Source organism: Oreochromis niloticus, linkage group LG6, assembly GCF_001858045.2.
Source record: "Oreochromis niloticus isolate F11D_XX linkage group LG6, O_niloticus_UMD_NMBU, whole genome shotgun sequence".
Classification (NCBI taxonomy): domain Eukaryota; kingdom Metazoa; phylum Chordata; class Actinopteri; order Cichliformes; family Cichlidae; genus Oreochromis; species Oreochromis niloticus.
Window position 1 is genome coordinate 22359039 of NC_031971.2, and position 144179 is coordinate 22503217.

At 41.0% G+C, this 144179-nt stretch overlaps 4 protein-coding genes across 8 annotated transcripts in view; 2 read left to right on the forward strand and 2 right to left on the reverse strand.

Annotated features, from left to right (window-relative positions):
• Positions 1-1608: 1608 nt before the first annotated feature.
• Positions 1609-53788, reverse strand: zcchc7 (zinc finger, CCHC domain containing 7). 2 transcript variants are annotated; one of them, XM_005456849.4, is made up of 11 exons: positions 53631-53757; positions 50029-50093; positions 48613-49168; positions 47091-47301; positions 23691-23740; positions 22687-22824; positions 22419-22589; positions 18335-18370; positions 5806-5901; positions 4659-4776; positions 1609-3532 (listed from the first exon to the last, which is right to left on the reverse strand). In XM_005456849.4, the coding sequence occupies exons 3-11, from the start codon at positions 49120-49122 to the stop codon at positions 2919-2921; spliced, it is 1944 nt and encodes a 647-aa protein (XP_005456906.1). In that variant the 5' UTR covers positions 49123-49168; positions 50029-50093; positions 53631-53757; the 3' UTR covers positions 1609-2918. The 2 variants fall into 2 exon arrangements, with proteins under 2 accessions (XP_005456906.1, XP_005456905.1); XM_005456848.4 differs by lacking the exon at positions 50029-50093 and having other exon boundaries at positions 53631-53788.
• A 9176-nt stretch (positions 53789-62964) lies between these two features.
• Positions 62965-119597, forward strand: pax5 (paired box 5). Of its 4 annotated transcripts, none has more exons than XM_013275688.3 (11): positions 62965-63518; positions 77977-78142; positions 81792-81989; positions 82657-82721; positions 85683-85808; positions 93464-93564; positions 101169-101301; positions 106592-106693; positions 109023-109109; positions 109950-110036; positions 111945-119597. In XM_013275688.3, the coding sequence occupies exons 1-11, from the start codon at positions 63473-63475 to the stop codon at positions 112025-112027; spliced, it is 1194 nt and encodes a 397-aa protein (XP_013131142.1). In that variant the 5' UTR covers positions 62965-63472; the 3' UTR covers positions 112028-119597. The 4 variants fall into 4 exon arrangements, with proteins under 4 accessions (XP_013131142.1, XP_005456904.1, XP_025763984.1 ...); XM_005456847.4 differs by having other exon boundaries at positions 62966-63518; positions 93464-93648; XM_025908199.1 differs by lacking the exon at positions 62965-63518 and adding an exon at positions 69017-70317.
• A 10084-nt stretch (positions 119598-129681) lies between these two features.
• On the reverse strand, positions 129682-139161 carry melk (maternal embryonic leucine zipper kinase). The gene is made up of 18 exons (XM_005456846.4): positions 139003-139161; positions 138667-138778; positions 138478-138563; positions 137359-137475; positions 136880-137023; positions 136711-136779; positions 136043-136135; positions 135693-135791; positions 135467-135535; positions 135055-135153; positions 134316-134402; positions 134074-134205; positions 133784-133945; positions 132957-133242; positions 131116-131209; positions 130809-130965; positions 130570-130673; positions 129682-130472 (listed from the first exon to the last, which is right to left on the reverse strand). Exons 2-18 carry the CDS (start codon positions 138743-138745, stop codon positions 130295-130297), a joined length of 2055 nt encoding a protein of 684 aa, XP_005456903.1. The 5' UTR covers positions 138746-138778; positions 139003-139161; the 3' UTR covers positions 129682-130294.
• Positions 139162-143765: 4604 nt separating this feature from the next.
• The window catches only part of adamtsl7 (ADAMTS-like 7), a 10919-nt gene continuing 10505 nt past the window's right edge, over positions 143766-144179 (forward strand). The window contains exon 1 of the mRNA XM_005456925.4: positions 143766-143921. Within this exon, the coding sequence (XP_005456982.2) occupies positions 143787-143921 (135 nt within the window). The 5' untranslated portion in view covers positions 143766-143786. The remainder of the gene's footprint in view (positions 143922-144179) is intronic.

Sequence of the window (144179 nt, forward strand, 5' to 3'; positions counted from 1 at the left end):
TTTACATTTTTACAATTTAAATGGGAAGTCGATAATCCTTTACTACATTCAGTGATTGTCATGCAGAAAAATTAAGCTGCTGCCAATCAGATACTTTCCAGATGATCTTGCATGGTGGATGAAAAACTGTGTTCATAATTCCATCCATTTTGACAAGTTCCCCAACACCACTGGCTGAAATGTAGCCCCAAATCAAGACAGAGCCTCCACCGTGTTTTACAGATGTCTGTAGACATTCGCTGTTGCACCTCTCTCCCGATTGCCTACATACATACTGACAATGATTTGAACTAAAACAATAAAATTCGCTCTTACTACCCCATGTGACCTGCTGCCACTTATTTTCAGTGAAGTTTGTATAATCTGGAATACCTTATCCTTTCTTCACATTTCCTTAAGAATGGCTTCTTGCTACCCACCCTTCCATGTAGACCATTTGTGATGAGGCTTCAGTGAACAGTAGATAAATCAACTGAAGGGCCAGATGTATCCATCAGAGTCCGTGTCAGACCTTTGTTGGACCTCCCCCTATTTGACACCAAGGGTGGGACAGAAGCCCTGTGGCATATGAGACTATTTGATTAGAAATAATAAAAAAAATAAATTCAGTTTGCAGCCCTGTGTCCTTTTAAAGGTTCATCATCATTTCTGTTCTGTCAGTAAAGACCAGCAGAGGATATAAAGGAGGAAAACTTGAAGAATAAATGTTATCAACTGCAGATGTTTACCTTTCTGTAAATGTTGGTTGAACCTTGTGCCAGAGTTAACCAAGTAAATAAATTGAAAGATTGAAATATGAAGATGATTATCAGTCAATGTTTTTATACTGTGATTCCTCAGATGAAAGTCACCAGCTCTGAAGAGATGTTTTTAAGAGCCAATTAAAGATCAAAGCTGTGTAGGAGTTTAACTTGTTTAGAACAGTAAGTTTGGATCACTCTGACCCAGTGTGAGTGTAGTTTTAATCTTTCAGCTCTCATGTCTGATAACACAGGCAAGTACATTCAAACCTCTCCATCAGCTGGCTCTGTAGTTTGTCTGGGTTCACTGACCGAAGCCAAATTAAGGAGAAGTGACAGCATCCCCCGCTCTTTACCGCCCTTCACAGAGCACTAGGCTCCATAATGCATACTGGAAGCGTCTATCACCAAGTTCATTGCTCTTCTCGAGTACAAAAATGGTACTTTCATATAGCTATCTTCTGCTGCAGTTGACAGTCTTCAGTGTACACCTCGTGCCTTTAATAAATCACAAAAATAAAGATAAAATTGACTAGCTGATCGTTTTGAAAACATGAAATCATGAAAGCACAAGGCTACACCGCAGATAAATAGTAAAGAAAAACTGTTGCTCAGTCTGTGGAAAGACTGGACCTCAATCAAAATGTCAACAGTAGGCCACTTAGGGTTTTTAACAAATAGTTGGTGACTCATTGTTACAGATCACAAATTATTTTCCCCCAGCATGGGAAAAATAAAAGTCATTCATCAACCTCAGCTATGACATTTATCAGCCTGAGCCAAGTGCTATGAATTGTACTGAATAACAATGACACTGAAGATAAGGAAGAAAAAAAAAAAACTGAGCGCATAAGCAATCCAAGCTTTCTTCCTCAATCACAAAAGAGATTCAAGTTTTATTTTTCCTCAGACACTTTGGATAACCAATGGTCATATTACAAAGGAATCACTTCACACTGTTTCCTATTTCAGGGTTTCATTTAGCTATGACAATAACAAATAAGACCACATACAACTGATTTTAAATTATCAACAGTGTTGGGGCCACATTGTTAGTGATGCATGTTATCTGGAACCAGTGATTTGAGTCCACTTGTCCGCTTACAAGAAGACATCACTGAAAGTGATCACATTCAATAAATAAAAGAAATACTTCTGTTCTGACTGAAGCGATCTTTTTCAGGTTTGACAGAATTCTCCAACATCAAATGACAGGATCAGGGTTAAATCCCGCAGACACACATAAGACGTGTGCTGGTTTTTCATCACTTTGCTATTAGTCTGTAAGTACCAGATGCATTAGTGCTCATAAATACAGAAAAATTACAAGCGTATGGGTTGGTTACAGAAAAGAGCAGCAGTTTACCCTTCAGTTAAAATTGAAAATGAAATTATTCACAAACACGTGTTTAAATATACACTGCCTTCTGGTTCCAAGAGCAGCAGCAACATTAAAAAACTACTTTCAAAGCAGAAGCACAGCGAAATCAGCTTATTGAACTTGCAAATTTGTAATTTTTTTAAACGAGACTTTAGCAACACGATGGAACCGATGGGAAGAAATAAATAGTAAGTCACCATTACTCCTGAAACTATTTTAGTAAACATTTTTGGTTTTACGCAAATACTATTCAGATTCCTTTAGGGCCATGATCCTTTTTCATTAAAAATCCACAGAACTGTGACTTACTGGACTAACTGAATTGTGAACTGCTGTTTATACATTGTCAATTTCCAAACATAGGGCCACTTCTTGTTTAAATCTGGGGACAGCTGTATTCTCACTGACCACATGGGGAAAGTAAATAAACAGCTTCAACATTCTAACTCGTTTTAAGCTGTTATTAATAATTTTAAAGATGCTGCTCTGCTCAAGCTTCACAATGTGACTTTGAGCCACTGTGAACAAAATCAGGACTCTAGAAGTGAAGCAACTAAATGAAGCAGCTTTTATTATTTCCAAAAATCATACACATCACCTAACTCTTGACTGTTGTTAAAATATTTTGTGAAAAGGTCCCATGAAGGCCCTTAAAGCCAAAATAATTTCAGGTATTTATGTCGAGACCTGAATTAATGAAACGTACGACACGCCCCTAAAAGTCATGGTCTTAACTTTTACTTTTAGAGATCAGAGCACTGACAGACTCTGACATTGAAACCTCACTAAAACGGATGCTATCTTCTACGCTTTCTTTGTTTAATGAAGAACAGATTATCTTCTGCAGGGTACATCTGCGCACCAGTTTTTTTGTCAGCAGTCGCGGGGGCTTGATTTTTCCTCTTTTTTCTCTTCTCTTGCTTTGCTTTAGGCCCATACACCTTTCCTCCAACAGAGCCAAAGAGAGGGTTGGGTCTTTTCTCTGTGTGTCCCCCTGGCTGTGCTGAAGGGGCATGGTTCATTTTCTTCTTCCTTCTCCTCTTCTTCCTGTTCTCTCCCATCCCTCCCCCTCTGGGAAAGTCTTCTGCTTCATCGAAAAGTGGCTTAGCGGCTGGCAGCGGGTTTCTCGAGGTGGGCACAGGTCTCTTAGGTTTCCATGGTTTAACATTGCCTACACTTTCCTGTTGTTTGTACTTATTAAACTTTTTTGTTTTGGGTGTTGCAGCACTTAAGTCGTTATCATTAAAAAATAAATGGCTGGGCCTGGGATTGTGGTTGTTAGGAGTATGCTGAGGGGTATGGTTGGACTGGTAGTTGGTTTTATGAAAGCTGATCTTCCGTTTCTTCTTTGGGGGTCCTGGTGTGAAAAGGGTCTCAGAAAAGGATTGAAAACAGCCATTTTTCTTCAAATCTGGGGAAAGAAAAACAAAAATAATTAATTGGATCTGACTTGATCCGATGATTATAGTCTTTTTCTCTTATGATTGAAAAAACAAAGTCAGATGGATAAAAATTCTTATGTGGCAGGACATAAAATAATAATTTGGTCCTTATCAGGTTCTAAAAGCATTTAACTACAACCTCACATGACTAATATCTGTTTAACAAAACGAAGCCAAAATGCCGAAGCACAGTTTGAAGAGCTAAGTACTCCCAAGGACTGAATAGGTTATGAAACAACTTTTAGGAGCAAAGAGTTGAAAAAAGTAAATTTTTTTGCATGACTTTGTCAGTCTCTGACATGATTGTGGAGGAATTTTGCCCCCCTCTTCTTTACAGTGTTGCTTCAGTCTGCAGGCACTCGTTTGTGCACAGTTCTCTTCGCCAAAGCACCGCTGAGCACAGGCACAGGCTGAGGTTTGGACTGACTCAGTCACTGCATCACCTTGATTCTCTTCAGTTTCCTGCTGTGCTTTGGATCACTGTTCTGTTTTCAGCCAAGCCTCTACAATACTTTGGTATACAGAGGAGTTCACAGTAGATTGGAGTGGATGCAAAACAAGCACAAATTTTCACTCCTCCACCAACGTGCTTAACAGATGGTGTGAGGCGTTTCTGCTGATATGTTGTGTTTAGTTTTTTTCCAAACACGGTTTTCTCATATGCAACTGTGCAACACTACAGTTTACACTCTGAATAGCTTTTAATTATTGCTTTGAACAGTTCTTTTTTCAGGGGGGAATGATTGCACAGCATAGATCACTAATGACTTAAAAAACAAAAACAAGAAGCAAGTGCACAATTTTGAATTTCATTCAGATGCTTTTGGTGGCCATCAGCAAGGTTCTGGCATAATTCTGGCTGGACACTTGCCCGCTCTTCTCGGCAGAATTGGTAGAGTTTATTTAAATTAGTTGGTGTCCTGGCACAGACCAGGCATTTAAGCTTGTAGCCCAAGGATTTTAGCCCATGGACGAAAGCTTAGTACTGAACCTAGACCAAGACACACTACTAAGAGGCCATGGCCTAAAAATTAATAATAGCTGCAGCCATAAAAAGGATAGATATTTACTGGTCTATTTCTTTATGTGATTTACCTTTAACCCTGATCTTTATCCTGTGTTCTCTGTTGCTTATGTCTTGCACAGTGTCATAGTGGTTAATCAATGAGGTTGTGGGATGCACTCCACTGAACATCCTCCGTTGTATACATGCCTGTGGAAAACACACAAGACACAGAATTTAAAGGACTGCAATATATTTAAAAGGACATAATAAAAACGCAGCAGATGAGGTCAAACCCAGTCCTACAGAAATCCCGCTGATTATGTTACTTTTAGAATCTGTACAAAAAACAACTCTGTACATGCGGAACCTGATGAGTAAACCTGAAGACGTTGGATGTGAAATACACTGTTGATTACAAAAACCTGTAGGAGGTTGTATCTTACTATAATAATCTCTGTCTGTGTGTTTGTTTCCTTGTCCGCTGTCAAAAAAGTCAATTTTGACCAGAAACATCTGTAAGGAGCTGCAATTTGAGCCTTATGATAAAGTTGGCATAGCCTTTTAAGGATAAATTAACCTCTCAACATAACTAATAGCTGCAAAAAATTTATATCTTTAACTTCATGTGACAACTCTGCAGCAAGCCATTTATGATTATTTGATATTTTAGCTTAGTGTTTATGAAATTTTAGAATACAAATAATGAAAACTAAATAATTTAATTTAGAATTTTTTAGAAAAAAAAAAAAGAATTTAATTATTTTTATTTAACACAGAAGCTGGAAGAATTTCAGGGTTGTTCCTGGGTCAAAATGGGTCACAGAAGCTTGTTTCTACAATGGAAAAAACACACACAAAAAAACATAAAAATTGCCAGTCAAGAGCTAAGCTGAAGTTTTAAGCTATTAGTTCAAAATTTCAACTCGCTGACTCAAACTGCTGCGTAAGCTGAAATCATGAGATCATTTTGTGACTTTTCTCAGTCAGGCAGGACTGGCACTAACAATACTAGTAAAGAATTATTTAATCAAATAATAAAAGTACTTACAATTAAATATATCCCTTAAAGAAAATATTGGGGGGTTTTGTCTTAAAGAATCTGCTTCCACTTTGGGCTTTATTGATTTGGTCTATAGGCCAGAAAGACACATACAAAATAGCAAATACCTACACATGTAATATAACAGGCAATTCAGCATACACTTGGACTAAGGAAAGAGAGTGAGGGTTACTTACATGGCCAAAGTGTCCCTTCATCGAGCAGTTGTAGCAGTAGGCATGAGAATGACTGCTGCCCTTTGGTTGCTGCTTCACAGGAGGGCCATTCTTAGTCTGTAAAAAAAAAAATTTAATTAAAAATATTTTTTAAATAAAAACCAAAATCTGATCCCCCCGACAAACACGATGGACACAATAAAACGGTGGCTTAACCGCCCATTTCTGTCTCATTCTCCCTCTCCTCTGCCATCATTCCCATGCTCTCAATGAAGCGGACTGCAGTGTATTGTACAGAGAATATGGGGCGCTGATATAAACCACTGATTTCCGAGGTATAGTTAGAGGCCTGTAATGACCCTGTATGATAAGTAACTGTGTGTGTTTGTGTTTGTGTGCGTCAGACTGTGTGTGTGTGAGTGTTTGTTGGACACGGGGTCCCGTCCCCTATGGGCCAGTGTTCTGAAAGCCTTCCATGCTCCAGCGCCCACAGCTAATATACACTGATAAAGAGAGAGAGAGGAGACACAGGCAGAGTGCATTTACTGCTAATGTTACACACACACACACAAACACACACACACCTAATGCTATTCTCCAAAACACACAACCACAAAACTGCGCAGAAATTGCCCCCTCCCTCTCTCTCAACCCTGATTCCGAGATTACAAATGATTTGCGCCCCACGTCATTTCTTAAACATAGCTTAGGTAACCTCCCCCTCCCCTCCCGCTTCACCCTCTCCTCCGTACACACCCCTGCAAACCCACATCTACACCTCACACTTTTCCCCTCTCTCTCCCTCTCTTTTCCGCTTGAGTAGTTTTGCGGCAGAAAGGATGAATGCTATTAGAGCGTCGCATCATTATCGGGTCAGGCCTGCCGGGCCCATCTCCATCACAAAGGCCAGGAGATCACAGACCTCTCGCGAGCACGAACTCTCTCTCACACGCACACACACATACACATGTGCACCCCAAGGAGATCACAGCCCCCGTCTCGAGCCCCCCACCCGACCTCCACCCTTCCTGCCCCTCTTTCCATTCATCTTTCATGTAAATTGGCTGTAGGTCTCCCTCTGTCTCTCCCTCTCCCTGACCTTGGGCTTGCGTTATCTCCACATACTCTGATCCAGCACACAGAATGAATGAAAGCACGAGAGACATCGACAAAAAAAAAAAAGACAGAGAAATGAAATCCCCCTCTTATTCTCACACCAACCTGTGATAGTTGTGTGAATACCTGGTGTGATTGTGCGTGTGCATGTGAGGAGTTCTCTGCCTCATCCGATATTAATTAACGGGATGAACGTTTATCCCGCACTCGTTTCCTCTCCTTGTTCTGATCTCGCACTGCCTATCACGGGCATCTAAACAGAGTGAGGCCCTGAGGGATCACAGCAGGTTGGTGCCTTTCTAAATCTTTCTTAAATGATTTGGTGAGGAGTGACAGCTAATATGACACATAATTTTAGTATAAATTTGCAGCAGGAACATTTCCACTGAAGTCTAAACCGAGTGGGAAACTGGAGTCAACATCAATGGCTATGCAAAACAACATGTTTTCCTTGTTGGTCGGTATGTGTTCAGTTCTGGATCACTCATAGCGAGTGAAGGGCATTAACTTGACTTACACAGATTATGTCTATGGAGAGTCTACTCGCTTCCTATTAATGCCATGTACCAACAATGGGTGGAATGATCACCAATTATGAACAGGACTGAATAAAGAGCTAAAATCATTATTTAGATAAGGGGAAGCCATTATATGCTAGCACTCTGCTAATGTTTGTCAGTTGGTGGGTTAAGATAAGTATTTCAATAAAAAACAAAACAAAAAAATTACACCTCCATCAAAACCTGAATAACACAGCTGGCCGTGGTGGTCATCGGTGGATGCTACACTACATGGACAAAAGCACATGCACCACCTGCACATTTCACCTACAGGAGGTGCTCAGTCATGGTAACCAATGAAGCTGTCGGAGCTGATGTTAACACCAGAGGACATTTAGACTTTTACACACTATGTGCCTCGGCACTTGCTGATACTGCTCTGTAACTTTACATGTTCTGCCAGATCATTTCAGAGATTCCTAAACACTTTCAATAATATGACTTATAGCTAATTGGGAAACATGTAGGAGGGAATGAATGTAACAGACTAACCTGCTGCAGTGGTGGCATCCAATCACAGGACCACACGCAAAGTCAATGAGTTCTTTAGAAGGACCCATTCTTACAAAAGTGTTTATAAAGGCTGATTGCATAGCTAGGTGCTTGATTTTATACACCTGTGGTAATGGGACTGAAAACATCTGAATTAAAGATTGAGACCGTTGGCTGTGATGCACAGTGATCAGTACTCACAGTAAGGTATTTTCATACAACCTCAAAAGAAGGAAAGAAAATATGTAGCTAATTAGAAAAGATTTAATTAGAAAATGGAATCTTTGCTGATGCAAAGTCTGCTTTTTTCAGTATTTATGCATTTTTGTTCACCTACAGAGTGATTTTTTTTCTTCCTTTTATATTTTTTAGCAGTCAAAAAAAGTTAGAGTGATCCAGTTCTCTAGATAAATAGGCACATACTGCAGGAAATCATCTTTTTGTTTTTAAATAGAAAATACACTGGTTCTTATATAGTGCATTTTCTACTCCATCCAAGCACTCAAAGTGCTTTATACAACATACCACATTCACACAAGCTTTGTTCTGCAGCTAAGTGCTTTCTATCTAACAATCACACACATTCACACTCGAGTGTCATTTTACAGACAGCAACTCGGCGTTCAGTGTCTTGCCCAAGGACACAATGGCATAAAGAGTGGAGCAGACAGGGATTGAACCACAAACCTTCCAATGGGCAGATGACCTGCTCTGCCTTCTAAGCTCCTTTATCAAGTGTGTGTGTGTGTGTGTGTGTGTTTTTGTCCCATTACTCAACTCAGAAGCCTCATCCATCTGAGAGTCTCCACTGCCACTGACAGAAGAACTTGTTACCATTTTAACATTTGAAAACCTCACTAATGTTATACAGACTTTAAACAACAAACACTGCACATGAGGCAAAAATATCTGCTTTACCTAAACATTTCTCAAAAGACCCTGAGAATGTTTGTCTCTTCATAAACTTGCTTACAAGCATTAGAAGAGACTTTCAGCATCAGACACAACAGGAGAGACTCCAATGATACCTAAAGAGCTTCTGATCACACACACAAAGCATAAAGCCAGGCTGACCTAAAATAAAAAAAAAGGACTGATGACTGAAACTGGGAAGAGGACTGACGTTGGTTTAGTTTTTGTGTGTGTGTTAGTTTGTACGAGGGTATTTGAGAAGGTCCTAAGGGCTCCACTGTGTGGACATAGACAACCAACCATCCGTGGCCTCTCATGCATGCACACACAGATACATGAGCACTCTCTCCCTGTCACACACACAAATGTGTTTTCCCACAGTTGTCCCAACACATACACCGTGTCTCTCTAAGCCCTGCTCGCCTCTGCTCCTTGCCTTAGCTGCTGGTGGCAAAGCTGTGATAATCCTTCGGCCAACACAAAGCTCAGACTGTTACAGACTAAAATCTGAAGGAACACACACACACACACACACACACACACACACACACACACACACACACACACACACACACACACAGTTATCAAACAAAATCCGAGAAGCAAACAGGCTTGTGTGTGTGTAAGAGGAGAGGGGGGCGGGATCTGAACAGTAACGGGTGGTGGGAGCGTAGGGGCCAGGGCCAGCAGCGCTGTTTTGCATATGTTATTGCAGCAATAGGGAGAGGTTTGCATATGTTACTGGACCCACAGGGGACCAACTCTGCATGCTTTATCATAGAGAGCAGCCTCACAACACAAGACTACTGGGCTCATACCAAAACAAACAGAGCCTTGTGGTGTGTGTGTGTGTGTGTGTGTGTGTGTGTGTGTGTGTGTGTGTGTGTGTGTGCGCAACATACCACTTTGTACATATTAGGTTAACAGGGAGGATTAATTAGACTGTTGTGAATCAGAGAGATGAAATGGCTGTAAGGTGTACATCTTCCCAGACAGAATGCAATGAATGAACTGCAGACCTAACCATTAATCCTCCTTTATTATGGAATTATTTTTTTAAAAATGCATATAAACCGTGTTTACTGTCACTCATCAACAGGAATGACAAAAATCCATCTGCTTAAGGAGACTGCTGAAAGTGGAGGTGGGCATGTTTGCAGTTAGGTCGGCCATGAATGAGGAGGAGGAAGTGGATCCTCCAAATAACCAGATGTGATTCCTGCCCTCTTTGTGTCTCCCAGTTCACAAAGACCGAAGCCCTAACCCCGCACCCGGTGAGGACTCACACTGTCACACAGTGCAATTCCCAGAGGCTCTTCCTATCTCTTCCCGTCAGTTGGTCAATCAGTTTGTAGACAATCAGTACGAGTCCGGATTTTTTTCTTTAGAGAGGAAAAAAAAAATGCTCCTGGAATGTAACGATAATGTGATGCAGAGCTGGGAGGTGGTGGGTTGCCACCTCTGGAGAAAACCCCCCTTTAGGGGCAGCAAGTGGCGGTAATCTGGTCACACCGTGGAAGGCGGAACAGGGGATACAAGCTAATCTATTCAAAACCAAGTTGTACGATTTCTTTTCTTAGTGCTCACTGCTGAGTAGAGAGGCTTCTTTTCTGCCGTGGCCAGCGTGAGGCTGTGTTTTCATTAAATATAGGACCCATAGACAACACGTATGGACATGAGAGACAGGGATTTAGATATACTACGTACAGATGGACCGCGTCTTTTATGCTCTGGTCAGTATTTCAAATCCTAATTTTACATTCTCAGCCAGCTACACACACACACACACACACACACACACACACACACACACTCTCACTCACACAAAAATCGACACCATCCAGCTAAGCGGAAATTCACAATGACCTGCAAGCCTGCAAGACCTCTGATAACACTGCACTTGTGTGTGAGTGTGTGCGTGAACATGTGCATTTGTGTACATTCCTATGGTCCTGCATGTGCATCCAGTAGATTATCTAAAGACACTTTTACCAAATACTAATAAACTCCAAAATACAGAATCCCTGGTCTTCTTTGATGAGGACCTCTAAGCCTTTGTTTGTAGTTTGGGGGGGGGGCATGAATTTTATGGGTATTACATGCTGAAGTTGGCAGATAACATTTTTCTTTTAATTTGAACAAAGTGTTTTGGGAAGGGAAGCACCTGAAAACCCAAAACAAGCAGTGCCAAGAACTACAGTTTGTCTGCATAATGTCGCCCTGAGGGGATGAACTAAAATAAATGCAGTTTTACAAAATAAATTTGATCGAAATTTGGCTTCAAACAACCAAATACAGTTCTTCACATATTTGATAAAGTTATTTCAATTTAAATATTTATAAAAATGATATTAGTCTTACTAGTGGCTGGTACATATGGATTTGGTTCCTGAAAGGGTTGTTGCTTTCAGCGTTGTTAATCTAAATTAATATATATATTTATTAATTTAGATCAATTATGTAAAAAATTAAGTGACAACGTAATAACAGTGTAATAACAAACAACATAATGCCATTGAGGGTTAAACACTCTTTGTTCTTGCAAGTTTGGTACAAGGTGATTATTTGTCATACAACTAAATGTTGCTTAATAATTAATTTGTCTTTTTCCTTTCAGAAATCTGATGATTTTAGAAAAATCTGAGTATAGGATATTGTTTTTAAAATACTTGTTTCTTTGATCAGCAACATGCGATTCAAATACAATCAGTTTAACATGACATAAAACAGAAACTGGGACTCTTAAAGAGCCCGTACCAATAAACTATAACATGACTCCTTAATAATGACTGAAACAACTGATTATTATAAATGACAATATGATGACGACGTGAGAAACTGAAATTAAATCATCTGAAATTAGATTGTTATAAGTTGCCCTGCGCTGCTTTATGAACTGTGCTACCCGTCTGACTACTGAAGACACACAAAAGCCATTTCCTTTCACAAACACCTTCCCCTTCCTCCGGTGCTGTTAGCGCTTCAGTCTGAGGGAGAATAAAGAGTCGAGGGCCTTTTGACACGGCAGAGGTGAGAAGACTGGACAGTCTGTACTGTACAATGATGAGACAGCAAAAACAGCTCACTGAATAGATGTGGATTTAAAGGATTTTTACAGAGCACACTTTGAATTGAGGACATTCTTATAAGAAAAAAAAGAGCGGTCAGCCAAACAGAAGGAAGGACAGAACAAAAGTGGAATAAAGGTCAAACTTAAACCTGTGAGAAGACTTGATGTTGGTATATTATTACTGCGGGAAAGAGTGCGATTTTAATTAAGTTTTGTCTGAGTGACGGTTAAGTGTTCATTCATATAAAACCATTTTTCTATGCAAACTTACAGCCTACACTGGTTTAATTAGACTTTTAACAGCAGCACCTTTGACTGAGTATGCTGTAACTTTTATATAACATCTTACTGTTTCCTAAGTGTCTGATTTTTAAGCTCTTCTGCCTTCTTTTCTGTTCCCATATCCATGTACTGCCTCGTGGTATCTTTTAAGCTTCCGCCATTGTCTACGCCGTCTCCCTGAATATTTATTCTGTTGGTTGGTTGAGTTTTTTTTAATTTATTTATTTTTTTAAAGATGTGCAAAAGTAGAATTAACAACAAACACACTTTTGTGTTTACCTCTGATCCTCCAAGGCAACATAATTTTTTTGTTTGTGTGTTTCATGTTGTGTTTGTTGGTTTCATTTCTTTTTTTGGGAAGGGGGGGCGGGGCATTCAGAGATGTTTAATGTGTGTAGACTACTTGGGAAATTAAACACACAAGCTTAAATTCAAAAGTCCATACATGTTCTGTTATGCTGGGTAAATAATACTTTTGATGTTGAAATAACCTCCTGAAAAGATCTGGCTGAAAATCCCTCCCATCACCGTAGATCAATATGGGAGTGCAGTTGCCTGTTTGACCACTGAATGGCGCTCTATCTTCACATAGTGTACAGAACAGCCCAAGGCTGATCTCAGCGCAGAAGTAAGACTTAGATAGGAGGAATACAATCAGAGTTGTTCATTTGTCTTTAACGCAGCTGGTGTGGGCATCAGGACAATCTTCTCTTAATGCTTTTGCTTATTCTGTCTCATTTGGACACTCAGAGCACTAAAACATTTACTTTTATGAAGGTGAAGATGGTGTGCCAATCACAGGTCAGCAAACAATACCACTTAATAATTGTGTGAATGCAGACAGCAATTTAATTCCGTACAAAATCAAATACAATATCTACATGTGTTCACTGTAAAATAACACCAGGATTTGATCATTCTTCATTGTATTTAATATTACTGCAATAAAACATTTATGATATTCAATGAAATAATAAAAATGTTTATAAATTCAAACCAGAATAACACCTAAAGTGCAGCCATGTTTCTTTTCTTTCCTTTCACTCTTCATTCTTAAAAGTCAGATTACACACATTATCTACCATTTACCTCTAAATATCCAGTAAATATATTTATTTTTAAACGGTCATATAAACCAAAGTAATAAACCCCACAGAAACCAGCCAAAACATCAGACCACTATTGAGGTCTATTTTACACAACAGCGGAGGGATTTTAGAGTTACCTGTGATGTAACATTTATTAAAGTAATTTTTTTTTTTTTTAAACTGTCTTTTTTTACAATTAATGTGAGGGAGACCTTCTTCGGAGTAAAGCTTTTTCTTCAGCTATTCATTCTGCTCAACTTAAAACAGACAAAGAAAAGAAAATGAGGATTCCTGAAATATTTTGTACCTTGGAAAAGTCGACTGTCTTAACGAGACATTTTTTCCTATAGAAATAAGAGGATTTAAGGGGCAAAATGTCCTAACCTTGCGCTAACAAAGACGTGTGAACTGAGCATACCTTCTGAAGAAAGACAGACAGACAAAAATGTATAAAAGGGTACAACATGCTAAATGAAAGGGGAAAGAAAGGCAGTCAGGTGAGAAAGAGAGGGGGAGTTAAAACGGCTTCATTTTGGAGTCGACTAGGAAGGTCATGGAGCGCTTTTTCACCGGCAACCCCGACACATTCACACACCTGTCCCACAGGAAAAGATCAATTCACACACCCTGACACGATCGCAAGATCTGCTCAGCACACACACACACACGCACACACTCGGCAGAGCTGCTGATCAATAAACACCGATGTACAGGTGTCACCATTACTATCTAAAGAGAGGCCAATCAATGCTCACACACCAATATACCTGCACCAATCAGCTGCTGGGTGCACTGATTCACTCACTCTGCTCACTCTCTTGTCTCTTTCACCGTTTAATGCACTCACCATTAACCCCCACCCACCTTCCAGCAGTTCTACCAATAACTCTCCCCCACCCTCTCCAACTGCCTCTGCCTTACTCCCTCTCCCTTGTTCATACATACATTTCTGCTATAAAGGTGAAACACATTGAAACTACTTCTTCTTTTTCTTTAATAGAGACACTTGATCTCTATTAAAGAAAAAAACAAGCATTCAGGAAGTTTGCTTGAGCTTTAACCCTCATTCAGAGTCTCAAAAGTTAAAAGAAAGATAATTCCCACTTCACATGCACTCATTGGTTAAAGGCAAGGAAGTCTTCACTTTCTACCAGAGGGTGGCACTCTGGTCTTAATGCAACAGAGCAGGGTCTGGGCAGCAAGAAAAAAAAGGGACTGCGAGTTGTATGTTTGTTGTGTGTATGCATCACACATTTATGCATGATATTTACATGAATTAAAGCAGCCAGAATACAGATAGCAGGTCACTAAACCTTGCTCCCCATCCAATCATCCCTCCAGCCATCCATCCCCCCCTTAATCGCGCTTTCCTACTGCTCCCTACATGACTTCAGTCTTTCCACCCTGTCCTTCTCTGTCCTCTCATCCTTCTCTTTTTTGTCTTGCATGTTGTTAGCTATAAAATATAAATATGGCCCGTTTAGCCTCTTGTCAAAAAGACTGTTCACTTGGCCCATCTGATATTTAACTGGTCTTTTAAAGCTGATTATGTGGTGTATATGTAATAATTCACCAGTGTGTGCCATTCTATTTTATTTCAATCATATAAACACTATAAATCTGAAATATCACCATTGGCAATAATAATAATTATTAATCTATAAAATCACAGAGATTTATCAGTAATATAAATAAAAATAATTATTAGTCACGCTTTCCACAGTCTGACCTCAATGCAGAAGTGGCAAAAGGCAATTTGTATAAATGAAAAGTCATTTGTGTAGCAACTTGAGTGCAGGTGTAGTTGTAGGCATTCCCACGTAACAAAAATCATATGACCAACGGACCGAAAGAAGAGTTCACCTAAGTCATGTTGGCCACAGGGCCTTCTGGAAAACAACACATATATTGATGGCAGAACTGTGCACCGGCCGACCTCAGCCAGATAATACCAGTATTTTGGGAGCTTTTTTGTTATATTTAGTAGGTAGAGTATTAGGTGGAAATCATAAGAACATAATAACATACATGGGGGTAGTGACATGGGTCTGCAGGAAAAGGAGTGACCCCACACTGTAAGCCTCAATGGAAAAGAATGAAGGAGGAGAAAAAAAGGCGTGTGTGGGTGGGCGGGTGAAGTGGTGTTTGCGTAGGAGAGTAAGAAAGGCAGATAGACTGAACAGCTGAAGTAAACTGCGTTCTTTAAAAAGGAAAGAGCTACATTTTCTACAAGTACTACAGTTGTGTAAAAAAACAGTGCTCAAATCTGTATGACACAGACACAATGAAAATGTTGTGGATATCTTTTTACCCCATTTGCTGCTCTATATATTTGTAGGAGGAGTGTGTGTGTGTGTGTGTGTGTGTGTGTGTGTGTGTGTGTGTGTGTGTGTGTGTGTGTGTGTTTGTGTGTGTCCATGTGTGTCAGTATCGTACTTTCTCGGTAAATACCCCAGGGCTTTGTGGTCTATACTGTGTGGTTTGGAGGAGTTTGTTAGTTGAGGGCCAGGTGCAGGCAGACAACAGATACACTCATGGAAGATAAACGGACCCAACACACACACAAGCACGCACGCACACACAGCGAAGGATAAATGGACCCAGTAGCAGGGAGGTCTGACAGAATGCCTTTTCACACCTGGCTGAGCCCAGCGGAAGGTGACAGAGTCACATCTCCCAAAGCGAACACACACACACACACACACACACACACACACACACACACACACACACACACACACACACACACACACACACACACACACACACCTTCTCACATTGGGGAGTTCAGGGTCATAAGCAGCATCATGAATAAAATGAGGCTGTCTTAAACAGAAGGAGCTCTGTGTATGCATGTGTGTGGGTGTGTTTGTATGTGTGAGACTGTGTTTGTGTCTGTGCAGGCCCCTAACCCCCATGCCAGTTTGGATCTGTAACGACCTTCTGCTCCCAGTGCTTAAATGGCTTAAATACTTCAATTAGACCTGGGTCACAATCCTCCACCCGTTAAAGCACACCATTGCACACACAAACACACAAACGCACATGCGGAAGTGCAGCGGGGAACAAAAAAAACAAAACGGTTTCATCATCCCGCAAGGCGACCGGAGACTTTCGTCAGCATGTTCTCGTTTCGTCTGTGGTTCAAAGTGAAACTCCACTGTAAATCATAGAGGCTCATCCGCCAAACACAGAAGCAACAATTAAACTCAACTCCCATCTTCTCTGCCAGCGTCTCCCCTGGAACTTCTCTGTCCCGCTCCCTCCTCCCTCTTCCTCCTCCTCCTCTTTCCGTCTCTCCCGCCGTGCTACCCTAGCGCTAACGATGCTGCCTTTTCATTAGACAGCCCCTGCTAATTAATCTCCATAGAGGAGAGTGACAGACCTCCCCTAACACACACACACACACACACACACACACACAGTCAATGCCAAGATATATGCAAACACACACTCTTCTTCCCCCTCTCTCACTCCCTCGTCCCACGTGGTGTTGGCAGCCCATTTCATGCTTTATCACGTCTTTTAATTGACAAACAAGCTGCTCTTTTCTCTTAGGCTGAGGTCTATATCACCCCCTCGCTCAGATGCACACACACACAAACATACACACATACACACACACGGAAGTAAGAAGCCAAGAAAACTAGTTATCTTTTGAGATTTTGGATAAACACACACAAACACACAGATATAAATAAGCAAATGCCTCCCCACTGACATATGGCCCATGTGACTGTCAAACAGTTTTCTACTCTTTGACACATTGTTTCTGTCTCTCACACACACACACTGATGTCACATGAGCACTTATGATGAAAGAAAAGGAGGAGGACAAGTTTCCCATAACTTTTAGTACTTCTTTAATGTTTTACTATATTTTTTACCCCCACGCTTCACTTACCTGCTACAGGGCAAAGTCAATACCAGTCACAACTGACTTATTGACTAATCACATGGCACCTTTGCCTCTATGAAACTCATGGAAACACCTCATTGATTTGCTAAAATAACTATCATTGCTTGGCTGATTTGGATGACAATTCAGAAATAAATGTAAGATCCATTACACTAATTCAGCAGTGGTGAGAGTAAGGCTTAGTGCTAGTGCAAAGTTTTACAATTCAGCACGTTTAATTTTTTTAGTCTTTTCCACTGAAAAATACTTTTTAATGAGCTATTAACCGATATGTTCTGCTACAATGTTGCTTTATATATTTTTTTAAGACAAATTTCAGAAGATGTCTATTTGGATTTGGCTTTAGCACTCCTCACTATCATCATTTTCCTTTTTTATCTTTCTTTGCTTTAACTGAGATTGAGCAGAAATCCTACATAAACGTGGTGCAAGCTAAACCCACACAAAGTGAGCGCTTTTCACAAATTCCCAAAGTTAATACATTTTGGGACTGTCCACTTAAAACCACTCGTTCTGCTGTTCTCAGGTCACCTTATTATATTCAGTAAAGTATTCAAACAAATATGCACATTTACAAAAGTTTCCACTTGTAGTCACTGAAGAAAAAAAAATGTCCGAACTAAATTAAGACGTATTTGGTGAAAGATTCTGTAGAAAACAAAAACACATTTGGTGTTTATTGACTTCCTGTTTTCACTTTTACTGTCATTTGTATGAATTCATATCACAAGTGAAAAATCAGCTTCCCTTTTTTTAAAGCGCTACACACGCAAAATACAAAGCTCAGAACTTTTATTTATGAGCTCAAGTATCGAGTGCGAGCAGAGGAGACTACTGAACACCATGTAAACCCTCGATTTAAAAGGTATACTTGAACTACAACCTTCTCCTTTCTCCTGCACACAGTCTGTTTGACTTTGGCATTGTTTCTAAAAAGAAGCGGGACCTTTCTAATTTTTCAGGACTGAACCTGATACAGTATTAGCCTCCTTTCACAAAAAAAAAAGAACTAATAACAAAGGCAAGACATATAAACTGGAGAAATGGAACGAGTGTGAAGAATGCTACTATGATACTTGCTGAGAGTGTTGTTTTGTGAAAAGATACTCACTGTCCTGTGGTACTGTCTCCAGATCTCTGGACAAGCCTGAAAAAGGAGAACACACACATTGTGTCATTAAATACCTTTTACAAAGCTTTGTAAAAAACAACAACACCTTTTTAAACTCCACCACAATGAGCTTCAAATCAAGTGCAGAAGTGCAGAATTTCAGATTTAATTCAAGGGGTTTTACTGAAGTATTGAACAAAGTGTTTAGAAATTACAGTCACTTTTATATATAATCCCCATTTTGAAAGGCTCAAAACTAATTGGACAAACTGGCATAATAAAAAATAAGAGAATAGTTTTATAGTAGTTAATACTTAGATGGAGACCCACAGTCTTATTTTTGCAGACTGTGGGTCTGTCTTCAGTCCTGCCTCCCTACGCTCTCTTTTTTTTTAGTTCGGTTTCCCTCACTGTGCAACTGGTCAGTTTTTTGCTGTTCGCTTTCCCTCACTGTGCAACTGGTCAGTTTTTTGCTGTTTGCTTTCCCTCACTGTGCAACTGGTCAGTTTTTTGCTGTTCGCGTTCCCTCACTGTGCAACTGGTCAGTTTTTTGCTGTTCGCTTTCCCTCACTGTGCAACTGGTCAGTTTTTTGCTGTTCGCGTTCCCTCACTGTGCAACTGGTCAGTTTTTTGCTGTTCGCGTTCCCTCACTGTGCAACTGGTCATTTTTTTGCTGTTAAAAGTTTTTCATTCCCTCCAACAGAGTTTTCACCTTACAGTAAACGTGTACTGGGGCAACTGTTATTGTGCTTTGGTGCTATATAAATAAACCTGAACTGAAATTAAATTAAATGAATCGAGTAAGTAAAAAGCATGCTCAACTTAACTAAGATCAGGTGACTCACTTGGCCATTGAAGAATATTATGGTTAGTTAACGTCTGCATTATCCTTCGGGTCATTATCCATTTGCTGTCCATTCTGTTTTGCAGCATTAGGCTGAATCTGAGCAGACAGCACAGCCCTGTACACCTCAGAGTTCATGCTGCTACTTCTATCTGCAGTTGCATCATCAATAAACACCAGTGACCCAGTTCCACTGACAACTACACATGCCCATGTCATCCATTACACTTCCTCTACTATGTTTGGCAGATGGTGTGGTATGCTTCAGACCACGAACTGCTTCTCTTCTTCTTAATATTTCTCTATTTCCATCATTCTACTGCAAGTTAATCTTGGTTTCATCTGTTCAAAGAGGGTTTTTTTAAAGCACTCTGCAGGCTCTTTTAGATGTTTTTTGACCTCCTTGTTCTTGAGTGGAACCAATGGTTTGCATCTTGTTGAAAACTCTCTGTTATTTCCATTCATAAAGGTGTCTCTTGTGTCTAATCTATTACTTCTTTTTAAGACTGAACCAGGTTGTAGACCTGACCACTCCTAAAGTACGTGCCTAATGATGGCCTCCTTCACTTGCACTGACAACACCTTGGACCTCAGATATCCAGTTAACAGCTACTAAAGCTCAACATTTGGAATCAACTCCATATTCTTTATCGCCTAAATTTGTTTAGCACTCAATTGTCCAATTATTTTGAGCCACTGAATATTTGGGACTATGAATAAATGCAGTTCACACTTCAGTCACATATTGATTGTTTAAAATCCACTGTGTTGGTGTAGAGACGCAAAAATACAAATAAACTGTCCAAAAACCTGTGGACCAAACTGCATTTATACCAGTTTACTTGGACTCTGACAGTGCACACAAAATCAGGACGAAACATTTTGAAAACATCAACATCAGATTTTTAAAACACAAGGGAGAGGTATGAAAGTCTAATTGGTGAGAGAAAAGACAAGAAAGACGATTCAGAGGCTGAATGGAAACTCCTGGCAGGCCACTCAGTCATTTGCTTGCCCGTCTAAGACCCTAAGTCTCTTCTTGCATCTCTCTCTAGATTCTGATCACCTTGATTTCTCAGTAACTATTTTCTACCCATGCGTCTCTCTGCAGTCAGTCACTCACTCAAACAGTCGGTAAGTAAAGCAGTCAGTCGTTTTGTCCCAGTGTGGCTAAAGCATTATCTCCGGGACTTCTCCACGCTGTTCCTTAAGCGTTCCAACATCCTTTCCAAACCGCCGCCACTTCCCACTGGGAAATTGAAAATGCCGCAGGCAACAAGATTTATCTACTTACATACCTACTGAGTCAAGAGAGTGTGTGAGACAGAATGAGGGAGACAAATTCAAGCCCATTCTGTGCAAACAGCACTGTTCAGTCACACTAAAGTTCCTCGACGAATTTTGTAAGATATATGAATTACAATCCCACTAAAAAGTCACTAATTTGACCTCAAGTGCGGGTTCAAATCCCGACCTTTAAACAGCAGCCTGTGAGAACAGTAGGTACTTTTTCAAGCTTAATGTGATCTGTTCTGATTTGAATACATACAAGAACAAATGTGAATTTCAACAGCTGCATCTTCCTCCACCTCTCATCTAGCTCTTTTCTTTTCTTCAAACAAACCACCCCAACCTCCCCCCCCCGTTTGCTCTCTCCCTCCAGACCGCCAGGGTAGTGTGTTGTTGTCGAGGGCGACAGGCGAGGCGAGCGACACACTCGCGCTCCATCAACCGTCTGTCTTTAATGAGAGACACAGAAAGGCCCAGGGGACTGAGACCTGACTCTCTTTCTCTCTCAAACACAGACACTAATACATACAGTATAATTTGTGAGTGTTAGAAAAAGAGGAGAAAAAAAAGTGATACGTTCCAAGAAAAAGGTAATTACAATACCACACAACTTTGCACCTTTGTTTGCTGTTGGAAAACAATATGCAAAAGAGTAGAATGAGATCAATTTGAGGATCTGGATGAAGAGGTGAAAGCAATGGGTTTAGAGATTGAGAGAAAGAGAGACAGAGAGAGAGCAAGAGAAAGAGAAAAAATTGGGTTATGTGTGTCCTGGCCTACACTCTCCCTCTGGTGTTCACCTGGTTACTCATCCATTACACAGAGCACAGTACATGACTGACTGACGGAGAGACAGGGCGCGAGAAGGAGAGAGAGACAGCGAGAGAGAGAGAGAGAGAGAAAGAGAGAGAGAAAGAGTGGGGTGTGAGGTGGAGAGACACAGACTGACTTCTTGCAGGGTTTTCCATTCTGTGGCATTAGTGTAAATGGGCAAGGTAATGAACACTGCGGTGGGATAATTGTCATTGATGGTCATTAGATTCACCCTTCACTGCCAACACACACACACACACACACCCATAGCTGGAATATGCAGCATGGCGGAGACATAACTAAGCTGTAATTACTGAAGTGTATCAATTAATGTGAACAGCAGCGTTTGCTGACCCCTGGTCACTCATTATTACTGAAAGCGAAAGAGGGAGGGAATGAGAGGTGGAAAAAAAGGATGATAGTGGAAAGAAAAAGTGAAAAATAAACCACATTTTTTGTGATGAAGGTTGTTTTGATTTCTATGTTCAGCAGTAATTTTTATTAAAAGCCCAAGCCGTAGTATCAATCTGTGGCAGTTCCGATGTTTTTATTATAGAGCAAAGTGAAGTTATGTAATGTGTCTACTTTGTATTTACAGTCATTCTTCATATATGCATTTTACCCCAAAACATGTTGCCTCCCTCAGCTGTAAGCATGTTTACATGCATGTGTTCAGTTTGGTCCTGTTATGCAGTTTGAGCTTCTTCGTGTCAAACTGGCTCTCTGGATAAAACTATAAGTGTATGTGTGTTTGAGCTCTGTGGTCTCTTACTTTCAGTGGAAGAAAATATTAAAGTCACAGCAAAGTGATACTTTTTGGGAAAGGCCTTTCCAGTCTCAGCTGGGCAATAGATTATTTTAGTTTAGAAGAGCCTGACTGACCTGCACAGAGCCAACACCTCAACTACATAACAGCTTTACAACTAACAACGCCAGGAGTTATTGCCCAACAGAAACAACATTCATCATCGTCATGGGAAACCTTCACAGAGAAATTAAGGATTCTTATAGTTCCCATGATTTTGGAATATAATGTTCAACACTCTGAAATGGGTATAATGTTTGCATATCCACAATTCTGGATCATCTAGTGCAAGTCTGACTTTCTAGTAAAATAAAAGTGGGTGTGATACTCACGTCAACATAGTGTCCCGTCATGTTGCAGCGACTACACTGTCTGTTCCAGTATGACTTCTCACTGCAGGAATCATAAAGATGCCCTGGCAGGCCACAGTTGTTGCAGTGCCTTTTGGGACAGTCGCGGGCTGGGTGGCCTGGAGTCCCACAAAGAATGCAGGGCGGCAACTTCTGCACATACACACACAAAACATGGTTAGAACCTTTATGTACTTATAAAATAGTGTGTAAGTGCTATACGAGCCACTATGTGGTGATCGGGACTCACTTTAGGCTCAGGACAGTTCTTGGAGAGATGTCCTAAATTGTTGCAGTTTCGGCAGTTGACGTTCTTATCAGTATAGTATCTGTTCGACACCCGCTGCACTGCTATTCTGACACCTTTTCTTTTGTTATAGATCTGAGCCTGAAAAACACAAGTTTAGTGCATTAATGACATCATGTTGTTAGTGTAAGGATCAAGAAACTCTGTAGCTATACGGGATGTATAGCCACAGGGTTTAGTGCTTGGTTTTTGGTCGATATGCCCTCATCATTCACTTTTCTGTCAGTTGTTGGTGTTAATTACATAAGGACAAAGCAGCTGCATCAATAGTTTTACAAGATGAACTCCATATTTTTTGCCAGCTATGAGGAAAAAAAAACACCTGCTACTGGGTCTAACTTATTGATGTTTACATCTAATAAATATATATTTGGAGTCAGATGCTTGTTTGGCTGCATTTTGTTAAAAATGAAGCGACAGCTCACCAACACTATGCTAACTAGGATATTCTGTCAGCTTCAGTGCTTAAATGTTTGAGGCCATTTCAATACTTTTGCTACAACTGAGTCCCTAAGTTGTTGGCCAAAGACACATTTTGTGTAATTCTTTTCTCTGTACACTACCACAGGGAATTTCACACTAAACAATCAAGATGGGATTGAAGGGATTTTACAGAAGTATTGCTTTAACTGTTTTCACTTTCATACATGGTGCCCCAGATGCTCACACATAATTGGACAACAGACTGAGCAGGCAGTTTCATGACCAGGTGGGGCCTGTTGTCATTTAATAATACATATGGAGCTGGTTTTACATGTTGAACTTGCATTTGGATTACTTTTACCAGAACTCTTAATAATCATTTCAATATAAAATAACAGTTAAAACTATATGAGTAATGCAAATACTAGCTTTTATGTTTATTTATAGTTGATTTTGATTGATAGAAACCAAAAACAAAACGGCAACAAACAGAAAGCACTTAAAAGCTGCTCATTGCCACCCACCTCCTTGTCTTTGTCTGAAACCAACCAAGTTTCACCTTCTGCATCAGCATCTGGAAGAGAAGAAGAAAATACATTTTAAAACAAATTTACAGGAGAAGATAATGCTAGGCTCTTATTTTTCTGTTATAAGGTTTATTAGTTATTCCTGAATGTAATTCAAACCAACACAAAAAAACCTGACATGAATTCATCAGTTATTGGGTAATGAGCACTTTAATACAAGAAAGTAAGTGAACAATTACAATTTGCAAATTTTAGAATAACAAAGGGATTGTAGTTACCAAGCATAACATGTTCACACACACAAGTCATGAGCCATGGTTTTTAAGAGTGCCTAAAAGCAATTACAATGGATGAACACTGCATTCAAACGTGGGGCTTTATATGACAAATGACTGAGGAAAAGCAAGAGGAAAATATCTTTTTTGAAATCTTTTCTCGCAGTAACATTAAACAACAATTGGAACAAATATTTGATAAGAACTGATAGATTCTAGTGTCTAGATCCCGCCCTAGTAGGAAACCCTGAGGAATAACTTTAGTTTCCTGTAAGAGAATGGCATGCATGCACACACACACACACAAACACACACACAGAAACTGACACAGTCGCAGCCCAGCACATCTGTATGAGAGTGGCACTAACAGCACCCTGAGGGAGGCCGCTGTATTCTCCTCAGGCCCACAGAACTGTAACTGACATCCAGAAATCGTAACATACACACAAACATACGCGCAGAAACACACAGACACGGGTATTCGGCATAAATTATGTTCTGATAAGCAATGACCCACACAGGCTGGCGTGCTTTCACACACACACATAAAGTCACACCCATCCATCGACCCCTGCGATTTGCTGGTTGACAGTCTTTAGCTTTTAGACAAATATACAGCCTTGAGCCATAATCAAATATTCCACACTCCTTTTTCACCACTCTCGTTTGTTCTTTCTTTTACTGACTCTATCCAGCCCCTTATCGCTATTCTGCTCAGCCCTCCCCTTCCTTTGCTTTTGCTCTCTCTCCTTGTTTTCTACCTCTCTTTCCCCCCCACCTTTCCTCCCCGGGTGAGCGGCTACGGAGGGAGGTTATCACCTCTCTTCCCTGTCAAACAAATTAAAATGGCTGCTGTTTGGATGGCGCTTCTTTCTGCCACGACCTTCACCTCCAAAAAAACCAAAAACAAACAAACAAAAAAACCAATGCAAGCAACCTAATGTCATCACATAGGTAAGCTTGAAATTTTGACTCAACATCACCTGATGGTCCACCCATAGCTGATAAATTTGGAGAATGACCTGTAAAGATGTTGGTATTACTTTATACCCATCATCTCTAAAAGGAAAAAATTACCCCAACAGACAGATGCTGTATTGCATCTTCTTGCTATATATTCATGATGCAGTGGTCAAATGTCAATAAGGTGTACAGCAAAGTGAATGGAAGTTAATTTAGGGTGAAAAAGAAGTAACTCAAGTGAAAGGTGGAGGATGGAGCAGGCAGAAGCAAATCAGAAAGTTAATTAACTGAAATGACACGCCTGCTAAAATTGAATGATAATGTATCGGCTTCCCTTTTTAGGGCTTTTTTTTCTCCTTAAATTACACAGATATCATCCACCACCATAGATGATTCCCAAAAGGTTGATTCTGTTCATCTGGACGTAGCGTTTTCAGTGGGAGAAACATTTTGTTAGGCATCCAAGTGACTTCTTCAGTCTCAGCTGACTGCAGCTTTCTCTTATAAACGGTACATTTGCATAATGACTGAAACTAGCACCACTAACAAAGAATGGGCTGTGAGGTCAGTTTCTTGATCATTAATATGTAAATTGTCATGACTACAGATCACCAAATACTGATCAATGAACACTGATCAATGGCCATGAGTATGATTCACAGAGTTGGGTAATGGCTGCAATCACAGCATTGAAAGATGGTGAAAGATGTAGGCCCCCTCCTCAATTCAGAGATGGTCTTTCCTTTTAAAATAAATGGCCGCCTTGTCTCCCCGCAGCGTTCCTCCCTGTCATTGAAAGTGTCCACTGGCCTGTAGGTGTGAACAGATTGCGGAGTCCTGGCCTCACAAGTTAGCTCTTCTATGTTGTGCCATCCGCTTAGCTGCAGGTTGTTTGGTTTCCCTGATGTATAAATCATGGCAATCCCCCTGGCACACCGTGTACACCATATTACTCTGTTTGTGTCGGAGGACCGGCTCCATCCAAAACCGTATGTTTTTCTCTGCTTGGGTGAGTTTTTCACCCTCAGTGTGGCATCCCTTCTCTCTTCTGGCTGCTTCTTCCCCAACCTTATAAACAGTACATTTGCAAAATGACTGAAACTAGCACCACTGAATGAACAATGGGCTGTGAGGTCAGTTTCATGACCATGACCATTAATATGCAATGATACCATTGATCAGTGGTCATTGATCAAGCATTTGGGATAACTGGCATTGAGTCTTTCACATCATTTTCAGGCACTAATTACCTTTTCAGGGTCATGTCATAGCATCTCGACTAGATTTAAATCCAGACTTAGATTAGGCCACTCCAAAGCAGTCTTGCTGGTGGACTTGTTGGTGTATTGCAGGCCATTGTCTTGACACATAACCCAAATGTGGTTATGTGAGCTTCAGGACGCAAACTGATGTCTGGACATTCTCCTTCAGGAATTTTCTGATAGACAGCAGAATTCATGATTTCATACTTTATGGCAAGTCATCCAGATCCTGAATCAAGAAAGCAGCCCAAGCCCATCACACTACCACCACCATGGCTGCTGGTATGATGTTCTTTTTATGAATTGCTGTTAGTTTTGTGCCATAATGGGACTCAGACCTTCCGAAAAGCTCAACTTTTGTCTTGTCAGTCCACAGAATATTTTCCCAAAAGTCTTCAAAATGTTGGGGTCATCAAAATGTTGATGACCCCCAAGACTGTAAGACTAATGTGAGACAAGTCTTTGTGTTCTTCTTGGTCAGCATTGGTTTTGTCCTCGGAAATCACCTGTGTATGCCATCTTTTCTTAGTCTCTTTGTGATTATTGAATTATGAACTTTGACTTTAACTGAGGTAACTGAGTTCTTTAAATATTGTTTTGGGTTCTTCTGTGACCTATTTGATGAGTCACTGATGGGTTATTGGAGTAATTTTGGAACACCGGACACCCCTGGGAAGGTTCACCGCTGTTCCATGTTCTCCCCATTTGTGGATAATGGCTCTGTGGTTCTCCCAAAACCTCAGAAATGGCTCTGTAACCTTTTCCAGAATGATAGATGCCAGTGACTTTGTTTTTCAGCTGTTTTTAAGTTTAGATCATGCCATAATGTGTTGCTTTTTAACATCTTTTAGCCTATTTCACTCAGACAGATTCTATTTAAATGACTTTTTGATTCAACAGATCTAGCAGTGATCAGGCCTGAGCATGGCTAGTTTTCCAAAAAGTGTGGTTAATCACAGATAATTTGTGATTTGGCAAGTGGGCAATTACTTTTTATGATAAGGCCAGGTAGGTTTAGACAGCTCCTTTCCCATAATAAATAAAATAATCATTCAGAAACTGCATTTTATTTTACTCAGGTTATCTTTGTCCAATAATAAAATTTGTTTAATGGTCTGAAACATTTAAATCAAGAAGGGGACAAAAACGTTTTCCCCATATAGTAACTTTATTCATTGGTTAGTTGTTTTAACTATAAATACAATGACAAAGCCCAAAGTAATGCCTAATATTAAATTGTCTGAAGAAAACAGTTTTTAAGACATCAAGTAAAAAACTAAATAAAGGCTCATCTTGAAAAAGCTAGAAGAAACCATTTTTTATTCTAATTTATCCATTTCACGGAATAGCGTTTCTATCAGTTAATCAATGAATCCACAAAACTATTTCAGCTCTCCTGGGGGTGGGGAAAGTACAGCGACAGATGACTGTTTTTAATTTTCTGGTTTGCTTTTGTATGTTCACTTCAGGTTTTGAGTATTTACATTTATTATGTCGTGTCAGCTGCATCACATTGTCTCCGTCTATGTACATCACTTTGAAGTAACTTATATTAAACTGTAGTAGTTTAGGGTGGGTGTGATGGTGGTGGTGGGGTGTACTGATCTAAGTGTGAGCATACTGGGGGGCCTCTGTATGAAGAGCGCATGTGTGTCACCGGTATCCAGCAGTCAATGGGGGGGGGAAAGGCAGGGGTGAAAGGTGCATGCATGTGTGTGGTGTGTGTGTGCATGTGTGTGAGCAGGCGTTAGTGACTCAACGAAAGTCATTCCCAAAGCGTCTCCCGGGGGGACTCCCCAAATAAAGAGCAGGAAGCTTTCCCTTAATCTAACCCCCCATCCACACACCCCAGCCTGACGCCCCCAACTCGATGCCCCACCTCACCAACACAACACACCAAATAAAGGGTGAAGCTCTTTGTCACGGCCGAGGAATCAAACACATGGGTGGAGGGGTGCTGGAGAGGAGAGGAAAAGAAGAAGAAGAAGGAGGAGGAAGAAGAAGAAGAAGAAGGAGGAGGGTGGGTGGGGGGGCTGTACACAGGGTGAAAATATGCTAATCAACCTTGAGGCCCTGTTCAATACCAAACCCTCGTTCCATCGTGGCCCAGCAGATCTGAAGGAGTCTGGAGCTCAAAAAGCAGATGGCAGCGACATCACCGAGCAGCTGAACGCACTCAAGAGAGGCCTCCGCCATGTTGACTGCAACTGTTCAATTTGAGCAGATCTAATGGCAAAGCATTCCTTACAGCCATCTTAGTGGTCTAAACCCAAATATCCTGAAGAGAGAAATGGTTGTTTAATGTTAAGAGCGCCAAGTGGTGCTCAAGTCATCTGCTATGACTCTCTGAAGCAGCTCACTGACAGCGTTTACTGAGGGTTCCAAAGACTTAGATTCTGCAGGACATCTCGTACATTATCTCATCACTCCATCGTCACGGGAAATGCAACACAATGACATGGAAGAGAGGGAGAAACAGAGGGAGAGATTGATCAGGGGAGAGAAGGCAACAGATGCTATCTGTCTGTCTCATAGGTACCCTGATTACTAGAAGATGAGGAGGAGAGGGGAGGAGGCTGCGTGCCTGTTCATCAGAGTCGGCAGAACAAAACAAAAGGGGTGGGGGGGATGTATGTGTGTGAATGCTTTAAATCTGTCTCTTCTACCAGTGAGAACAGAACGGAAGTGTACATGTGGCTAATGAACCATGAACACCCAGCTCTCCTGGGGTGACGCGCACACACACACGGGATGAGGCCCAGACAGGATGGTTTAAGTCTGATAAACCAAGGACAGCACTGAGAACATCAACCACACACACATCCTTTAATGTGGCGGTCGCCCTCACAATCAACTGCGATTCTAACCAGTTACCAGTTTCCTAAAATCTGTGTGTGTGCACATTCATGAGTGTGTGTCATATACAAGCTGTTCTCCCCTCTGTCCCAGCAACATCAAAGGCTTCAATGGATCTGCCTTACCCCAGTCTTTTTCCCTGTCCCGACACTTAAACAGGCATCCCAAGCCAGCCCGCCCATTATACAAGCTGCTGACCAGACCTATTAATACACCGAGGAGCACACACACACACACACAGGCACTCTCTCACACACAGACACACACTCACACGCACACACACACACACACAAAGGGAATGTGTAAGAGGTCTTGCCCCCCCCCCTCCCAAAATGGAGGTTATGTTTGATACCAAAGCGACAGGGCTGGATTAGCAACACTATACATGACAATGGTGAGGGTGGGTGGGAGTGTGCATGCTCTAAGTGTGTGCGTGTGTGTGTGTGAGTGTGTATAAGAAAGTGTTTCCTTTGTGACATCACCCTTGCCCTACAGCCTTGTCTTCTGCAAGTCCAACAGACATGTACAAAGCGCCACATTTTTAACTCCTCTCTTTCATTTGAGAGAAAAGTCTAACCAAGCCTGTTAAACACAACAGAATATTGGCGAAGATTTTTACTATTATGACTAGTATACAGTGCTGTGGAAACCCAGCATCGCAGGAAGAAAACTATCAGTCGATGTCTTCACTCCATACTGTGACATATTTTTGAACCAACATGCTGTCCTGAAACCCATGCTAGCTGCATGTTGCTAGCATAGCTAGCGACTGTATGTATTCAAACCTCTCCACGAATAAATAAACAATTTACAGTTGTTGGACTGACAGTAGCCTTTTGGAAAATTTTAATCATATTGTCATAAACCCTAGTGTGCAGATGTTTGGCACGTAGGGAGTAGATAAACAGCTGTACAACCACACTACTTACTTCAAATTCCTTTTTTCCAATCTCTACTTATCTCTCTGTTAGAGAGAGGTGGTTTCCATCCAAATGTAGCGCAAATGTTTCCACCCACTAACATTTTTAGATAAACAGCTGGTGGCACCAATTCTCCAGTCTCGCAGCGCATAAGAAGAGGGCACGTCACATGAGACGTTTTGGCTCAAAAGCACAAGTGTAATAATTATGTGAATGGTGACTGGATTCAGTTCAGGTATTTTCAGATTCCTGGTGGTGTACATGTTAGCCTAGCAAGAGTAGGCAATTAATTTACACATAGGACCACACAAGAATCTGGGACTGATTGGTGCGGCGCTCCATAAGAGTCCCAGTTTGGGTACTGCCTACTCCTGACAAGGTCATTTCGTTAAACTGAAGTTTGATGAAGTTGTGCCTTTCTTGCCATTACCAGTCAAAACCAGCTGTGACATCATGATGTAAAAATGATATTATTTGTGCCGTGTGTTATTTTTTACTATACTGTTCACAATCACACTATCCTCAATGATTTGAATCACCTCAGCCAATATGTAAAATACTGTTTTGTAAAAAAAACAAAACAAAAAAAAAACAATGTATATCTGTGGATATAAACATACCTAGAGCCTGAAAAAACGTGAATGCTTATGGTCTATCTGTGGCAAATATTTGCATCATTTACAAAAGGGATTTACTGTAATCTGTCTGGAATGAAAGAAAAACATTCTTAAGGGTTATGAAAACCTTTTTCCATGATTAGATTCTTAAGGCAAAAAAGCAAAGCAAACAAAGTTTTATTTCAGGGTTATAATAGTTTACAAGATAAGAGATAAGAGATATTTGGGGATATTTCATTGTGTTCTTTTCACTGGTATTAACTGGGCAACATAAAGCAACGTATGAATCTCAATTTTATGAGAGCAATAAGATTGTATATGCACATTTAAATCTGACACCTGTTCACTCCTTATGTAGAAAACGATTCAAGCTTTGAGTACTGCCATCTTTATGAGCAACATATGAGGATGTTTAATTTCTAGACTTTATTTACAATATTTAACAACTAGGGTGTCTTTGTTTTTACCTCAAGAGAATCAAGTCTGTCTGTCTGCCACTGTAAAAAAAAAAAAAAAAAAATCACATAGGAGGCTTTGCTTTATATGTCTGTGGGTGAATTTCATCTATGCTATGTTGCCAAACCAGAGAGTCAAAAAGGTTTACAAGTTTGTAGCTGAAATTGAATCCAAGGTTAAAGATGGGTGTCATCAATTGAGAGCAGCACCTCGTCCATATATGGATCTTTAAAATTGACCCACACTTGTGCCTGTAATTTTACACATATTCCTCCTGTCAGTTCAACAGGTAAAGGCAAACTGTGCTACTCTGTCACTTTACCACCGCCCAGGAGGCATACTGATATACTTGCAAGATAAAGCACAGAAGTGCATAGATACCTCTTATTTTTAGTGTAATTAATAAGAAATCAATGGAATACAAAAATATCTTTTAAAAAAGAAAATATTTCTTTCATGCTCGTGATGTAAAGACATGTCATCCTGCCAAAAACATCATGAACTCAAAGCATAACTCAAGAGAACATTATATCAAATACTATAAGATAAATTAAGCTTTATTTCAAAAATTGTGGTCATTACCACAGAACCTAAAGAAACCAGCAACTGTAATGGTTTTGACCCTCGGCAGATAATCAAAGGCAGTAGATTTAAAAACAGCCAAAGAGACAGATTTTTTACACATCTGCTTGGGTGGTCAAACTATTTCTTTCCGCTCCAAGATTCTGGAAAACAGCCCAGAAAGCGTTCATTAGCCTCACTTTGATAAAACAGGATGAAATTACTATCAAAGACAATGTTTAAAACTAGAACCAAAATGATTTTCCACTAATTTTTTGCCAGTTGGGTGAAAAACCGATGACGGATGCCATCACCGTGGTCCCTGTTGAATCTGCCTTGTGTTCGGCAAACACATATTTCAACACAGCCCATCTGATTATCTGATATATCCACCACCCGCGCCCCCTCCTCCGTGACACATCGAGCGCTCACCCCCTGCCAGCCTGTGCCACCTCCTCCCCTCCTCTTCACCCTCTTCCACGCCATGTTGGCAGGCAGGGCAGGGCAGGTGGCCAAACCTGTCAGTCAAAGTACCATCGCCACGCGGCAGCACCACAGACACCAATTACCACACAGCAGGGGCGCGGCCTGGCAACCGCATGGCAACCACATGGTCCAATCAGGGTACACAACAACGGGGACCAGAGAAGGCCAAGAAAAGTGAACGAGGCTGTGTGCCCCCGGTGTGCCCGTGTACGCGTTTTCGAGTTATCCAAAACTGAGCCAGAACGTGTCCGGGACTGACAGGAGACAAGTAGTCACTGTGTCTTTTTAATATCCGTTAGCTGCCTCTTTAGCGCAGATTTTCAATTCAAACTAGAACTTATCGCCATCAATCTGCTGATAACCAGAGTGGCTCTTATTAAAGACACAGTCCTGACTTGTACCATCATATCGTCACCGATGATTCAAAAAAAGAGGTTGAATTGAAAATTGACTCATTTAACTGCCCATAAATATGCTTGGATGGCTGGTGCTGATGACACATTACATGACAATAAAAAAAAAGAAGTTCCAACTCATATTTTTTACATAACACTGTTACTATCACAATGATTTGTTCATGTCTCAGTATCGGATTAGATCATTGTCTGGGACTTTAACAGCCGTGAACTTGGGAGATTATAGACTGATTTAAAGCTACAGCAGCACTTTTTTTTTTTGGCTGTTATGAAAAAAAAAGACGCAAGAGAAGGTTCAGTCTAGGAGAATTATTATGAATAACTGTATTTTTATAGACACTATAAGTGGAACAAATGCATATGTATTCACAAAAATTTAAGCTTCATACCAAACAGATTTATTAAAAGATTAAAGTCTGACTAATCAATTAGCCAGTCAAAAGTTTTTTGCCCATTAACTAATTGTTTAACATTTTTTAATGAAGCTTTATAGTTACGCCTCTAAATGGTAAAGCCATGCAAATAAACAATGACTACATTGCAAAGGGTTGCCAGTGCCCAACCAACACTCCAAAATCCAAAACTAGGACTAAAATTTTCCAACTTTAAAGTTTAATCCTTTGTGCTTATATAATTGCCTACATGAAAAAAAGCTTCAGCTTCATTAAAGCTACCCATATGTTAAAAAAAAAAAAAAAAAAATCAGGATGGAGTTTCCCTAAATCAGTGTTGTGGTAGAGCAGACTATAGTCAACAAGTATTTTATGGCTAAAGTCATACTTGTGTAAGTGAATGCAAAATGTCAAAAACATACAAAAAATAAAAAAATATCTGACCAAATTATTCATGGTGCCCCTTTTGTCTTCTGTGGCACAACACACCAACACGCATCGTCTGTGAGGGGCAAATATATTTTAATAAAACCAGTGAGTTGCAACCTCAATTTCATTTTGATGAATTTCCTCCTGCGGGAGTGAGCCAGGCAGTGGGCGGGAGGGTGGAAAGGCGGGAGAGGAAGCGGGGTGATGGGGGCTGGGAGGCAGATAGAATTTTCATGATTGTTATTTTTGTTATTATACAGAAAGAGGGGGGAGTGGGTGGGGTGGGGTGGTGGTTGATAAACGGCGTTGGTTAATCTGAGCCATTCTGCGGAGCGCTCCATTATCGGGCAGGTTGGGCACGTCGAGGGGGTTATTTTTCCGAGGGATCTTTGGCCCCGGTAATTAAGCTCCATTCACCAGGCCCTGTTCCCCAAATTAAAAATTTGTCATTAAGTGGAATTTACCATAATGCCTTTTTATCTGCCGGCGCTTCAGCATGTGTGCATGGATGGGTGTGTGTGTGTTTGTGTGCGTGTGTGTAGGAGGGGCAACAGCAGAGGGCAGCCAATAAGGGGTTACACTCTGGTCTCATGCACATACAAGCACATACATGAATACCCACACACACTTTGAGAAGAAATGGCAAATTAAAAAAAAGAAAAAAAGAAAAAAAGAAATAATCCTGGACAGCAGCGTGTGTATGTGTTCGTTTGCAAGAGGAAACGCGCGCGCACACACGCGCACACACACACACACACACACACCCCCCCCTACCTACCCACACCAACAAAGAAACCCTTTCAATCCTTCAAATCCACAGCCTTTAGGGTAATTAAATAATAGTGCTTTAAAGTTTTAATTTAGATTTGGCTTTTTCCTTCCTCCTCCTAGTGTATGCCGCACAGCCCTCCCTCTCTTACACACACCCAAAACGGCCCGTCACTACTGTGGTTGTAGACTTCAACCAGCAAGATAGCCCCTTGATCGGCAGGGTACATTGGAGGGAGTGAATGATTGAAGAGCAGAATCTTTGTCTCTATAGACTTTATAAAACAATACAATTATTAGTCTTTAATTAGAGCAGCCCCTCTGTGGACCAGGGGACAGACAAAGAACAATAGAGGATTAGAAAGGGAGTGCCTAATATGGCTCTTTTATCACTTCATTCAAATATAGCTGCAACCAGCTGTCCTATGCACCTGGTAGGCAGAAGTTAGAAGTTAGATTCTGGTGCAGAAGGGAGTAAAACTACATCACCTATTTCAAACTAAAAAGACCTAGTATTGATCTCAATTGATCTACAAATCAGTAACTGTCAACAACATATTGCAACATACATAAATATAGGGATGGCCTGGTTGTGGCCTAAGACTTTAAGGATCCATCACATAGCATCTCTAGGCTCATACTGGACCTCTAGATGTCTGTCACTGTTCAATGGTTTAGTCTGAAAAAAAAAAAAATGTAAAAATGACTTAACCATACAATCCCTCCTGCTATGGTGCCACAGATGATGGCTTTAAATTAATTACTGAGTCAAACTAACAATTATGGAATCATTCTATAATAAGAGCTCGCAAACTCTCTTAAACTTAAATAAATAGCTTGAGTTTTCTTTCTTTTATTTTAAACTACATAAAAGACAGATTGAAAGTGGGAAACGAATTATCAGAACCAAAACCGACAAAGGAGTGCAAACTCAAACTCTGATTAACAATGATAGAACTGAGTACTTGCAATATGAAAAAACACAACACAAACAGGACCTGTGATTTCATGTGATGTGGTTGAAAATGTAAAAAGCAGGCTTTTTTTTTTTTTTTGCTTTACACGACCCGAAAACCCCCGCCACTGTCCTTCTGCCTCCTCTTATCAGAGATACATGGATACTCCCCTGACACGTGACTAATATTCCACAATCTTGTGAATGCCACCAGAGAGTATAGGTTAAGAAACAAGGCCCTAAATGAACATCTTGAGGTGGGAGGGGGCTGAAAGAAGAGGAAGAGCAGAAGAGGCGGAGGAGGCTGAAATGGAGGAGAAAAAAAAGAAAAAACAGGAAGATAGCAAGGGGAGGGGGCGGACAGATGGCAGAGGTTATGCCTGGCTGAAAGGGGCAAGACGGGAGGAGGCTATTCAGGATCTGTGTGCGTGCAAAGAGAGGAAACACCATGCCCTCACTTCCCACATGCAGAAGTCATTCTTAAGAAATCCCCTCCACCTCAATCTCAACTCACACCCTCTTTTATTTACTTTCCCATAATTCCTCATTTGTAGACCTCCAAAAGGCATCAGATGAGTTTCAATAAATGTCTGAGCCCCTTTCCTTTACCATCAGCCCGATTGCCTGGCTAAGCTGATTCCATACTGGCTTCAGACTCGGTGATGAACAAAATAATTACATCTTCCAGCATCTGATTGACAGACTAGACTGGTTAAGGTAAACTACAGATAGAGCTGAACAACAACATGCTGTCAAAATCTCCAAGTGTGTCTGTGTGTCTCTCCAAAATACAGCGAATGGAGGAATGGCAGACTGGCAGGGGGCGAGTGCAGAGAGATAGGGGGGGTCTTATTTACTGTCGTTTAATTCGCTCCCCTCTTTTCCATCCATCCCTTGGTTTTTCTGACAGGTAATAAAAAGCAGGAGCTTCCTTGACAAGCCCATTTGAATTTGGATTGAATAATATAACTGTAGGGTTTCCCACATAACGCTCTGTCCAAGCGTGCAGACACCACAGATGCTTGCAGCCCCCGTGCCTGCCAGTCTAAGTGTGTATGTGTGTCAGTGATACACACACACACACACACACACACACACACACACACACACACACACACACACACACAGAGAGGTGCTTACGTCATGGTAGTTAATGCAGCAATAATAATGAATTCCAGCAACTAGCCATCACACCAGTCTAATATGTTAATCTCCACATGTGCCAAACCTTTATTTCTCTTTTTTTTGTCACCACGCTCCCCCTCCTGATTCCCTCTTCTTCCTTCTGCACCTCTCCAAGATCCCTTCATCCCACCTCCTCTTCTCCTCTTACCTCATCCACCAGTCGTGCTACCTCCTTCCACGAACCCCTGCCCCTCCTCCTCTTCCTCTTGCTCTCGGAAGCAGCTGAAAATCCCATTCCCCGTGGGGCAGGCTAAATTGAATTGGCGTGTTTATATGAACAACAGGGCCGTTGCTTTAATATACCTTAGAGTTTATGCCTAATGCCTCCCTGCTAATACCACTGGAGCTTCAACGCTCACTCAACACACATCGCTTTTATGGAAGTCATAAAAGAGACAGAAGAGTGAGGGATGAGGATGGAGAGAGACACTCTGGAAGTGTGCTTGTGTTTGTAAACCAGGGGGAGAAATGAGGAAAGACTGACACGCCCGTTAATGCATCTTAACGAGTCATCTGTGTTTTATCACACCTCTTTAAAAGATCAGCACCTCTCTAGAAACCCACAAACACACACACACACTTCCATACACTCTCTATGCCTCTAGTGTGAATGAATAGAAAGACAGAAGACACAGAATGGTAGGAAAGGGTTTTTCTGGATTTTCTTTTATATTACTATGTAATACTGAACAAATTCCACAGTTTTAGTTGATGGAGTTGGTCATGCTCATCGACTTGCAAACATCGTCCATTTTCTTTTCATCTACCCCCCACTTTTTTCTTCTCCTTTCTTTCGTTTCCCTCACTTGTCGCCTTTCTCTTCTGGCACTGCGTCCGTCTACAAAAGGCCCACAGTACAAAGGACAGAAACAGGCCTGATACACTCAACCCAATTACTATTGATCTGTCTCCACTCCGAGGACAAAAAAAATGCTCACCTGCACGCACACATACATACACACACTAATCTGTAAAGATCAAGTCCTGTAGGTTAAGGGTGGGTATTTGTTCATAGCTGATTTTTAACACTTGGAACAAAAGACTTAAAAAAGTAAATAAAAATAATCCAACTCTTTGAAAGGCTACACGACCCGAAAACAGTGGCTGGTAACACAGATTGTTTAATCAATTATTTGGCACAATAGCTAAAAATTGGAAAAGCAGAGAAGAGGATGACATAAAGGTGAGCTGCCAATAAATAAAAAACATATCTGTAAAATATAAAAACACAGTATTATAAATGTGAATTGAAAGTGCTGTAACACTTGTCTCTTAAACAAAATCTTTTCAGTTTTTCACTGTATTTGAGATATTTCTCTTTCCTTTTTATTAGGTTTAATGTCTTTCCTCTGATTAAAAACAATAATACAAATTCCTCATGAAAGCCAAAATCTGTGAATGCTAGAGAAAGATTTCTTTTATCATCCAGCTAGACAAAAAGTAGTGGTATCAGTTATTTTAAAGTGCCTCTAAATCTGCAACATGATGGGAAAACTTAACAATCAAAGTTCGTCTACAATCTAGATTTAATACTTTTTTCTTTTCTTTTTTTATTTGCTTTTTTTATTTGCTGTTCTTGACAGTTATTATCTTTTAATTGAGTAACCAGAGAAATTCAGAAGCCTGGCTTTGATTAAAGTGTAATTTTGGCAGGATTACTTGTACCACTTGGCTGAAACAACTAAAGCAGAGAGTAATGTGACTTTTGCATCAGCTCCACTTAAATTTTAACTTAATTTAAGACTGTTTAAATCTTGCTCTGACAAAAACCTACATTAATGGAGACAAGAATGACTGAATGCTGTGAAATGTGAATACTCAAAGGATAAAAGTCCTTGAGCTGCTGGAAACCCTGAGGACATTCCAGCTGATCCGCAGGGAAGAATGGAAAAAAAAAAAAGCTACATCAGTATGTTGGCCGCGTTAAAACCCAAAGGCTTTTTGATCCTCAACCAAAACCTTTAAAAGTTTGTAAAGCCCAGCTCGAAGGTGCATCCACACACACTTAGACACACAAAACTAGTATCACATTAAGTGTGTGATGAACTCTGCATGTTGTCTGGAAGCCTGTGCCGAAATATCAATGACTAAACTCCCCAACGAGTCGGTAACTATCTCCTTCGCTCTTGATTTTATCCCCAATAATTAATTTTCTCTCCCAACGCCGACTTCGGCTTTATCGGTCGCTCGCCGCCAGAATCTCAGCATTCCATTTAACCATAATCCCCCGGATAAAGGGGCGGCCTAGGTGTGCAAATGCACAGGCATGCGTGTGCGCAGGAGCACACGCACAGGCGAAGGCTTAAACTTCACAGACACAAACCGGTTACACATGTGTGCAAGGAGAGTTAATCATACAATGCTGAGGAAATTTGATAAATCACACATATAGACACATTAAACCTCTTTACAGGAAGTCTGAATGTAGACTGGGGGACGTAGTGTCCACTATTAGCCGTGAAACCACCAAAATACATCCTGGATAGAAACTGGATTAACTCAGGAAAAGCCTGCAAACCTGGCATAGCAACAGCCACGTAACCAGGGCTTGGTCTTGTTGTACGGAAGCATGGTTGGGAATGGGAGTGGAGGAATAAAGAGATGGGATGGATGGAGTGAAGGAGGGTGGAGCTGAAGGGTTAAGGGAAGAAAAGCAGATTGTGATACGGATGTACGCTTGTCCTTAGCATGCGCTTGCTGTAGCCATCTGTAGTAGATCATGTTGATATATTATGTTGCCTGTATGAAGTCACGGAAATCTTGGTTGGTCACAATGTTTGAGTTAGAGACAGCAAGCATTTTTTTTTTGCATTGTTTGCATAAGGAATGCAAGTCCATTTTAGTCTTTCAAAAGAGATGTGACCAAAGAAGCATGACATATCCTGCCAGTTAAATACACAATGTTTTAGTGTGTCTGAGAACATCGGCCACGAACTACAAAAAAAAATTTAAAAAAAAAAAAAAAAAAAAAAAGGAAGAAAATGACTGGATAATTTCTTAGATTTAGAGAGCTTTTTCCTTTTACATTTATTTTATCCCACACAGAATAAACACTTCGATTTTTTTTTTCAATTTACTCATGGTATTTCCCCCCCCATGACGACTGCTTAAGCATTTAACGTGTTCCTTAACACTTATATCCTGATATTTAAGGGCCGATTAACTAGCAGACTCTCAGATACTAATGGGACTCCTAATTAGTGCTTTATTGAAGGCAAGTGTGATGGAAAGGTCAACTAGTTAAGCTTACATATGTTATAAACATGCAGAGGGCACTTCCATCAATATGCAGCAATCCAAGAACATATAAGTCAATCAATGAGGGAAACAAAGGGCAAAGAAATCTGCAGAAGAGAAAAGGTGAGTAGGAAAGAAAAAAAAGCAAAGAAGATGAGAGAAGGGTTAGACTGACTGAAATTACAGTGAGTGCCAGCTAGGCCAGACCAGGCCCAGCTGGTCTCTGTCTGACGAGTGCCTTAATTAAGAGACATGGGGAGAAGCCTTGGAATGGCCACATACACACTGCCAGGAGCCTCTGGAGAGGAAACTGCTAAACAGGCACTTTTGTGTGTCTGTGTGGTACACTGCCAAGAATCTCTCTCTCACACTCACACACACACACACACTCATCCTCTGGGACCTTGTGAAAAACATTGCCTTGCTATTATTAGGCAACCCTTTGCATACCGAAGCAAGTGTACTAACCCTAAATGAGGTGTATTTGTGTGTTTGGGGTTCTCCCTCTTATCCTGTTGACTGTTAAACTGAACTTATGATTTCAAAACGGACAGCTCCCCTCTTTGCTAGCGCCGGAGCTCTGAGAAGTAGTAGAGGTGAACCAGAAAGTGAGTACCCCCCCCCCCCCCCCCCCCCCAAAAAAGGGGGGGGGCTAAAAATGAAGCGAGAGGAGAAGGGGTGATTTTGTGGATCCATGACTGCCTTTACGCCCCCCTCACCCTTCCATCGCTCAGTCCTCTTCCTCAGCCCAAAAACGTATTAATATTAATACATATCCCTCAAACCCCGTTCCCTCAATTCCACCATCCAAAAAAAGAAAGAAAAAAATCATCACCCTAGGCTACCAGTTAATAAAGCCCTCTCGACAACCCCTCCTAGCCCAAAAACCAAGGAAAGACAATAAAGGGAAAGTTCTCGGGTCAAATAAAAGAATAGAAATTAATACAGTCCCACGGGACCTCCCTCTGTCCCACTGTCACCCCCCACAATAATTTGATTTCTTATTAAGTGATTGCTTAATTATAATGATTATTATTGGTAATTGTAATTGACATTTTTTTCCTCTCTGCTAGTCTCCTCTGTGTCCCTTCCCTCCCAGTCCTTCATTTAAAGGATGAGACAGTTTGTGAAAACGGCCACATTTTGTGGAACTACTTGACCAAAAGCTACGGTTACGGTACCAAGCGGACTGCAAGGACAAACAATGCAGGATTAAGGTGTTGAGGCCTAGAAGTTTTATTTAATCAGACTTGAGTGGGTTTCTGTGTGCGTGTGTGTTTCTGTTGTGTATTTGTCAAGATGTCTCACACTGTAGCTTCAGGGCACTGTGTCTGCTGCAGGTCTCCGTAGGAAGAAAAAAAAGAAAAAAGATCCTTGCTCTCAGTGGGATATCCTGGTTAAATAAAGGTTCAAGTAGAAGACAGGGATTCCCTATTCAATCCACCCACCACCCCACCCACACAGACACACACATACATACGCATTAAACTACAGTAGGGACCCCCTTGGTCTCCAGTTTATTACCCCTTCCTCCAGGCCACAGTTACCGCAAACAGCCAGTTGTGTGCTATTGCTAAAAGAAGCCCCTCTCATGCAATGTTACATCTCACGCTCAAAAAGACAAAAATCCCAAACCACGGTTCATCAGCGGCAGCTAAAAAAAAAAGCAAAGCGTTGAAAACCATTTCATTTAATGTCACATTCTCTCTCTATTCGGAACTAAAGATGGTGAAACTTCGTTCCAGTGGGCCATGGCACGGTTATTGGGCTCACCTCAGGCGTGGTGAGGCTGACACACACTTTTCTCTTTAGATGCGCACACCTTCACACTCCAACACACACACACACACACAACACATGCAACCTGGCATCGCACCTTCACTTTCGCTCTAAAACGTCCTCTCATTTCTACAATACGACATATTAAAAACAAAACAACCACATTTCATAAAAAAAATATCTCAAATCACAACTAAAAGGGGGGAAAAATTAAACATATTCAAACAATCTTAAATTCGGGAATCAAAATGCCACTCCCTGACTGACAGATGGTGGCTGTGCAAAGGTTTCTGTAAATGTAGCCGAAATGTTTTCTCCTAGATTATATTTAAATGCTGCCCCTCACTCACGCTGAAGAACAAACAGCCACATTAATACAAATGAGCACCTGCACCCGCAACCGCAGATGTCTGTGGGTGTTTTTGAGTCAAAGTTTCCAAGAAAAAAAATAGCAAAATTTTCATAGATTATTTTGACAAAGATTACTTTCAGACAGGATGGCTTGTTCTGTCCAGATGCAGATAAAAGCGGTATAAATAAACTCCAGATATCTGCACACAAAAAAAGACACTCTGCAGTAGAAGCAGCACGGCTGAAATTAAAACATGTCCGTGATAACTAAAAGCAGGGGCAGTATTTTGACCATAATTCTCCAATTTGAATAACAGAAGAAGCAGAAAATGTTGCAAAATATAAAACATTAAAAAAACCTATTATCACTACAATTTCAAAACACATTTTCATAAGAAAATAAATGTGATTATGTCACATACAAAAACCATAAATCTAACATTTAAATGAATTTCAAAATCAATCCATCATGACATTGCGACAACTCATATTTGGCTCAGCCTTGAAACGGTTCATATGAACAGTTTCAAGTGCAGCTGATATGCTGGAAATCTGAAACGGCTCGTGAGACAAAAATTTGCTTTTGTTTTTCCTAAAAATAATGGCGTTTGAACCAGATTCGCAGCTTTGTACAGAGCCACATCAGGTCACGACTTATGTGGGAAGGTTCAACAGCAGAACCATCAGCTACACACAGACGGGGCTGACAGACAGCGCTGGATATCAGTTTGTGCAGACAGAAATCCGGCCGTGTTCGAGCCACTCTGAGATCTTAGCCTGGAGACAAACCGTTCCTGACAGACCGACACCGTGGCCGATGCTTTTCAAGGCCTGTCTCATCCACTTTGGCTTCTACCGCTCTCATCTCTCTCTACACCTCTGTCTGATGCTGAGCTCTACTACCTGTCCGTCCACCACGATTTTTTAGATATAGACTCGAGTGGTGCTTCACAATTTCTACTGCCTCTATCCTGTTCTTTGTCACATATGTAAGCAATTATTTTCCTCAATTTTCTTTATGAAACCATTTGGCAAAAGACGTCCTGAAGCTAAGTTAGAAGCTAAGGAAGAATTCAGCTGTGCTGATTTGCTAATATTAGTACTATAGTAGTAGTACTATTACTACTATAGTAGACAGGGATTCCCTGTATACTACTAGTACTATAATTGTACTATAATATTACAGTACAATTGAACAGAAGAACACAAACACGTCCAATGATGATATGTTTCTATCTCTGAGTTTGCAGGAACAGCATGAGGATTATCCTGCACTATATTTCAGAATAATAAATAACATAAGCTAACATGTTGCACTGTGTACACTCAAAAGCATGTCTAAAAATGCTGCAAGGGGCTAAATAATAAAATCTTTAATGAGTCTACACAACATAAATACATCTTAATAATCAAAAGATGAGCAGTAAATGCTCAATTAATTTTAACAAAATATGGAATACTCAATAAGGAGATTTTTTTTTTTTTTGCATTACAAAAACCTTCTGTTTCATTTACTCGATTCCAAATGTCATTACATTTCAAAGGCCGCTGGCATCAAAATGATTGTTCAATCAAAAGCTTTTTTTTTTTCTTTTTTTTTTAAATATGAAGGCACTGGCCATTCAACTGAATTTCCACCATTTATTTTGCATGCGCTAATATTAGGCCTACACTGTAGTCTCATCTAATTTGCATATCCTCTGAAAAAAAAGGATAATACAAGTCAAACTATGGCACAGTGATTTCATGGTGTATGTGTGTGTGTGTATGTGTGTGCCTGTTCAAACACACTGTGTGGTAGCGTGGGTGTGGCGTTACACCTCGTGTGGCACTGGGCAGCCAAGATAAGAGCTGATCCTATCCATGTCTCCCTTCTGCAGCGCCTGCCCGCCCACCCACACACCCACACGCGCACACACACACATGCACACGCACACCTACTGCACTACCCAACGTGCCATTGTAATCTCATTTTACAATCCCGATGCCCTGTACATAAACGTGCACTCTCACACATAATCAGAGCAAAAAGAAAATACACACACAGCTAAATCCATATTTCACTTTGGGCAAACACTGGCATGCAACTTTAGAGTACACAGACGCTGCAAGAAGCTGCAGAAGAAAGCTTTAGGCCTAAAGTAGTGTGGCTCATTCACACATATCTAAAGCTGAAAACATTTGTGCAACTACTTTCCACAAACAAATCTGAGTATGGAACAGCCTCTCAGGACTATAAAAGATGGCACAGAAAAAATGATGAGGAAAGAAGAGGAGAGAAGTGAAGAGACTTACCTCGCTTTTCTCTGAGTCAGAGTTAACCATTACGTACAAACACACAAACACACTCACTTCTCTCTAATTCACCAAGACTTTCAGTGAAGCACACACGTTGAGACACACACACACACACACACTCAGCCTCACTCTGATGTGATCGGCCACCCTGATAGCAAGCCAGAGCTGACTCTAAGCCTCAAACAAAGTTTGGTGTGCACTGACCAAGATCGAGGGGACAAAAAAAAAGAAAAAAAGCGAAGAAGAGAGAACTGGGGGGGGGGGGGGCAACAGAGAGAGGGAGGGAGGGGGGGAGTGTGACCATAGAGTGAAGTTTAACCACTTACAATTCAAGTTTAGCTTCAGCACACCCCGCCTACACCGCAGATTCATTCACGGGGAAGTAGACGCACACCTCTTCGGGTGGGAAAGGCACTGAGCTGGATTTTGGGAAGACCTGTTTTCGCTCTCTTGTTCCGTCTGGTTGCTGCTGCATAGCTGCCGGACAGGCGGACGGCCCTTGCTCACCCTCCTTCTCTCAACTATCTTTTCTCTCTCTCTCTCCCCCTCTCTTTTTTTGTTTTACCTATTCGTTGTCCTTACAGATCCACCCAGCAGGACCCGCTACTAACAGCCAGGTGACAGATAGCCACTCAGACTGTGTGTGCATGTGTGTTCACGTTCTTGATTAAAAAAAATTATTAAAAAAAAAAAACATATCTAAAGGGGTGAGAAAAGATTAGATTGTAAAACTATGTGAACAAGTGACAACATGTAGGTGGAAGAGGGAGAGAAAGAGGATGAACAGATTAAATTTCTGCAGGCGAGAGGGAGAGACTAAGTGTAGTGAATGTGATTTGATGGTGATGCTGAGATGGGGTCTAGGCGTACAAATACTATTAGTCGCTGCTGTGCAAAATGGTTACACACACACATGCGCGCGCGCACGCACACACACACATACACACACACACACAAACAAATGTAGAAACCAAAGCTACAGAACTCACAACATGGCATATAAAAAACAGAAATCAATCTTTATATTTGAAGCCCTGGTTTATGGATGTAACGATTATGGTTGCCATAAAAATTCAAACAACCATATCTCAGTGACCTAAAATTGGCTTTTTTCTCTGAATTTCTTTTCCAAGTAAAAAAGCTTGTGAAATGAATTGTAAAAGAAGAAAATGATTCAGCATATGATTGTGTTTTTAAACCTACACCATCAGAGAGGTGGAGGCAAGAGGGAATCAAAACTGTGTCCCAAACATACATTCAAGCCAGCTGCAGTGCATACTTCACACAAAGATGTATCAGCAAGCGACATTATCCGTCCAATATTGGCTTGTCACAAATATCTAAATATGTGCTGTCCCATTTAAACCCATCTGAAAACGTGCAGCACATGTAGCAGAGTATGCACCACTCTAGAGAGGTGTGTCTAAATCTGTGTAATTCTTCAAAGAGCTATAAAAACAAATTTTCAGTTGAGATCAACAGACATCTTATTTGATTATTAATTTAATTAACAGGTGACAACCTTTAAAACACAGTACACGACCCTAGTTTGGGAATTTTGCTTAATCATCAAACAAACTGCATGAAGCAAACTTCTGTCTTTTAGCTCTAATGGTTACCAACTTTTGTTTATTTTTTTTAAAACACCATTTATTTCTAAAAGAAGCTTTTTTTTGTTTCAAAGAATTACACAAAAAAGTGAATGATGTATTTCTTAGGGAATGCATCTGCAGAATGGCACATTTGGTGCACTTGGAAATGTTTTACAGTGGCAGGAGTGTGGCTCACTAATGTGTTTTAATCGTTTTCATATAGCACCCCACAGCACCACGAGATAAGCCCTATCGGTTTAGGGATGAATAGAAAATGGTAACCTGGGATCAGTTCAATTTTAGTTTTTGTGCTTTTCAGGATTTTTTCTTAAGATTTAAGAAAAAAAAATCTATATTTTGGCCCGTTTTTGGTGTAAAACGCCCAACATACTCAGGACCAAGTTTGAATTAGTGAGTTGCATAAAATTCAGGCACAGTTCAAGACTACTCAGGCTCATCCCTTAATTTCCTTGCCTTTATTTCCCCCTTTTTGACAAAGTCCCCCCCTCCCCGATTCCTCTCACTTTAAGACCCCATCCACACCACACCCATGACCCCCCATGTGCAGACATGAGGTCAAGCTCCAAAGATCACAGAGAGAAACCAGACGAGAGAGACAGAGAGGGAGAGAAAGACAGAGACCTAAAATCCTCCTTTCCTCCCAAAACCAGGCCAAACCTCAAGCCTTCCCACCAGCTACAGACCCCCTCCTTTAGCCCAGTTGTGTGTAGAGGAGGCAGTGAGCACTCTTGCAGAAACATCAGCCCAGGGAAATTCAAATGAGGAAGAAACGGTGAGAGGGAGAGTGGGAGAGAGAGAGCACAATAGTGAGAAAATAGGATAAAAGAATGAGATGGGAGACCGTTAGGTAGGAGGAAGGAGGAGGAGGAGGGAGCCGGAGAGGTTGCTGAGGCTGCAGGTTAAGATAATGTGTAGATCTGAAGAGATTTGCAGGGAACATTTTTATTCATTTTTTGATTACTCCCATCTTTCCCAAACCTCCCCTCCCTCTCCTCCTGCGTTGCCGTTTCTCCATTTGTTTGTTTTTGGCATTAGCGTTATGACTGCTGGTATCCACGTGTACGTACGCATGCATGCTGATTAGAGCCAGAATATGTTATAAACACAAATATTCACACTTTCGCAGACTCACACACATATATCAATACATAATGCACACAAACATATTTAAAGATGCATCAGAGAAGCGAGCAGCTGGGCAGACGGTGCCAGGAATGCTAAAAGCTTACAAGTTCGTAAACATGCAGACATAGATGCTGCTTATGCACGTACAAACACGCATTCACACAGATTGTTCTCAGTGCAGCCTAACACTGTGCCTGCTTCTTATCAATGGGCCGTGCAGGTAGACTAAGTGTTCTGAATGAACTGGGCCACACAAGAGGTGCAGCCCAAATACAATGCTGTGAAAAGTATTTATTTCATGATCTGAAACATGTAAGCGTGACAAATATGCAAATAAATAAGAAATCCAGAAAGGGGCAAATACTTTTTCACAGCACTGTAGGTCTAAGTATTTCTCAGTACAAACAGGAGTCACGATTGAATGAGGTCACAAAAGACAGACACACAACACACCTGATTCGCTGTGAGACCCTCCTTCCAGGTTGAGTGAGATGGAGTGGTCGCCAACCTGGTTCCCTTGACCGAGGATCATCCAGCTTTCCAGACCATCCGAATCAGATGAATCGGACTCAGATTCGGATTCTGACTCTTCTGAATCCGATTCTGAACTGTTGGACTCCACAGTCACAGGCACACTTGGAGTCCTTTTCCTTTTCTGAGCCCCCTACATGGATGAATTATACACGCAATTAATGTGCATCAGATGTCAAATCCTTTATTTGTTTATTTATTTTTTTACCTTGCAGCTTTACTGAACTGATCAAATGACAAAGCAGCGATAAATAAAGGTGATGGTTTGTGAAACTGCTTTGTCATTTGTTAAACATCATTACTTCACTGCCAGCATTACACCTGCAGCACCTAGTCATTCACAAGCAATGCTACAGCTCAAAATGGAAAACAGCAGTAATTAAGCCTGGTGGCAGTGACCACTGAGAAGTAGCTTGCAAAGGACAGAAAAAAATCAAAAATGAAAACGGAAGCCAGATTTCTGATACTGTCTCACAAATTACAAAAAAATAGGACTTTAACTTTATGGTGACTTTTGCTATGTCTAAGAAGAGATTCATAAAAGTCTTCAAAGTTAGATGTTCACATGCTGGGCGTAATCTATTTTTACAGCTCATTTGAGCCATTGGACATCCTTTTGTAATAAGCTTCATATTCAAGTGACTGGGAATTGTGGATTTAATCCCCTGACCCCATTCTGTGCAAGACCATATGCAAACATTTATCTGCTGCTAGTATGAGGCTCCAGCTGGCCCAGTTTGTCAAAGTTACATTAGTGTCAAAACCTGAAGTAAAAAAAATGGTTTTACTCTTCACACGGACATCTGGCAGACTTACCACTCACACATACTGTCATCAACATTCAGTCAGTTTTGATTATGACTGACAAACTCAGATTTTAAGTTAAGGTTTGACTTAATACCAAAGGCAGCAAAAGGCAGCTGATCTTGGATGGCTGGAGGAGTAACCAGATTGGATGAGCAATTAAGTCCAAGACTACAGGGTGCAGCTGCAAACTGACGTGCTGAGCTTCAACGCTGAGCTTCAGTGCTGTTTCAGTGTCCACAGGAATTGTTTCAGAGGTAAAGCATCTGTTCCTTAGCATGTTTAATCTGCTTAGAGGTGCTTCTTAACACATTTTCTTGTTTATGCATGTCAGAGACAAGTTTGCAGATTGTTTAACTCTACCCTAAGCCAGACGGATTTTTTTTTTTTCTTGAACTGGAAACACCATAAATAAAATACTTTAAAAAAAAGTGTCTTTATTTTTGCATTAAAACGTTTTTTTAAAAACGTATCTTAAATATAAATACTTCTGTGTCAACAACTACTCTGCAAACTTTCTAGTTACTCTGTCACTGTGACGACTGACGCTAAATTGACTTTATCTACAGTTCATCAGCATGGTAATACTGGCTAACAGAGTAAATGTGACACACGGATAGCAGTTCACTTTTTGCTCTACCTGCTGCAATGGGGTGGAAGTCTGCATGCCTCGACCCTTTAAAGCACAGATCCCTTCATCACCTTCAGCGCTGTCATCATCAGAGATTGAGATGACATCAGGGCCGGAGTCGATCACGATGACCTCCTCGAAAAGTGATGATGGCAACCTCTGACCTTTAGAGTCACTTTTCTTCTTCTTCTTCAGTTTGTCCTTTTTCTCTTTCTTCTTCTTCTGCTTCAGGTGTTGCTGCAGGCTGCCATTAGTAGGTGTCAGAGCCTTGATGCCTGTTTTTTCCTCTAGTCCTCTATCACCATCTGTAACCTTATTCTGCCGGGTGTCCTCTCTTTCATGGTTCTGCTCTTCTTCACCCTCCTGCTCCTCTAGTTCCCCAGGGTTGGATGAGTAGTGGAGCTGGCTATAAAGGTGGAACTCCACCTCACTGTTGGCCTCTGACCCATCAGAGTCCTCTTCTTCCTCTTGATAGAGATCATCCTCCAATCTCTCCTGGTCCTGGTAGACACTGTACATCCTCACAACCACATGCACACACCTGCGGAGATGGCGACTTCAGTGGCTGAAAAGCACACAAAATCAACATAATATAGCATCACATTGTCTAACTCAATATCAAGCATCAAATTATAAATTATTAATACACTGCTGTGTTATAGTTGGACAAAGAAGAAGAAACAGCCAGTTTACTTTTAATTAAACAGCCTACAATTATTGACCACTAATTATTATCATTTAGTTTGTAAAGATGAGTCAATCAAATTCTTTTCACATTTCCCAAAGCTCAAAGAAATAAAAGGCTTAATCTACTCAACCCACAATTAAAAAAAAAATCAAAGAGTTTTCTATTATGCAAGTAAAAAACAAAAGAAATTCTTACGCGTGGGAAACTTCACTTTTTTTAACAATTAATTTCTAAACTGCTAACACTGGCTACCATCACCAACATAAACCAGCTTTAGGTAGGCAATCATAACAGCTCACCAACCAGCAGCTCTTTATGCGTGGCTCTTTGCAAAGCATCACTTTGGATTCAGATTCACCTGCTCGGTGATTTATACGGGAACATCACAACCAGAAGGCACAAATAGCAAAATGTGGTTTTACTAGTGTCATAATAGTGTACATTTGTTAATTTTAGAAAAAGATGTGCTCCTCTGCTGCAACCAACCTTTCCCTTAACTGAGCATGTTTTTCAAAAGATTCAAAATTAAATTAAAAAAAAAAATCAAACTTATTAAGTTTTCATTTTGCCTGATATCATCAATACCAATCCAATTCTAGCAATGTTTAGAATTTCTTTTTTTTTTTTTTTTAAATCTGTGCACATGAAATTTTTATATCTCACCCTTCAAATATTTAACACTGATCAACCACGTCAGGTCCACTATACAAGACTAATTAGTAGCCCTACATTATTACCAGAATTGTGCTGTCGTCATTTTCCTCTCTTAAGTTATCTGCCGTGTATCCACAGCACTGTCGAACTGAAGGAGAAACAGGCCAACATCAATTACAGGAAACTTCTGTCTTACTCTGAAAACCATGAGGCCTTGTTAAGAAAGCTGAGTGGACACAGCTCAAGAGCACTCAGACTTTTTTTATTTATTTATTTTTTTAACACGCAGACTTTTTTCCATCGGAGCTGTGTTCATTGGCTCAAGCAAACAGGATCCAACTTTTTTACCTGCCAGGTGACGACTTCAAATAACACTTAACGTGACACCAAAAAAACTGTTGAATTAGCTGGTTACCGCACTGTGTTGTTAATTTTTCCAGTGCTTGTCTGCCTTTTTCTAACACACACACTCACACACATGCAGAAAGTGGACAGAGAAGGGGCACCGGCCCATTGCTCTGTCCAGTCCTGCGTGTCTGTGCCATGATGGCTGGAGATGATTGGCTCCCAGGCCGCACACACACTGCATAAACGCCACGCTACACGGTCACAAGCCGGCCACAAGGGATTAAAGGGACAGAAAATCTTACCGGTTGGTGAGGGGCGACCGTTGTGTTGAAAGTTTCAGCAGCTCACAGGGGCTGGGACCCGACAAATGACGGACTGTGTTTTACAGTAGTGGAATTTAATGTACTGTACTTAAAGGTCGGGTACAGTCATGGTCTGACAACACAGGTGATTCCTCCTAATCTTCTCAATTAAAATGCTACCCGAACAACACCCCTGGACTCTGTTAGCTCCATTGCATCTGTTTTGGTGAAGCAACTCAGCTTCACCAAAACCAAAGAGGGGTTTTCCACAGAAAACTTTTGGACATGCCAGGAAAAAAAAGTGAAGAAAAAAACAACAGGCAAGATGCAAAGGTGTCTAAATTCTATTTAGTTACTTCAGTTTCAATCCTAATCATGATCCTGCTCACAGTCTAAATGTCTGATTTAATATAGATCAGACAGTTAGAATAAAACGCAGTTAGAATAGAATGCAGCAAGCTGTACTCGTCTTCTTAGTGTGGACATTTAGCTAAATCGAAAAATTTAAACAAACTTTAGCATAACTGTTGCACGGATAAGACCTATGAATGCAGCTGAAATGTGTTTTACAAATGCTGCATTAGGACACAATGAATTTAGAGATCAACAAATATCAAGCACTGACGTTTCTATTAGCCAGCTGTGCATATTCACACATGAGTCCCTATGGGTTTACACCGAAACAGGAAATACAAGGTTTAATTTATCTGTAGCTTTGGTTAAAAAAAAAAAAAAAAAAAAGTGAACTGGGAACTCTGAAAATTTACTTCATAGCTGTGAGATTTAACTAATCATAGGAACAGAAAACACCTTCATATTGCTCAATTGTGAATGTGCATGTATCTGAGAAGCTTTAAGTAAAATTCAGGAATGTTAGGTTAACTGGTGATTCTAAATTGTCCAGAGAGGTGACCGTGAGCGTGAATGGTCATTTGTCCCTACAGACATGACAGAAAGGTTTCCAGACAGCTGGGATCCACCTGAGGTGGATGAGCAGTTAAGAAAAGTACATTTTATGTTTCAAGAAAACAAAAAAACAAAAAAAACATTGAATCAACTTCACTGATCTTGTCTTGTATCATTCAGAGCACAATTCTTCAAAGCACATAATCATCTTAATAATTAGGAGGCCATCTTATACTTGCAATACTAAAAGAATGGACAAACTCTATTGAACCAATAATAATCTATTAATGTATTGGTTGGAGGATAATGGCCTATAAGATGCTTGGATTAACTTGATGTAACTAAATGGTCTCCGCATGTAGTTTGCCCAGCTAAGGACTGGTGACTACATTACATATAACACTTTTGCAGTACTTCATGCTATCCAAAAACATATTGGCTGATATACTGACATTGGAATAGATCCATCCATCCTCCTATTTTCTTCAGGGTTGCAAGAGGGCTGGAAACTAACTAAGCTGTCACAGGCTGCGAGGCAGGCATGCCAACTCTACACAGAAAAGCTCCAGACTTCATTCAAACCTACGACCTTCTTGCTGTGAGGCAACAAGTAACACTGCACCACCATACCACCCACTGCAATCTTTAAAAATCAGTATCAATCTGTAAAAATCAGTATCAGCCAGGCATTGAACGAGTTATGTCAAAAGTGATTTCTTATGTTTCTGTGTGTTTTATGTCTGATATCTTTTTCTTACATTGGTACATAAGCTGTCTTCAGAATGATTTTTGAAGGGAGTAATAGATAAAATAAAGACAAGTGTCCTTAAGATTCTGCGTTTTGTACATAGTCTGTGTTCTACATTATAACCAATACCATCCATTTTGGCCACTTATAACTTTATATGGCACTTCTGGCGCAAAATAGGCGCAAAATACCTTGATATCATTCAAGCAAGATATGTCTGACATATTACAGGTCAGCAGTTTGAATACTAGACAATGTTTTGCTAGATATTCACTTTTTAACCAGTGCCATGCAAAAGAGTGATCATCTCCCAAAAAGTGATTTCTAGTGTCTACCAAAAAATGATTGCCCATATTTAACCTGTTGTAAATGACTTATTGGCCTGTAAGTTGTGAAAATTATGTGAAACATATCTTTCATGAATGATAATAAGTAATTTTAAGCCAGAACTTCCCTGCCATAATGTAGAAGATGCAATGAGAATCTGACAAAGCAACTTTTAGATATCATTTATGTATCCCAGTAAACATCACAGTTTTGTAGAACATCACAGTTACAAAAGATATATCTAGTGACCAAAAAGGAGTGGATTGATTTTAATGGAGGTGCAATTACACAGTCATAAAAATACTTTAAAAACAGGTCATTTATTTATTTTATATATAACCCCTCCACGAATCCTGTTGAGTAGAGTTTATTTAACAATTTAAGAAAAAAAAAACAAGTTTAAAACATACACACAAACATCAGAAGTCGCCTTTTGCACAAAACTGGTGCCACTCTGTGTAATGTCGCCTTTTGATTATACATAAATGTTTCTTTATTTTAGTGAATGTGTGATTATGCTAAGGTTGCGATGTGCAGTTTATAACATCCACGCAGTCATTTGACTTGAGTTAGGTTGCCAAAAACAGACTAGAGTGACAGGCTGACATCTCGGACATCCAGCAGCCTGGTTACACTGCAGTGACAAACAGAAACTTCAGTTTTATAACTGTGTACTCTGTGTAGTTAGCCTAATGGTAAGCCCGGCTAGCTCAAAGCTAACGAGCTAGCTTACTGGGGAACATGCTAGCTGTTTATCAGAGTACCGAGGCTTCACTAAACAGTAACACGCCATAAAATACAGGTAGCTGGGAATTTTTCGCTAAGCACGGGCTTTTAAAAGTTATTTTAGCGTACTGGCAGTCCCTGGTTGGCATGTCTCACTCCACTCCATCCACGTGTTTCTAAGCAGCAGAGCAACTGCTCGGATGTAAACAACGGAGCGTTTCAGCCTCAAACACACATGAAAGAACATAAATACAAGGAGCTGAGGCAGCCCTACTCAAGGCCACCACTGTGTGTGCTTAATATATAATGTCAGTGTGTATGAGCTCACCTTTGGAAACAAACTGGAAAAGTACTGCTACCGGAGGCTGGAGCTGCTTTTCCTGCGCCTCCAGCCAGGAGACAGACAAACAACTTCCGGGTTTGTCCGAGGAAAATAAGTTGGCCGACCGTAACATTTCACTTCGAATGCGAAGAAGACGGTTACTGTTATGAGTGTTGAAACAAAGTGCATCTCGGACACTGAAAGGTCATGATTTCCCCAACACAGCTAATTTTTTTACAGGATACCAAGAAGAAGAGCCTTTATTCTATAAATAGTTATTTGAGACCGTATTTCGCTCGTTTTCTCCCCTTTACCTAAAAGAAGTATTTTTGGCGTTTTTTTTCATTACTAACAACTGACAAGCCTGTGTCGTGTCAGTATTGTAGGTAGAACAATTATGGGGGTTTTTAGAGCAAAAAAAGAACGACGAAAAAACGCAACTTACTAAACAAAAAAGAGACAGAGACAAAATAATAAAATACAGCATTTCACAAACACAACATTTACAATTTAAAGCAGCAAATTTTTAAAAACTATATTTCGTAAAATGTTTTTTTTACTAAATTACTATAGTGAATTATAATTAATTATATAGAGACACAGATATGCACTGTTTTTTCAAGTCCTGCTTGTACATTTAGTTTTGGTTTTTCCTTATCTATGTTTTCATTTTATGATTGGGGTGCCTCCAAAATGTTTTCAAAGGGTTGGCCATATGCGGTCCACTAAAAATATTGGGGTGGCACACCAAAAACAGAATTTCCTGTTTTATAATGCTGTATAAGTTACTCAAAAATATTGCAATGAAAAGAGAAGGAAAATAATTATATGCCTGGTTAATTTCCTGCTATTAAAGTTGATATCACCAAAAAAAGGTTTATATGAAAACCAAAGAAGACTTTGAATTCCATAATAATCTGTCTTGAATGATTGATTGACTGGAAGTCCCAACCACCGCTTTAATGATTCTCAAATAAATATTAGATCATGTTAGAGTGTGAACTGTTGTCTTTTTCTGTGTTGGCCCTGAGATCCACCAGTGATGTGTCCAGGGATTGGCTCAAGCGTTTCTGTAACATTATTACATTATTACCAATATAGGACAGTCTTCCCTGCCTTATATATAGTGTGTGTGTGTGTGTGTATGTGTGTGTGTGTGTGTGTGTGTGAGTGTGGGGCTGTGGCCAGTGCCCCTCTGCATCCCCCCCCCGGTGGCACCCTGCTTATGATAGCCTATTCTGATATAAAAGGAGATTATTCTTCTTTGATTTGGATTTCTTTTAGAACAATTCAACTAAAAATTCATTTTCTTATTAAAATTCCAACATTGATTCAATGAAGAAAAGATGAAATGAAAATGTGTTTATCTCAAAAGATCTGAAGGTCATTATCCCTCATATACCCCAAGGTAACAGAAGAAAAAAAGATTGTTGTTGTTGTTTGTAGGTTGTTTGCTTGTGCAGGTAGGCTTCATTAATATTTTCTTTCTTACTTTAACTGATAAGCATCATCATATGAAACCACTGGTTTAAATAGTTTGTTAGTGTGCTGGCAGCCAAGGGAATGGAGATACTCATTTGGTTTAAGTCCAAATGAGGAACCTACCCATTTCCTCTCATTTGCTTCCAGCTTTTTGCTGACAAAGACAAATTGTCCAAAACTGTCAACAAAGTAAGAGATCTGCATCATCAACAGTTAGTATTCAAGTCTTGCGTACTTAAGGTGGATTTTCTTTGTGATTCATGAAAGCGAACCTCCTCTGCTAAACTTTTAATTGTCAAACTTGACACTGAAGTCAGCCAGACTGCTCTACTTCCACAAATATTGTTTCTGCAGACAAAACATCCCTCAGGGCCCTATATGTTTTTTTACTGCATCATTTCTTTGATGTATACATCTACAGTAAGGTCCAAATATCAGCTGTAAATCCTCTGAATATGTAGGTATGTTCACTGGGTGTGAGCATGAATGTGTGAGTGACTAGTATGAACCTTCAGGCCTGTGCCTTTATTACATGTTGATGGGAATGTAAATCTATATGTAAATGTAATTCAACAGACTGGGTATCGCCATCAGTCATATTTATGACACGTAGAATACAGCAAAATTATGCCATCCTGGCTCTTGTGCAAGCTGTGTAACATTAACATCCATCTCCCTCTCCCTCGCCTCCATAGCATGAGAATAATTACGAGCTCTGTATATCCTGCTATAAACGTCGCCATCATAATAATGGTGAGAGAATGGCCTTATGATAGGGAATCAGAGGGTGAATGCCATCTGATTCCTGAGGTTTCTCCATGCGTGTCATCACAGGAAAGGCCATCACAGAGTTGGATTGTTTCCTTCCAAAGGTTAGTCTATACCTCATGTCACAACACTATCACCTTTTCTAGTCCATATATACCTCTGACACACACATACACACACCTGTGCATACACACGGGTGCATACTTAATGTCGTGCATCTGTTTTGTTTTTAGGAGGTGCATATGGGGGGGCGTGGGACCCTCTGCTTCCTCTGCCTCCCTGTATCTCTCTAAATTGGATGCAGGTCCGAGATGCCTGACTGCCCCAGTGAAATTGTGATGTGACCGCCTGATTTTGGGTTCTACGCATTTGGTGGTATTTACTGTTATTATTTTAAATGAAGGTAGAAGAGATCGGCTGAATGGAGGCATCTGGTTCAGCGATTCATCTCCAGGCCAGTGGTGCCCAGACCAGTGGCGTGTTGAAGATGGATGGAGTGTCCGGGAGAGGGATTTAAAGTCCCCTCATTTCCAATCACACATTCCAGAAGGGATGGTTCTGCCTGATGAATGATCTTTATTGAAGAGAAGAAGTTAAAAGAAGCATGTCATTGCTCTCATTTGGTGGTGTTTGTATGTTCCATAGCGGCCCCTTCTTTCCATTTGGCATCGGACGACGTGGAAAAGCTTTCTCCGGAATGTTTTATCAAAACTGGATTCTTGTCAGCCGCTCTGGTGTAAAGGCGATATTCTACAGCTGATAGTCATTTTTGTACTAAAGTGTGTTTCTGACGACAAAAAAAAGCCCCAATTCTGTTCTTTTTGTCTGCAGTTGTGATTTGAAGAACCTGTACAAAATGCAGTGGAACACTTGCTTTCTCTGGCAAAAATCTGACCTCTAGCTTCTGACTGCATTATGAGAAACCATGGAATATGCTTACCCGAGAGTAAGCATACAATTAATAATCAGTTGTGAGGACAATGGTTGGCAACTATTTAAGTCCGAATGAAAAACAAAGAAATGTCACTGGTTTTGAAATATGCATGTCAATTTGTTTGTGATAGATATTGCTGTTGGCCAGAGAGAGCAGAATATTTTAACAAAGCAAAAAACATTTTATTCTCAACAGCAGGTTCGGAATCCCACCAATGGAGTATCTCCAACAGGAACCTGTCTTTTATTAAACCTCACATTTTTTTCTACAAATTCGGTGCACCTCAAGTTAAGAATTTTTGATCAGAACAGGTTCAATAACAACATCAGCATAAGTCTTTAGTGGCTCATTGTCGAGCTGATGTCACTCTCTAATTTTAAAAGCAGGTGAAGGTGAGCTTGACTTAATCCTGGCCTTGTGATAAGTAAAGGTGTCTCAAAATAATATGACCAATTTTAGCCCTACACTCTCCCAGCTTTTTAATTTTGAGAGATATTTTGTGCAAGTCAAACTGTAAAATCAAAAAAACAAAACAAAAACAAGCCCCAAAAAGCTAAACTGGGGTTTAAGAGATTCATCTGGAAGTGCACTCATTCTCTCAAAAAAGAACACGATGGGCATCCATTCCAAATTTAAATGTTCTGCATTTACCTTCTTGCTTCACATTTAATGTTTATAGAGGTTTTCAAAAAAATTCTAAATATAACAGCCAAACAGTTGTGGAGCTGATTTGTATTGAAAAAGGAAACTAATAGCTGGAGATCTAGAAGTAATAGTAAGGTGTTTCAAAAACACGTCCAGCATCTGCTCAGATGTTTACTCCATCCATAACTGGTTGCATCAGCTCGTTTCAGTTCTCTAAAAGAGGTCTGCTTCCCTTTCTACTGTTGGCACATGCTTTCTTGTTACTGTATATATGTAAATTCAACCGTCCGGTCTGTATCGAAGCAGCCGGGCAGAAGGAATTCCCTTAAAAAAAAAAAGGCTCTCCCTGGATCAGCGCTTCTGAACAAAAATGGCTCCCGTGCATCACCCATATGGGGCCCTCAGTGCTGAAGTCATTCACATATTCTGGATATGCAGAATGTATAAGCCCCATCATCACTGGGTTTTTTTTCACTGCATCGCATGCAGTCTATCGTATCTGTCACCTCAGTCAAGGTTTGATCTTTTTGGTCACATTAACGCAGGTGTTACATTCTCATTAATTCTAAGAGACACTGCAGCATCAAATAGCTTTGCGGGATAAGAAACTGGTGGTGTATTAGAGAGATTCAGTAGATTCTGGAGTTAATATGCCAAGTAGAGCATGTACTAATCAGTGGCAAAGCTCACAGGCAGGAAGGAACAAATGATAAAGCACAACCAGAGGGGAATGATAACTCGTCACTGGGGTATTGCTTGTAATTTTGTACCATGTAAGAGAATATTTCTTTGTTTTCTCAGTTCTACTCAAAGTTTAGCAAGCTTGATCTCCAAACCTCTCTTCAGACATGGAATTTGTAACACAGATCAGCCACAAATGACCTCATATTATGCCTGGGCCATATGGATGAAATGACAAACCTGACACTTAAAGTACTTCATGATATGATGCTAAATTCATTTAAAATGAGTTGTTTTACAATACTGAACACAGTGACTGGACACTCTGTTGACACCAGAAAGTACAATGCATCTGATCAGGGCTCACAACTAAACTATCTCTTAATTTAAGAGACAACAAGCCATCAAGATCCAGAGCAATGCCACCGGGATGCTTTAGGGTTTATGTGTTTTAGGTTGCTGCTTAAAATCTAACCTGCATTATTACGATTCTCTGACGATGATCTTTTATCATATTGAATGCATGTCAAGTACAGGTGAAACACACACACGCTTGTGTGCACACCCAGAGGAAACTGTTTTTGTGAAGCTCTGTGATCAACAGTCTGTCCATGCTTTCAATAGGAAAAAAAAAACGAGAGAGCAAGCCTGACAACACCTTCTCAGGCCAGACCAAGTGACTTGTGTCTATGGGGATTAAATTTGTGAACACAAGCTCTACACACACACACAAAGTCCCACATACACACTTCATCACCACACGATGCCACAACACCTCTTTCTCAGCTGCAAGTATAAAACCACATTGACAGGAGCCTTGTCCGCTCTTGTCGAATTGTCACGCTGAAATGTTTACCTTTACATACAAATGGCCTGGTGTCATGTTGTGTCACATAATGTTTCATGGACAAATAATGTGTCCCATTTCTCAATCCGCCCTGCAGCCCTTAAGCCCCCTTTCTAGCCTCTATAGCCACAACAACACCCAGGCACCATGGCCGCAGAAAGGGAACCTTGTGTCGCCACAGTGAAGTGCCACTCTGAATTAAATCCCAGGGATACAGAGGTAAGCTCAATCAGCACTGTGGCTCTGAGTATTTCTAGGAAAACAATGAGCACCAGAGGTAAGTTGTTTTTTTTTTTCAAGACTGTCGGTATTAGGTTTCTCTGATTTACTGTAAAGAAATGTAACATATAAGTGGATCAGAGGGAGTATTTTTTTAAGCCATACCTGATACACTTTAAGTTAGAAACCCTGAGTGAGACTTATTCATATAACATTGCTGAAAAACAAAAGTTACTGAATACTCCAGAATTTAAGGAAGGATTAACAAATATAAAAAGCAGGAAAACCACAATTTTTAATTTTTTTCTTTTTTGTAAAATGAAGAAGTATATAAGATATAAGTAGGCTTTTAAATAGTTCTGTCCCTTTCATTTTTAAATATGAAAAAATACAGTGCTGATTTGAATGTGAGGCTTTGGACTGAAGAATAACATTTAGGTAGCAAACAAAACATCATTATCAGGTAAAGTTAGGTGTGTCTTGTTGAATTTTCTTTTGAAATGTAAATGTAGTTCACTCTAAAGTTAGACAAAATATTTTAATGAACACTTGAGTACATTTTAAGGTACTTCTACTTTCTATTTCTGATGCCTTCCTCTCTGCTACAGTTGATGGGAAATGCAGTAAAGTGTATTGCTTCACCTTTACCTGATATACAAGTTTATTATTATTAAATATAAATTAAACCCAGCATTACAGTGGTTCACATTCGCTCCAGGCATAGCATTAAAAGCTGTGTATAGTTGGATCTCCATTTAAATACAGCATAATCAAATTAAATTGTCATTGTCCAAATGTCCTGCCTTCACTTTTAATAGTTAAAAGTAAATCATGTCGATATCTAATTTGCATAGCCTGCATCTAAGTGAAATTTTGAAGGACCTTTAACACACAACTTGTGAACTTCCACAGATAACACAGATGCATGTGTAATTTTGCACAGACATAATGAAACCCCACAGAACTGCAGGCCTTTGTCTTTTCCGTGTAGTTTACACTAAATTTAACCGGTCTGGTGAAAGCCAAAAGTCCCACAGAGACGAGGAGCATTTCCTCCTGTGTTTACGTGTTTACTTATTGTTCTAATCGTCCCTTTAGTTCTTCTATCTCGCGCTTTAATGCGATTCTTTCCGGTTCCGCTCGGTCAGAGCTCGGGTCACCGATCCAGCTACTCCCCCCTCATATTAATTACATTAATTAGTACGGGGGTGAAAAACAAACAAGTGATGATTAATATCTAAACTGTGGAGAGTTCTTCGAAGACGTCCTGCAGGCCAAAAAACAACAACAACCAAAAAGCAAAGAACAAAAAAACAAATAAAAAAAGTGGAGAGAAACATGAAAGACTGCAAAAAAGAAATACATTCATTTATTAAAAAATGGGATTTTAGGGATTTTAGAAAAACTATTTCTGGTCTAAATGTTTGAAATACAAACAATAAAAAATAACAAAATAAATAAATAATGTAAAAAAAAACTGTTGCATGTAAAATATTTCATACAGGCAACATATAACTCAGCCCAAATAATTATGTGCACATTGTTACATAAATATATTTAAAATGCGTGATGTATATATGTATTTTACATATACACTATGTATACAGTAATTTTTTCTTTTATGTTTATAGCTCGTTATTAACATCATCATCATCAATAATAATATATTATTATTATTATTGTACTGCCTCGAGCGATTAATAAAAATCGTTACACGTTTCTGCATTTCACTGCACTACAGTGAAGATTAATTACCAGTCAAATCTGATTTAAAAATCAGATTCCCTCAAATTGTGTCCGCTTTATGTTTTGTAGTTTGAAATTATAATTGTGGCAAAATGTGCATTTTATCTTCATGTGCGTCTCTGGAAAAGACTAGGGAAAAAAACACACAAATTAAAACCAAGCAGAATGCAATAGTGTGGTTTCTTCAAAGAGCCCAATAGCAGATAATTGCACATTTTTCTCTCCACGAGCTCACACGTTTAGGAAATGTAGTGAATAATCCGCAGCCGTGGCCTTGCATACAGATTCAACTTTTGGGGGTCCATGAAGTGATAAGGATGAGACAGTTCTGCCGGGGATTCAAGAGCTTTCCCCTGCAGGCAAAACACAGAATCCACGTCAGTGTGTGCAGGCCTAATCATCATTAGCCTGGAAAGTGACAACACCAGGCTGCAGTACTAACCAAATCACTCTGTGTGATGTGCAAAGGGGGGGTTCAAAAGATCCCGTTGACCAACTTTTCCCCGCATAAGTGGCCTACAGTCCATTCCAACACGGCATAAATTCATATTTTCCTCATAAAAGTCTGTAATTGATTTATCTGCGGCTGCTTCCCCGCCTGAAGGTCAGAGTAGAGCCTCCTTCTTTGTTTTCTCGCCACCACACGGGAAACATTAATGTTGATGTTTTGATGTTGTGGGCGCGAGCCGAAGGTCAGGGTCGTAGTGTTGCAGCGCGAGGCGACAAGCAGAGCAAAATGGGTCGCTGTCTCGCGCTTTGTTCCTCACTCAATTGTCTCGGGGCTGCGCGTGAACCCTGAGACCCGCAGCTGTCTGGAGGAAAGCAAGAAGAAGTTAGACACCGAGTAAAGAGACACACCCACTGCTTCAATTTCGCTCTTAAATCTTAATTCCTGTTTATGGTCACGATCGGTAGGAACTGGCGGTGAAATCTTAAGTTACGACTGTTGTGTGTTTGTCCTTTACAGTAAATTCACTTTCGTTTGTACTACTGTTTTCACGTGTTTTCGCCTGGAATCAGTCCTCTTTTAAGCATAATTGAATTGCGTTTGTTTGCTGCATAAGACAGCCCCTCATTCCGGCTTTACCTCATGCCCTCATGGTGAAAATTTTACTGAACACGCTGCTGCCAAAGTCTTTTAAAATTGCTCCTTCAAAGTGATACTTTGGTCTTCAAGTGTGATAATTTACACAGCCTTATGATTAATATCAGTCTGATTTTAAAAGTTGCAAATGTATCAATAAATGTAATAAATGTATTTATAATAATTTATGGGGGAGCGGGGGGGGGAGTGCATTTGTTGGCGAAAAGCGACAGCAAAACCTGATCGTAATAACACGAAAAGCCTACAAAGGAACACTGAATCAGGAGATCTATATTGTCAGTGTTTTACTAGACACTCTAAGAAACCCAAAGAAAGCGGTGAGTATCAGTATGAGTGGAAATTTTCAGTTGGCAAATCAATTTTTAAATTAAATGTAACGCGCTTACAGGTGTGTGTCTGACAATCAAGACTAAGGACCAGAACTATCCGTTTTGTAACAAACTCTTTTCACGAGATGCACGCAGGGGAAGACTGCACTCTCCAACTGCAGAGCAGTGACGTTAGCTGAAGTTGTAGCTCGACGTATTGCACCTGCTCCAAAGTCTCTGAGTCCGTGCGTAACGAGCATCCTGCGTAACAGGTGTAGACCGGCAGAGGAGCACAGAAGTTGGAGAAACTTCTTTGAGCACTCTTTTGGGAGACACTGAAAGGACTCTAAACATAAATCCACCTGTGAACCAACGTTTTCTTATTTCTAAGTAAAACGAAAGAAAAAAAAAAGCGCACTAGTTTTACGCATGGCGCTGTAATGTTACCTATCAACCTGCATAGCAATCAACCGGGAATGAATCAGAGGTATCAGAGGAAATGAATCTAACATGAAAGGGAGAAAGAGAGAGAGGGAGAGTGGGGTGTGGGCGGGAAAGTTTAGTAAAGTGGAACTTGGTAACAGATGCGAGGGAGGGGGCGCGGCCCTGAAGGGAAGGGTGGCGGTTGTAAGTTGCGTGTTATGTATGCAGGGCCGCGCGCGTGCGTCGGAGCGCACGTTAATGTGTGCACGTGAGCGCGTACTCTCATTGAATTTGTGTGTGCAAGCTCGTGCAGGAAAAGGACAGGACATGAGCGCACATTGAGAAAGCGGCTCTTTTACTCGGCGTGATCATTTCACGCTTCCCCCCGAAGCCTTTTTTCCACCTAAAGCGTTTAGTTGCAGCTGACTGAGCACTTGCAGGGAGTGCAATAGGGAGCGGAAGGGTCGAATTATTTCAACCTACAAGTCGCCCCAAAAGTAGGGGACAAAAAAAGGGGGAGAGAGAGAAAGGGGGGAGAGAAGAAAACTGCCCCAGAAAGGGAGAGAGAGGGGGAGAGGGTGAGAGAGAGAGAGAGAGAAAGAGGAGGAGGAGAGGGAGACGCTGGAAAAAAGTTTTTGATCTTTTCCTTTTTTCTCCCTCCATCGCCTCCCCCTGTTCTAACCGAGTAACATGGACCAGGGGCCCAAGAGTCCTGCGCTGCGGCTGGGAAGAGCAGGTAGGGTCGCACCGGCTCACTCTGGCTATATTTTTGCTCTCATCAAGAGCTAGAACTCATCTACTTATCTAGTGAACCCGTGCTTTTCTTGCTTTTTAATTTTTATTTACGACAAAACTTTTAAATACAAGTTAAAGTTTAGCTTTTTACAAACGTTTCTTTGAAAAAAAAAATTGCTTTAAAGCCGTTCCAAGTTATTAAAACTATTACAAAAACTATAAAAAAGTTTTCTGGAGTTGATCTCTGCAACGAAACACTCCGTAATCTTTTGTGCTAACTTTGAAGTGTAAAATGTGCTTTAGTTGCAATGTTTTCTCTCAAGTTTGTGACTTTTTGGACAAGTGCAGAAACTTTTAGTCTTCGTGTATCTGTCTTTTAGAAATTCTTTAGGCTTCATTTAAAGAGATAAAAAAGATAGAAAATGTTCCTGAGTGCTGTCGGTTTATAATTTTGCTTCTTTAAAAGATATGTTTTGGTGTTTATTTGCTATTTTGTATTAATTATTATTATCGTCATTTGCTGGCAGAGAAGTAAAAGTGGCTGAGGTTGCTGGGTTTGGGTGGCATTGTGCTTCAGGTCATCTCCACGTGTTGGTCAGTCACCTGATGGGGTTAGCTTAGTACCGGGTGGGTGATTAGAACTGAAAGGCAACGTGGATTTGCGCAAGATCGTGGTCGCTGTGTATCTCCAAGTCTCACAAATGTATGTGTAAAATGCGTCTTGTGAGGGTGGCCATGTGAGATGTTATTTGTTTTTCTAGTGTGTTAAACAGAAGTTGGCGTCTCTGGTCGTTTCAGTCAAATGCAACTCTCTAAAAGATGCGAGCTCGACTCTTTCCTTCGTGTCTCCATTATTTTATTCAACAGGTTAATCTCCTATAGGCCTATTCATAAAACAGCGGGGTCTGGTACAGCAATGGATCAGGCCATCGACCTTGTTATGGCACCCAATGGATATCACATCATTTCATATTGCTGCCCGCTGTGTCTGCATTGAAAAAACGTCGTTTGTCATTAAGAAACTGTGGGTAGGTGATCAGCCTCTTTGAACGGGCTCCACGCAGCTTTTTTTTCCTCCAGAAAAGCAACATCTGCTTTCGTGACCCCTCCTTTTGCCTGTTAGTAAGAATATTGAAATGTACGCTCACAGATTTAAGACAGCTGTTGAATAACATTTTTATAGAGATTCAGACTGCAGTTAATGCTGTTTTACGCATTCATTTTCACAATATTGCGTCAAGGAGGACTTTTGAGAGCATGGCACTTTGTCTTGTAATAGAATTTTTTTTTTATCTTGGGGTCACCCTTCTTTGAAAATTTCTCTACAGATGATGCCACTGCTCTGTAAGACAAGCCAGGGCTCCTCTGCAGTCTTTTGTGGAGTGGGCCTAGCCCCTGATAAACGGTGAAAACGATGGGATTTGTAGCAATTGGATGATAGCCTTTTAGCCACTGAGGAAATCAGAGTTTAAAGGAGGGCCCCTCCCATGCTGATGTGTAAAGTCTTCTGGGCCCGGGGCCTGTACCTACGGCCTCTCCATGTTTCCTCTCACTTTAAGATACGTGCTTGGAGTGCAAAGGAGAATCAATGGGGAAGAACGTGAATCTAGTAAAAGCTTCTGGTAGTGCGTGAAAGTGCAAGGCTCGATTCTTTCCATTTAGCGTGGCTGTTATTTCTGTGAATTATTTATAAAACATTTTAAAAGTGGCATTTATCTGTGTTATAAGACATTTTCAACAATCGTATATGATGTTAGCTGCCCTTGGCCTGTCTTCTGTCCACAGTAAAATACAGGTGTATTGAGAGTAATATGACCCACTCAGTGGTATCGTTTCTCTGCGTGTATTCTTCTGCGTCATTCTCTACCAGCCTGTTTTTATGCAGGCGTCCCGGAAACCCCGTGAACTGCTCTGCACTACTCTGACCATTCAAGCTTCATTTGCAGCATTTGTGTTTTCTAAAAGTCAAAGCTGACACGCCACCGTACAAAAGTTGTTACCAAAACGCTCACTAAACTGTGCAGAGTACAGGATCTGATCATGAAAATGTAAGAGAGAGAAGGGAGTGAGGGAGGGGAGGGGAGGGAGACAACCATGACCTCACATGGCGTAGCCTGCTTTTGCTTTGACCTCAAGTGCCCCATCATAGTAGAGAAACTAGGCTGATATACGGCCATGAGGGCTTTCTATTCCACCTGACAGATGACAGACTGGTCTTTACTTGCATTATGAAAGAGCCAAATGATCACAAATAGGACCATCTGATCGGGCCTGTGGGTGGGACAAGCGGTCTCAGTGATTTACCTGCTCGGCACACGGTCGAGTTCCACCCCGGGAAGTCCAAGACGGTTCACTCTTCAGTCCATATATTTTATTTATTAGTTATGACTTTTATATTTTATAAGCAAATGAAAACTTAAGAAGAGATACGGGAGCTTTCTCATTATGTTTACAGTCAGCGGGCGTGTAATAAACGAGCTGGTGGAGTTAACATGCGCTATTAATTTTTCATTGCTTTTTCGTTTTGAGGCTCGGGCGTAAAAAAGCAAAACAGCCGAAGCCTTCTTGGCGGATAGAGGGAAAAGGGAGAGCAGGAGTGAAAGGGGGGAACTCCTAAACAACAACAGTGGGTTCAATTTGCCTCCAAATGATTATCACAACTCCACCACATTCTTACTAACGTTTAAAAAAGTCTACAAACCCTTCATCCTTCTCCTCCTCTTCCTCCTCCACCACCACCACCCTCCCATCCTCCCATTTCCAGCAGTGGAGAGGTAATGAAATATGGTAATGGATTTGGATCCCCGGATTAAAGTCGTCCTACCCTGATTGAAGTTTTCTCCAAATTTCAAACCCTAAAGCAACAACAATTTGTATACATGATTGATTGTGTTTGGATTTTTTAATTGCTTATGTATTTAATTTGCAAATCGGAGAGACAAGAGCGACGGCTGTAATTTACTTCTGTGGGGAGAGAAGCGCTCGTGTCTATATCTCAGTAAATAAAAACAGACTGGGTGCAGAAGGAGAACGGATTCAGTGACAGAAATACTTAAAGTATCATATGGCAGGTTTTGTTTTTGAGTCTTTGTTTGGAGACCCCTCTAAGATAGCAAAATAACCTGCTCTGCCAATGCAATATATTACGAATTTATTAGTAGTATTTTTTATTTATATAGAAAGTAAAATTAGATATTGTCATATTTTAAAAGTAGGTTCATTTAGGCCTATTTTAAACGTCACGAGGCCAGGAGATTTTTTTTCACTCTTGGTCCCACTTCAGAGAATTTTCAGTATTATCAGCGGTCCCCTGCTTTTCGACATTTTGTTTGTCTTGTGGCCTAAAATCAGGCCTGAGGTGTAGGTGGCAAATCTAAATGTCAGAATTTTAAAAATATTACTACTACTTGTTTGTGTTTTATTTTTTATTTTTTTTTTTTAATGTTAAGAAAAATGCAAGCCTAAAAACAGAATGAGGCTCGTCTGCTGTCTGTCGTGTTTTTCCACGAGGCCTCATAACTGATGAATACTCAGCAAAGAGATGTGAAATATGAATGAGGATTAGCGTGGATGCTGAAAACAGGGTCTACTTTCAGTGGATTAAAGAACAGAGACGTGGAATCAATGGAGATTCATGAAAACACATTTTGTGTTTTGGGTCTGGGTTAGTGAAACAGACAAAAAAAGAAAGAAAGAAAGAAAGAAAGAAAGAAAATGCTTGATATACAATAATCCTGTGCTGGGATTAATGTCCTTCCTGTTTTAGGAGATATTTTGGTCCTTTTAGGCCTTCACTGGTCTACTTGGAAGACTTAACTTAAGGTATGTTCATGGTAAAGTTCCTGTAGGCCACGTCTTGTCTTCGTGTGTATGTGTGCACGTGCATGCGCGTAAGGGCGTGTTGCCCAAGGTTGAACGCCCCCTCGTGGTCATTCCGCAAACATCCCATACTGAAGAGCCAGTCTAACCAGAAAGCAAAACCCAAAAGCCTCCAAGCTTCCAGTTTTTCAGAAAATTTTCTGAAACAGCGTCAAAATGTCTTATTTTTCATTTTAGGGATAACTTTTTATTTTCTAGTTTTGCTGTACTTGAGTTTAAAGGGGCTTTCTGGGCTGATGCGCGCTTTAAAATGAGCAGAAGTGCAGATCGTGAGAGGAGCAGAGGAAAGACGCTAACAACTGCAAATCAAGAAATCTGCAAATCTAAAAAATTAAATAGACTCAATCATATCACAAACTGACCTTTTCCAGTAAATGTGCATTGCCTTGAGGTACATCGAGCTCGTAGGTCTTTCGAGGATAAGCTTGACAGGTAGGCAGAATAACCTAAAGACTGTTGTGGTTGTTGTTTAGGTCTCCATTGTGACACTGACTTGACAGATTGTAACAAAAGCCGCATGCTTAATGATGCTGTTAGACAGGCAGAAATGACTTGTGCGATTCTGCCTCCTGTTTAAGTGTCTGCGAATGACTGTACAAATATATCTTGTCAGAGGGGTTTATGTGTGCATGCGGCACATATGCACCAAAACGATTAAATGTCTAGACACAGGAAGAAGGGAAATAACACTTTTTAATTTGGCTCATGCTTTAGGCTATTTGCTTGGTTAATATTACCGGGGCGAGGCTTCGACATGCCCTCTCAAATCAGGTGGGACGAGCGCGTATTGAATCCCCTCTTGCTGTTTGGTGAGTAAACGCGCAGCTCGCCAATTGCTTTTCGTAAAAACCGACATCCGTTTGGATCCGCGATCAATTAGGTAATGAGTGGGAATGCATGTTTCATATGTTTTCTACCAGTTCTCCCCCTAGCTAAAGATTTATAGCATCGTGCTGAAGGAAGAGGGAGGAAACAGAGAAAGTATGCAGGGCCAGTTGTTTTCAAAAACACTCTGACTTTGGTAGGCCTGTGCTTACGCGAATATAAAGATTTTATTTATTTTAGTTTTTTTTATTTTATTTTAATTTTTACTCAAACGTGTTTTCCAGAAAGGCGGCGGGCCTATAAAATCTACTTTTGCCCACTTACAGCTACAGTTACTCATGCAACAGAAAGATGGACACTTGCTATTTAAGTTCTTCAGCATCCCTTCATTTATAAAAGCCTGCTGCAACTAAGCCTCATTTTTAGTAATACTCAATTAATTAGCCATTTAATATTGACATGAATAAATTGAGCGCAAATGGGTATAAAGGCATTAGTTTTTTTTACTTCGTTAATTGAAATTAAACATATGATCATCTACTCCCCGAGCCGGGCGTCCCTTCGCTGAGCCTCCCCATTGGCTGACGCGTAAATCTGCGGGGCGTCATTGGCCTACGGGATTCGCTCGAGCCAATCGCCATCCTCCCCCGCCCGATTCTATCTGGGGCTGGCGGTGACGTGTGGCTCGCGCTCACGCTGTGATTGGCCAGATTCCCTGTGAGTGACGGGCAGCTGGCCGGCGCGTGTAGGTTAGGGTTCCAGGGGGTTGGGAGCGCGGGCGCTGTCCGCACGAGACCAGGTCCTGAAACTCGCCGTGCGCCACCGCGGATGCTGGGCGCAGGCAGCTTTCTATTGTATAGTTAAAGAAGACCGTTTATGTACAGACTTGAAATGCAGTCTGTGGCGTTTTGTGTGCTCTGAGCGCGGAGAAAAGTATATCTTTTTTTTTTTTTTTTAAATTTCGGAGAGAACTGTTTTTCTTCTCCGACGCGAAAGAAATCCAAACTCACACACAAGCCCGCATCTTCGTTTGTGCAGGGTTCCTGGTCAGCAAGGAGGAGGAAGGAGAAAGAGTGACCGAGAGCTGAGAGCTGCCTTTCGTTCCTTCAAACAAGGCAACAGATATCAAGTCATCTTCAGTACCTTCTGTTGAGAAAGAGGGAGAGCGCGTCCCCCCACACCCCCCCTCCTGTGCACTTTTTCTGTATTTTCCTTTTCTTTTTGGGGGGATGTGAACCTTCAAGATGTGAGCACTTATCCGCTGTCTTTTGTGGTTTTTTATGTTGATGGGAGATAACCGAGTTTTCACGTAGAAGCAACCGAGGACGATTTATCGCAAGAAGCAATGTGCAAAAAAGAACTTGGGACAAAATACAGCCGCGAGTGGATCTGTAACGAATATTTTTGTCTTTTAAAAGCTCCTTTTAATGTTTGTCTTTTTAAATATTTCTGAACAGACTGAGAGGAGAAAGTTCAGCCTCCCCGGGTTAGTCTCAGTTCAGGGGTCACGGCCAGCGGACCGAGAAGGAGAGAAAGGAAGGAAGGCTACTTTGTTTATTTTGCGTATTTATTTTTTATTTTTTGGCAAAACTTTTAACATTACCTCCATTTTTTACGTCCTGGGACTGGTGCAACTTGGTGATAATGAGAAGCTGAAGGAATGAAAGCTTACGCCGTCGTCTCCCTCCTCTGGTTTAGGAGACGCCAGAATAGACCCGCTGTTGTGTCCCATCCCCATGATGAGGGGGCCCATCTTTGATTCATATTTTTGAGGCCGGTTCTTTCTTCCACATCCACCTGCAAATCCTCCATTTTCGATGTTTTAATATCTTTGTACTAGTTCATCACAAAGTGTCGCCTTGCCAGCATCGTATTTTATTTTTTAATCAAGAAGAAGAAAAAAGTTCCCTCTTTTAAAGGGAAACAGGCGCTTTTCATTCATTGGAGGTCACGGTCTTTCAGTAATATTGGCCGACTGAAGCGAGGAGTCCGGTGGCATTTTTTTTTCAAGACTCGTAGTAGCTCGCTGGGGCCCTCCAGCCCCATCTTTCCGATGGAGATTCACTGTAAGCACGACCCGTTTGCGGCAATGCACAGTAAGTGTATGCGTTTATAATTTCCTTCATCTGCATCTGCCCTGAACTGAACTGTCCCCCAGACCGACAGCTCTGCGTGCATGTGCAATAATAACAGCAAAGAGTAAAATAAATAAATAAATAAAAAATCATAATTTGAAGAACTGAAATGTCGATTTATTTGTAAGAATATATACAAAAACATATGAAAACGTGTTTTTTTTGTTATGTTTTGTTTTATTTAAATATGAGCTCCCGATTTCGGAGAAATCAAAAAACAAAACAAAACAAACATTTTAGGGATTTTTTTTCCAAATACAGAAAGTGTTTAATATTGGATTGTTTGAAAGTACTTTACAAATTTGTTGCGCACGCGTATCTTTAGGCTGCTTGTTATTCTTTCTTATTATTATAAAAAAAAAAAAAAAAATCAATTATAAGTGACTGATGTGGAAATTTTCTCAGTGTTTAAATATGGACAGAAAACATTTACAAATCTTATATCTTACGAAATTATACATTTTTATTTTTTGTATTACTTACCTTACCAATTGTTTCTTACAATTTAAAGCTGTATCATTTTTCATAAATGTGCATAAATGTGCATAAATGTGCATATTAAAATGTCAAGTAAGTGTAAATCGACATGAGTTTTGGGTAGAATGAGGAGCTGAAGGGATTTGGGAATCGTGTGATGAAATGCAGGTTGCGCACATTGTGTCGGATTTGATGTTTTGTGGGAGATGGTTTGCTGTGTTTCCCTCTTTTGAAGCGAAGAAGTTCAGGGGTCAGAGAGGGTCGGGGAGAGGGAAAGAGAGAATGAGAGAGAGTGGGAGAGAGGGCGAGAGAGAGAGAGAGAGAGAGAGAGAGAGAGAGAGGGGTAACAAAGCATGACTAAAAGCTGAACCTGATCCACAAACAGTAACCGCAGTGTTTCTGCACATAACCAGGTTAGACTGCACTTCACACACACACACACACGGATCCGGGAGATTTTGAGATTTTATGCGAATATCTACAAAAATAAGCCCTCGTTTTTACCACACAGCAGGACACAGTTTTATGTAGCTCAGTGTCTTGCTTGAGGACACTTCAGCAGGGCAGCTGTATATGTATATATATATATATGTATATATATATATGCAGGGGAAGGCTGTGCAGAAGGAGGGGGATCAACTTTTGGTCACTCAGTCGTGACATGGCGGACCCTGCTTTGCTGCTTTGTTTTTTCGGTTCACTTTCCCCTCTCCAAAAATGTGCTGCAGGGCACCTCTGCGTATTTATGAAGAAAGAGTCAAACAGTGATAAAAACAAAAAAAGAAGAAAGTCTTCTGCTAATATTAATCATTCTGAATTTAAGCACAAAACCTCTGCTGTAATTATAAGCAAAATGTCCAGTTTATTACAGTGTGCACTGAAACTACTGCAGTTTTTTATTTAGGGTGTTAGGCAGTAAAGACTGAATGCTGATGCTCAAAAAGACGTTTAAACTGTTAAATTCGTTTTGTTTGCAAATTTACATAAAAAATTTCACCCCCTAAATCAGCAGGCTGCACGGTGGCAGTGCATGTTGTGTTTTCTCTTTACACTCAAAAGTCGAATAAAGCGTCCTACAAGCGTTTCAGCGTGTGGCTAATAGATTATGCGTTATACGTTATATTGCACTTTAGTCCCGGAGAGAATCCGTGTTATGTGACTGACATAGTTTCCCACGGTGTGTTGCTCTGTGGGATTTAAAGAAAAGAAAAGAAAAGAAGAAGAAGAAGAAGGAGAAAAAAAAGTGCTGCACACACGTATCCAAAAGCTAGAACGAATCACGTTTCCTCTTCCCTGCCGTTTCAGCAAAGCCAATGATCCGCGGTGCTGATGGCAGCGGCGGGGCTAAAGTTATATATGTCAAAGCGCGGAGACGCTTTAAAACGATTACACCTAAAAATGTCAAAGGTAGAGAGAGAGAGAGGTCGGGAGGAATCGACTGTGACGCGTGGAAATGTTGTCGGGAGAGTTTGGATGTGCGCTCCGTGGCAATGTGGGTGTGCGCGTGTGTGCGTGCCAACTGGTGTGTTGGTGTACTTCACCTCATCAGGAAGTCTGTGAAGCACATGGGCCACAGACTTTTTAATTTAAAGCAGAGGTAATAACACACGATCCTAAAGTTTTATGTGTTATTGTGAGGGCGTAACAAGTGCGTGTTCGTCCCAAAAGCCTTTCCCAAATATTTTATTTGACAAAAATCGGAGTTTTTTCACCTCCACGTCTAACACTTAGAATTAATATTAATTTTCTTGCTTTTATTTTAGTTTTAAATCTCATTCCCTACAATCATTTGCCTTACAGTCGTTTATAGCGATGACTGAAACGTGAATAGCCCACATATGTGGCTCATAACAAGCCTGAGCACTCACTAACTTTAAAGAGTTATTTCTACCACGAGCAACACCATAAAATAGGGATATTTAAAATATCTATACCAGTTAATTGTGATGGTAATGAGTTGAATTTCATAATCACGCATTGTAATGGTAATAGAGGCATGTTGAATATTAAGTAGGCGAGGCCGTGGCCTAGACTCGCGAGTTATAGCGTAAAGAAAATATAGATCTGACTTTCTAATGCAGAGCTACACTGAGCCGGAACAATAGCAAAGAAATGTGGAAAAAATGGATTAATCTTAATCCAACAGATCGACTCAGACGCCATCATCATAATCGGTGTCCGCTGGAAATATGAAGTTTACTTTAAATTATTTAATTTTGGGAGACTTTTTCCTCTTTGACTTTCTTTGAGCCTCGACTCTTCCACCAAATATTAATTATCCCTCTGTTCACGTAAAGAAAATACAAAATAGCACTATACGTCCAAAACGCCCGCCTGGCACATCTCACCGATCTATCCACTGTTTGCTCAAGGAAATTTGCTTCATCTGTATTCTCGCCGGCAACTTTCCAAACAGGTTTTCGGCCAAAAGTAATTTCTAGTTGTTTTTTTTTCTTCCTTTCTCCCCCCTCTAAGACAGAGAGCGGAGAAAAGAGAGAGGGGACCGGTGGCGTTTTGTCGCGATTTCTCTTTTGCTTTATTTTTGAGTCGTCAGGCCGTGACGGCCCAGATGAGAGATGAGAGAGAGAGAGCTATGTGGAAAGAGGGAAAGAGAGAGAGTGAGAGAGACACTGAGGAATGTGGCTGGAAGAGAGAGACAGAGAGCCTAATGGACCTTATTTTCTGGATGGGGGAGCGCGAATATATTCTGCTTTATCTCTGTATTTTCCCCCTCCCGGAAACAGTGAATCAATCAAACATTTAAGGTGGCGCTGGGTTCTTAAGGCAGCTCCTATAAAGGGTAAATAAATAAAATACAAGAGGGATGCATAATGACCGCTGGTCCCCTGGCAGTCTCTGTCCCTCTCTGATTCAGCAGGGTGAAAATGAAGCTGCTGTCTCTGCCAACACCCCCCCACTACCACCACCTCTGGAGACTTCAGAGGTTCAGTAGAAAGACATTTAAAAGCCAAGGCTAGTAATTTGGCAAAATCTTCATTCTGCAACAAAGTCTCCTGAGCTGCTGATTGAATTTCTGTGAGCAAGTGGTTAATTTGCTTGGTCAGAGGGATGAATTACTGGCATCTGTCAGTAAACCCACCCAGCTGTGGGAACATCAGCCCGGGTTTCTTCTGTAATTATTTTTAAGGACAAGAAAGGAAATCATTTCTTCTAAAATTAGGAGAAACGTCTGAGTTCTCTTGCTCAGCCTTGCTCTGGGCCAGCACCATTCGCCTCTCCAGCCTAATGCCTAAACATGGCATATAACCCTCTGAAATGAGAACTTGTACAGCGTATTCAGAGAATTACGCTACAGAGGCCGATAAACAAATGCTTTTATAGATTTGCGTTTCTCCCTATCAGTATTTATGGGCTTAGAAAAATAAATTTCAAACACATAATCCACACAGCCTACCCCAAGAATGGCGAGAGTCTGAACGCCTAATGCCAACAGTAAATACATAGATAAGTGAATAAATAGTTATCGGGAGGTTTTTGTAGGTCACAAGTCATTCCTCTCCATCTCTTTACAAAGCAAGGCGTATTTCATGCCCTGGCCCAGATAGGAAGGGTGAAAGGAACCATTTCATTTACTCTTATCTGAGGAAGAGGGAGGGAGGGAGGGCGAGAGCAAGAGAGAGTCTTCTCTGCAGACACCTTTGGTCAGGAGGAAGTAGCGCAGTAGGCTTCTATAAACCATCCTAGAAAAAAACGTTCTTTTATTCCTTGAGAGGTTATAGGAAATAATAATAAAGAGAGGAGGAGGAGAAATGCATTTACACATTTAGACAACCTTATAAGGAATTCACAGAATATAAGAAAGAGTCATAGAGCTGACTTTCTCCAGTGGAGGTCAGCTGACGCTTTCATGCTTTGAGGAAGATCTGAAACTGTACATGTGTGAGATCTCTCTGCAAATGCTGTACAGGACTGGGCAGCGTGTATTTCCAGTAAAGTCTGACGAATCCACCACAGTAGATCAACAAATCGCTCCCTTATTACAAAAACAGTAGGGTCAGGGGTGCCCTGTAGGCTCCAGGAGGGTCAACTGACTGCCTATGAATGACTATGAGCAGGCTCATGTCTTCTACTTAAATTCTGATTATGAATTTTCTGATAAATACATCAAATCTGTTCACATGTTTTACAAAAAGTATGGTCGGGAAGTTTACTGGAAGAATTAAGGGTGATAAAGGGGGCTATGATGTTGTGCAAGTTATGTAGCCCACCGGAGCAAATTTGTAAATTGTGATTTTGGATGTTTTAAATAAAACTAGTTCCATTTGACTTGTTACTGTGTATGCTTTCAAAAGCAATGAGTTCACAGTACCCTTTAATATGAAAAAAGCCTTTGAAAGCCAGAAATTTCCTTAATGGGAAATCAAACAGAGCACACTGAACAGTTGTGAGGTACAAATTCTTATTTTGGAAAATAAAATAGGTAATAAACATCAAGAACATCGGAGGGCTAGGCTCCGTCCAACTCATGAAGAGCTTATCATGAGGATAAAACACGTTTCTTATTTCAGATGAACGGTCCTCTTCATTCAGCCACTGCTATATCTCAACGTAACATTACTGTATTATTAGCCATCTGAAATACAATTAAAGCACGAAGAAACCTTTTGCATACAGAACATAAAAAAACATGGTACCTCAGCACTGAATGATTTTCAAATCCACTGTTAAGTTAATAAAAAGGGGTGAGATTTAACATTTCTTATTCATAGAGTTAGAGCAGACAGGGACTTTTAGCCTCTGTTCTACATTAAATTTCCCAAAAGCTCTGACGTTTTGATGAAGTGTGACTCAGTAGTCTACAGTACATCATTCAAATCTGTGTGAAGTCTTTTGATGTCTGTGCTTTCAGGTTGTTATAAATTTAGGACATCCAAACCCAGGATAATAACACATCTGATGCTATACGAAGCAAACAGTCTTCAGAAGCTTTGCAGTACTTCCCTCGATGAATCCACTAAACGTGTAGAGCAGAAATATGAAAAATGACAATACATAAGCGCTAATTTGGTGAATGACTTCTTTGATTGAACAGGTTTAAAAGTAAATAACAAATGGATTAAACACAGCTGATGGTAAAGTTCATGCTGCTTGTCTCTGAGCTGTGGCTGAGCCCAGCTCACAGGGTCATATTACTCTGCCTGCGTTTTCCTGTCTTTCATAAAGAGCGATTGCTTTTCAAATTGTGCTCTGCAGCAGGCGTCTGCATAATGAGACTTCTTCTATCTGAAAAAAAAAATAAAGCAGTAAGGAAGCGAGTCGCGTCCACATTAGCCATTTGGAAATAGCTTTGTTTGATTTCACAGAATGAGACTCTCCACTCTTCACATTTTTGTATTTATCTCCCCTGTATTGACCTATTTATATTTATGCTGGAGAAAGCTGTGAAAGTGTATGTGTGTGTGTGTGTGTGTGTGCTTCTTTATTTTATGCTGATGGGGAGAAGTTGAGGACAGGGGGACAGGTTCAGGGGACAGCATGGTGTTTTAGGGGGTATCCCTGCTGGGGTAATGTGTTTAAAATCTATTACCCCCACAGCTAGGATTAGTGTGTGTGGGAGAGTGTGTATCTCTGTGTGTGTTTCCCCTAAAGACGTAATCACTATGGTAATACAAAAGCCAGTGGATTAAATGGTTGAAAAAAAAAATTCTATTTCATATAAACTTCGCCTTTGGAGGGAAACATATACACATACAGTATATACATGTTTAAAAAGATTGGGGAACCAGTCCTGATCTTTCTTACTGTTTTCTGCTCACATGCAGCATTTCTGTTGGTGGATGCTGTGGTTAAATCATTCACCTCAAATTCCTGGATTCTGACCTGGCCCGGCTCATGTGGGTCTCACAGCGTGGTGTTTACAAATGTATAAATGTTGTAGTCTGTTTAAGTGCATCTTCTGTGATATGCTGCTGACCTGCTCAGAATGTATATCCAGTCAGTAGAAGCTTGGATACGTTCTACTATAGGAAAGCTGAAAGAAACTAGATGGACACAGATCACGTGTATATATAAATTACGCTCCTTTGCAGTTTTGCCCTTGTTGGTTGTGGCTGCTGTTTAAATCTGTTTATGCAACTTTCTAATAGACAGCTGTGATTTTCTGTGACTTATGGCTACAGAAGAAGTTTATTCAATTATGCAAAGGTTCAGCTCGTCTTTTCTTCTATTCTGTTTTTGCTGTCTTTCATTCATTTCCTTATACTTTCATCCCTTCATCCCTCAGAGGGAATATTAGCGGTGTCTTTCGCTAAGGGGCCAAGGCAAGGCCTTGGTCAATAATTAATTAAAATCCCTTCATTTACTCAAAATCTTTGCTTAGCCTGCCCCTGGTGAAATTGGGCAAAGTTTGCACTTTGGAATAGTATTATTATGCTGAGCAGGATAAATCACAGGCAGGAGAGAAAACAGATGTATTTGAGATAGTAAATTAACTCCAGCTAAGCCAAGGGCCGACAGCTGTGGGACTGTAGCCTAGAAAGTGTTGCTGAAGAAACTATTTCTCAGGCAAACAAATGTAAATGTACAGAAAGAAGCTGTTAATGGCACAGACCCAGCATCAATTTACTGAATGAGAAGTGATAGTATTAAAATAAAGCTCACTGAGCACTATATATGAACCAATCAATTGACCTTTTACCAAAATAGAGGAAGTAGACTCTAACTGCTGTGCTGCAGACTAGACTACCCTAGTGCTGATGTGAGGTGTAAAGATTGTCTGAAATGCCCTTAAAAAAGCTGGTTTTTGCTGCTACTTTATACAGTGAAGCTGCTAAGTTTTTGAGTTCTTCTGTCTGATATTGTTTTGACCTTAAACTTGAACCAAGTCTTGATCAGTCTTTGATATGTGAGTATAAGGATAATGGATCAATTTGTATGTTTGATTGTGTTGAAAAAGTTACATCCAAGATCTTTGACTCTTGCCTATCCAACTGTCTGTCATGTATCAAGAATATAATCAGAGGAAATTAGAGGATTTTGTAATTAATTTCCACCGAGTCCTTTTTTGTTGCACATCGAGTTAGATTTCACGATTAGCTTTGATTTCAGTGCAATTTTTTATGCATTTCTTTCTGTTGTTCCTCATTGGCTTCTTGCCCATCTCAAATTCTCATTCTCTTCTAGGACATGGTGGCGTGAACCAGCTTGGAGGTGTGTTTGTAAATGGCAGACCCCTCCCAGATGTAGTTCGCCAGCGAATAGTAGAACTTGCCCATCAGGGGGTTCGGCCGTGCGACATCTCACGCCAGTTACGAGTCAGCCATGGATGTGTCAGCAAGATACTGGGCAGGTAAGAAGACGACAAGCACCTACACTCGTGTGTGTTCTGGGGTGAGGACACACATCATCCTCCTCATTCAGTACTTTAAAGGATCCCTTTTCACAATAAGTTAATCTTTAAAGTATGCAGTGGAAGACCAAGTATCTTCACCTTTACTTGTTGGATTTATTTTTGTTTTTCTGGTTAGTTTCTATCATCAGGTGAAAAGAACACACACAGGCTGGTTCAGTGTGTGTCAAACTGAAGCTCCTGTAAGGTCATACTGACTCCTTTAGTGTCAGTTCTGCTGTGTTCTTCAGTTCCTTCACATGCGCGAGCTGCGTTTTCCAAAGTGCCTCCATTTTCACTCTGCCTCTTACTTCTCTCACTCTATTCTCTGCTCTTTTCTTGCTTTTCACCTTCCTCTCCCCTCTCCTTATATCCTGTATTTTTTTTGTCCAACCCCCCCCCCCCCCCTCTATATTTCTGTGTCTCTCTTCCCTCCCCCTTTTCTCTCTCTTTCTGTCTCTCCCTCTGCCTTTTCAAAGCTAAATTCAAGAGTAAATCCCTGTTCGTTTCGTCCCTCAGAGAAGAAAGGGGGACAAAAGGGAAAAGATTCATCACTTTTTGGAATTAGCATCAAAATGAAAGTGGCACCATATTTCTGCACCAAAAAAAAGAAAAAAAAGACAGAGGGAGATGGAGAATGGGAGAAAGACATGAACAAGGGACACAATCAAAAGGGAAAAGGCGTGTTAAAGAAGACGAGTGCAGGAAAAAGAAAAACGAATGAGAGACAGAGAGACCATTTGTGAGGACGGAGGGGAAGGATTAGCTACAGCGACCCTCAGCTATATCAAAAAATGTGTTGCTCATTGTTCTCCCATGCCTCTCTTTCTCTGTCTCACTCTTTCCGTCTTTCTCTCTCTATCTCTCTCTTTCTCTCTCTCTCTCCCCTTTCCTGGCCGTTCAACTCACTGAAGCGTTACCGTGAGGGGGGAGGAGGGGAGGGGATCGAGGGATGGAAGGAGGGAGGGAGGGTTGTTTTATCCTCTCCTCTCTCTCTCTCTGGTGCCAGCAGAACAAAAACACCAACTCTACCACCCTGTGTGTGTGTTTGTGTGTGTTTGTGTGTGTGTGTATTGGCTCATCGTTGTGCAGATATCAATAACTACGCTCGTTTATTCACCAATGATTCAGCTGTGAATAATTTAAATAGTTTTCCATTTGAAAATAGATTGTTTTTCCTTTAGCTGTGTTTATACTCCAGCTGTGAATAGTCAAAAATGCGGAACACACACACGTGCGCGCCCTCGCACACACACACGCACACACACACACACACACGCACGCACACACACACACACACACACACACTGAAAGAAAGACAAGGAAGTGCACATTTACAGGAACTCGCATCTTCACGGAAAGGATTACTCTACCGTACAGTGGAGAGAGAGAGTGAGAGAGAAGAGCAGCAGCAGGTTTAAGACTGACTGACAGCTTGCATCCACACACAGCATCCCCCCTTTTTTCTGCAAGCTGTGTAGCGCATTTGCTGTCCTCCCACCCCCTGTCCCCCCATGCCCCTTCTGCATGCAAATACATTCATGAAATAGCCATGGTGGACATGAAACGGTTGTGTGAGTGCGCCCCGTGTGCACGTGTGTGTGTGTCAGTGCCATCCTCTTCCTGCCTCTGCGTAATAACGTGAAATTGCTTAAGAGAACAGAAGCCGATCGCGGGACGAGTCAGGCCCTAAAAATGTTGCGTGACAGGTGTTTGAGCTTATTGCATTTAGCCTTTCAGCTGACTCTGACATCTGCAGCGAAATCGGCAACATTATGTAACTGGCAGTGAGGGTTTTAGCGCGCCTTGATTTAACAAGGTGTATCCCAGCGAGAGCTGAGTCTCTGCTTGCGAGAAGGAGCTGAGGAAATCAGTCAAAGATACAAAATAAAACAGAAATAAAGAAAACTAAAAAAAAGGATCAAATATACAGAAAGATGTGTATCTAGAATTTGCAGTATATTTGACTAGCATGTCTGACCGGTGTGACCGTTTTCTCTGCTGATTAAATAGAAAGTCTTTGATCCAAACTATCCAGGCATTAGACACAGATTATAAATACACAGTGCAGTCATTAAATCTTCAAGGTGCTTTCAAGAGGAAATATTTCCACTGCAATATTTTGATTTAATACAGATCCTTTTTGGTTAAAGAGGATTTTAAGCCTATATGACAGACACATTTGGACCTCATCTGGGGTACTTTCCACAGCTGCTGGGTAGGTACATCCCTGGAAAGTATCATGTAGCCAAAAATATCCCAAAAGTTATGACACAACTGGCATCTGGCTCATTCTAAGGAGAACTGTGACTGAATTCACATGTGGGCAGATATGAGCCACCTTTGGGCCAAACATTCATTGCAATCTGAGCAATGCAATATTCATAAGTCCATGCAGTGCATGAGCATTGAAGCTGTTTTTGAGATCTTCCCTGTTTTATGCGATGTGATTCCTCACCACATTCAAAAGATCAGCCCAAACCAAGACGGAGCTTCAATTGTCAGAAATACCCAAATAAAAAATTCTGTTTTAAATTCAAATTAAATAAAAAAAAAGATGCAGCTGATTGAGGATTAGCAAATAATCACACCCATTTCATAGCTCAAATTAAGCAAATTAGGACAAGAATCACAAGTGATCAAAAATTTGGACAGTAAGAAGATTTACAGGCCACAAAAACTATTTTAATCGACATGGCAACATGACAGACTCGGGGGGGGAAAAAAGAGTAGCTGTCTATTGTGGGTGGAAAAAAGACCTTAGACAGGAGGAGCATGTACGATGTTTGGTGTGTAATCCGGAAATAAGTCCTGACCACAGGAGGGAAGGTCATTCCTCTGTTGGAGAGCTTGAAGGGAAAATAGCTGACTCCAAGTGGAGGAATGTTCAAACCACCACCAAGAGAGGTGAAGTAAAGAGGCAGTAAAGCAGAAAGCTGCTTTATGTTATATCTGGGTTGTTTGGAGTCCAGATTCCCTTTCTGCTCGATTTAGTAGTGAAACAGAACTCTGAATAATTATTTTAGCATTTTTGATGCTGTCACAGAAATGACCGGGCCGCTTTTCAGCTTCAATAAGTGAAAGAAGAGGAGTTAAAGGATAAGGACACCGATATGAGAAAATGATTTTTTAAAAATCCTTCACATTTGTATCCTTTTCCTCTCTGCCACTGACCTACATTGTTGTCCATTCGCTGTTGAAAACACAGAAAAAAAGCCACACTGTTGGACTCTGTGTTAGTTTATTCACTGTCCTCGTGCTGTAAAGAGCCTCGAGATCTGACTCTACACCTGTTGATGTATATTTGAGAAAATGAGGAAAGTATAGAAAAGCACCAACCTCATGCTTTTAAAAAATGCACGTTCAGATTCAGATGGAAACATTTTTGCACAGTTGCCTATAATCATGAAATATTTTCAGATGTGGTTAAACTAAACCCGGCCTTTTTTTTTCAGGTTTAGATTTGATAAATTTTAATAAGGAGCTGTATGCATAAAAAAAATAAAAGAACTTAAAACAGAATTTGCAGATTTCATAATCCAAATGATTTCAATAACTTGTCCTCTCGTTCCTCCCCGTATGATCAATGCAAGTGTCTTTTAATTGGCAGGTACTATGAAACGGGCAGTATCCGCCCCGGGGTAATTGGGGGATCCAAACCAAAGGTTGCTACACCAAAAGTGGTCGACAAAATCGCCGATTACAAACGCCAAAACCCCACCATGTTTGCCTGGGAGATCCGGGACAGGCTCCTAGCAGAGAGAGTTTGTGACAACGACAGTGTTCCCAGCGTCAGCTCCATTAACAGGTACGACAGTCTGCATGCTTTGTGTATGTTTGTTTGAGTTTGGGCGTATAGCAACAGGTACAGCGTACTGGTAGAGCTCAGAGCAATATAATACTCTGTGTTTTATGTGTGTGTGTGCGCCTGTGTGTGAGTCTGGGAGTGGAAAAGAGAATAGTAAAGAGGCCCCAGTCTCCATATGTATGAAGTGGCTGCAGCTCAGTGGTTCAACACGATGGTACAATGACAACCCTTTCCCCTGAGCATAGAAGCAGAGAGAGAGAGGGAGGGATGGTGAAATAAGAGAGAGAAGGAGTGAGCAAAAGAGGCAGACAAAAGGGAAGGAAGGTGTGTGGGGGTAAGGAAAGAAACAGACACAAAAGGAAAGGAAAGAAAGGAAAAGGGAGAAAAGGAAATGAGAGGAGAGGAAAAAAGGGGAGGAAAGGAAGAAAAAGGAAAGGAAAGAGGAAGAAAAGGCTTGCATGAGCAGCCAAGCAGGAAGTGTGAGGCCCCTCTGCCATGTCAGCCTGCCTCAGCCACTTCACACACACACACAGACACACATGCACACACACATATACACAGTTTTGCTCCCACGATGGTCATGTTCTCTCTGTCACTCAGGATCTCTCTCACACACACTCACACAAACCACTTCACACACACTAATATCCCCTCTCTCCTCCTGCAGGATCATCCGGACTAAGGTTCAGCAGCAGCCTGGTCAAACGGGCTCAGTGTCGGCTCACAACCTAGGTAGGTCGCTGCTCGAAAATCCTGTTTCCAGCCATCAAAGCCAATTTTTTTTTTTTTTTTAACAAAAGAAGTGTTTTTGTGTAAATCTCTCCGGAGAGGATCCTCTGTGCTGAACAAGAAAACATTAGAGTTTCTGGACCTGTGTGAAGACAGTGTGCGATGCTATGTGCCACAAAGTTAAAATCTACATTGCATCCTTACAGTCAGCTTTAGATTGTCATTTTCCATTTAAGAAGTATGTTTAGGGTTTGTTTCTTTTTTACCAGAGTTTTGTGTGATGGTCAGGTTAATTTAGCCTTTTTGGGCAAACCTAGAGCTGACTGAAGAACGAGTAAGGTAGGGTACGATCAAACAAAGGTGACCGGCTGGATATAAAATGGTAGTTACATTTTAAGCTTTCATGTTCTTGGCCCATCCGCTATGACGTCTTTAACCGAAAGCACACTTGTAACATTATTGCAGTAGTGTACAATGTAACTATTAAGACGTACAATACTCCTAATAACAACAATCAAAGGGATCCATGGTGTGAAACCATATAATCCTAAATATAGCTGTTTCATAAATAAGTCAACAAAAATGCTCAAGTCATTGTAATATCACAGTATTAGAGAACTTTTGCATTTCTTTATCAGTTCCTTCTCAAATGGGTACTAGATTAGCAACACTGGCAAGCATTTAAATCTTTGATTATTGGAGGTTATGACTGGAAATCGATTATTTACAATGATATTCAAGTTCAAAGTGAGGTTGCACCGGGTGAGGCACACTCTCAGGGCTAGAAAAGATCATATTTATGGTTTCTCAGTTACATCGCCAAATTACAAAAAATTGAACGATAAACACATTATAACAAGTCCAGCACTATTACTTATTTAGGTTAATGAGCTTCTTGTGACCTATGCACCAAACTTTACACTATGCATATTCATAAATACATTTTTTTTCATCCATATTGCTACAAGCAGGGTTTGGTGGGGAAGGATGCATAGCTTTCTGCCCCCTTTGTCAGATTAATTCAGGTGTGTTTTGTTTGAGCAACATAGTAGTTTGAAAATAAGTTTGAGTATATTAGCAACAGGTAAACTTTTGCTTTAGTTTCGATTAGCATGAGTTAAAATTATGTTAAGTGCAGCTGGACGAGATCCAAAACCTGACAAATATTAAAGGACTTATCAGACGGTTCTCATTATATATTTTTAATAAAGGACCCGTAACCTCAGTATACAGTTAATTATCCTGTTAGAGACTGAAAGACTATATCTGTGGCATCTATGGCTGAAACATTATTTCCTTTTATTCGATGAATATCGCAGCGTACACACAGATACGATAGCCTTTCTCTCTCTTCCTCACTTTGCCCTGCAGTGGATTGTGTTTCAGAGTCTCTCATATCTTCATAATCGCACATTGTCTATTAATCTAAATTAATTTCACACACACTGCTCCCTGACTCCTGCCTTTTACTCACATTTAAGCGACACACACACACATACACACACACCCCCTAGATGCAGTGAGACACACATGCACACGCTTACAGATTACACAGATAAATGGGTCCCACTCCCAGGCGGAAAATTGAACATTTGGATTTGCAGAATAAAAGCGTTACGTTCTGATAAAAAAAAGAGTGAAAAGAAAGAGAAAGGAAAATCAGATAATTGAAGTGCTAAATCAAGTGATGGGAAAAGGAGGGATATGCATTCATTATACTCTCCTTGTCGTTAGCGAAAGAGTAACGGCTTGAAGGGACTTTGATCCTCTGGTTTACCTGCTTTTTTCCCCCCCTCCTTCTTCTTTATTCCCATTTCAGTCTTGTCTTTCTCTGTTTGGGGGGTCTGCTGGGAGAGGGGATTAGTATGTCTGTCTCCACACCTTTCTGTCCCTCCTGGGATACCATACTGTCACTCAGCCCCACGTCCGCTTACAGGGGTACAGATAAGGGACCAAGAAGTGAGCGACTGTATGTTTAAGCCTGTGCCTGCGTGTCAGGAGGTTGCAGGATGCATGTGTGTGTGTGTGCGTGTTACTGAAGCGGTGACAAGTATGTCGCTGTGTCACCCGGCAAAGAACTTGTCTCCTCCAGGGGCAAGATTAAAGGAAGAGACAACAAAGAGCAAAACACTAACAGAGGCTGGTCTTTTGTGTCTTTTCCTTTAGTTTCAATTTAGCCGATACGACCGAGTGAAATTTAGAGAGATAAAATGGACTTTTATTGATTTTTTTTAAAGGAAGAATAATTAAGATTTACATTGTGTGGCAATCATGCTGAGGTTTATGCCACAAATATATGAATAAGGACACTTGATTGTTGTTCTTCAAGCCTGAAAAGCATCCGCACACAGACACAGAAGAATTTCTCAGAAAGAGTTTTGTGCACAAAAACTATAGCTTACTGTTTATTTTCAATTAAATATTGGTGCTTTCAAATGAGATCAAAAGACATATGCAAATATATTGTGGTTTAATTAATTTTGGTGAGTGTTTATAGAGTTTTGTGACACATTACATTAAAATATGCATTCTGTGATATTTCAGCAACAGCCAGAAATTCATAAAACACTTTGCTGTCTTCTTTTTCTTATCTTTATATCTGAGATGTGATCATAAAGTAAAACCATGAACATTTTAAATAATGCTTTTCTTTATAGTAGGACAAGCTACACTCACTTTGCAGTTCTTTATGCTTTATTTTCTTTAAATTTTTTTTATGAAAGCAAAAGCTTCAGTGGGTTAAAGAGTCATTTAAGGCCTTATGCCTTTTTAACAAAATCGGACAGCTTACAAGAGCGAGTGTCCACATAACACAATAAATGTGTTGTGTTTTCCCCATTTTATTTTACAATACGACACTGAGATTAAGTAAGTCCTCATTTCAGTCATGTGTTTTTTGGGTGTTCTTTTGCTTTCTCAGTATATCCTTTAAAGTGTTGGCATTGTCATGTGATCTCTCTGCAGCAACGTCCGTGCCAGCCACACAGGTCTCAGCAGTGACCAGCGACTCGGCCGGCTCCTCGTACTCCATCAGCGGCATTCTGGGTATCAGCTCAGCTGCTGATGTAGGCAAGAGGAAGAGGGATGAAGGTGAGCAAACAGTTATGCTTTGTATATGTCCCACTTTGCTAATTTCTCCTGGTGGATGCACAAGGCACACGAGAATCTAACACACGAGCAACAGCAACGGGTGATGTGAATAAAACATCTTCATTGAGGAACGCAGATTTATTTACTAACAGTGTTTCATGGGATAGCAACCCGAGAGGCCAGCCTATGCATGCACTATTGATCATATACTTCTTGATCAATGTTGCATGCTAATGTATATGCGAGCTTGTGTATGTGCTCATACGTACTGCATGTATATATTTGTGTACGCTGATATGCCTCCACGTTTTTGCCTGATTGTGAGTGTGTGTGTGTGTGTGTGTGTGTGTGTGTGTGTTGGGGGGGGGGGGGGGGGGGGGGGGGGGTGTCAGTGGCATTAAAAAGCCATCACACAGACGGTCTCCTACGGTAAATGAGACAGGACCAGATGTCGGAGCGAGAGGGGGTGACAGAATGCCACTGGGGGCTATTTCGCTCTCTCTCTCCCTGACACACACACACACACACACACACACACACACACAGATACAGTGTGGGATCCTTTTTCCCACTGCTGATGAATTTTCAGAACACTCCAGCAGGTTCCAGGTGAATCCCAGGTGCACCTTGATATGCTCGGATACAGCCCACTTACCCATCAGTAGAGCACAAAGACTTTAGACCCAATGCAGACATAGAGACATACACATATATCGTTGATGCACTGGATCAAAGTTTGACTTGCTATGTGAACAGTTTGTCCATTGATAAATGAGGTTTTAGCTCACTCAAAAATAACAACAAATTGCACTATCATCCTGTTCAGTGATCATCCGCTGGTTGGGTTTTCCTCCGTCTTTCTGTTGCAACTCCACAAAAAGTCAAAATACGTTACAAAGTTAAGGTTGAGGTAGAAGATTTGGTGTATGCATAAAAGCAAAATGTGACATAGTGTTCTAAAAACAGGCTTAAACTCCCGGTGAAGCTTGAGACACTCTAGACTTTAAAAACTGGGGCAGACAAAGAACCCACACGATGAGGAAACCGCCTTTTCTCACATTAACACTTGAAACAAACGTAAAATGCCAATTTTCCTTCACATTTTCCACATTTCGCATTCATTAAGTTATCTCGCATGCACACCTTGACTTACCTTGATGTGCATGCATGATATCTGCGCAACAGAACCGAAGAGAAACAATTCAAATTCAAATTTTTCAGATATATTCGGTTAAATTTTACACTAAGTTTGACGGAACTCTGATTTTAGTTGCTGCTCTTGAATAAGATCAGAGCACTTGCACAAAGCACAGTGATTGTCATGTCCACATTTTGGCTCACTGACAGAGTAAAGAATGAAAGATTAACAGATTCACCTGTGACAGTGATCATAAGTCTGAATGGCCACAGTGAAACTGGTCTCTCACTGATTTCATCCATGCCTCTTTGACATAAATAATATGAAATATTAATCCACCCCATTCTGTGCTGTATTGTCTTCAGCAGAAACTCTGCAGTCAGATCTGTTGCTGAAGGAAACTATCTGTAGCCTAATTAGCAGTATTATTGTTTCACTTTGTTCTTTATGTGCATGACACACTACACCATGTGCTACATGTGTGGTCTGTCTGCCGGTTTTCTATGACTGCCGCTGGACTTTCCATTTCACAGTTTGAATCGAAACATTGTATCACTTCTCGTTTCATTGAAGCATTCAGAAAGCGTCATTCGAGCATTATGTCTCTCCGTGTCACGTTTGGCTTGTGTGTTTTATCTGCAGCGTTTCTGTGCCAGAGGTCTGCGCGGTTGGCTCTGTGGTCTAATTAACAGCATTGCTAATCACAGCTTCCATTAGAGCAGCCCCCGCTGGATAATGACACACACACACAGCAAGGGGCGACAGGGGGAACAGCATGCACAGACATGGACAGACAAACACATACACAGGCAAACAATAAGGCAAGCTTCTCACGACGCAGTCACGGCCATATGCCTGTCTTTGCAGACATTCTTACACACGGAGAAGGAAGGCATAAACCCACAGTACACTACAGTGACACACCGGACATCACCAAGGCTCTTTCGTTGACTTTGTCTGTCTCTCTTTGTACAGGTGGATATATCACACATACAGCAATGTGACAGTTTGTGTAGTTCAGAATGCAAAGCAGTGTTTCTCTCAGATATATTTCGAATAGTGATACCATACTGTGCTGTGGCCTATTTTTTAGTGAGGTGGGCTTTTGGGTTTTTTTTGGGGGGGGTGGCGGATTGGAGCCAATGAACTGATGTCTTTCGACGCAGAGCCTTGAGTCAGTTCACTGGCTGGAAGTGAAATTCTGCAAAACAATAAGACCGTGAGATTACTTTGTGTTATTTTCCTACATCTGTTACAATTTTCCTGATTTTTTGTGTTAAAAAATCGCCAAACCCACTGCAGTTCTTATTTTTATTTATTAATTCATTTATTACAGCAGGTTAATGTTAGCTGAATCCTCTGATGATCCTAAGGCGGCATGGTCTGCATGCTTAATAAACAGGCATTTTATTACATATGCAGCCCATACTCTTAGTGAGCCTCCTACGTGACAGAGAGGATTAACAGCGCCCGTTGACTCTTTCCTAAACTGCTGTGAGAAGTTAAACCTTTTCCTAATGATTAAATCCACTAACCCTGCTCAGAAACCAGTATAACTAGCTAAAAAATTGCTTCGCAATGTGCTTAAACCATAAGCTTGTACTGGAGCATGTGGAGCGACCACATAAACAGAACAAAAAATACTTTTGACCACAAAAAACAAGTTGTTACTGAAAATATTCTGTCCCAGTACATCGCCTGCTACTCTGCCAATATGGCCAGTAAACTGTACCAACATACGGAGTGCTTCATCCATTGTTTTGTAGCTGACAAGCTGTTTGCTAGTGTAGGTAAACCTCTTCTTCCCATAATTCTCATATCAGTCAGTGGTATTCTTTGCATCTGTCTCTCTCAATCACCCCCCATGAAGTTGAATTTTAACTTGGTACCGACTCATTTTGTGCCTCCACCAATTATTTAGCTACATGTTGTTGAACTCCACACTCCCTGGTGTCCACAGCATCTCAATTCCTACAGCAGATTGTGTTTCCTCTTGGAATTAAATGTGTTGTGGAAAATATTATGTTTTCAATTATGGAATGTATCTACAGAGACAGAGGTATAAATAAAGCAAATGATATTCTGGCTCACAAGAGGCACCCCACTGTCTCCTCAATTGAACTGTTGCCATCTGGTCAACAATATTGCCCCCTCGATTTGCTAAAAACACATCTACATTAGAATGTGTTCTCCAGGCCATTGACTTTTAAAACTGGTAAAGCATAAATCAGTAGTTCTGGTGCTGAGGTGGTCTGGCCATCCTAATCTGTTGCAAGGTGCGCAGTATGAGTGAAATGATGCTTAGTTTGTTGTGATGAAATTGCTGTTTTTTATATCATGTCATTGCATATCATATCTGCTGTGGGTGCTTGTAAGGACGTCAACGTGTGCAATGGAAACTTCTGTTAGTCATGAGCATATCAAACAGCTGCTGTGCATGTGAACACAGGAAGGAGGGATCAGTAGCTTGTGTTGTGTATGTATGTGTTCCTGTGTGTTGGTAGGAGGAGTTTGTGGGGGTAAAACCCTGTGGTGACCTGTGCCCCCAGCCAAAGTGAGGGGAAGTTGGGGGTGACTGGGGCCAGAAAGGAGATGAATGGGTGTGAATGGAAGAACTTGACTTCTGGGGCCAAAAGGGGACTATTGTACCTTAACCTATTCACTTTACACATTGAAGCTGCTGCTGTTGCTGCTGTGTGTGTGTGTGCAAGCATCCAACATGCATGAGTCCAGGACAGGTGGGCCGGTCACTAAAGGGAGTGCTGTTTTTTTCTTCCTCAAATCTGTGAGGGGAAATCCACTCTCAGCATTTTAAAGTCATGCACATTTTTCAAAATACTCTCTTGCACCAACAACAAATAGTTTCAATGGCATTTACCCAGAATGCCAGATTGACCTCTCACCCCCTTGTGCATCCACTGTGACATGAGGCAGCTTACCAAATAAAAGATGCTGGGAGTGAGCAAGAGATGCAGGGTGGAGGGAGGGGATCGTCGCCCTTCGTGCGTAGCTCTTCCCGGCTCACAAAAACTTTGATCTCTAGAGTTTGGATCAGGCACATACACACTCTCACAGACAAAAAAAAATCATTACACACACACATGCAGGGAAGAGCTGGAGCTGTGAGGTCAGACTTGTGACACTTGGGCTATCAGCATGATTATCTGTGTCAAGAGCAAAAAGGAGCACACTGGCATGCAGGGAAACAGACAAATATGCGACAACTCATCTAATTCTTTAGGGTATTTGGATTTAATAATTCAACTGCTTCTGGATTCTTGGGAAAAATGGCAGCAGCCGGCTGTTATGGAAGAAGACGGTGATGGAGAAGGAGCAAGAGAGGCAGGAGGGAGGGAGAAAGAGAGAGAGAGACAGAGAAGGCGGAAGAGAGAGGAAAAAGGCAGAAAGGAGAGAACAATAAGGGCTCATTGTTTGTTTTGTTCTGCTCTGAAAAAGAGGGAAGAGAAGCGCTTCCCTTCTGAGACTGAATCACAGAGATAGAGGCAGCTGTGTGTGTGTGTGTTTGTGTGTGTGTGTGTGCGCACGCGCATCCAACAGTGAATAGGATTTAACCCGTCACGGCAATGAGTTTCTTTACCCATCCATGGATACAATGAGACCAGCCGGATATCAAGCTACCCACCCACCCACAGTCACAGCCTCAATCACATCCATACCAAGGCCCATGCATGCACACCTCAAGAAACACACACACACACACACACACACACACACACACACACACACACACACACACACACACACACACCTCTACACAAGTTCATACAGATGAATGGACAATATTGATTATCATAAGTAAAAGCTTTGTTCTTACTGCTCGATTACAGCAGGTTCTGTCATCTCCCCCGTTCTGTCTTTCACTGGTTCTTTGTGGGTGCTCCACCATGACAGACACAGGTCAGTCTTTCAGGGTGCATTTGTGTGTGGGTGTGTGTGTGTGCGCGCGCATATGAGAGAGTTTGTGTGTGCAACAGAGAGAAAGCAGAAAGCAATAAGCTGGCTGAAATGGTGCCATCAGAGCTACATGATTGATCAATTGAATTCCATCATGGGGACTGGCCGGTGGGATTAAATGGGTTGCCTTGGGTTACCAGGCTAAAGCATCATACTGGCTTTATCTCTCACCCTGATTGGTCTGTCACCAGAGACCTGGACCATACACTCACACTACTCCCAGCATCTGTATATGTGTGTGTGTGTGAGAGAGAGAGATTATGATCAAACCTCTGTTTGTGCGAGAGGGTTTTGTGTACTGAAGATGTAGAGCGAGGTTTAGTGAGTGTCACAGCACTGTAGTATGAGCTAGATACAGTCTGAAGATTTAAAGGTTTGCTAGAAGTCTTTGAATGGATCCAAAGCCACAGGTTGTGCCAAGATGGCCAAGACTGATCCTTTTTATCAACTTTTGAAATTTAGCTAACACACATCAAACTGTAAGCAAACATTTCGCAACCAGCTTTGGTACCGTTATACAACTCTGTGACTGTAATCCATCCATCCATCCATCCATCCATCCATCCAGGAAAGGTTTTTAGTCTATCCTGGTGCATTTGCACTCACACCTATAGCCAGTTTAACCTTAAACTTTTTAGACTATGGAAAAAAATCCATCCAGCCACATTAAGATCACACAAGCTTCACACAGAAAGGCCACAGCCCAACAACAACTTAAAACCCAGAACCTCCTGCTTAGAGGAGAAGTGCTAACCCTGTATATCGTCACAGTGCCATATACTAATCTACCAAATGTTTTAACATAGCCTTAGTTCTGCCTGTCACTCTTGGATGTGCACAGAGATCACTTAAATAATGAACCAAAACAACAAAAAAGTGAAAAAAAAACCCAAAACAAACCCAAACAACTTTGCCAAAAAACTGTCAGTTTCCTTATTCAGCTACTGTGGATGTAAAATGTACACTTACATAATCCTCTTATCTTGTACAAAGGATCAATTAATTCTGACTCCTCAGGTGTACTCACAAAACACTTTATTTTCCTCAACGTAATCTAGCTAAACTTGCTTACTTAAAACCCGCCGCATCTTTGCTTTAAACCAGTAATTCTTACTTACGTCGTAAAACCTTTTTTAGATTATGTTTTTAGGAATGTGACTAGAACAAATAAAGAATGAATAAGATTAAGTAAAACTATGTTAAAGGGGAAACTACTATACTGTCTCAGCTCAGTCCTCAGCTGAAATCTCAGTTACTTGTTAATTACAAAGTGAATTATACTCTGATTTATCATCTATTTTACTCAAATGGGAAACAACTATTTAACAAAATGAATACAATTTAAACTTTAAAACTAGTAAATAAGACCACAAAGTCATTAGGCAAAATGTTTCCGGCTCATAAATGAAATAAGAAGTATTTTAAAATTCTCACTGACTTATACAATCAGATTAGCAAAACACACCCAAAAGCTGTTTCTGTAGTTTTGAAGTCATTAAATCTGAAATACTACATTTTAACAAACACTCTAACCTTTATAAAAAGAATTTAGTCTCCCCTGCAGTAGCACAGGTCTCAGTAACTATGTAGTGGTATTAAAAGTTATCCACAACTACAGAATTTGAATCATCCCTTGAGGTTAAATACGGTAAGACCGACAGTTTTTTCTGTCTTTCTTCAGTTTTTTTTTTTATCATTAGAACTAGTCTGGTGCAAATGAATCTGTATTTTCAGTCCAAATGGAAAAATATATATATATATATTTGAAGTCCCCTCCCCCCTCTCCACCTGTCTGTCATATCACTACCCTGGACACACATTCACGCACATACACACACTAAACACACAGTGACCCCCAGGACTAAAATAGGCTCTCAGGAGTGGTTTGGAACGCTGAATTGGCTCTATAGTGGGGATTTTCACCCTCATCCCCTTTTTCTCTTTATCTTTTTCTCTCGTTCTCTCTTCTCTAATCATTTGTGGGCCGCGACTCTTCAGAGTTCTTATAATTGTCTCGTTCAGTCCCTCAGCCTTGCAATAACTGCAGGATACGAGAGCTCACAGTCTAATACTGATACCGCGGCAATATATATTTGTGTGGATGTGTGTGTATGTGTGATACGACGAGAGGGGACGGACAAGTGTGTATATATGAGAGGAGAGAGTGTACTTTTTAGAGATCAAGAGGGAGAGACAGCGTATGCTTGGTAATGGATTGCATTTGTATACCATTTTCTCTGAGCCTCCACAATCTATGAAGTCGCTCAGTCTTAAATCAGTTCACTGGAGTTCATTTGAGTCCACTAACTTCTTTCTCCACATCTGTCTTAGTGATTTATATTGTCAACACACGCTTTCACTACTCTCTTCATTCCTCTATCGCTGTCTGTCTGGGTTTTCCGTCCATAACACAAACCAGACTCACAACAGCTTCCTTTTATCTTGCTCATTTCCTCTCCCTTTCAGTTATCATTCCTCTCTTAAAAATTCTACATTTACAGCCTGTCTAACCCCTCTCCTTTCTCCTGTCCTCTCTGTGCAGGTTTGCAGGAGTCACCGCTGGCCAATGGACACGGCCACAGTGGGCGGGACTTCCTCAGGAAGCAGATGAGAGGGGAGCTATTCTCGCCACAGCAGATCGAGGTATTGGACCGCCTCTTTGACAGACAGCCATCCTGTCCAATCCAGTCCAGCTCTGACCTCTATGTGAGCCCTGATTCTGGCAAGGTAAGGGTGAGGCATCGTGCAGGCTCTGGGCTGAGGCTGAGGTTGGGAAGAGGTTAGGAGTCAACAAGAATGTAGTTGTGGGCTAATGAAAAATAGGGGCTGTGACAGGAGATAACCGCTCATGAAAAACAAACAGGAGCTGACTAAAGCAGAAGTGGCGTCTCCTGTGTTATCACCTCATGGCCACCAGACACAGCAGTGTATTTCAAGTCACTGTCACAGCACAACAGCCATTCAGGCATCCTATACTGTAAGTCTTTTTTCGCTGAGTTCAGGCATTTTTTTTTCTTACTGTTTACAAGACCATGAAAAGATCCAAAGCAACAAGTATGTTTCCCCACTAACAAGAGCTTTGTGCTCGTTCAAAGACAGACATTTTTTCATCCTGCTAACCGTGGCCCTTCACCACTTCTGGTTTTAGTCAAGAAAATAATACATGGGCCACCTGGGATGTAGGTGTAACTGCAGCACAGAGGTTAAGGAAGTAGTTATCGGGCATCTACATTTTTTATTCACAATCTCTGACAAAAAATAAGCACAATATAAAAAAACATACTTTTTTTTTTACACCCGGGTATATGTTTTGTTTAGAAGACGGCCTACTTTCACCAACCTGGAATCTCCAAATAAAAACATCCAAGAACTAATGCTCAACGGCTGCGTGTCACAAATGCAAACAAAATTAAAGCAAACAGCGCTAGACTAACACATTGTTGCTTTTGGTCTTTCCATCAATAAGAGCAAAACTGTAGAATGTCTCATCGTTTAAAGAGACAGTGTGCAGGAGTTTCAGACTCTCGCCAATATGACAGTTATTTGGGTTTTCCAGTGGACACAAAATTCATTTTTCTGTAGCTGAAAGTGAAAAAATGTAAGGCAGGAAAGCTTAAAATGTAATGGACTATTTGGGGATTTACATAGTACAGAAGCCAGATTAGTTTGTAGTTTACCAGTTAGCATTTAAGGTTTATCTGACTGTCATATAAAATATTTGTCTCTGTTTTTAGATTAAAAAAAGCCTGCCTGCTATGCCTTGCCATGCCATGTCAATGTTGCTGACTGCTGTCACATTGCACAACAAATAATCCCATTTTAAAAAAGCTCTCTCTCTATCCAAGCGCTTCATTCATCCTGTTTTTTCCCAATTCTTTCATGTTGCTGTGAGCTCTCAAAGTGTCAGCATCAAGTCGTGTTTTCACTGTTGGCTTGACAAACCGCTGCGAGTTTCTTTGGTCTGATAGACACTGTGATGAGTCAGACCTGCTCTATTGATGTTCCTATAATGTAGACACGCTACAGGGGTTAATGAACATATTGACCCGACTCTCATTATGACCTCACTTCCTGCTGCTTGGTGGGACGGCAGTGCCGCTGTCCGCATGCTGATGCGTCTTGGGAATGTGCTGCATATGCGTGTGATCGTTTGCATGTGAGAGAAAAAAGAGAAAAAACGAGACAAGAAAACCGAGAGCGAGAAAGGGTGTGTCTGTGTGTCCTAATGTTGCATCTAAATTGACCTCCCGCCCTTTCACAGGAGTAAATTAATGTAAATCTGAGTGGAATAGACAGGTGTAAGTGGTATGCTGAATAACAAAATGACAACAAGCTAGCATTTGTATTCTCTCTACCTTTTCTCAGATGCCTTCTAATCAGCAGCCCAACGGTCAATATTAAGGAAATATTTGGCCAATGTTTCAAAATGACATTTTTGTTTCAGCGAGCTTTCAAGCTGCCGCTGCTTCTGGTTTATTTATTCAGTCAGTGTCAAGGGCAAGAGTACAAGCAAACTCCTGAGGAGTCGGAGTATATGGAAGCATAAATAGGCTGCAGCCTTAGACCTACAGGGCAGAGTTTGGCTTTTTAGTCCATTCTCTTCCCTCTGACCGACATGGGGACTTGAGTGGCACAGGGCGAGAGGTCGACAGGGATTGGCTGTAGTAGCGCTATAGACTGGGACTCAAGACTATAATACCCATGATTCATAGGTCAGTGTCCTGTCTGAGCCCGGTCAAGCCACTGGGGTCGGCGTCTGGGATAGGGGAATCAAACTGGGGTCAAACTGGCTTTAAGAAGTGCATTACAAAGAGACCCAAGCAATCACAACTGCATACACACAAACACACACACACAAATCTACATGACTATCTGGTCCTCCGCCTCTGCTAACCCCCCTTTTTCCCACTGGGAATGATTGACACTCTTAGCCTTAACGCTGACAGCCACAGCTTAGGCTCTTTGGTATGTGGGCTGAGGTGTGTGTACATGTGCGTGAGTGTGCGCAGTAACCACTATTGGTGGGGTTATGGTCAAGGAGAGTCACCCTGCCTTGCGACTGACATTCCTGACAGATTTGGCCCTGCTGGTGATGTTTTGTATGGGGTCGTCTTTTATGAAGCGCGAGTCAGTGTGTGCGCATCGGACAAAGACGTGTCCAGAACTGTGAAAACCAAAGTAAAGACAGAAGAGCAAGAGGCTCAGATTCAGGTGTTATACTAATAAACTGTAATCTCAGTGGTTACGTCAAGCTCCTCATTATTTTCTAGCTTTCTTGCACTAAAACATGAGGCTCACTCATTATTTTGTCTTCCTTCGTCCCACTTGAAGAGACCAAAAGCAATACCGCTCACAAGCAAATCTTATTTTATCTGTCAGCAGTAGTTACTCGTCTATCCTGTTTATTTCAGACCTTTTTCTTTATCTTTCTTTCCTAACAAGCCTTGCTTTTATCTCATCTGCCTCTCCTGCTCTTGTTCCACTTCACCCTGTAGTCTATTAAGCCCCGCTATTAATTTATGTGTGCGTGCTCGTATGTGTGTCTGCATGTGTGCCTGTCAGAGAGAGTTCATTTGAATTTCCCTTCAATCACTTTCTATTACCCAGGTGATAAATCAGCAGGGCTGACAGCACCCCCGCCCATCCGTGCTGCCCTGGGTCCAAACGCCCAACCCAGTACGAACCAGTTTACACTGAGATGTGGACGGAGAAAAAGGAGACTGAAATTATAGATTTTTTTCTTTACTTATAAGGATTTCTATCTTGGGCTCCCGGTTGGCCCAGATGCCCTGTGGCTGAAATGCAGCGGCCCCAGTTTGAATCCGCCCCTTGGCCCTTTGTGTCTTCCCCTCTCCTCCTCTTTACTGCTGCACTAAAGGCAAAAATGAAGAATGCATCTCGGGTCTGTTCAGCTAGTTCATCTTATCATTGGCCCCAGAATGTTTTCCCCACACAGCAAATAATAAATCAAGAGAAAACAAGTAGTCGGGAAACTAGAAATAACACTAAATTCATTTCTTTATAGCATGAGCTTATTAAAGTATCCTGTAGGAAATTTCACAGTGGAGTTGGAGATTGGATTTGATGGCTCCAGAGTGTAGTGGTTCACACATTTAACTGAAAGTAAAAGAGGAGGAGACACAAATCCCTGTGGGGTTGTACCAGGAAGGGCGTCTGGACGCAGTTAAAAGTAGCTTTCAGTTGAAGATTGGATTTAGATGCACAAAGCCACAACATTTTATTATTAACACTGAAACTATTTAAGTGTGATCAGACGCATCAACCATGCAACTCAAATTTGTGTAGAATGAAAAAGAGCACACTTTGTGTCATTGTGTAATCACTACACTAAACTTTTTTTTTATTTTTTTATCATGCATACAAGAAGTATAACAGCAAATAACTGCAAAACTTAGATAAATTAATTAATTATAAAAAATGTAAAAATTTCCACTCATGTGGCCTAGAGCGGCCTCGTGACTCATAAGGAGCTGAGCCTCCATGAGTCGCCTGTTTGGAAATGAGTATCCTCCCCTTGCTGCCACGCTCAGTTTGAGCACAGATAAATTCCTTCCCCGCAATCCCTGTCTCAGTCTGTGGGCCACTGAGGGAATTGTATTTGTTTATAGTCAAGCAATTTTCCATCAGGAGCACTCAAGCCACTGTGGCAAACGGGAGAGAGAGAGTGGGAGATGGAGAAATCACGAGCTATTTTGGAAGTGGTGAAAATAGGAAATACTAATATGCAAATGGTACAAACAGGGGCGGTCTGTGTGTGTATTTGTGTGTTTGTTTGTGTTTATGTGTGTGTCTCTGGCTGAGTTGGGCACATCTGTCCCATTTCTGACACAGCAGACCAAGCTGCTGCGTGGAAGTGAGACGGTGATAGAACGAGTGAGATTAAAACTGAGTGCAGCTGCTTTTAAAGAGTTAAAGTGTCATGATAAAGAACTGCTATCTGCTAACCCTTTAGAAGACAGAGTTAACGAAACAAGAAAGGAGAAAATGCATCGAAGCAGACAGCAATAATCAACCAATGAGAAACTGTGTATATTATACCCTTAAAAAAGTGCTGCATTCATAGAAAATAAAACACTGCAAGCAGTGAGTGCCGTCCATGATGTGTAACTTTAGTGGAGTAATGAAGTGAAATTTGATCCAGGGAGTCTACTTTCGGTGACAGATCCGAGAATGTGAAGACTTAGGTTTCAAAGCAATGTCAGGTTTGTGAGTTAGTTAACTTCAAATGCTTTAACTCATTGGTCACAGAAGAAAAACTAAAAATGACCAAGTTCTCAGTATTACCATATATTGGTGGGATGCTGCTGCTGCTGCTGCTGAGTGCCCAGCTCTACATTCTTTTCTCTATCCCACTAATTTATCAATCAATTAACATTTCCCTCCATCTCAGCCCCATTTCCTGTCTCCTCCTTATTCCTTATTATTTCTTTATAGCGACCCTTTATATCTACCAGGTCCCCCTCCTCCCACCTTTACTTGCATCCTCCCATCTTGCCCCAAACAACCCCTCCCCATCATCATCATCATCGCCAACCCCAAACCCCAACCCCTCCATGGCCCGGCAGCTGCGTCCCTCCTCTTTGATGAGGGCTGATGGCGCTGTATGAGCGGTGGAATTGACAACATTTACGGGGGCGAATGAGAATGATCCATCTTCCTTAGCGGGCCTGTCACCCCACTGGCCAAACTTCATCATGGCCAATTACCACGGCAGACCCCTTCTTCTCTGGTGCTGCTGCTGCCTGGCCCCCATCTACACACGGATACATGGACACATTAGACACCATTATAATAAGACAGAGAGCGGCCAAGAGAAAGGGGGGGAGGGTCGGGCGGGCGGCTGTGCAGTGATAGCTCATATGATTGGGTGAAGAAACTACAGGTGTGATGTGTTTGATGTGCGAGAGAAAAGAGAGCTTAAAAGTGCGTCTGAAGTCCAAAGAGAGGGAGAGAGAGAGAGAGAGAGAGAGGAAGGATGTGTGTAGTGTACTGCGTAAGCTCTTATTTGACAGGTCACAGTCCAGTGGTTGTGTTGTGTGTTGACGAGCACAGGGGTGTTTAAGAGGTCAGTGAGCACAAACACACGCCTACACTTACACCTCCACACACACAGATGCAGACGTATTAAAAGGGTCAGTGCAAAACTCTCACCTCATCACCTAAAGGAAATTCTGATTGGTGTCATTAGTGTACACTCACACACACACATACACACACACGCACAGGTCAGTAGTAACAGAATGGAGAAAAAACTACAGAAGGAATTTCATGCAATAAAGTGCAACATTCCATTTGCTCAGTTCTATTTACTCATACAGTGGGAACAGTTTGAGGTTCAGTGTGTTGGTCAAGTGTGCTTCAAAATGCAGTCAGGAGGAGAATTTAATGACCAACTTACTAAGCTTAGGCCACCCCTAAATAATCATACACTGTATGCTTATATTTAATTGCCGGACTCCAGATGAATATGTGTCTCTTTTCCAATACTGTGAGTAGGGCTGTTTAGTACATACACAAATTAATTGAAGCTGACTGAGAGCAGTTTAGTTAGCTCAGTCATTACGGCTTTCCGGTTAAAAACACTGCTGCAGAAACATTCATGTGACATGAACTCTTAGCTAAAACAGAGCTAAAGCTTACCTCGCAGTACTCAATTAACACAACAGACAGATTTAATGAGCAAATGACTGAATGTACCTCTCTACACAGTCTTAATTGTGGCCACAGAGTAATGAATGGTGTTTGCTTCTATGCTTTGCTTGCATTTGCTTGTTGCTGTAATGCAAGGTTTATTTATATGATCACTTGTCTCAAAGCAATGAGGATAAACTTCAAGGTCACCGAGGAATGGACTTAAATATTTTATTGTAAGCCCCACATTTTTATTTGTGGTGCACCTCTTTTCTCCACTGACTTACTCATGATGTTACTTCCTTTTCTGGATTTTAAGGAACAGATCAGCTTAAACCTCCTGATGCTGCATGAGCATGAGTGTCAATTTCTGGAAAGACTTTATTATTATTATTATTATTATTACACACACATGGTAATGTGCATATCTCTGACTTCAGAGGTCAATACATGACTTTAACCTTTACCTACTTGCCTAACACTACGAAAAAGACATATATTACCTTAAAATGTAATAATTTGCATTACGGGGATTTTGTCCCAATAAGGGGTATGTCCCCAGTAAGTCACTGTGTACAGTGATTTAAGTCCCTGCATGATGAGTAATGCCTGGACCGCACATAATTACACACACACTTGTCTAGTAGAGAAATGAGGATGGATGGGTGGTGATTCTGTGCTGGGGTCAAACACAGGTGAGCGGACAGTTTCCATTATCCACCCATCTCACTGCCTTTCAGCCAGGCTGGGTTATTAAAGACCTCTTTCAAAGTTTTGTCCGTATGATCCAAAGATCATAATCCATGTTGTGGACAGTGAGTTATTTGACATTTGTGTACTGTACGACCATACTGTAGCATTTTCTGGTTTTCTTCTTTTGTGTATCTTGCTAGTTAAGCTAATTTCCTTTCATGTGTTTGTGGGTTTTGATTTTTTTGCAGTGCTTTTTTTTTGTCTGGATCACATTATCACATGTTTCTTTATTTCTTTTCAGCCTCCCTTTTTTTTAAAACTTGTACATTCAGACAGTGACATATTGTTTTGTCACTTCAGCCTTCTCTGAGTGCTTTTTAAGTTTTTGCAGCGTGTGTGTATGCTGGGTTAACACCACTGGGAGAACGTGTGTAGGTGTGCTGAGATGATCACAGTTCTTATTGTTGTTGGTATCTGGGGAGACAAGAGGCTTTGTGTTAGCCGTGGTCTATGTAATGCCAGCGCGTATGTGTGGATATATATACGCGTGTCTATGTATCCTGTGTGTGTGAGGGATGAAGAGAAAGAGCAAGCTGATCCTGTGGTTATAGACTGTTGGACTTGGTTGTACAGTAAATCCCTGTCTTTGTAAACAGATCAATAAACTCTCAGCTGTAGGTGTGTTTCTGTATGTGCGTGTGTGTGTCTGTGAGTTTGTGTTCATTCTAAAGCGCTTTTGCTCTCTGCTCTGAGGAAAGTGCCGCATGCTGGAAATGTAGCAGGATGTAACAAACACTGCATCCGCGTTAGATCTAACAGCAAGCTAGCCTCATAACATGTACTTGTTTTTTTCATGTTTTGTTAATAAGTTTACACTTTGTTTACTTCCTCCTTTCTTCCAGACGTCAGATTATTCGGCCATGGCTTCATTAGCAGGAGGACTGGATGAGATGAAGAACAGTTTGGCCAATCCGGGCACAGGGGCAGAGTTAGGAGCCAGCGTCTCCGGTCCACAGTCCTACTCACTAGTTCCAGGTAAAAGTTACACCTAGCTAATAATCTTAACTTCACCTCTGAAAGATATTTTGAAATGACTAAATAAAGGGTTTTCATATCAATGTTAATTTTCCTATAAAGTTTTGTACTCGGTTATTTTTTCCAACCTCAGCTTCACTTGGTAATGACCCGTTTCCACTCAGTTTCTGTACACATTTCTTTTCTTCATGTTGCTTTTGCCTTTTAGAGGAGCAAACGTCTTAGAAGTGGAATGATCTGTTGTGGATATTTTATGTATGAAAGAGACTAAAAAAGTAGTGCATGTGTACTATTTATAATTACTACCCTCCTATTTGGTTACACAAACAATGTGAATGGTTTTTTTTTTAAAGAGAGAATTAAAGGATTGTTTTGTTTTGTTTTGTTTTAGGATTAAAACTGCTAACCTACTGCTGCACAATCCCATAATTCACAAATAAAAATTCCATAAAATATTTGAGTCAGAAGACAAAACTCTGGTGTTTTATACTTTAGAGTCAAGCCTCAGCTGGAGCTCTGACAGTCGTATTTAAACAACACACACACACCCAGAGAGTAAAAGGCTTTTTAAGTCTACCTCAGCAGTGGCAGGAGCTCCACAACTGTCAGGGCTTAAAGAGCTTAACGCTTTGGATCTCAAAGGAGGAAGGAAACTCAGAAGGAAGGAGGAAAAGAAAGGTGGAAGGATGGATGAAAAGTGAGAGCCTCGTCTATTCCTCCTTTTCCATTTAGGGGCACTGGGAGAGGCAGTGGTTAATTAAGAGTAGACCAGGGAGCACTTGGACAAGGCTTTGACGCTCCCATCTGTAATGAGGGGAATCATAGAGCTGGGAATTTGGGATATCTGGGAATGGGCTCGTTTTTGCCGCCTGAAACCACTGAGGAATATTACCTGCTCGTGCTGGAAGAGAGAAAGAGCGGGACACGGAGAGCATGAGCAAAAGAGAGCGAGATAAAAATTTCCATTTCTGCTTATGCATGCAAACACACACATTCTGTTACACACACACACACACCTTCTGAATATTATGCATACATTTCCTTGCCTGTCTTTTCCCTGAGAATAGAGCTCCCTCAAGGGGATCAGACGTCTGTGTGTTTGACGCAATGTTATTGCATCCTTGAAGTGGTGATACACTGGACACATGCTGTAGAGCAACGCTCACACTCTCATCCCTCCTTTCTAAGGTCTTTCCAAATCTGTAGGGCATTTTATTTTATCCTGAACTTCACCCAGTCTACTATAGCACAAAAACACACAAAGGGACACACACTGTGCCCGCTTGATCCCTCCAGGTTTGACATGTGTTGCTCTGATGGCTGGCTGAAATGGGAGAGTTAGATAGGCAGACAGTATGAGAGTAAAAGAGGCAGAGGATGTGTGTTCATCTGTAGCTGCAAGTGAGCGTGGAGGAGACTTGTACTTGTTCGTTGACCTCTGCAGGAAAGCTGTGGAGAACAGATACATCAATACAACTGGCAAACATATGCACAAATACGCTGTGTGCGCTTTCGCGTACATACACACTCATGCATATACACGGACACACACACCTCAGAGGATCTGGCCCTGTCTGCCCCCTCTAAGTTGGGCTGTAGAGAGTCCATCTCTCCTCTCTCTCAGCCTCTCCTCCCTCTCCTCCTTGCCCTGTGCACTGACCCTGAGCGGATGAGTAGCCCGTCTGCACTAATGCCTCGCTGTCGCGTCAAACACAGAGAAAAACTTTACTACACGAGACAGGAGAGAGGAGGTGGAGAGGGACAGAGAGAGGCTGGAGTAGGGAAGCAATATGTGAGGGAGAAACACAAGTAGGGAGGGAGGTGCAGAGGGAAATAGGAAGTAAAGAGGACAGAAAAATGAAAGGATTTAAGATGTAAATTTTTTGGTTGATTAGAACCATAAATGCAGTTTTTCTTTTATTGCTCCATTTGTCCACTTTCCCTAGCATGGGGACATGTACAGTTAGGATTTTTAATCTATGTATGCTTGCTGAAATGTAATTGGAGGCCACATTATCCATAGACATGACAATGTTTGCCAGCCATTCAACTTCCTTGGTCACAGACCTTTTATTTATGAAACTAAATATTTTAAATAGTGTTGAGTGAAATGGCTCAACAAATATTTGATGGGTTGCAATAAAATCCTTCCATCCATCCACTCATCAATCCATCCTCAGGTTTTCATTGACTACCCACAGCCAATGATCACAGGCAAGGGTAGAAATGCGGATCAACCAATAAATCAACAGCTTTGCTCTTCACTCAACTCTCTTCTCCACAACATGTGGTTATAGCCTTTGCATCACTGCAGACATTAGACTAATGCATCTGCCAATCTCCTGCTCCGCTTTTTCTGAGATACTCAAACTACTCCACTTGGGGCAGCAGTTTGTTCCCAACCTGGAGAGAGGACTTTACTGGTTTCCAGTGAAGAACCACTCAATCAGACTTCGTGGTGCTAATTCTCATCCCAGCCATTCCACCCCAGTGCAAGAAGAGGTCATGCCAACAAAATCTAAAAATTCTTTACACAAAGATTATGAAAAAATTGTGACCAAGGGCAGCCCTGGTCTACTAAAAATCCTAATATTAGTCTAGATATGTTAGCACGCCAACATTAGCAGTTATCTTAAAACAACATTGTGCTGCTTTTATTGGCTGAATTTTGTTTGACCAGAGCAGGACCTTTTACAATGAATGTTTTGTCCACTTACGTAACATTGGCTTAGCCATTAGATGTCGCCTGTTTATTTGTGGACTGCTGCTCTGCAGTTTCATATTCTTTATTAGTCTTTTAAAATGATCCTTTATTAAGCTAATGCTCACATTAGTCGCTAGCTTGATTCACAGATTGCATTGTGTATTCAGTGTGATATTAATTACGATAATTTAACAAAACATGCTTACTAAACAAAAATCCGACCAGATGTGTATTTGTGTTACTCATAAACAAGCAAGGTATAGATTTGACTAAAAAACCACAATGCAGGCCTACATTGTTTTGAATTGTCAACTCAAGAGTAGTAAATCCCTAAAGCACACCCTGCTTATTGTACTCTAAAAATCATAATTTATCTTCATCATGCTGTATTGAAAAATACTACTAAAAAAATAAAAGCCTGCGAGGAAAACGTTTAAAAAAGTAATAAATAAACTGAACAATTGGATGTTTTTCTTCTACACACTTCTACACAATCAGACCTGAGGAGTTGCCCTCTGCTGGTCATTATCGGTACTGCTAGTTTAAAGCATTTCTGCATTGGCTACACTTTTCATGCCAATCTCCTATGTCCATCTTTACTGTACAGTCTATGTTCTTGAGTCTTTATTCAATGTATGCACCATAAATTTCAAACAAATATAATGTACAGGCAGTTTATAAAATACTTAAAGTAGATTGTGACATTATAAATCTAGGTTGCCATACTGGACGACCGAATTAAGCTTTTAATACTTTCTTTAAAATACTTTTGAGTGCAGGATGGTTGCTTATACAGGAGATGGAGAAAACTAATACTGTGATATTGCTTTTACTCAACAACTTCTTCTTTAGGTGTCACCACAGCCATTCATCTGCCCCCATCTCACCCTGTCCCTAGCTTCCACCTCTGCCACACCAACCCCCTGCATGTCCTCCATCTTGCCTCATCTTCCTCTTTTCCTCCTGCCTGGCAGCTCTTTTTTCAACATCCTTTTTCTAATATATCCACTAACCCTCCCCGTCATATGTCCAAACCATCTTACTTTATCTCATGAAAACAAATATTTATCTACCATGGCTGTTGACCTTCTAGCACATATCCCTCCTCTCTTATTCTGGTACCTGTTTGCTCTTTTTTGCTTTTTGCTATTTCTGTTCCTCTTGTTTTTAATATTCTGTATTTTCCTCTCCCACCTTATTCCCCTTTCCTCCTCCTCCTCCTCCTCACTTAGTTAGTGGTGGTTAAGTGGAAGGGAAGTGAATGGGATTGATGGTGTTAGCATCCGAGCTGTTTATGATGATGATAAATGTGTGTGTGCAGGGGGCAGGAGGAGGGTGTTGATGCATGTGTGTGTGGTTGAGTGTGTGTATATGATGATGATGAATGGAGGGCACCCTCTCCACGCACTTCCAGTGTCTACTGCGCGCAAACATAGAGAAATGATTTGGGTCGACACACTGTCATGTAGTCTAATGCAGTTATATATCCTATCCACCAAGTGACAGACAGAGCAAGGAGGGGGAGATTCAGGTAACGAGAGACGGGGGAAGTTGCTAAATTAATAGATGCCAGGAGATGGGAAACAGGACTGGAGGAAACAAAAGGCAAAAAGGATGGCCCGCTCCTGCATGATTTAGTAGAAAAAAAACACTGCTTACCTTCTTTATTAATTGATATTAATTGAAATCACTCGTCACGGTGAGAAAGATTTTGCAGTTCGGTTTTAATCAATTTTCCTTTAAATCTCAATTTTTATTTTTATTTTTTTTTAATGTTGAGCCCATGACTTTATTAAAGAGGCTTTTATACTCTCTGTGGTCAGCCCTATTTCTGTATTTATAGCATTTATACTTATTGCTAAATGTATTTTAGCACTAAAAATATTCTTCTGGTCCAACAAGAGACAATTAAAGTCATTAAACCCAGGACACATTAATGTGATTATGCTAAATTAGAATTAATACTGACACTGATAAAAATTGTCATGTATCTCAACTGCTGCATGAAACCTGTCATTTGGTCTTTACTAATTTTGGGCTTTTGATAAAAAATATATATATATATGAGATGCTTGAGTCTAGACTCAGTGAGAAAGGCTCCAGGAACCGAACTTTCTTCTTATAGGCATTGTGAGAAGGATCTTATTCCATTCTTTCTAATGGATGATGACTTTATTTAGGTGATGCTGAAGATCCTTTGGGTGCAGTGGGTTGTGAGTAGGATCCATATCGCTCCAGAGCCAGCCTTTTGTCCTACTGCACAAAAGCAGTAACTTTGCATCCATGTCAATTGTTTATTCTGTCCAGTTAAAAGAAACCTATAAAAATATGTGAACTGTGTTAAAGAAGCTGAATTTTAATGAGTAAAAATGGACCCTGTGCGAAAATTGGATTCACATTTTGTGACAAAATTAAATGTGATGATAGTTTTATTGCCATTTTTCAATCAGCATCAGTGAATTATGTAATATTAATTATTTTCTGGAAAACAGTACAAATGTTATTATTTGACGCAGGGCAGTGTAATAGCACTTATAGCAGGAAGACACTGATGACAACAAAACGTGTGTGTGTGTTTGATTACAGGTCGAGATTTAGCCAGCACCACTCTGCCAGGCTACCCTCCTCATGTCCCTCCTACTGGACAGGGCAGCTACTCCACCCCCTCCCTCACTGGAATGGTACCTGGTGAGTAGACACACACACACACACACACACACACACACACACACACACACACAGTCATGTTTCCATCGCTTTACACTGACGTATGGAGACTTACCTTCTCCATTAAGCGTGCAAGCATGCACCACTGCCTCAAACCTAACCTAAAAGCAGGTCATACTGAAATGAATATATTTACAACTTACTGACTTACTTTTTCTTCCCACAGTGGAGACTTGTCACCACAAAATGAGTAATAGCAAAAGCACACTTGCTAAAGCTGTTTTACTTTTAATGTACATAGCTTTCCCTTACAGTAACTGTGTCATCTCTCGCCACACATCATGTCAACCCATCTCTGCGTACATATCCTCTAAGTTCCTGCTGGATGTTTGTCAGAGCGTGTGTGTATTCAGAGGCTGTACTTAGCTTCACCACTTCCTCTTTCTTGTCTGTCTACACTGTGGGTGACAGTGCTCCCAGGGGGTGGTGCGTGTGTCTGTTTGTGTGCATATATTTGTGTGTTTGCGCTTCTGTTTAGCGTGTGTGTGTGCGTGTGTGTGTATCATTAGAAACCAGCCACAGTAGCACAGCTGTCCCTCCTCAACATTAGTAATTTGTTTTTAATGAGAATCACCAGTGACCCACGACTAATTCATTCATTCCCTTCCACTCCGCCTTCTACGATGCTTTTGTGTTTCAATCCTCAGCCGCTATTCTTGTTCTCTCGCTCGCTCGCTCTCTCTCTCAGACTTGCAGTGGTGGTCGTGGTCAGTGTGAAATACACTGCAGAAAAATAAAGGGAGAGACACAAACGGGAGTGAAGCACAGTCAAAAAACAATGCTGTTTACAAGTTGTATTCCCAATCATTCAGTCTGTGACAAACACACACGCACCCACAGGCTGACACGCAGAAACACACACTCTCAGTGGACATGTAGGAACAGCACGTCTAAAGATGGGTAACCCTGTCACCCTGTCCCCCTGCGCTCACCCCGTCCTGTCCTCAGGTTTGACAGCATATTTGTGTGTGCGCGTGTTTTTGGTTTGCTGGATGTTTATGCGTGTGCTGTGATTGTTTGTGTGTATGTGTGTTTGTTTTTGACAGTGTGTGTGTGTGTGTGTGTGTGCGACCTTGACACTGAGCTACACCAGGGAGACCCCTGAGCCTTCTTTCCCCTCCTCTCTCCCCTCCGCCCCTCGTCTCCTAAACAACCTGACACATTGCCGTCACTACGGTGATGACAAGGGAGAGGATGTTCGCACCCAGGGATGCCATGGAGACAACATCCCGACCCCACCTGACAGACGCAGCTAAACGCGCACATAAATGCACACTCTAGCACAAAGAAAACTTGTTTTGTGTATATATGTATATATACACACACGCACACACAAACAGCGCAGGCATTTGAATTTTTCTCAGCGCATTTTCAAAGCTGCACGACTCCATGAGCTGACTGGAATGAGTCGAGGAGATAATCTACAAACTTTGCTTCTCCAGCTCCGGCACGTTTTATCTCAGCACTTCTCAGGCAAATTATCCTCCTTTTTGTTCGCTCTGTCTAATATCATACCTTCATTAAGCAAGCAACTCTCTTCTGCTGTTCGCCTTCTCCCTCTCTGTCTCTCTGTCTTTCTCTCTGCAGCAGGGGGGCTGACACTCAGAGGGGGTGTTGGAGAGCAGTGAGGCAGAACCGACAGAACGAGAAGGAGAGAGGAGGAATGGGTGGTGGTTGGAGGGAGGGGGCATCAGGGTCTGTGACTGTCAGCTATGGGAGAGGGATCCCCTGGGAGGAGTGAAGGTTCAGGAGAAAAGAAAGAGCAAAAGAGTGAAAAAAGAGAGCAAGTCAACAGAGATATGTGGAGAAAAAAAGAGGAGAAGAAATGGAGGAGAATGTTGTTTTGATGTGAAGGGTGACGGGCGGGCTGCAGTCAGGCGGGCCAGAGGACGAGAGAGAAAAATAAAGAGGAAGGGGTGATGGGAAAAGCAGGAGGGGAAGGCAACAGGAAGAGTAGACCCCAGACAGTAAGTATTAAATGAGGGAGAAAAGCTACACTATCATCCACTGTATGGCAGGACCACTACATTCGCACCGAGCTCTCCGGTTCTGTCCCTATCAGCTAGTCTGCAAACTATTCTGTTGAACACAAGAGGCCGGTTAAAGCTTCAGATAGCAAAGTATTTCCACAAGCATGTGTTCCTGCCAAATGAGATAAGAATAATATCCTGAATATATATATATAAACTGTGCTAGTCGTCACCTAAATCCAAACCAAGACGGGATCGTCCTCCCTGTCCTTTAATGTTTTTAACCATGTCTTGTGTCTCTGTTTTCTGTTCTCCTACAGGGGGAGATTTTTCCGGAAGTCCATATTCCCATCCGCAGTATTCAACGTACAATGAATCATGGAGATTTCCTAACCCCAGCCTATTAGGTTGGTGTATCCCATATTGTTTATTGTAGCGTATTCTGTGGAGTTTCATCACATTCCACCTTACATCCCACTTCCACCCTCTCTAATACTGTTCTATTTATCTTTTCCATGGCATTACATTTCATTCTTTGTAGTAATGTAGCAGACAGTCTGCAGAGGGTTTTTTGTTTAAATGACAGGCAATTTGAGGTGTGAATGGATCTGAAGAACAGATATAGCAAGAGAGGAATGAACTAAATGAACTGGGTTTTTAAAAAAATATATATATAGGTGTCATGGAGGAAAGTGAGTCTAACCACCTTTTGTTTCATGTTTCAGTCACCTTTAGATTAAAAATTAATCTAAAGAAATTATGTTAGTAATATAATATATTAGAATCTTAGCTGTTTGCTTGCCCAAGCAAAAAAGGTGCAGAGTAACAAACAGTTACAGCTCATTTAGTCCCAAAGAGTCACCAGTGTTGATCTGAGGGACTCCAACAAGCAGCAAGCGTTACCTTAAAAAACCCAAATGTTTTTAGATATCTTGGCAGCATCCATTCTCTTAAATGGATGCTGCTTTAACTTCCAAAACCATTGATGTGTGTTTCTGAAAGACATCCCAACGCTGTCTTTACATCTCCGCATTAGTGTTTAACCCTGAGCTAAAACAGTCGGTGTCAAAGTCATTGTCTAAGCAGCCATTTCAGGGGTCATGATTAAAGGTGAAACAGTCAGAAGGTGATGGTTTAAAAGGTCAATAGGTGAGTGAGGTCAGGCTGTGATGACCTTTAGCTTAGCCCCACCCTTTCCTCTCCTCACCTCTCCTTTTGCCTCCTTCCCTCCATCCCTCTGTCCCCAGTGTTTCAGCAGGATTATGGGTCTCTCCTGGGGACGGAAATCGGCTGCTCCTCCAGTCTCTTCACCAGCCAGGCAGGACAGATGCAAGGTAGGTGGAGAAAGACAAATGAAGCAGATGAAGAGAGTACAAGAGAAATAAGTGCATAGTGTTTGTGAGCATGCAGGTGCTGTATGTGCACAGGGGGAATGCCGCGATGAGGAAAGCTGACAGTAGAGCATGCAAAAAGGGAAAAAATGCGGTGAGACTGTAACGGAAGTTTATGATAACGGATGAGTGGACACATAATATGAGGACAAGATGCACATTAGGAGACACTGAAAGGCTTAAGATTGAAGGCAGGGGCAGGGAGAGCCTCGGATACAAAAGAAAGGATAAGGAACGGATGAGGAAAATGGTGAGACATGAAAGAAAGGGGAGTTTTTCAAGAAGAGGCAAAAGGGGAGAAGAGGGCGTCTGAAACCTTGAGTAAGACTAAATAGTTTGTCAGGTCGGCTTAATGCCTCACTTCCCCAAAGAGGCTCCTGAGATTACCTGGACTGTGGACAGACATAACCTGTCAACACACAGCTAGGCTGATTGATGGAAGGAACAGAGACAGGTGTGGATGTGTGTGTGCAGGTGACTGTTTTTTTCTGTGTGTATTAAGGTGTGTAAGTGTGGGTTTCTGCGTGTCTTTGGGGTTACAGTATTGAATTGACCTCTCCCTTGGGGAGAGAATAGACTCAGGGGATCAGTAGTAGTAGTAGAGCTGTACTCAGTGTGTCAGCTTAGACTGTCACTAAGATGGTGTGTGTGTGTGTGTGTGTGTGTGTGTGTGTGTGTGTGTGTGTGTGTGTGTGAGAGAGAGAGAGAAAGACTGAAAGAGTCAGGGAGTTAATTTTATTGGTGGTACATGAAAAAGAGACTATTTTTTCTGTCATTAGCTCCATCAGCTCATGTCATCTCATCCCTGCCTTTCACTGCTCACATTCAAAGTAAAATATAATCTCAACAGAAAATTGAAGCTGCTCGTTTCACATTTACACCGTATTTAAGTAGGCCGTAAGTTGTTAAGGGAGAATTCAGATTTATTACAGCTGTCTTGCTGTTTTTTGTCATTTTAAACATCAGTTCTAACTGTAATAAAAAAAAATTATTCTGACCAAGTTAATTGCTGCGATCTGTCAGTGTGATGACATTGCGACAGAAGTCCACGGGGAAGAGAAATGAGCAAAAGAACAAGACAATCGTATTAACAAATCTCCAGATTACTCAAACTTATTTGAAAGAGAAAGTACTTTTCCTGCCCACAGAGGAATAATTGCCTACATTCTTGCTTAGTTCACTTTCAGTTTTACCTGGTTTACAGCTGCTAATCAGGATTTGTCAGATATACTGAAGGGATCAAATGAAAGCAGTTTCTTCAGTATTCTTTTTTCGTGTGAAATGATTCAAAAACTTTAAATACAAAAAATCCTTAAATATCACAAAATGTCTTTCATTACACATTTAATAAACTTCTTTTATTATACATTTAGCCTGTTATCACAGTGGAATAAGTGACCACCTGGTAACCTCTGAGCAGTTAGCGAGTAATTTCTGACAGTTGCTAGGATAGAGGGCGTGGCACCACAAATCTTATTGTGATTGCTTTGGTCACTAGCAGATTACTGTGGTCAACTGTAGCTTGAATGGGAAATACAAACACTTGATAACTAACAATGAAGCGATCATGCTTGATGGTTAGTTAGGCCTTAATAGTAGAGACAAAAAAACCTTTTATTAGACTCCATCAAACACAGCTCTTAAATAAATCCCATCGTCGCTCCGTTTCTGCCTGTAAAATGCTCAGCAAACACCTTTTTAAAATGATGTATTTTCTCTGCTTTCAGCTCTTACAGGGCGGAAATTGCAGGTTTTAATAATCTGATTATGTAGACAAGAAAAAAGACCAAGGTTAAAGAACCTGGATTCACATCACATTTTCATATTTTTTTTCCTTTTTTTTCTCTCCAGGATCACCATATTATTACAGCGCAACATCACGAGGGGCAGGCCCTGCTGCCACCGCTACAGCCTCCACCTACGACCGCCACTGACACCCTCGTGTAGACACAGGAAGTCGCTGGGTGAGGAGGAGAAGGAGATGAGGGAGGGATGGATAGCATCGGAACCGCTCAGTACAAACTCGCATGGACTGCAAAGAGGAGAAGAATTCAAATCTTTGACGTCGGTGAAGTTTGCATTTTCTTTGAGTGACACTTAAACCAACGAATACACTCCTGAGCTGCAGCACAATACTGTTTGGGTATATATTACTGTGAGGACACAGGTATGGCAAGGTCAATAACTGATTATGTAAACAAGTAGATTTTGGAAATTTGGACCCTCCCACACTATCAAGCCTTCGTATCCCTATCTAGTTTTTAACCAGTCATAAACCAAAAGTCAGCGGACTGTGTGTAGCATTAAAACTATCTGTATTGTGACCTTCTGGGTAAAATGTTGTTTTCCAGTTGGGAATATTTTTGATGAAATTATTTGAGCTGATTAGAGAAAAATCAACTTTTTCAAACAGTAGGCTATTTTTATGACCGCACATTAATCAATCAATTTTCTATGCCATGCTACAGTGAAGTAAAGACAATCCAATCATCCTAACTTTGACTGACCAAAATCACCCATATCGTTACCATTCTATTTGTTCTGGTGCAGATTCAACACATTTTCCTCTGGAACCCTCAGAAATGTTCATCAAATGAGATAACATTATTTCAAAGGGAGCGTTCGGGGTCACGCATGTTCGCTCTGCCCTATCCCGTTTGTTACTGTTATAGTGGTCAAGCTTTCCAGTTCTGCAGAGTACACATGCTCTAAATTTCTAGTCATTTTTAAAGCAGCGGATTGCTTATAACAACACAACTATCACACAACTGTCAACTATCCCATCCATTTGTGTTACCAATGCACTATGCAGTATGTAAGCTAGTGAGCATTTGCATCTCACCTCATTTCTTCATTCTTTACTTTTAGGATTGGAAGTTTAGAAGATAAGACTCCTTAAATGCTGTGTGTGATTGCTACTGCTGCACCATGCACACAGGTTCAGCGTGTAGAAAAATCCAAAACTTGTCACGCCTAAATATAGTTAATAAACCATGACTGGATGTTTGCTGTTCAGGGGTGGGGTTTTAGTAGTTGAAGTCAAGCATGATCCAATTTTCTGGTAAGAAAACTGTGTCCTCACATAGTGGATGTATTAAGAAGAGCTGGATACTGGATATCAACGTCCACAGATAAATTCATAACAGAACGATTATGGGCCAACCTAACAGAGGTAGAAACATTAGTAGTTCTGCAGATTCAGGAAATGGGGGGGGGGGGGGGGGGGATAGTTTTTGAGGCGTGGGTATTTTTGGCTGCAATACTGAGTTTGACCACTAGAAAAATTGAAAGGACGTGCTGGATGACAGCGCTGCATCCAAAGGCCTCATTTATAACATGAAGTTATGATTCTTTCCCACTGAATATCAGTTCAGTGGGAAAGAAAACATTCATAAAATCTTAATTTGTAAGTCTGAACTGTCCATGATTTTCCTGCTAATCAAAATCAGATTCACTGGCAAATTTGGATTCTCTTTTTTTTCTCTTAATCTACTTAAGAGAGCTTGTCCTCTAAAAAGTTTTGTTTTCTGTGTTTTGTTTTGGTTCTTGGTTATTTCTGTTTGAACCCACAATTCTGCTGAAATTACAGGTGCCATCAATTTAGGTTGGTTTGAGATTTATAAATAATGGTCATCACATAATTAAATATAAGTAATGAACCAAACTTTGAACATAATAAAAATGTATAAATGAGGCCCCAGCTCTTTTAATACATCCATGCCTTACATTCACACTTGCATTTGAGTTGGTTTGAAAGCCAATGACCAACACATAGAGAGACCTTTCAGGAAAGCACAGCCTAAAATCTGAGCCCTCTACTGTAAAACAAACAGTACTCATCTTCACATCGGACCAAAATCAGTTCCATCAGGTTGTGTTACAGTACAGGATGGTGGTATCCTACCTCCCCAGACGAGATTTAGTCCTGATCAAGAGCTATTTATAATGGAGGAGACACAGAGTAATATATTAAGAAGCTTTTCTGTGCTGCACTCCGTGATGAGAGTGAATGCCTGTAATGATTTATAATAGTGTCACGCTGTTGTGCTAGAATAGTGACGATGAAGACGGCGATGATGCAGTGAAATATGAATTCTGAAAAAACTTTCAATATAAGAAGTCTTTGTTTATAAGTGTGATCAGATTGCGATTTTCCTGTTTATAGTTTGTTGCCTGGTATCAGTTGAGAAAGGTGCCGCTTAATAAGTTTTCTGTGGTTTTTTTTATTCTTAAGTGTCCAAACGAAGGTTGGTGCTAGACTGGATCAGACCCAATGTCAGGAGCATCCCTCCTGTTGCTGATCCAGTCGAGCATCAGCCAAAGACCAACAGGAAGCAGTGGCACCCTCTCTTTCTCTTGCTCTTTCTATCTCTGTCTTTAAACTCCCCAAAGATGGGCCCCCCTAGTGGATCGGCTGACTTCTTACAAAAGCACAAAGAGACTCAATCATCTTCTTAAGGTGACATTCTACTTTTTCAGCTTCCTTTCAGAACCATTAAGTACTTCTTCTGCTTTTCCCCGTTTTGAGTATGTGTCCTTGTGCTTGTTTGACATCCTGAAATTGTTTCTATAAAAGTACTGCTTTCGTGAAAAAAAAGTAAACCTGATTTGTTTTTTTCGTTTGTTTGTCTGCCACATCAGTTCTGCGCTGTGACAATGCATGACACCAGGGTTGAGGCCTTACCCATCTCGTACAGACAGACAAGGACAGATTCGCCCCTCAGCACAGATCTGAAATCAGTGTGTTTTCCCTTCCCAAATGTCTGAGGGGCCGATATATTGATCTTGTGAGAGGGCAATATCTTCCTTAGCCTGTACCTTTCTTTCAGTTTCAATTCTGTCCTCACCAGACTTGTACAGTAATCAGCGAAAGAGAAGTCACAATGTCAATAGCGATTTCAGTTATTCACATTTGAAGTTAGATTTTAGTGTCGAAGCTTTCTTCTATGATAAAAAGACTTAAGGTGTGCGGTGTTGTTTTTGGCCATCATCTGCGAGCGTTTGGATTCCTTTTTTGTTTTGGTATGTGTGGCTGAGTGTAGTGCTTCATTGCTACTGTGTAGTGTCTACTAGCAAACAGATTGGAGGCACCAAATCTGCAGTGTGAGGCATAATATATAGCTCTATAAACATACGATAACTATAAACCCTGAACAAAGCTGTTAGTTTCTCAATATTTGTTGTTTCTGGGATTTTTTGAAATAGTAATAGAGTGGATCCTTTCACATTTGTAGACCTTAAAAGTTGTGAATACACAACTCTAAAGAAAGATTCTTATGACCGCTCACCCGCTGTGTTGCCAGCGTGCACCGCAGCGGGAGCCTTTCCTTATTTCTGTCTTTTTCTCTTGATCCTTCTGAGGCATTATTGAACCTGAACCACACCAGCTGAAAACAAGGACAGTGCCTTTAGTTTTATATGTCAACATCCCCCGGACCTACTATGAGTCACTAAAACTAGATTCAGTTTCCCTCCCTGCAACGCATTTAACAGAAGTCTTACTATTTACCCAGGCAAACACAGGGTTTGAAGATTTTACAAAGCCTTTTACAAATAAATAAAGGTGATTAAAGTACCAATAACTCACAGTGATGCTCACAATGCAACAACAGTGTCACCGCAGCTCTGACAGCTGATCTAGCAGCACCCACATTAGTCCATACATCTCCCAGAATGTGGATTTTTCAGTCACAAAACCTGGAGGGAAAAAAAAGATGTTGTTTGGCAGCTACAGCAATGAAAAGCAGAAAATAGTCCTGGTTGTATTAAAGTCAGTGACTGATTCCTCACTCATGGAAGATTGTTTCCACCACTGAATTTATTTTATTTACATTTCCCCCCATCTATAGCTCTAAATTTTATGATATTATTTCAAAAATTCTTAGTTATCTTTAGGTAATAACCCCAAATTTTGACATAGCTCAACAAAATAAATGAATAAATTAAATAAAAATGTCACTGTTTGAAACAAATATCCTTTTTTTGTTCATTTTGTTTTTGAACACTCACATTTATCATTCGCATTTGCAGGCATAACTACCATGTAGGCAGACTTTATGCTGCATTTTTTTTTTCATTGTTAATAAAGCTCCTAAGATGATTACGTTTTCAGTGGGTGGTAGAGTCTGTGTAACAACACTGACCATAAAGAAATGGGTCAGCAAAGTCACAGGACACAACTCCAGTTCTATGTGTATATGCAGAACCTGCTAATGGGCTAAAAACCTGCTTACAGAGCCAATCACCCAGGCCTAGACAGGTTAGTGACATCCTGGCAACCACCAGTCACTAGGTAAAAATCAGTATCCCCCAACGAGTTGTGAGTGGTTGCAAAAGGTTGCTGGGAAATCAGCTCCTAAAGGCTCAATCACATAGGTCTGGAGACTGGTGAGACTGGCAACCACTGGTAACCACTAGTAACTATGGAAAAAGTGTGTTCCCTGACCAGTTCGCAAGTGGTTGCAGGAGGTTGCTATCACAAGGTGAAGGCAAATGCTCTTCATATCTGGTTTGGATCACACTTCTGGTTTGGATCACAAGACGGCATCTTCCATGAAAACAACAGGTGAACTGGTATCAACCAAATCAATCTCAAGGAGGTTTTTTTGATTGCAGCAAGCCTTAGTCAGAGGGACAGTGAGATATTTTTTCCAACTTTAGGATCATTAAAAGATATCCGAACATCAACCAAGTGCATAATATTTGCATATTTTTGAAATGGGTGACTGAAAAGTTCAAATTCTGGGAGATATCCATAACATAGATCAGGGTTAAACTATATATATATCTATATATATATATAGATATATATATAAAATAAGTAAAAGCCAAGAACATGACAGAAATATATCAAGTTTATTCATGAATAGAATGAATTTCTTTTTTCCAACCCCAGTATTTAAAAGAAACACACACGGTTTCATATCTTAGTGAGGACATCTCATTGACATAATGCTTTCCTTAGCAGCTTACCCTAACCCTAACCATCAAAGATGAATGCCTAACCCTCAGCCTAAGCCTAACCATAACTTAATTGTAACCCTAACACTAAAACCACATTTTGAGCCTCAAAAATTCCTTCAAACTCCTAGGGACAGGCATTTTGTCCCAATAAGTGACTGCTGGTCCCCACAAGTATAGTAGCATGCCAATTTTCTGTCCTCACAAAGATGTCTAAACATGTTCACACACACACAGACTCATACAATAAGAAATAATTGATTAAAGTCATTCTCCTTCAGGAGGTAAATCCAGTCGTGCCTCGTGTGTCCGCTTGCGTCAAGTTGCTAAATCAAACAAGTCAAACTCAGTGGTTGTCATTCGGTGTAGACCAGAGTCCAGTGACACATTAACAGGACTGTTGGTTAACTATGCATCTCATAGGGACACAGCTTGCTTTGCCATTGCTTTGACCTGACTGGTTCACATTGGGAGAGACTGGATTCTCATTGGCCGGCAGCTGTTTCGATTGGCAGCTATGACATTGACTGCAGTGATGAAGGGGGGGACTAGTCATCGTGGGTGGTACTATAGAAAGCGTGGCAGGCAGAAGCTACATACACACACACATAAATATAAGTACAGACATACTCTTGCTCCCTCCTTTTGTCCTTTGCGAAGTGGTGGTAGCCCCTCCTCTTATGCCCCTGTGTTCCCCAGGGGAGGCCAAACCTGCTGTGCCATCAGAAGCTCATCCCATCCTTTTTCACCCCCCATCCCTCCTCAGCCCTAATCTCATCATATCTCATGCACTTGTCTCCCCGTCTCTTCTCTTCTCCCCACTGCAACACCACCAGGATTAGGAATATTAAAGGTATTCTCTTGATTTCAGGGCTGTGACCTTCCTCAGAAGTCCTCCCTCTTTCTTCAGACAGCCCTATTAATCCTTTCGCCTTCTTACTTCTCTCACTTTTCTCGCCGACTCCTCAGACGTGATGCTCGCTGTCCTGTCAGAAATTCTGCATAGGAATCAAGCTGGGTGTTTTTTGTGCCAAAGCGAGGTCATTTCAATGGCAATATTGCTGCCGGCGTCTTTATTTGGTCAAGAACATTCTGTGAGAGCTCACATCTCATGTTGTTTTCTCTCCGTGTGGCTGTAGAGCATTTTGAAACACAAAGAAACACCAGTTTCAGATCAAACAAAGACATTTCATTTGCAGCACTTCCACAGTTTACTGTCCATGAAAATAAATTGCATCCTGAATTTTGATCCCAGCTCCAAGTCAAATAAGAACCTGAAATAAATGCAAATGAGTTTTTTTTCCTCCTTTATTATGATTTCTTGCCGAGTGCGCACTGCCTGACTGTATCTCAATATGAATCCATGAAGAAGGCTACTGCCTTCCCAAAACCTGAGGGGAATTCAGCATCACATCTTGACAGCAATTAGTGGCACAATCTGTTTCATGCTTGCTGATATAACTAGGCTCTGGACAGATCTCATACTGAAGTGTTACAATGTTCTGTACATCTTAATATTATTCAACTGTGGAAGAGGAGTAATACACACGACTCAGCCTACAAAAATCGACTGTGCTTTTTAAGCAGATGTTTCAATCAAAAAAAAAAGAAAAAAAAAGAATAGATACATAATTTTTCACCTTACTGTGGCCTTTCGTGTAACAATCTGGAGTTTTTTTTGTGTCCATGACTTCCTATCTGGGGTTTTGAAGAGATATTTATATCTGTGACATTTTGGTCCAAATACAATAAAATATGAATTTTAAAAAATGAACAAACAAGGCAAAAATTAAATTCGGGTCCAACGATTCAGTGTGTTCTATTCTTCAAAATTAAAACGGGACAAAAAAGATGACATATCTGTAACATTCACCAAAGCCTGTGATGCCTGTTTTAAAGGACAAACTCTTGTACAAAAACCATACGAAATAGAAGAAAAAGACTTGCAAACACAAAAACGAAGACGAGAAATGCCTTCAAATATTCTAGAGGGGAGGATTTAAAAAAAAAAAAGTAAAAATAAATGCTTCTTTAAGAAAACCTGTATGTTTTTTATTCAATTTTCTAGTAGTTGCAAACAAAACTTGGTGTTTTTTCTCTTTGTGTGTTGTGTGTTGTCTTAATATTTGAATGTATTTTACTGCAGTGCGAATTTGCCAAAGATATCATATCACTTGATTTTTCCTCTTTTTATCTTTTCTTCACTTTTTGTTTATTTTTGTTCCTGAACTGTGATCAGTTTTGTTCAGAAAACTGAAAATAAATGGTGAATTTGATATTATGATTATTTTTTATATTTTTATTGTTAATATTATTGTTATTTTATTTCATGGCTTTGAGTTTACTGTGAAATATTAAATTGCAGTTTGCTTGATGCATTTCTTCATACTCTGTATACCTGTCCATCCGTCCACCTGAGTGACTGTTGTTGGTGAATTATTCCATTTATGTACCTGTAATGTGAAACTAAGAAGTAATTATTTGTAAATATTTGCCATAATTTTATTGGTCATTCAGAATAAAAATAATTTTTTGGAAGTTAAAGCTTCTGTGTGAGTGTTTAGCTGCACGTTTACTTGATTTTTGATACAAAAACTCACACAAACTACACAGTTGTTTCTGGCGTGAATACCACATTCCTGTACATTCAGCGTCCGTCCTGGACAGTAGGCGCTGCTGACAGAGCTGGTGGCTGTTTGTGTCTCATTGTGACCCCACAGAGCTGCTTTCATCCTGGGGGACACACATCTCATCTCACCCCCTCCCTCTTCTCACCTCACCAATCTGAGTGAATGGAGTGTCCCAGTGCTGCAGTCTTGGCTGCTGGCCGAGTCCAGAAGGGGGCAGAGGTGTGTGTGTGTGTGTGTGCGTGTGGGTAAGGAGGAGAAAGGGGGAGAGGGGTGATAATAGGACACAAGCCACGACATGGCGACAACATGCCACACACACAGAAAACAGCACATACCCAGCTTGAGACACAGGCCAGGCTGTCCACAGTTTGGGTGTCTGCCCAGGACACCAGAACTGCAAGAAGTGTCTTTCTGTGTGTGTGTGTGTGTGTGTGTGTGTGTGTGTGTGTGTGTGTGTGTGTGTGTGTGTGTGTGTTTGTTTATTCCATGCCAACCAAAGGCAAACCTTTAATGTTGTGTAAAAATGCATCATACGGTAAAGGATTAACACTGGAGTGAAAGTTAACAAGCGCTGTTTTATTGCCGCTATCGAGGTTGGACGAATTCCTAGGCAAGATTAAATCTGGTGCTTCCACACACATTTCTCCAGCCTTCATTTTTCCCTTGTATTCATCTGAATCCTAAAAGACCACTGGGGGCTTTTCTCACCTTCTTTTGGGTTTCTTTGCAGTTGTTTTTGTGGTATTCATATACAACCGTTTGCATTTTTCCTGGTGTATAGTAGCAGATATCCAGATATTCTCTGCAGATATTTGGAGGTTATTGCTCAGACTTAAAAATGCATTTGTGGTTGAATCTGTGATGGTATGGAGATGGCTCAATACGCTACAATACTGCTCCCTCTGAAATTAGTCATAATAGCTGTGTTAAATTATAGACTGTATCGTAAAGATGGACATGGCCTCTAGGGCTGAAAAATAAAGCCATTTTTTCAATAAAACTTCATGTTTCTAATGAGCAGTGCTGTGGTTGGGAGAAAAAGGCAGACTCTACAGAAGTCTACAAGAAAATATTCTCTCTGCCCTCACTCTAGATTCTCTAAGTCCCTTTATTAATACACCATGGTGCTCTCTCTCTCTCTCGCTCTCTCTCTCTCTTTTAATATTGTCCTAGTTAGAATAAAACAGGCAGTAAAGATGTTAAAGATGTTAGATGTCGTAGGGCATGGCTACCTTAAAGATACTTTTAAGCCCCTCCTTTATTCCCTGAGGGATCGCCACAGTGAATGCCCTTCCTGATGCAACCTTCCTATTTATCCAGGATCAGGCCTTATGAAACCAAGATGGTAATTGACGAACTCGCCCAGAAGCCATGGCAGTCCATATTTTTTTACAGTCTATGTGATCAACAGCACTGTGTGTTCTGTTAGTTGTGTTACTAAAGCATCAGAGGAGCTCAGTAAGTTCAATGTAATATTCAGCCAAGACTTTAGTGCACTCACATTTTCTGTGTGCAGTTAAGTGTTTTACCAGGTTTAAGCTAATGTGTCACAGCCACAATTCCAGCAATGAATGCAAAGCCATGGCTACAGCAGCCATCACAGCCTGTCTCAATCAGCTGTGACACAACTACGCACAGTGTGGAGCGGAGAATATAACCAAAGCTTATTTTGCTAAATCTACTTAATTTAAATTGTACATACTCCCCAGCTTACAGTTGATTAGTTGGTGATTGTGAGTAACAGAAAGACAGTAAAATCACATTACAAATGAGTAATTTCACATTAGGAATTTAAAATCAGGAGATACAGATATTGGTGCTGCTGTTTGTCTGCGCATCTCTAAAAAATGTGCAGTTTCTGGATCTAAAAACTTGTATTAGCAAAAGCTAGCCACATATAATTCTACTGTAGTGGCATTCTGAAAGATCTGATAACCTCTCAAGTCCAAACTTTTATTTGCAGATGAGCTAAAGAACAAACACTAGGTAAAAAAATAAATAAATAAATGGGAGATTTATGTTTGCATAGTCTGAAAAACTACGCCAGTAGACTGTGGAAATCTGGGCAAACACTGCCAAACTGCCAGAACCGTTAGCCTGGCAGATAGAGAGCCGATGTATGACCTGTCAGATCCATGTCTGCCTGCAAAATAAGGGTTTGACAGTACTTAGTTAGAAAGCAGCGCGACACACTCTGCCTTCTTTACTCTCCTACTAGTGCTTCAGATTACATAACATGACATGTTCTACCTCTTCTTCTCCTTCTCTCTTCTTCCTCCTCTGGCTTCCTATGCAACGGCAGAAGACAGACAACAGTGGTACTTATGGAGGCCAAGAAGTCATGCAAATTAACGTCAGTCAGCATCGGTATATTTTGGCCCTCCAGAGCCCCTGTAGAGAGGAGGAGGTGCGGGGCCAACTGAGTATAATTGGGCCTCAGATGATTAGTGAAGAGGGGCTCATGCACGAGAGAGGGGGGTTAGGAGAAGAGATGCTGAAGAGGTATTAGGAGTGAGAGAGCAGGGGATTTGAATCAAACAGGAGGAGAAGGCAGCAAGAATCTGACAAAACATACAGAGGAAAAGGATGGAGCAGGGGGTGAGCTGTGTGCTGCATATTCATGACTTCTGCTGTTTGCATTCCCATCTCTCTTTGCTTTCTTTCCATTCATGTCCAGGCGCATTCTCCTTGATTTTTCTGCTATGTGTTTACATCTTGAAACATCTTTGAGGATGGGGAATAGTTAATGCTACGCTATCTCCTGGTTTGTTTCAATTGCATCTTATTTCCATTGATTTGACCGTCTTTTCCAGCTGTGGTTGTGGTCTATCACCAGGCAAGAACATTGGTGATGGAAAAGTCTGTTAAACACTGGATTGCTTTTAAATGGTCCCCTCCTCAATAGCTGCAGATGACAATTAATTCAAGTTAGAGAATTGCTGAGGTTCAAGATAGCTCAGTGTAGAATTAGGGAGACCATACCATGACTATATAAATATGACTTAGTTGCAACAAATCAAGGAAATAAAAAAGTTTAAATACAATAACTTAAAGTTGCAAAACAAGCCCAAATCATCACCCCTCCACCACCGTGCTTGACAGTTGGCATCAGGTGTTCATGCTGATATACTGCGTTTGAGTTTTGCAAACATGCTACTATGCATTATGACTAAACAAATTTAGACAAAGAATATTGTTCCAGAGGTCTTTTGATTTGATCAAATTAAACTTTGCAAATCTGAGCTGTGCACCCATGTTTTGTTTTGTTTTTTTAGAGATTTAAGCTTTCTATTTAACATTTAACATGTTAACTGAGGCCTGTAGAGTCTGAAATGTATCTTTTGGGGTTTTTCTCTGAACATTGGACGGTCTGACCCTGGGGTGAATTTGCAGGGAAGTCCACTCCTGGGACGACTGTGATGTTGTGTTATCACACATCTGAATGGTGCAACACCTGGCTGCTACTTGGCCTCTTAATTCCTATGGAATTTTTTCACATGACTGTGCTTTAATATGATGAACTACTATTGCCCATCATACCTTCTAATTTCTTTTTTTTCTATTTTTGAGAAAATAATTCAATCCCAGCAAGATTATGTATAATGACCTCTGACTTAACCGGACATGCTGAAGCCCTAAATAATCCTGAATGACTCCCGGAAACATTTTTATCATGTCACCAGACACACCTTCATTATTAAAGGTCACAAGCTAAAAAGGTTGGGAGCAGTCGAGTGCAGGAATCTTTAAAGTGTTTGTCTTACTTGAACCTGTGTTACAAATGTCATACCAGCACTTTCTATGTGTACTTTTTATCGCTTGGTTTTATGACCGCCTAAGTCAAGCAAATCTCAAAAAGAAGAAGAAAGCTGCTCTGACTGCTGGCCCATCAAATCAAGAGAGAAGAGAAACTCTCTGACACACTTACAGTGGAAAAAATCTCGTTTGACCTTATCAAAGCAGACATTTGGACCTCTCACAATGAAGCTCTACATGTTTCTCTTTGCCCTTTACAACAGCGATCATGTTAACACGCATACGCACGCATGCGCGCACACACTGAAGTCTCAGAAATGCAATACACAGTGACAGTGGTAAAAATGAGCAGGGCTTGTACAAAGTCTTTATATGCTGTGTTTTGCTCATTAAGGTTCTCCGGACACCAGAAATGACAGACACTCAGCTCCATGTAAAGTTTTTTTTTTCCACCCCCCACGCTCAACCCGTCACTCACAATCACTCTCTCACAGATACTACATGTAACAAATGTCAGACGTGAGAACAGTGTGTGCGTGTGGTTGGATGTTGGACCACTGACAGGCATGGAAGCAGCTTGTTGAACTAATAGCCTAACTAATGTGTCTACATTCCCTCCCTCTTTACCTCCCTCACCCCCACTTCCCTTTGCAAAACTGACATCTATGTACCGAGCAGAGAGACGAGGGAGAGGGGGAAGTAAAGAGGGAGGGGGAAAAGAGGAGAGAAGTGGGTTGACAAGCGGCAGACCCTATCGCCCTCCCGTCTGACTCTGTCTATCTCCCCCTTGCTCCCTGAGGGTTTGTCTCTGAGGATAGTGCTATGATGAATAGGCCTGTCTAAGCAAACCTAGCGGAGACCAATTAGAGAGAGCGAGAAGAAAAAGAAGAACGATAGAAACAGAAAAACAATGAGAGAAATGGAAGCAAAGGGAGAGCAGGAGACAGAGAGGGAAGAGAAGGGCAGATGCATTAAAAGGAGGTTGGAGGACTGGGGTAAAGTGGAAAGTTTAAGGCAGTGCGTGTTGTCTGTGGGCATGTGTGTGCCTCAGTGAGCTGTCAGTGCTGAGGGAGACGCCGTATGAGAGGGCCCGGCCTCCTAAGTCTTAACCTCGTCTGCTACTGCAGGAGAGGCTTTGACAGCAGAGACGCACAAACAGGACTGACCCTCGCAAAAACATTTCCTCCTCCTCCTTTAGAAAAGCCTTTCACTGCTATCCTACTTCTTCCCTGTGCTCCTCCTCCCTCCTTCATCCAACTAATTTTTCTCCAGTCAAACAAGCAGATTACGTTTATTCAGATTATGTTGACATCTTTTATGTGAATAAATGCCATTAGTATTTTTGTAATTGGGTTTTCACTGGATTTTATCTCAGGAAACTGGCAAATATTCACACTGTGATGGTCAGAGGTGTAGTCCGCATACAAGAACAGAAAAAGCTATAACAAAGCTACAAGTGCTAAAAACTAAAGAAACCAAATGAAGAACCTATTTCAGTGGGTCTTAATCCAGAACACACCGACCCTGTTGTGGAAAGCAGGTTCAGTAAAATCTGACTTAACTGAGTTTCTAGATCATAAAGCTCTCTTCAATCAAGCTATAATACCATAATTTACCGTAGCAAAGGGCAAAAAAAGAGCAGAGCCTCCAATTTATTTCAGTGGTCTGAGGAATAAAAATGACATAGTGTGCATCTAATTATTCAACAGTAATTTGACAGGGACAGAATACAGGCGACAGTGACTGCAGGTTGAAAAATAAATCCAAGATAAGATAGTTTAATAATGGACATATAAATTAATAACTGATTTTGGTCATTTGCAGTGGAAAAAAATGATGAGTTCAAGGTGCTCCAATTTGCTAATCAGAATTTGGTCATAGCGGGGGGGTTTTCACCTGTGAAATAAGCAAAGATTACGCATTGAAAGCTTGAGAGACTGTTTGTTTCATAACGCCTTTTCCCATCCTCCTCCTCAGCAGTTTTTGGCTTTTGTAGTTATCTTTGCCATGTTCCTGTTCTTCATCCATTTTCTTATGCTTATCCAATTCATGGTCTTTCACTGGGTGAGAAACAGGGTACAACCTGGACGCCAATCTATCGAAGGGGTAACAAATAAACATCTATGGTCAATTTAGAATCACTAAATAGAGCCAGAGTACCCATACATACACAGGGAGGACATGCAAACTCCACACAGAAAGGCCCCAAACTGGATTAGAAGCCAAGACCTTCTTGCTGTGAGGCGACAGTGCTAACCACTGCACCACCTTGCCATCCCAAGCTCCTATCATATCATGATTAATGTATCAGTTTTACACAAACAGTTTAAATTTAGACTGCTGGACTATCAAACTTAGCACTTAACATACAGAAGCGTCTGTCAAACAAAAGTATTTCAGACATCATCTTAAGTCTATTTTGCAATACAATCAGATTTAATCATTTGGATATGAACTATATTGTCTTGTATATCATTTCTGACCCTCATTTGCTCAATCATGTAATCCCCATATGAATCTGAAACATTTGTAAGGCTTAAACATGAAACATTTCTACTTTCTATAATGTGAGCACTGAATTATATTGGAGATTTAAACAAATAGGAAAAAGCATCAGCTTGGCCTGGGATCAAATCCAACTAACACTTCCTCGCCTGCGTCTGCCAAGCTAATTTTCCTCCTTCAAACAAACATTTGATAAATGGCTTCCCCACTCTCTTCTTACAAAACAGGATAACTCTCCTCGTCCTCTTCCTCTCCCTCCTCTAGACGATCTCTGTCGTCCTTCCCCCTACACACACACACACACACGAATCTCTGAGACAATTACAAACATCCTGCTTCCCATTTATCACCAACAATTAAACGGCATGGACGCTCGCTACTTCATAAGCAGAGAGGAGAGGGCAAGGAAAGCGGGAGGAGACGAATGCGAGCGGAATGAAGTAGAGTCAACAGTGAGAAAGAGAGAGGAAGGCTGACAGCACAATTAAGGTTTTTAATTCTCTGCTTGAGTGGGCCAGTCCAGTCTTTATGCTAATTAGGATGCCACGGCCATGTAATAAATCTCTATGATCCAGCCTCATTTCCCTTCTGTCTCTCTCTGTCTCTTTCTCGCACGCTCGTACAGACAACAGCACAGAAAGTTCACCGGTTACTTTTTAAACGGCTAAACCCTTCGGCTGCAGTGTTGATCATTTTGATAAGACTGTTATTTCTGTGCAGTTTTAATGCTTCACTGTGATCAGGGAGCCACAGTTTGTCTGCATACGCTGTTTACTTGGTTGGGCAAGCATTTGCCGCCTTGGCTCAACGCCTCCACCGCATGCAGTTTCTCTCCCTGTTAACTCGCTTTATTAGTGTTTTTCAGGAATGTGGTTTGCATGTCCTGCACCGTTGGACTCCGCTGCATAAACGTTACGAATGCAGAACATTTTCTCCTGTTCGTCTCGGTTCTTCTCTTATCTTCTCATCTCCATTTGACAGACACGTCTAATGATAACATCTGCAGATGGGAAGCAAACAGCACAACAATCCGCAGATAATTGGGGGCCACGTTTAAAGACGACGAGAGAAAATGAGAGAGACCGATAAGTGGACAACTGCAGGCTGTTTGTTAAAGTAGCAACAAGAAGATATATTTTCACCCTCATTTAGGGCACAAGGACTCACTACTGCGCTCCTCCCTCCCCTTTTCTTTTTGCTTCCTTGTAAGGTTGTCCCAAACCCAGTAAAACACAGAATCTATGTAAAAATCAACAAAAAGTTTACTTTCATTAAATAAACAGGTAAAAATAAAAGGTAAAATATATTAAATAAGGTGGATTTTTATTCACACATCATCATTTTACAGCACAACTCAGCCTTGCTGGGCAGCTCTTTTACCAATTATTAGCCTGCTTTTGGTTTGCTGCCGTTCTACGCTCTTCTGTAGGCTTAATACTTTCTCACTGGGGGTGTCACCGTCAGCCATCTTGTGTTGCCTGACAGCCAAAATGGCTACTGCCCCAGCCACCAGCCCGAGGTGAAGTAGGTAGAGAGAGATATGGAGACCGGTCACCAGCAGAGAGAAGCAGACAGTGGCAACACACCAAGGCCCAGCCAGGATCAGCAGCAAGGAGTGATACAAGGAGGTGAAGACGAGAGCTGGGACGGACAGAAGGAACCTGAGCAACGTGGAGGTCATCCAGGAGTACAGAGACAGGGGCGACAAGAGGAGAGATACTGCTGCCTCACTCAGCGATACTGCCTAAAAGATACAAAAGGTGGGAGTTAAATACACACACTATATATTTCTTTATAGCTCTGCTTCCGGTCTCTACCAACTCCAACCCCTGGTCACATGTGACACATCACTTTCATTATTTATTTTTGTCAACCTACCTCACAAGCATTCATGTGCAAGGTGACACTAGATGTCTGAGTCTTGTGAAGCCCTGAAAAGTTAGCAACACACTTGGATAAGAGCAAAACACAACTACATCAAACAAAGCTTTTAAACCTCATCAGTGGTGGTTGCGTTCTTTCAAAGACATCTACTTACATAGGAAGAGGAGAATGAGACTGACAGCCAGCAAAAGCCTCATTTCTCCTACACAGCTTCACACTCACAATCCTGAAATCAGCAAACAAAAACAATTCAACAGCAACATTAAGCTACACTAGCCTTCACGAGCACTCACACATGAGTCTAGGACAGGCTTAAAAACAGCAGCAAGAGTTTAATTTCTCACCCAACACTGCTCCCACTGTGTATCAGCTCACTCCTGCTTCCTTCTGTCACGCCGACCTTTATTCAGCAAAGTTTTCAGCTTTAATTAAGTAATCCTCTTGTGGAAGTTATGCAACATTCCCCCTTGTTGTGCCAGTTTTCCAACAAAAAAGAAAAGAAGCATGGCCTGAACCACTCCACACTGACTTTAGGGATGTCAGCGCCACCTGTTTGAGGGGAGGGGTGATATCAAGAATATTTTCAGGCACTTTTTACAGCTGAAAGATCACCTACAAGACTCTTTTCTCTGCATTTTCTGTGCATCTTTTGTCCTGTTTCCCACCTCTCACCTTCAACCAGTCACGGTAGAACGCTGCCCCTCCCTGAGCCTGGTTGTGGTTTCTTCCTGTTAAAAGGGAGTTTTTCCTTCCCACTGTCACCAAGTAACTGCACATAGTGGGTCATGTGATTGCTAGGGTTTTCTCTGTATTATTGCAGTCTTTACCTTCCAATATAAAACACACTGAGGCAACAATAAAACTGAACTGAATTATCTGAAACAGCAAATTCATGCTTTTGTGCCAAAACAGTAAAAAAATGACTTCAGCCCAGCAGGAAGTATTTACCGTCACTGGAATGTCATGGTATGATGTGACACTCTCCAACTCCAACCTTCACCCCTGTCTTTAAACGATCGTCCCACCCCCTACCCTGCATCGCACTCCATTAAGGTTAAACCCCTCCTGTTATTATCAGCTCAGCCCACCATTACCCTTCTCCTCCCCGCTGAGACACCAAGGAGAACCTGTCACATATAAATGCTGATCAGCTGCAATGTCGTCATGATTAAGTGGCATTTTGTCAGAGTAGGGGGAGAGGGAGGTTTACTCAAAGGGCCGAAGCGCACTAATAGTCTTAATTTTACCATTTAATGTCTTCCAACAGGGTTTGTTTATTTAGTCTGTTCAAAATTGCAGGTAATGCTCATCATGACTTCAGCCTTTCACTCAGTCCTAACAATCATGCTCTCACAGGCATTCCTGCCATAAAAATCATGATAAACCAGGTCAAATGTTTTTATTATGTTGACTCAGTGAGGGGTGGGGAGTATGCTTATACACCATGTTTTATCTGTATACTGTACACTGATTACTAATGCTTAAAAAAAATACTGTAAACTTTTTTTGTTTTGCTTTTGCAGCTTGTAGTAAATGTCGGTTGAAACCACAAGTCTGTTCGACATGTATTTTCACCAGTAGTCTTAAACCCAAAAGTATCTGAGGTGAGAAACGTTACAGACATTTGACACCTTTCACTGCTCATTTCATTTACGGTAGATGTTTAGAAACACTCACTAAGATAAACTATCACCATCAATCTTTCTACCAAAGTGAAGTGAAGCCTAGAGGACGAACAGAAGGCTGATGACAAGAGTGTAAAACACACCACTGCTCCATCAACTGCTGAATGAATAATAAACAACATTTGAAGTAAAGAAAGTAGCTGAATTCATCTCAATCATCTGTCTTCATGAATGCGAAAATCATTTATTTTTGCTGCTTTTGCATTTTCAGAAAAAACATACAGACAACATGTGACACAGAAACCAAGACAGAAAAAAGGGACATTTAATATAACCACATAAAAACATGATGAAAGCTGTAAACATGTGTACAGAGAATTAGTCATTCTTTACACTTCTTCATCCTATTCATAAAATTTTTGCATCTACAGGGGAGAACAACAAGAAGAAGACATAAATATGTTAATAAGAAGCTGGAAGGTATAGTGTAAGAAGTCCTGTTTCATTTCAGACACACATACACACACCTCAACTCACTTTACATCAATTACATCAAGCTTACTCATTATGAAAATGTAAATTAAAAATTGTTCTACATAAAACAAGACGCACTGTACAGACAGGATCCTGAGGTGTAATGCTCATAAATTTAATGTAACATGTATTTTGGGAATTCCAGACTAGCCTACGGACAGTTTTAATATTCCAAACAACAATGAAGGACTGATCATTGTCCATGTATCTGCATCACTCATTGATTAGTCAGTGGTATTTCTTCAGCAAACAAAGCCAGTGCGAATTGACTTAAGACTAGTAGTAAGAAAGTGCTTTTTGTTTCCCTTCAAATACTGGATGTGGAGAGAATGTCCTCCACCAGATGCTTGTATACCCAAGCGTCTCCCTTCAGCCTCTGGCGGCGGACCCCGACAACTTCTGGCCTTTGCAGCAAGCACACCTCCAGTTCAAATGCCATCGTCACCTTCCCGAAGTCACCCCAGGTTTGACACTTCAGAGTATACCTGGAGGAAAGGCAATGGAAACAATGTGGAAACATTAAAATTTGGTCCAAGAGTGAGCAAACCAGTTAGAAGACAGGGAGGTAACGTGAATTCTTACCCTTTCTGTGTGAAGTCGATGTTTTTCTCCGGCAGGATGGAGAGGATCTGGTTAAGCACCTGGTCTGGATTGGTCTGACTGGTCAGAGTCACGTTGTATTGTGCCTAGTGGAAAACACAGCCAAGCCACTGATCAGAATTTCTATCATTTTGCTGTAAATTAATTGTCTTTGAATTTTTTAATTTGTCTGAAAGAAACTGATGATGGATCTGCTTTGTTTGTTTTCGGCTTTCTTATACCTTAATCTTACGTGGACCATCCCGCAGAGCTCGTCGCTTGTTTGGCGTGAGCATGGTTATCACCTTATCCAGACCTCTCTCCAGGGAACCAAACATCTTTCCCCCTCGTTTCTTCTTCCCACTGTCTCCTGTGACAGCCAAGTCCAGTGACCTGGACCTTAAGAGCACAGAGGAAAGAGGAATCCTGAACTGCCCTTCCCATTGGCTTACAAGGACTCAAGAACACATTTATGTCCCATTCTTATGATTAAAACTAAAGAATAAATTCTGTTGAAGGAAAAGCACTATTTTGGAAACCTTCACTCACCTCCGCTCTGGGCTGAAGGCTATGATTTCTACATTTGCAGGATCCTGGTTCTCTGCTGCTCTCTTCTTGTGCTCTTTGGATGAGTCGTCTCCACCTACCAGAAAAAAAAAAGTGCATTAAAAAGTTGAAAACTTACTACCTTGCAAACATAGAACTTCTATACATATTAGTGGATCTGACTGAGAAAGCAAGAAACACTGAATGCTCATTTGGTTGGCTAGCCTAAAGAATACTTGCTTTATTGTGCTTAGTGACACAAATAGTTTATGTTTTATTCAGTGTGACTTATCAGGACTGTCTTCAGCGTCTGCTGAAGAGCACTAGGGTTGTTTCACAGACACAGACTTTGTTTTATAACCAGTCACCACCCTGTGATGGCCCTGAGAAGGAATCCAGGTTTAATCCAATTTAACAAGCAGCAGAATTTTATAGCAAAATAATTTAACTATAAATTTGTGAATATTTCATTAACCAATAAAGAAAAATCAAATCCACTAAAAATTGATAACTGTAGTCATTTTTGAGATTCTAAAACATGCAAAATTCAGTGTCAGATCAACCGCTCGTGGTCTTATAATACATTTTTGGCTATGACTGTTTTTGGCCAGATCATAGTGTTAGGAAAATTGTGAAAAGAAACTCCTCAAATATAATATATCTGATATAACCACGAAACTCCTGAGAAGTATAGTCAGCTTGGGGTTTGAATGTTTCACTCACTGTCACTCAGGAACTCTGATCAAAGACAACACAAAAAATAAAGCATACTGCTAACACAACATGGATAAAGGTTTGTTTTTATCCAACCCCAAGGTCACTCAAGAGGGAAAAGTGTTTGGAATGAGAATAAATTTGAAAACGTTTAGGTAACAGCCCTGTGCTCTTATGCATCGAACTGGCTGGCTTTGACACTGGAGTTGTGAACACAAAGGAATAACGATTTTGACACACACGCACACACAAGAGAGAGCTAGGCTTTAGTGGCAAGAGAACACATGTCACTACAGCCCACGTGGGACAGTGAGCAAAGGAAAGAGACAGCTACACCTGTCACAGCACACGCCTAGGGACAGACACGCATAGACCACTGTGTGTGTGTGTGTCAGAGAGAGAGAGAGAGAGAGAGATGAGGACAAGTAAGTCACAGGTAGCACGTTTGCACTTCGCTGTAGTTTGCAGAGCAGGAGGCTGTGAAGAGAGCGGGTCTGAGCCGTATTCCAAGGATTCAACATCAACTAGGTCAGCTGCAGCGAGCTGGTGGCTGAATTTATAGAGGCATCTAATGAGGCTGGACATGTGAGCAGACAAGTCGCTATGACAAATAATTAAGACTTTAATGATTCTCCATTCATATTAGTGTCCTTCATTCACAGATAAGTGAATAGAATTAGCTGCTTCTTGATAATAACCTCACCTTTGAGTTGACAGTGATAAGTGTGTGTGTGTGTGTCTCTCTCTGTGTCCATTTTCAGTGGCAAAATGACAGCTAAATCATAGAAATATGAGTGGCTTTGGGATAAAAACAGACCCAATAAATGAGTTTATTACCAGAATACAATTTACTTGCAAATGTTTGGCATGTGGTTGTGGCACTTGTGATTATGAGAGCTGTATAAGACCAAGCGAGGGACGGATAAATGAAGGGGGGCGGGGGGTGAGTTGAGGAGAGGGGCAGCTGGTTAATGCAAATCTGATCTAATAGGCACTGCACTTCAAACCCTTGTTGAGAACAACAATTACAGTACAAATAAACTGTAAGATGCCCAGAGCTCTTTACTGTCTGTACTCAATTTTCTGTCTTTGGTTGAGTGACCAAGAATCTATTAAGAAATGATTCTTACCTTTAGGTGTGGCCACACTGGGTTTGGGGCTGTTGATATTAGCATTTTGATTGGGTGTGGTCAACACATTCTTATTGAGGCGTGCATTCTTCTTACTGGATACAGGCGTTCGAGGTGGAGGCAAGGCAAAAATGTCAACGTCTCTGTCTTGGACATCATTATTCTCCTTGTTCTCGCTGGCCTGTTCTCGCTTCCTCTCTCTATGGCAGCGAGGTGTCGCTTTTCGCGCCCTCTCTGGGGTCGGGCTCGAAGGATGTCCTTTTTCCACCGATGGCGATACCAGCCTCTTTAAGAATACCAAAAGACAAATGTGCTGTCTCAGAAAAAAGCTGCATTTGGGATTTATCCAAACTGCATGTCAAATAGCCAGAAAACACCCCAAACCCCATCCCCCTGCTTCTTTCAGGTATCACCTGGAGAATTTCTTATTCATTCAGTATCTGTAACTTCCCGTTCAGACTGTACTTTCTGACATATGGCAGTAAGAGAGAAGTCAGGGATTGGTCGCTCTCTCTTTTGGATTTATTACTCAGTTATTTGGAATACTTTTCTATGTTTACCACCCTGGCGAGAATGTCTGAAAAAGTGGGTGTCCTTTCCATTTTTAAACAGTATCACGTCTGCCTCCCCCTCCCCACAACGGCTGGTTTGTCACTCTGCCTTAAAGCGTGGCCACTTGGAACGACTAAACGCATCCAGCTTCTGACGTGGTTGGACAGCGTGTCTAAACAGAAGGTTTTCAATCCGACTTTACCTTTTTCTTCAGTCTACTCATTTAGACACATGAAAGAAGAGAAAGAACTATACTTATACCAACTTCCACATACCGTGTCTTTTTTTGTGATTCCATCTGGCTGACCTCTGACCCTCTGGGGTGTGTGCTGTGGAACTGAAACCCAGGGGCAATCATCGATGTAGTCTGAGCAAATGTCCAAGGAATCTACAATCAAAGCGTCTTCATCCTCACTGAAGTGCAGGGCTTTTCTGGTCTAACAGAAATAGAATAAAAAAAATAAAATAAAATCCATAACAGCCCAATGTATCAGTGCTAGTAAATTCAGCTGTCAGCAGCTTTAAAAGAGCAGAGCATCATGGAAGCTCTGGTCCTAAATCTGACCTGTAGTCCCTGATGCAGAGGAGAGCAGGAGTCCTCACAGACAGCTGGCTCAGGGCGCAGGCGGACAGGTTTTCCCCTCTGCTTCTTAGACAGCAGTAGCAGGTAGGTGGCTGTGATGTGGTCATATCGCCACTGTGGGAGATAATTTAAGATGCATTTAAGTAGATGTCTAACAGAAATTAAGTACAATATGATAAATACAACATAATGATGCTGAAATATGCATATACACGGACACACACCTCCTTCACCAGCGCTGTGGTGCTCTGTCTTGATCGCTTCATGTTTACTGCCATCTCAGTGATACAGTCTTCATCTATGTAGCCAAGCTACAAAAGACAAAACAAAGCAAAACTGTGAACACACAAAGCCCCAAACAGACAAATTTTATTACCATCACCAAGGAGGTTTTTCATTGATTCAGTTTGTTTGTTTGAAGGATTATTCAAAACAGCTGAAGAAGGTTTTGCATAAAAATGTTTTCACAGAGGTTCAGGCTTGGCCTAATTTAGTACCAATTAACTTTGAGTTCATCTGGATCCAAGACTTTTTTTTTTTGAAGGATTCTTCAGGATTGCAACAGAGGGCAAAACTGGTCATTTCCTCACACATCCATATCACAGTCCTATCGTCACACATCCATATCACATCAAAATAAGAAAACTTGGAAGACATAATCTCAAGAATATATCACAAACTAATCTGGTTCCACATCATGTACGGTGTGGAATTTTCAGCCTCGGTGGAGATGTGCATTCGCAGACTGTTCTTGTTTCATACACTAATCCTGATCAAAAAAGAAAATTATGTTAAGGACTACGGCAATGTCACAGAACAATGACTTGTATGCTGACTGGAAAATCTAAAAGAAGGGAGAAAAAAAAAAAGCCTGAAAAAGGCTGTAAAAGCAATGTCACAGCAAACGCTACCATTTGCAATTATGAGTTCTCTTATGTAGTTTTTTCGTGTGTCTGTCCATACCGGCTGCCTGCTGTACCACTCCACAGGGCTGTTGTAGTCTTTCATCACCCAGGGATGGTCCAGCAGCTGTCTAACAGTCAGACGCCGCTTTGGGTCCACCTGCAGGACACATGCAGAAACTACAACTCAACCTGCACAAAACTACATAGTCCACAATCTGTATCAGAATTAGATTTGCCTTCAAATATGTAAAATGCTTTTAGGTTTACTGAGAGCAAGAGGTGTTCTGTTATGATACATTTATGTGGCAAACGCATAACTGAATCTTACTGTAATTCAACCAAAAAAAAGAAGATTTGTGCCTCAGTTTTAATTAAAAAGAATCAAGTTTTCTAGAGAACAGTAAACAAACGATATCACAGGTTGAGAGGGTGACAAGTATACAAAGACAAGAGCAAATAAACTGACTGACCTGTAACATTTGGTTGAGGAGGAGGATACTACCTGGAGAGAGCCACTTTGGGTTATCATATGTACCCCTCTGAAAATAAGGAAGACATCAAAAAACAGATTAAAAAAATTAAAAAATAATAATGATAAGACAACAGCTTGCTGTGAGTTTCCTTGAATGCCCACAAAAATTGAGGAGCAGCACCTGGAACTTAGGGGAAAGGTTTTAAAAATAAGAGTGCTCTTACTGTAATCTTCCTGTAGAGGATCATGCAGTTGTCATCATCAAAGGGCAGGTGTCCACAGAGCAGAGCGAACAGCAGTACTCCCATACTCCATACATCAGCCTGGGAGGAGGGGGTTACACCACACAGCGGCATTTCAGCTTCATGCGTTACAGATAACATTTCACAGCTCAGTTGCGCTGAATCGCACGCCAGCGAATGTGATCAGGACACCATGAAAAACCCGAACCGTGGAACAGGCAGGTATTCATAAATCTTGGTGAAAGCCAAATGCAAATACTGCGACTTTAGAAAATTTTGAATTAAAACCCCAGCGTTTCTAAAAGTTGTATTTACTGAAGAACATGTCATACCTCTGATCCAATATACGCTTTTCCCTGGATAAGTTCAGGAGCAGCATAAGCAGGGCTCCCACAGCAGGTCATCAGCTCATAACCCAACCCTCCCTACAAGAGGCAACCACATGATATTTAGGTCATGATTATACACAGCATCGAGTACAGCATGCATACACATGTCTGAGTTTTAGTTATGATGTGCTACACAACAGTGTTCCTTTTATGATTATTTTACTTCCCGTGCTTATGAAAAATAAAATGGATGTTTGTCTGAGATGTGTTTTCTTCCCTCATTGCAGCATCCATAAGTATCAGGATACTCTATAGCCTTATCCATAACCAACTACTACACTTTCCTAAGTAGATCCTGTAGCTAAAAAAAAATCCAAACTCACGAATAACCTTTCAGAAAGATATTTAGGACCCTGGGTGGTTTTTCTGTGTTCAATATGACGGGAAAAAAGATATGCCTGGTAATCAAATTTTTCAAAAGTGCTGCTTTGTTTCATGTCATGCACCAGTGTAGCATGTTATGCATGCAACTAGTTTGTACAATAGACTGAGCAGTACCTTGGTAAACGGTAAAACTAATGCAAATGCCTTAAAAAAGTTTTTCCCTCGCCCTGATGCTAAATATTTATGATACAGACACACACACAAAGAGGGAAAAGGAGGTAATATACCTTAGGTTTGGCACACAAGCCAAAGTCTATAAGCTTCAAGTTGTGGTCTCCATCAATCAACAAGTTTTCCTAGAGTTCAAAGAGAAAAACATTGAGATTCATATTACAGCCACAACTGATCTATGACACTTTTTGGTGACTGTTTTTGTTTGTCTTTTTGTTTTTTTACCGGTTTTAGGTCTCTGTGTGCGTATCCTTGGCTGTGGACATACGCCATTGCAGACACAATTTGCCTAAAAAAGACCCGGGTTTCCTCCTCAGACAGGCGGTCCTTAGCTATGATGTAGTCAAAGAGCTCCCCACCAGGGCAGTACTGAAAGTAAAATGAAAGATTGAGGGAAAGAAGAAAAAAGAATGCAGGATTTTTCTGGGTCAAAGCAGGTTTTGGGGATAATTAGCTCAACTAGCCCACATATAGTAGCGTTAAAAAAAAAAAAACTGTGTTGCCTTACTGAAAAGAAATTTGTGGCTTTTCATGTTATTTTAGGTCATTTGATAAGCATAAAAGCCAATATCTCTTAAAATAAGTTAATAATGATAATATAGTTTTATTTATTATTAAAATTAAATATTGGGGGACAGGAGAACCCCAGAAATTAATCTTAATCTTATATTCACTCTCACATAACACATTGCTTATGCCCTTACCTCCAACACCATAAATATCTGGGTGGACGTCTCTATGACCTGATACAGTCGACAGATATGTTGGTGACTCAGGTTCTTCATGGCTTCGATCTCCACCTTCACGCGGGGTAGGTCATCCTAGGTGAGACATAGGGATTTCTTTTGAATTATTTATACATATAAAAACCATGTTTACTGCATGGTATACTTTATTTTTTTTAAAAAAAACATTCATTATCTTTTGTTTGTTCTGCCTTTTTGAAGACAAGCAAGAGCCGTGAATTGTACTGAAGTGAAATACTGAGTGATTTCAGAAGAACCACTCCCATAATAATGTTTTCTGAAACCACTTGTTCTAGACAAGGTCCAGTTTGCAGAGAAAAATGGGCTGTTAGAAAAGCTTCAGCATTGCGTGGAAGGTAACAGGACAAATGCCAGGACGTGACTTTTTCCCCCAGATTAAAGGCTCTACTCAGGGCGAGGTCATCTTACTCTTATTGTAAACAAATGACTGCTTGAGCAAACATAACAGTTGAAGGCCACCATCATTAGTTGTCCAGAAAACGGAATTGCAGTTCCAGCACATAGGTATTGAAAACTGAGTAACTGTAACATACTGAACTAAATTAAATATCCAATATATTATCAAAGTTACAAAATAAAGCAAAGAGCTCTAATATATACAAATAGCTCAATTGTAAATCTCCAGAACATTACAGAAATTAAATATGATTGACATTTTACTCTAAACTCTAAAACTATTTGTTATTTTTGTAGAGGATGTGGAAAAGGGTGTAACTATGGCGGTGTGTACTGTGCATTAAATGGAGGAGTTTTACAGGCGGGAATGATTTCCTGTGTAGTTCATAGCACTTTTAATAGCAGTTTAATTGGTACATATTTGCAAATATTTAATCTTTTATTTGTTTACTGCTTGTCACTCTGTTTCACTATCAGATCTAAATAAAGACTGAACTGAGCTCTTACAAGTATAGACTAATGGCACCAACATACAACTAGGCTGCCTCACTTTTGAATGCAACAACTTGTGATAATTGTTTCTGAAATTTTATACACAGATCTGTATTTTTTGGTTTTGACTGCCCTATTTTTCCGGTATTTACCGGTTTCATTTCTTACCCCAAGATCCTTTTTATTCATGATTTTAATGGCAACCTTTTCTCCTGTCAAGATGTGTCGACCCAGCTTGACTTTAGCGAAACCTCCTGGGGGGAAAAGAAAGAAAGAAAACACACACACGGGATTCAGACAGGATACGATACAGATAGTAACTGTTTTCTTAAATGCATACATTAACTCTTGCATTACCGGAGCCGATAGTCTCATAAACCTCATAATATCTTTGGAGCTCGTCCGCTCCGCGATGCTCCGTCCTTTCTATTGGCATCTTCCCTGCTCCGGCGCACGATGGTAAACCTTCCTGGAAAGGAAAACGCTTCAAATTGGCAACAGACACGAAAAAAACTCTTCTAAGTTTGGCACTCACTGGTTATCCGTTTCTGATTGTTCAGCTAGCTTAACGTCAATTAATGAATAACTGCATAACTGTAGCCAACAAAAATCATTAATACCGCTTGCGGTTGGTAAAAGTAACAACAATAAACCTTAAATGAACTAAATCAGTACTCGATATTCTGAATTTACCTGAACGAAAACAGAGGAAGACGGTAGCGTCAGTTAACCACACGGTAAAGCCCTCCCGGCAGACCGATGTTTTGTTACAGAAGTTTGAATTTCGCACGTTGACGTGACTACATTTCCTGCTTCCGGTTTGCGCTTCGTGCTTCCCCCCTGCGGTGAAAACGAGTACTGCAGCTGTAAAACTTCATCCTGTAGGCTGGTTCACAATCAGAATTACGTTAATTGCCAAGTAGTTTTTTATGCAAACAAGCCAGCCGTAAAAAAAAAAAAAAATAAATAAAAAAAATAAAAAAAATCGAACATGGTATTTATATGTGTTATATTGGGAGATCACACACTGCAGTTTGCCTTTGTTCTTAGCGTTGGCGGCAGCTTATTAGATGGTGATGGAGGAGGTGAGGTAAGATTCAGTGCTAGGGAAGTAGAAGTGCACAGTCACTGACTTCAATAGATTGAATTTCTTCACCTGCCACATCCTCTGTTGTGCCTTTGTGATGAGGGAAGTGATGTTTAGCTCCCACTTTAAGTCCTGGAAGATGAAGCAAAAAGAAAATCACACTGTCCACTGGGCAGGCCTTTGGGAAAATGGGGTCTGGTGGAGCTGGTGTCATCCTGAAGTCTACAGGCAGCTCTCCTATTTTGACAGTATTGACGTCCCGGTTGTTGTCTCTGCACCGAGTCACCACATTGTTAATCTCCTTTGATGTCAAAGGTATTGGTTCACTTTACCATTCAGACACAATATTAAAACCACTGACCGGTTAAATGAATATCATTGATCATCTTGTTACAATTCATGTTCTGCTTGGGTTAATACACACTTAAGTTAATACACACCTCCCAGCCAGTCAGAAAGTATTCATTTGCTTTGGTATGCATACACTTATCCCTGTAACACTGAAATCTCTTTTTCCTAATACTGTGTAGGTCCCGCTTTTGCTGCCAAAAGAGGCCTGACCTATTGAGGCATGAGGCATGCACTCCACAAGTCATCCTGTGTTGTCAGGAACAAGATGCTAGTTAAAAAACTGCAAGATAGTGTCTCCACGGATGGTTTGAGCAACCTAACAAATTAAAGTTGTTGACTTGTCCTCAATTCCCTAAAATCCAGTCTGATTTTAGGGAATTGAGGACAAGTCAACAACTTTAATTTGTTAGGTTGCTCAAACCATTCCTAAAGTAGTTTTCTTTCCAGAGAGGCAGACAATAGTGTGGAAGGCTTCTGCAACAATGGAAGGGTCTACCACAATGTTTAAGTAGAATCCACATAAATGTCAGGACCAGAACACCGTCCAGTGTATGGCACTATTCTTCTGCCAGTGCATTCTGGTAAAAGTGAAACCTGGTTATCCACATAATGTAGTATAATATAAACTATCACACCAACCAACCTATTCCCATTGGTCAACCATATCCAAGCCTACACTGGGTAAGACACAGGGTCCATCATGGACACATTGCCATCCATCACAATTTCCCAGCCCCAGCCAACGAGCAGATTCAGACCCAGAGACTACTTGCTGCAAGGCCATCGTTTTAACTACTGCATCACTATGCTGCCAGATTTGTTCATCTATTATTCCCATATGGAAAAAGAAATAGAAAGAAAACCTCCCGAGTTTCCAATTACCTCCAATAGTAAATATTTATATTTTATGTATAAGTATTTACACTCAAACCAATATACTGTGGACGGATGATGATACTGGTAATCATGCTTTCATATACAGGTATATTACGACCTGCAGGTAGGAAAGCATTATATGTTTTTTGTAATATGGAAAGTGTTCTCTTTTGACCCTATAGGTATGTGATTGCAGTGGCTGACCAAAGAGGTGTATTTAAGGTGTCAGAAGAGGTTTCTTCAGCTGTGCCTGTCTTAAGTCTGTAATTAGGAACAGGTGAGAGGTGAACTATAAATGCATTTTAACAGAACCCCGTCTTCTGTCTACCACTTGTAATGCAAGCACTTTCACTGCAGATGATGTATAAAGGTATTTTCCCCCTGATTATTTTCCCTGATTAGTTTAATTGTAAAGGGACAACCACAGAGCTACAGAGCGATTCAGTGATTAATCAGTGACCATCCTGTGTGTCTCGTGGTTGTTAGGAAATGAGTCGGTTGTTAGGGAAGTAATCTGTGGTTAGGGGATGTCCAGGTGTCAGCAGGATGACAGAACCACTCATTTGGTCTGTGCGGCAGCTGGACGGGATGGGACAGAGGCACATCAAACAACCACAGCTGGAAGCAAACACAGGAGAAATTGAGTGTGAGGAGACGGGAGAGTGAAAAGGAGAAAAGAGAGCGGCGAGAGCAGGGTGGAAAGTGGAAAACAGAGGAAAACGGAGACCAGTATGAGGTTTTAAAAGAACGAAATCTTGAATGTCTTTTACCATTTTGTCTTTGTATCGTTTGTACTTTGTGGTCATTGTGGTCAGCATAGACACACATACACAATCACTTACACACCGACGAAAACATATTTTAAACAGTTACATACGGTTGATTGTCTGGAAAGCAACAGCCATATTTTTTTAACAGATCTCAGCCAGTCTAAAATCTGCATGAGCTCATAGTTTTACTGCACATTTAAACATATTTTGAATGTATTGTAACATACTGCAAGGCGCGGGGTGTTCCCCCCTCGGGGTCCTTTTATAAGATACAACTCAAAGAATTAAAAAAAAAATGTTATAATGCTGTTGAGAGCAAATTTTGTTACACCAAATGGTTTTAACAGACAGCCCGGGACTGCCAAGGCCGTGTCCAGCCAGCAAAGTTTCACATATAAGCATCAGTAGATAATCATAACAGTCAGGCAACAAAATGACATGAACAAAATCCTGGTGTGATCGCACGGAAACTTTTAAAAACAATAACAAACATCATGTTAGCAGGATGTGTGTAATATGCAGGCTGTGCATCCATGTCGTGCATTTGTTTATGGATGTATGCTGTTGTGTGCTGTCATTCAAGTAGATCTCTGCATTAAGGAGCTGCTGTATGAAGGTAAACATGTTGCAAAATGAGCTTGTAAAATGTGAGATTCTACAAGCTCTCACATTTTGCAAGATATTTACCTTCATACATATTTAGCTCCATACTGCTGTACCATCTCCAGCGAGTGTATAATGAGACATGCTGTAGCAGCTATAAAGGTGTCACAACCGAAAACAGACATTGTGGTCCTAACAGCTTCTGTCTTGTACATCTAGTATCCTCTGACAGATTCTTGGAGGTTCCCAGAATGCCTGTGTCATTAGTCCATGGCTGCTGGGTGTTCACTGCAGGGGACTGGCGTCTTAGACCTGGATGGTTGCCAGAGAGGGTTGAAGTAAAGAAAAAGAGGGGCATGTATGTCCGTGTTTAGATGTACAACATGTGTATGTAGGTGCATGCTATCATAAAGGTTGTTTGTGCTGCACTTTGCCTCACTGTCTCCAGTCAGAGGGTTCATGCTAAACACTCAAAAGTAGAGATGTAAAGCTTTGCAGAACAACAGTCAGATTTTCGTTCTCACTCAAGCTCTTTAAACAGTGGCCCGATTGGCCATGTACAACAGACATTGCATCACAGCACTTTATCCACACATATGTGTCTCATATATCTTTTTAGAGTCCACACATAAACACGAGCGCATACACAATCACAAAGAAAGGGGCTCTCAGAGAAGTTGGGAAAGTTTTGATCCTGGCAATTTCACACCCATGTTGTGAACAGCTGCAGGGTCAATCGAAGGGCAGTCTGTGGGGGGGGGGGTTCAGGTCTGAAATGTTGTCACTCCATTCAGCAAGACAGGTAAAACATGTTTTTATCTGCCCCCTACCTCCCGAAGTGGCTCTGTGTCATAAGCTTTGATAGACCTGACTCTCATTGCTCCTCTCTACGCAACATGAAACAGTGGAACTAGGCAAGCCTCACTACATTGTGTGTTTACAGGGCAAAAACAGTCCTCTTCCCAGAACTAAAACATTCAGCCAAGGTAATATATTACACCCATATGTGTTTGCACTCCTCCAAATCATTCATGTCCATCCAAAATATTAGCCAAAACTCTCAAACTGAAGACCTTGGGAGTGTGTGACAGTGGGGTTTTGAATGCAGGCCAGTGAATTTACAGTAATGTTAAAAGCAATCTGATCATCAACCGACAGAGCAACATGGTAGTAAACTGAGTCATGATAAAATGGCAAAATAATGTGTGTGAATCATTTATTCAGGGAATTAAAATCACCAGGGAACAATGCCACTCAGTGCGTGTGTGTGTTTGATTTTCAGTCCATCCTCTAGTAGTTTGCTGTAGGCTTTTGATTTTTTTCCCCAAAAAATTTCTAAAGGTGTTTCCCATCATCACTAAAATATAATAAAAATAATAACTCAAAACATAACAAGCCTTATACAGCAAAAAGAAAAAAAAGTGGGTGGAGAAGAAAGAAGTATGCATTTCCAAAGCCTCACAATCCTGCATGATGATTCAAAGGGAGAGATATTGTCTTTGGACAAGCTTTAGGATATGCTGCAGGAGTCTGTCCATTTTTCTCGCTCACACACGCTCTCCATGAGCTGTCACAGAATTCATACCGAGGAGTAAAATGGTGGTGAAATCAACTTAAAAGGACACCTACATTTGTAACTTTCTTTCAGCACTTCTCCTTACATCCTTCCCAAACTGTCCTTTTTCCCTCCCACCCCTTAAGCCAACCCCAACTCTCAAACACACACTCCCCTCATTACAGATGTTTGTCTATGTGAGTGTGTGAGATTGTCCTCCTCTCTCAGTCTCTTCATGGCTGGATTGTGGCAGCAGCCCTGCTATCTGGGGCAGGGTCGAGTTCTGGCTCTGCTGCACTTGATCTGTCTTCTCTCCCCAGCCACAGGTGCTCTTCCTTGGGATAACACAGTAGGCTTGTCCCCTCTGGAGGTAAGACGTCCACACTTTCATGGGGAGGGGGAGTATAGAGTATGAGTTTCAAGGGGAAGGCATGGCATGCTAAGTTATATCCTTACTTGGTAATATAGATAGTGCTTGTTCTGATGCAAAATGCAAGTAACAATCTTTTAAAAATGGGGAGGCAGGAGTGGGATTGAGTTTGGGGTCGGGGGGGGGGGGGGGGTGTAGGGGTCCTACACTGCAGACCATCAGTTTGATTTATCATCTCTGTTTGTGCCACTCAGGCTG

Bases quoted from the DNA above. Each gene is read 5' to 3' on its own strand.
- zcchc7 (XM_005456848.4), bottom strand. From the start codon at position 49,122: ATGTACAGTGTCTACCAGGACCAGGAGAGATTGGAGGATGATCTCTAT. The intron at 22,590-22,686 runs GTGAGTCCCGAT...GTGTATGTGCAG, and splicing joins AGAACTGTCCTGAGCCTAAA to AAGTTGCCGCCCTGCATTCT. The intron at 3,533-4,658 runs GTAAATCACATA...TTCTTTCCCCAG, and splicing joins GATAAAGATCAGGGTTAAAG to ATTTGAAGAAAAATGGCTGT.
- pax5 (XM_005456847.4), top strand. From the start codon at position 63,473: ATGGACCAGGGGCCCAAGAGTCCTGCGCTGCGGCTGGGAAGAGCAG. The intron at 93,649-101,168 runs GTAAGGGTGAGG...CCTTTCTTCCAG, and splicing joins TGAGCCCTGATTCTGGCAAG to ACGTCAGATTATTCGGCCAT. The intron at 110,037-111,944 runs GTAGGTGGAGAA...TTTTCTCTCCAG, and splicing joins CCAGGCAGGACAGATGCAAG to GATCACCATATTATTACAGC.
- melk (XM_005456846.4), bottom strand. From the start codon at position 138,745: ATGCCAATAGAAAGGACGGAGCATCGCGGAGCGGACGAGCTCCAAAGA. The intron at 135,154-135,466 runs GTCAGTCAGTTT...TGTGTCCTGCAG, and splicing joins TCCTCAACCAAATGTTACAG to GTGGACCCAAAGCGGCGTCT. The intron at 134,403-135,054 runs GTATGGACAGAC...TGTCTTTTGTAG, and splicing joins AGTGGTACAGCAGGCAGCCG to CTTGGCTACATAGATGAAGA.